This window comes from Suncus etruscus, chromosome 10 (genome assembly GCF_024139225.1).
Source record: "Suncus etruscus isolate mSunEtr1 chromosome 10, mSunEtr1.pri.cur, whole genome shotgun sequence".
NCBI classification, from domain to species: domain Eukaryota; kingdom Metazoa; phylum Chordata; class Mammalia; order Eulipotyphla; family Soricidae; genus Suncus; species Suncus etruscus.
Window position 1 is genome coordinate 16090294 of NC_064857.1, and position 144179 is coordinate 16234472.

General features: G+C 37.9%; 1 long non-coding RNA gene across 1 annotated transcript; it reads left to right on the top strand.

The window, feature by feature from the left end:
• The first annotated feature begins 9131 nt into the window (after nt 1-9131).
• LOC126020563 (uncharacterized) lies at nt 9132-107012 on the top strand. Its single transcript, XR_007499607.1, has 3 exons — nt 9132-9531; nt 65479-65546; nt 106913-107012. It is a non-coding gene; the product is annotated as an uncharacterized LOC126020563 (long non-coding RNA).
• The last annotated feature ends 37167 nt before the right edge of the window (nt 107013-144179 follow it).

Genomic DNA, 144179 nt, shown 5'->3' on the forward strand with positions numbered 1-144179 from the left:
ACCCAAAAAAAAAAAAATAGCAAGTAATTACATCAGAAGAATAACATTCAATCAGATGAAATAAAATGAGATTTTCCTTTCTGTTCTCCTGTCTAAAATAAATTGCTAGCTGGTAGCCTCTGTAGTCATTAAACAAGTCTCTGGTGGTAAAGTTACTGCTTCTGGTCTGATTTATGAAAAGAACTAAACTCAGAATGAACCCAGCTATAACTCAATAGGGCTAATTAAATTTTGACCAGCTAGATCAGCAATGCCATTATTTTTTTGTATACTGGAGATTTCTCATTTTAAAAGTCATACTTTTATTTTTGTCAATTCCTGATGTTTTATTTTCATTTTAAAAGCATATATCTTAAGTTAGAGTACACATCTTGCCTCTCTTTATAAATGACTTAATGATTTAATTGGGCAAAAGAACATTGGATTTAATTACTAACACCAACATAAGGCTCAAGGTGATTTCTATGTTACTGACAAGTGCACCGGGCATAGTAGAATATGATACTGAACTTCAATGACCTCATTGATGCTGAACTTTATGATAAGCTAAGTAATAGGCTTGAAAACCCCAGGGTGACAAAATTTTAATTTTAGGTCTAGTCTGACTTATTTTGAAGTTAGGTATGATACTTATTATGACCTACATTTTTCTACTTGTAAAAGAAGAGGGAAAATATATTACTGTTTAAAAAAACAAGGTTATTTCTTAGTCATGAAATGCAAGGTGTGTTACAACTAATAAGTAATTATTTCTACATCATCATCAAGACCATAGAAAATGACATTAGTATTTAGATGTTTAAAAAAATTCACTAGGCATAGAATGAAATAGAAGACAGAGGAAGTATAGACCACAGGACCAAAGAGATAGAATAAGGGTAGAAGAATTTGCCTTGCATCAGGCCAACCATGATTTGAATTCCCAGTACCACATAAGGTCCCATAAGCATCACCAGGGGTCACTTCTGAAGACAGAGGCATTAATCATCCCTGAACACTTCCATATCTGGAACCCAAACCATACATACATAATTCAATAAATAAAGAAGTAAGAAAATGGACTTAACTCCCAACTGGACAGATGAGCTTTCTAGACTAACATGCTTTAATTATGTCACTGACCATCAGTCCACGTAAGTAACCTGATGAGTACAGGCATAATCACCTTCTAGAACTGTTGTCCTCTTCATCTTAGTGATGTGCATATTAGCACTCCAAGACGATCAGAAGCATAGCATGTCTTTAAATGTCCTGATTCTCTGGCACTCCTTGCACAACAACTTTAAGTCACAGGAGTTCAATCCTATTCCACAAATCAAAGGATCACTTTACAGCCAGGTTACCTTTCCATAAGATGTCAGTACAAGTGAAATATGCTTGCTTCTTGGACTTTGTCTGAGTTAATTAGAACTTTTGAGATTTTCTTCAGATTCACTATCAATTATTCAGAATAAGTCACTGAATTTAGGAAAACACCACACAGAGATACCATAGTGCTATAAAGGATGAAGGTAACAGTCAGAGGAGGTGAATATAGGGCAATATCTGAGAGACTGCTATGTTCCCAGGCTCTATAACCTTGGAATCAGGGGGAAATTCCCTGACTTTTACATTTATATGTTTACCAGGTAGGATGCTCTCAAAGGCTTAGCTCCTTGATTTTTTTTTTTTTGACTCCATCTAAATAGCCATGACTGAGTAACTCATTTTTCATGTGGTTGAATTCATTTTCTGGCCACTCTCCTCCTCTGCTCCATCATAACCCCAAATGTCAGGGATAATGTTAGAAGTTTCAATATTCTAAGCACATGGTGGGTTTCCCTCCGCATTCTATGGGATAATTTCAGGTATGGTATAACAATGTTCACTACTCATATAATATAATAAGAGGTTCCAAGGGTAGTCAAAGGTCTAATCAAGGAAGTAGGGACACTCAGAGATGTTACATAGTCAAAAGGTAAGGTTGATTGAAGTTTCCAGCAAGAGGGACCCATTTAGCAGAAATTCTTGAAAGGGCAAGATAGGAATTAGCTATTAGAGAATGACTGATATTTGAAGAACACAGATGAGAAAGAACTTGAAGAAAAAACAATAGCAATACAGAAAAGCAAAAAGGCACAAAGGGAAATGGAGGACAAACCAGTTTGGCCAAAGCATAAGATTCAGGTGAGGTATAGTGAACTAGTGAAAGAAAAAATAGATTATAATTGCTCCTGTTTACCCAAAGCTTTTTTAGTTGGTTTAATCAGGAAGTCCAATCAGGTATTTACAGAAAAAAGATATGACTCTTAATATGGATAAAGCAAGCTGCTATCAAATTGCTTATAATTGGCTTTAAAATGCAAATGTTAAGTATTTTAGTGGGGGGCACAAACCCTTTAGAATAGTGCTGAAGATAACTGGATTGTGAACATTTCTGGAATAAATTATTTGGACAACGTTTGTCAAATAATTTAAATACTATTTTCAGATGCTCTTGCTGGCTCTACCAACTAAAATAATGTCTTTTTGAATTCAGCTGTCCTCTTGTACATATAAACAAAAGAGCCTGTACACTTTCTTTTCTAGCCAAGAGAAATTAGGCCCCCATGGCTTCAGACAGCTGTCATGCATGAGTGTGAGATCCTGCAGATCATTAGCAATACAAACATCTGGCTCTGCTTGCTTTCTTTTAAACAGAGCCCAATTTTCCTCTAAATTTCCAGAAACAGGAAATACCATGTGCATTTTAGTGGTATTTGGGATTAAATATTTCTGAAACCAACTGCTGTTTTTACAAGACTTCTCAGAGTGCTGGTTCGTTTTCTGGTGTTGGCCTCTGGGATTTTTTTTTTCCTCTTTCTAAATTGCTGTTGAAATCCTTAAAGTTCCTTACCTTTCCATCTTGCAATGCCAATGTACTTTTATTGATCTTCTTAAGATTACGTTTGAAATGCCACGAAGAATCTGACCACAAACAGCTATCTCAAATGACATACCAGGAGTTTTTGTTGCCTATTAGAATTGTAGGTTTGAGCATGGCCAAGTATGTGGAAACTTTGTGTAGCCTTTGCTGTCACTGGCTTTCATTAGAATGAAATACCAACTCTCTCTAGGCAGTGTTCTCTTCTTTACAAATAGGGAAGGGAACAAAAGAGTGTAGTGGAAACTTGATGCACCTCCTAAAAGAAGTAGGAATAAGTAAATAAATGTTAAGACTTTCAGAGAATAATAATAGCTTCTACTATTATCCTCGTTTTCCAGAAAAAGAAAGACTGAGAACTGAAGAACTCCATTAACAATGCATATCACTTCACGTCTAAATGAGTTTCTGGCCACATCCATGCTCTGAATTTTCTCTCTCATAAAAGACTGCTTTTATTCTAGTCTAGGTGCAAGACTGACAACAGCAAAGATGATCTTATGGGAAAAAATGTATTTAAAGAGTGAGAGTGGAGGACAAAAAAGAACACAAATGTTTTGACCACTAAAAGCCTTTCACATCTTTTGATTTTTGCAGCTGTTCAACTTTGACTTTTACAGCTTCTTTTCTCAGTCCTAAAGTTTGGTTTGTTAGCTGATTTATTATTTGATTTATTAAATAAAAAGCCTTCTCTGATACATACTTAAAATAAAAGTTGGTAAGATCTGAATTTGATGGAAGTAATAAGGGAAGGATATTATTTTTGGCCACACTTTGTAGTACTCAGATCAAACTCCTAGTTCTGCACTCAAGGGTCCCTCTTGGTGGGTTCAGCAGACAAAATGGGGTGCCAGAGATTGAACCCAAAGGCAAGGCAAATGCTCAACACACTTTCTTATCACTTTGACTTACAGACAGAAGGCTTTTAAAAGAAAAAATAAGAAAAATTTGAAAATATTGTAAATATCACATCAGTTTTATAATAATGTATTTTTGTTTAGTTTTTGTGCTAAACACAGTGGGGTTGAGGACTTATTTCTGGGGATACTAGTGGACTCTATGTGATGATGGGATAGAAGCCAAACCCGTGTTGGCTGCCTGCGAGACAAGTAAATGATTTATCTGCTATAACTATCTGTCTGGCCCAATAACCATTCTTTAATCTGTAACATAAATCAGACATTTCCATAAAGACAAGCTTTGTTGTAAGTATTGTCTCTCTTGCCAACATAATTTTTTTTCTCCCCATAGAAATATCTGGAAGCATCAAGCCCTTAAATCCTGCATTTTCCTCTATAGTACAATATGAGGCCACAGAGTAACATTAGTAGGGTTTGCTGTGATCTCTCCATAAGCCTCTTCTACATGATTTCTGGGTTCTCAGAGGAGCTGTAAAGTCACTCTTGAGTCTTCTTGTTAGAAAAAGATAGCTCTCCCCAAAACTCCAGCCCATCATGGCTTACAGTAAGATGACAAAATGTACTCAAGGAACCATTTAGCAACAGGTTGTACTTCTAAGAGATTGAGTGAGTGAAGCAAAACTGGCAGTTGCAAGGAACCTACTATGTGCCTAAACTATTGTCAGTGAAGTCATCAAAGGAAGCTTATGTTGGGAGCCTGAGTAGGATAATTAAGTGTGCTTTGCCCCTCATAACCATCTTCTACTATTTACTGGCAGGAAGCTGGATTGGGAGAAAAAGGTAGATAATTCCTTGAGACAAAAAGTGATAAATTCTTTAATCATTCTTTCATAACCTTTATCAACATTTAAAAAAAATTTACAATCTATTTACCTTGAACAATTATTTCCTGTAGATTACGTCAAACAGGAACCCTTAGTATTTAAAGGAAAGCAAGACTAAAATTGCAAGTACTTTGTCTTTTTATTTATTTTAATATTAATTTATTTCTCTTAGTCACAAATCCTTTCTTCTCTCAACTACATCTCTGAGGTTACCCGGTTTCTGAAGTCACTCCTCAGGCATCAAAGGTCACACCTAGTTTTTGTCGTTGTTCTCTAAATTCTATGCACTTTCACTTCTAGTCCTGCTCTTCCCATTCTGCTAGAATTCATTCTAGCATCTATTTCCTTTCAGGCCTGAACTTACAATGACACTATATTAATATATTTGTAGTTTTAAAAGCTATTTTTTAGAAATTACCTAAAAACGCAGGTTATTTATTGTACGGCTAGCTCTAAATTCTAAGCAAATTGTTAGGGGGAAATTATTTAAAAGTAAATATTGGAAACTCAAGTAGTTAGTACATTTCCTATAGTAGGGAGAGGTATTGTGTTTTTTGATAGTTCTGCCATTTTACCAGGGTGACAAAAAGTAGAGTATTCAGTTTCCCTAAGTTCAGGCTCCCAAACCACCACAGCCAGGAATTCAAATGTGATTTCTAACAGCTGCATATGTTCAAATAAGGCAAACTTAGTAATTAACCATGTCCTAAAGTTAAGCACAACTGCATTAATTTTTATGGCAACTTGATTTCTTTCATAATGAAATCTAACTCTGTGACACTCCTAACTCAGTTTCAAATCAGTCACTTTGGTCTCCCCACAGTTGTCTTATGTGGATGCTGATGATAAAATAGGCAAAGATTTAGAGATATTTGCTTAAAGAGAGTCTTTTGAATGAAATGAATGAAGGAATATATTTAACAGAAATGTAGAGAATTTATGGATCCAAACTTCACAGTTCAGTGATAAGCCTGTGATTCTAAGCATGAAGTGGTTCATAAATGTCTATTTAAGGAATAACTTAAGGAATAAATAGAGACAAGGTTCAGTGGAATCATGTGTATCTATATAATTAAATTTCTTACAATAGGGACATTTCGAAACATAAAATAAAGTTATTATTGACTAATCAGTAGACTATGCTGATCCTTAAGGAAGACAGACCTGCAAGAAGAGGGAATATGGTAGTTGCTTTTCCTGAAATAGCAACAGCAGCTAATAAAAAACAAAATTTTAGAAGCAGACACAATCAATATGGAGTCAATACCAATAATTGTGGCTTAAAATATAGTGGCAGTGTAACATACACATTAGTTTTAATATAACTAAATCCTGGATTTCTAAAAGTCAATATACAAACATGTACATACACTGTGCTATATATAACTTGATTTGAGTTTCCAATACCTCATAAAATAAGATGCCAAATGTGAATTCTTCTTAGAAGTTTAAATTAGTGTTTTTAAAATGTGTACTTAAAATATTTTCTTATAAATTAAATAAATAAATGTCCCACAACAAATGAAGTCACAGATGTTCTCTTTTAACTTGCTATTTTATTCTTTATTACTGATTTCAAAATCACATAGAAGTATAGACATTGGAAGTACAGGTAAAAGATATTTTACCCTTCAAATTTTCCAAAAAAAAAAAAAACCCTCTGGACTGAGAGATTGCCTATTATACATTTTTTTCCAAAAATTTTTTCATATTGGGTGTACAAATTTATAACATGTACTTGAAGCATAAGACTTGTTCCTAGAACTTGATGTACTGTGTCAAGAAGTGGTTTTGAGATACCTTTGTGTTATAATTTACTAATGGCAGTAGAAATACAATATAAATACTAATACAAATCCTGGAAAACTTTGGAAATGAAAAAAAAATCTTTAGAACATCATTCGGTGAGAGGACAGAGGATAAAATTGACAGAGGCTTAAGATGGATATTGTCTAAATCACTTCTTTGTTACTGGATAAAATGAGGGTGGTAATTGCTCTTGACATCCAAAAATAAGTGTTACTCTTTGAAAACCCTTCAGGGAAGCCTGTGTTATGAAACTTCAGTGCCTGTCCTAGAAAAGAATGCTCTCATAACATTTTGCAATACCAATTTGCAGAACTGAAAACTGGGGTGAAGACATAAAATTCATTTCCTCCCTAAATAAAAGTCATTCTAACTCAAAACTTGGTCACCCCATTAAGGGATGTAAATAAAATACAAAAACCTCTCTCCTTATAAGATCTAAATAATGCTTCCCTTAGCATTCTGGAAGCCGTACTCAACATTCAGACATATGCTCTTGTTCAAATCCCAATTTTGTGCAAGCCAATTAGCCTCCAGACTATCCTCTGGTAATTTATAAATGGAGAGCTTTTCCATTCTTTTAAGAGGTCATCCAGCTCTTTCAATAAGATTATGTGTCATACATTCATTCGATGCTGAGAACCAAAGTTTTACCATGTACCAATGAGCTAGGAGGCCATGGCTTTGAATTTTTCTTTACCAAGGTACCTTTGCAGAATCCAGATCGAATGCAATACTCTCTAAAATGAAAAGAATACCTATTTAAATGTAGTATAGAAACTAGAGAGTGCCCATATATGATGCACAGATTAGCAAACTGCAGGACGAAACATGCCTTTTTATCTCCCATGAGAAGCCGTACTGTTTCTCCTCCAGTGCGCATAGAACAAGAGCCTCCAGAGTTATAGGCCTGTTTCTTAGCCTTAGATTTGAAACTGAGATCATGCATGGTAAGTTCTGAGTCTCTTCCTGATTGAACTCTCCATTCTGTCCTTTTCTCTGTTCTTTTACTTATAAATAAACCTCATTTATATTATATTTATATTATAAATAAACCTCATTTAGGGGGATGGTGATCATTGAAATAACTGATTACTTCTGTTGAGGTGATCAGAAACAATCTGTTATTCTTTCCACATATCTTTCTCTGGGCAAAACACTAACATGGCTGACTTCTCTTACTCCCTTACTCTGTTGTCACCCTCTCCTCTAATACAAATTCTTTCACAGCTAATTTGAAAAGGGCATTATGGTGTTTGAACCGCCATTAGCTGTGCTCAGGGCTATGAGCTGAGCATAAAGCTTGACTTTATGGTCTAACATTGCTTTGTACAGTGCTGGGGGTCAGTAGCACCAGGCTAGCACTTTTATTGATACTTCTCTAGCACCCCAGTCAATTGTAAGTCCCCCCCCATTTAGTAATACTTGTAAAGATTAGTTAGTAGATATGGGTTGTGTGTGGATAAATCATTGTAGAACAATGTCTAGTACAACACACACTACTATTTGGACTGAGAATTCCAGAGATAATTCCCCTCTTCTCACTGCTCTTTGCTCCCATCTCCAGGCCGTTGATCTGATATGATCAAGTTGTACTTCCCCCAAACTCCTGCCTTTCAGGGTCCCCCAGTTTTTAGTGAAGAAAGGGGAGCATTCCAACTTTGCTGTGCAGGGAATCACAGCCAGTATTGTGTGCCTTGTACCATACTTGTCTCGACAGGTGCTCAGCACTGAATACAAAAATAAAGTTTCCCATGCAATTGACAAAAGTTCTGCTTCAGATGCTGATGGACTTTGAGGGGCAGGAATGGGGTGTTTTGGGGCTGCCCTGCTGGCTCTCAATTAAAAACATGATGGGGGCGAAAAAGCATTTTACCTTCCTGTCCAGAGGTGACAAATCTGATTCTGCATTGTTTCATACAATCCTCATGGGGGTGTGTCACACATTCATGGTGTGAGAGGCTCCCCACATGCATTTCTGGGTTGCTCAGAAAGCTTTATAACTGCTTGATCCCTGAGCCCACCCAGAAATTCTTAAGAAGTACTGATTTAGGCTTCAGGGTGCTACTTGGGCCCTAAAGGACTCCCAGGTTATCTTTAAACTACAGCTAAGACAGATAACATTGTCTCCTCAATCCCAGTTCTGGTGAGCTAGAACCTGGGTTCAATTGGGTTTTGTGGGTTTGCTCAGCCACCCTTTGGGGTATCTTAAAGGAGCATTTTGGAAGGAACAATACACAGGAGCCAAGTTCAATGAAGTGCTCCCAGGTTCTGTTTAACATCCAGCCAAGGAAGACCACCACAGTGCTCTCAATCTCAGTCTTTCTGGTGAGTTGGAACCTGGGTTCAATTTTTGTGGGTTTGCTCAGCCACCCCCTTGGGGTATCTTAGAGAAGCATTTTTTGGAAGGAAGGGACAATAAACAGGAGCCAAGTTCAATGACAGCACACTTGCCGTTAACCCTGGAGGCAGAAGACTTCCTTGGACCTCCCTCCTCTAGTGTCTAGTGCCCAGGGTGCCCTGGGGACCCCTCCCTGCCCAAGCCCCGCCCACTGGCACCTCTCCCCACCCAGTCCCGCCTCTCTCCGTGACGTGCCGCAGCCTGCCGCGATCATGCGCACTCGCCCCGCGCGCCTGCTCTGCGGGCGCTGCTGTTGCTGCGGCGCATCGGCCGCCACTTGTCATTCTCTGCCCGCTGCGCAGGGCGAGCGCTCGCTGCACGCGGGCGATGCCCAGGCCGCCTGGGTAGGCGATCGAGGGGCTCGGTGAGTCCCAGGGGGCTCGGCTGGAACTCCCTGCGTGTCCTGATTGAGTCCCGATTCCCCGGGAGCAGGAGCCACGCAGCCCCAGGAGCTCCCGGTTGCAGCTTCTTGTAACCGCCGCCGGGCGGTGCGCCTGGCAGGTTTGGTGGTGCCCAGCGCCGGGCACTTGGTTGGCAGAACCCAGGCAGTGGTGCAAAGCAGATTGTCCTCTTTGCACCGCCACCAGCTCAGTGCCAGACCAGAAAGGCCCTTGGCGAGCTGGCAAGCTGGCAAGCAAGCGCTGGATGCCTGCAAGACTCCCTGGCATTTGTGCCCGGGTAAGTTGATGGGAGTTTCTGAACTTGGTGGGTGGTTTATTTTCTTTCTTTCTTTCTTTCTTTCTTTCTTTCTTTCTTTCTTTCTTTCTTTCTTTCTTTCTTTCTTTCTTTCTTTCTTTCTTTCTTTCTTTCTTTCTTTCTTTCTTTCTTTCTTCTTTCTTTCTTCTTCTTTCTTTCTTTCTTTCTTTCTTTCTTTCTCTTTCTTTCTTTCTTTCTCTTCTCTTCTCTTTCTTTCTTCTTTTTCTATCTTTCTTCCTCTTTCTTTCTTTTTTCTTTTTTCTTTTTTCTTTCTTTCTTTCTTTCTTTCTTTCTTTCTTTCTTTCTTTCTTTCTTTCTTTCTTTCTTTCTTTCTTTCTTTCTTTTTCTTTTTTCCGTTTGCTTTTAGTAGCTTGATGTGGTTGCAAGCTAGGGTTGGCACCTCTCAGTCGCATTGCAATACTGTTGGGGGAGGTTTACTACCAGGAGAAGTGAGCACTGGGAGAAGAAGAAGAAGCTCTCTGCAGTCCTGAGCATGGCTGGGCTAGCTCCAGTCCCCTGGGAATCCAAGGGATGCAAAAAGGTCCAGGGTAGTTGGTCTTATCTAAGGGCATGCATTCATTTCTCTTGCATCTCTTCATGCATTCTCAATCTCTTAACTCCTTGGCAGTGAAAGGGGGCAGACTGGGTTTTCTCATCATTGCTCCCCAGCTGAATACCTCCGGCCACATCATTGGCATCCCTGGAGATGATGCCAGGAAAGGAAAGGTCTTTCCCTGGGCTCTGGGCTGACTGCACATCCCACTGTGACTTTGTCAGCCACAGAAGTAAGTTATCAGTGCTGCCTTTATGGAAGATCTTGAACGGGGAATGGTAGCTTAGATATCAATGTAGTGGTTTTTGCTATAAGGGAATACATGGGCAGCTGCGGTGAGTTCTTCTACTTTAAGGAATGTGGGTAGACGCTTTAGACGCTGCTGCCGTGGCTTCATCCTTGCCCATCCTGAACCTCTTATATAAAACCTCTGGAGGGCAACTCTGCAGCGGCTGCAGCTGTGCTTTTCCATTTGTTTAAGGTCTACCTCGTGAACAGTACTTAATGAAAGTGCTGACATGATATAGCAGCTTGTGGCCAGGGACTGAGTGTACGCTGCAAAGTATAGTGTCTTCTCCTAATAGGGAGCAGCAAGGAAAAAAAAAAAAACCCTAGTTGGGTTTTTTTTTTTCCTTCCAAGACTAGCTCCAGGAATTAGACACATAAATCATGTTTTAAAATAGCCTGCATTGTGCAGAGAGCTTGCAGAGGACCCCTTTCCGACACATCCCCTTTGTTTTAGGGAAAAAAAAAGTGGAAATTGTTCGTGCCAGACAATTGTTGAGTCTGAAAGTTAAGTGGACTGATGGGCTTAAAGATCTTAATCAACAAAAAACATGATCTGTAGATCGCTACTTTGCCTTCCTTTGATGGAGAGAATTTTTTAGCCTTTTCATCTATGCCCTAGAGATTTTTTTTTCAAGCTGAGCATAGATTATCAATGAGGTTTAATATCTGAGTTGGTTCTATTTGTGAAAGGCATGCTTTGAAATACAGGCTGGCGCTGCTTTACTGTTAACAATGGTGCATATTAAAAATAAAACTATTTAATTATTTAATATAAAATTGATCAATTCATACCTTTTATAAGATATTAAATTACCCATATATTTAATTTGACTGGATAATAATTGATCATTCTACCTGTCCTTTGATCTATCATTAATGTCTAAGACTTAGATTGTTATTCGAGAGAGATACATAGACTTATGATATTCCAGCGTATAGACCAAGTTGTACTAGATATTGGCACTTCATTAAAAAACATAGCTTTCTTTTATAAATGGTATTCTGAGGAAATGCACAATGTAACTTCAAAAGTCTAGAGTCAAGTCAATATTATTGAGATTGGTGAGCAGATTCATTGCTCAACTCTAGAAGAGGCTACATCCAAATATGGTTGCTCAGCTCGGTTTCTCCCCAATTACTTGGCTGCTTTGTGATTATGAGGACAGAGAAGGGAACCAGGCTGCCAATTCTGGTGCTGTCTGTTCGACTGTGTGTGGGCAAGTTACCTAAACTCTGTAAGTGATGGAAAGAACAATAGCTCCTCACTCTTTGGATTGGGGTCAGCAATCAAAGCTGTTTACCTGATATCTGGCAGATCGAAAAGTTCTCATTGTTACCCACAAATATCCCTGGATTTACTGAGTATTGAATGATTGCTGGCGCAGTGAGCAGAGAAGTCATAGGTACATCAGGCGTTGGATAGAAACTTGTGCTGTATACCAGCTCTGTATTCAGATTTCAGTTATTGTTTGACTTACTTCTCCCTCAGTTTTCACTGGGGAAGGTAGTAGCTTCCTCTCTACTTGGGAGATACGGATGCTGAAGCTCAAGGCATTCTAATGGTAAACATTGGAATTGAGAAACTAGAGTGATAATTCAGCTGGTACGCCACTTGCCTTGTATGCAGCCAACACAGGTTTCATCCTTGGCACCCATTTAGTTCCTGAGTCACACCAGGAATGCTCCCTGAGGGCAAAACTACTGTGAGGTGTGGCCCCAAAAAACAAACAAAAAAATTGAAGTTGAGATGATCTGTTTCAAACCCTCTTCATCTCCACTCTTGCTCAACTTATAATGTGTTTATTCTATCCTATCTAGTTTCCTTTAATTCTCATAATAACATTATTAAATAGGTGCATTATTATCTTCAATTTACAGATGAGGGTATTTAAGTTAATTACTCAAGTGTGCAAAGTTTTTTTTTAATAACACTATAGTCCTCCTTGACCTGGAGCTCTTCCTATATAATTGGCTTACCTGAGCCCACGAGCCCTAGCTTATGAAGTGAGTCTCTTCTTCCATTTGAGTGGATTCTGGTTGATGTTTATTTCCCCATCCACATAGTTAAGAAAGTTGGTGTGATGTTTACATTAAAGAATGGGGTGCTCCCTGGATTGTTTCCTACATGCAGACATAGCTGCAGCAAGCACATGCAGTCTGGTAACCCTTTCAAGCAGCACTAATAGGGACCTGGGAGACAGTATATTAGGTAAGGGACTTGCCTTGCACTCAGTCAACCCAATTTTGAGCTCTGGCACTGGATATGGTCCTAAGCATTGCCAGGAGTGATCCCTTAACACTAAGCAAGGACTAATCCCTGAGTACAACCATATGCAGGCCCCCAAAATCTAAACAGACAAAACAAACCACCACCACCATCACCACCACCACCACCACCACCACCACCACCACCACCACCACCACCACCAAAAACCCAAGCAGCAATAGTAGATTCAGAAACCACATTACCTGAATGTAAACTCCTTCCAGAGTGCGGGGAATAATAGAATAAAAGGCCTTGTATGTTTTTGCCTCATGTAATTTGGCTTATATATTTCGAACTAGAAATAAATTTGACTTAGCTTGAAATAAGTAGGAGTTAGTTTCGGTTGTCATGAGAAGTGGTTAGAGGTGCCCTATGTAAGCGTTGATTGATTTTTAGCATATTCATTACATTTCTCACTGGATGTTTGAAAGTTGGGAATTGTTGTGAAGTAGTTGTGGTTGTTGTGTGGCTTTCTTAGTGTATTTATCACCCAGGTGCTACAGAGTGTATAGATCTTCGGTAAATAATTCCTGGGTATTTTCTAGATACTAAAATCAGGTTGCTGTATTGGGTACTTACTCAGGCAATAGACTCTTGCCAACTGATTTAATTGTTTGGTTTTGTAGCTAATGTAAACTCTCACTGCTTAGCTAAAGTAGACTATCACTGAAATGCTCTTTCAGGCAGACGCACCAAATTGACTTACTTCTTTTCGAAATTGGAATTCTCAGGCTAAAGACAAGTACAGAGATTAGGATGCAGGCTTTTCATGCAGCCAACCCCAGCACCACGTGAATTACCTCCATGCTGTCCAACCTTGTTCACATAGGGCAATGCAGACTGTGGCCCTGGAGAATTCTGAGCACTGCCAAGGTGTCCAGGGTAATACGTGAGCTCTATATTCTTGGACCTTTGAATTTTAGGGAGTGGCCCCTGAGTCATTGAGCACATCTTGAGAGCCCTCCCCACAAATTAGAACTCTGTTCAGCTGAGTATACTAATGACAGTTATCTATACAGCATTGTATATTTGAAAGTTAAAAGAGAAGATTTTGGGGGGGTTAAGGGAGGGAGGGCCTCTGAAGCAGTGCTCAGGGAACCCAAGGATACTCCATAGAGTTCAGGCAAGGGCCCAATGGTACCAAACTGCTTGGCCACCGCATTTCTGGAAATTACCAAGACTTGAGAGAGCTCCAAGAACATACCTAGCAGTGTTGGGGTTCAGATGGGTTTCAGCTCATATAACGTGTGTAACCCTGACCACTAAGCATCTCCTTGGGCCCAAAAGAGAAGTCCTTAAATTTTTTTCATAGCACACAAAATACTTTGTGACTATGCATGGTGTGTGGCAATTCCTAGGTGTATTCTGACCAGCTTGCAATATATGCTTATAGCAATTTATTATGTCACATATCTGAAACAATATTGCTTCTATTTACCAAGAACCTTCCCCACTCCAGTTTCTCACAATACTGCAGGTCCAGCATGCCAATGAGTGTTTAGGCCATCCACCAAGCTTCTCTATCTCTCTCTAATTTAATTCCATTTTAATTCTTATTTTTTAAACAAGATTTTTCCTTTTATGGAAAGGCATCAGAAGATGCCTCAAAGGGCAGGAATCTGTGCCATGATGGTTCCCAACTCTGAAGGATATGATTATTAAGCAAGCTCACATCTCTGGACAGATTATTCAGTCCTCCTGCCTAGGTTGGCCAAGTATTGTTAGGCATGTCCCTGGGACTTTTGAACCCTCTTAAGTTTTCTACACCCTCAACACAGATATTCTCTTTTACTCAATCAAATTCTGCTTTGTTTTGGGTCAGTTTAAATTTCATGTTTATTTGAGCTTGGTCCATGTTAACCTTTGATCTGGGAGTTACATATATTGTTCCTTTTTTTTTTTTTAAGAAAGAAAACATAGATCACTATTACTGTTTGTTCAGTACCTGTAATATTTCACAGATGAGTTCACTACTTACTACCTTCTGCATCAAATGAATTCCATATTTATTATTCAGGCAAAAATATTAAGACCAAGCAGAAACAAAGGAAAAAGAACCAATTCTGTGTGTATGTTATGTATATATTTATATATATTTATTGATTGATTATGCTTAATTGATTGACTTCCCTGTGGTCACTTTTAAATTTCCAAGTAACTTTCTGCTAACCTTAGGCTTTTTCTTGCTGTTTACATAGACAAAACATGGCACCCTAATTTTCATTTGGTCATGAGTGAATGAAGATCATTTATTCTCTCATGTTATATCTGCTCTTTTGATCCTTTTTTGAAGCCACTCCCAGAGGTGCTCTCTGATTCTGCACTCAAAGGTCATTCCCAGTGGTGCTTGGGGGGACATATTGATGCTGGGGATTGAACCTAGGTTGTTTGCAAGCAAGGCAAATGCCCTACCTGCTGTGCTATTGCTCTGGCCTATATATCTGTTCTTTTGAATGATCTTCACTTTTGTCTAAAGAATTGGAGACTGTTTATATCTCTAGTGCTCTTGCCTTAGGCAAATGTGAGGCTGCACAGGTTTCTGATTATAAAAGCAAGCAACTCCTGCACAGTGCTAGAGTCACTCATGACTGCGTTTTAGAAGTCTGGGATGGGAATTTGGAGGAAGAGAATTCTGAATAGGAGTTAACCTGCCCTGTTTTTAGTCCTTCTTGATTATGCCCTCTGGAAAAGTCTTGGAATAAATATCTAACTTAGAGCATTGACCATATGTTATGTAGCATGCTCAAAACATAACACATGCTATCAACTTTCATTCTCACAATGAATTTATGTAGAAGTTACTTTGTCCTTTTGGACAGATGTAGAAACTGAGAACTAGAATGTGAGAATATGTCCAACATCACACTTATGACTGTGGGTTAAAGGGCTCAGGCCTATCCAGTGAGGTCTAACTCCTGACTGAGTTGCAGCCAGCTTTGACAGGTCAGCTGTATTGTGAATATGTTTTGAAATCTACTTTTCACATTTAACCTACTATATTTCTCTTGGTCCCTGAGACTATGAAGAACTGGTGGAGAGGCCAGAGAATGGCCATGCCTACACAGATAATATCTTCTCCCCTTCTTTGCGGGAGCTTCAACGAGAAAACCACATGTTGGCATTATGAAATAGGAAGCATCAAGTCACAACTTACTGTAGGCCACAGTATAGTGGCATGCTAACTTTATCTTGTTTGGGTTCATATGCTTGCATCATTCTCATTAAGGAAAGGAGAAGTGTAAAGACCAGAGACTTTTCATAGGTGATTGAAAAAAAAAAAAAAACATGAGTTAAATGAAACAAGTAGCAATAAAGCCGAGAGCCACAGCAATTTTATATCAACAAGTTTTATATCAATAATGCCATGGTTTGTAAATTTAGTGAGTGCTTATCTAGTTGTTTCAGCTGGAACATTGCATCACATCTTCTATATCTGATATATAGCCTCGCTAATTCCAGTCCAAATACAGAGAACAAAGACCAACATTGAATCCAATTTGTTATTTATTCAAAGCTTTTTGCTGACACCATTTCTTCTATGCCCCTTGATTTCACACCAGAACCATCATTTGTTTAAAAAAAATTTCATATCATTTGAGTTTTTGAGTTACTATTTTTTGATGTTATAATAGTTTGGCATCTATTATATTATATCTGAGCCATTTCTACGTCTTGTTGCCTAAATTGTATAATTTTACAAACTCTGGGGCATTATAGCATATGAAAAATCCATATGCTATAAAATATAAAATATAGAATATTGCTAGGAACTGGGAAATTGAACTATCTTGGGTCTTTGATTAAAATACAGAGCACTTGTACTGTGTAGATAATAGAATAAATAAGGTGCTTGCTTTCTACATAGTCAACTTGGGCTCTATCCTTGGCACCACATAAAGTTTCCTGACCCCCCACCACGAGTGATCTTTGAGCACAGAGCCAGGTGTAAGCCCTGTGCACAGCTTGGAGTGATGCAAAACCAAAAAACAAAACAAAACAAAACAAAGCCAGAACATTCGATAACTTATAAATCTTATGTAGTTGACAAATTTTAAAAAACTTCTTTTAAAGTTAGTCGTTTTGTTTATTTTTGGTGCTGGGGCTCCAGCTCGGAGGGGGGGAGTCTCTATGTAAGACATGCCTCCTATTACTGAAATATATTTTTTCAAATACATTTTTTTAACTGAGGAATCAAAAAAAAATTTTTTTTGTTTTGTTTTTTTTGGTCACACCTGGCGGCACTCAGGAGTTTCTCCTGGCTCTGCACTCAGAAGTCGTTCCTGTCAGGCACAGGGGACCATATGGGATGCTAGGATTCAAACCGGGGTCCGTCCTGTGTTGGCTATGTGCAAGGCAAACGCCTTACCGCTGTGCTATCACTCTGGCCCTTGGAAGCAAACTTTTTAAATTGAGAATCAGCAGTATTGTATTTTTCTCCCATTTCACCATTTCATGGGATCTAGTCCTGGTGGTCCATATTATAGATTTATTTGCAAGTAAGTATTTTCAGTTGGCTTTCTAAAAGTTGCAAAGGTGTGACTAAATCAGTGTTGCTTTTATCAATCATTTTAGTGTTTAGTGAGCCAAAGGATTGCACATGCAACTTTTCTGAGAATTTATAATCTAGGGAATGACAGATGATCAGGAACATGCTAGAACATCTGGTTTTTTGTGATTCACTCAGTCATCAGTGTTAATGTTTCCACTCACTTTGGCCCTTCTTCTCACATTGTTCTTATTTATCAATCATTCCTATCATAATTGAACATGTGAAAGTTATTAAATTGAAAAATTTTGCTGTTGAAATTAGACAGTTTATGTTGAAAATCAGAGGCAATATGGTGAGAGATAGTACAGCAGGTATGGTGTTTGCCTTTCTTGTTACTAAACTTGATTCCTGGCATCACATAAGGTCCTCTGAACACTGCTAGGAATTTTCCTAAGCACAGAACCAAGAATAAGCTATGTGCATAGTTGGATGTGGACCAAAAGCAGCAACAGCAAAAAATTATATGCCAAAAAATAATTATAAAGCATTGTAACACAATGACTTTGATAACTTTAGAAATATGCTAATCTGGGATTAGGGTTTAGTACAGTTGTTTGGTCCTGGTATCCCCAGCAACAAATGACTTCCTTAGTACGTTTAGATATAACTTAGAACCCCCAAAGTACTGGTGTCACCTTGAAGACCTCTGGTTATCAAAGATGGGATGGTCCTGGTGGTCCCGGGCACTGCATTTGAGCAACTCTATATCTTTGTGTTGCTTCAATTATTGAATATTGACATGAGTGGCTCCAAGCTCCCAAGCTACATTGAGCACTTAAGAATCACAACCAGAATCACTTTTTAAAAATTATTTTGTCTGACATCTTCTGAGGACTTTAGAGAACATCTTACACACATAATCAGTCACTAGCAGCTTGGCAGTGATGGATTGGGATTTAGTTGAAAGAATATACATTCATAGACATATATACATTAGATATATATTAGTGGAATACCAAGCATGCTAGACAATGTAATCTTTCATTGCTTTAGGATTCCTTTCATTGCTTCAAGAATCTCAGATTAAATTAAAACTCTGTAGTTAATACTAGTAAAAAAAAATAAAAGAAATCTCAGGCTTACATGGGACAGCAAACCGAGTAGTAGTTGTTATTAATGCTTTACAGGGGTTAGCAGCATTTTTTGTTTGTTTTAGTTTTTGGGCCACACCCAGTGATGCTCAGGGGTTGCTCCTGGCTATAGTTCAGAAATAGCCCCTGGCTTGGGGGACCATATGGGATGCTGGGGATTGAACCCAGGTTCATCCTGGGCCAGCATGTGCAAGGCAAATACCCTACTGCTGCGCTATCACTCCAGCCCCAGTTAGCAGCATTTGACTTTAAGGAACACCTGACTTCAAGTTCATCATCACTATTTAGAATTATGTCTGAGATGCCAGAGAGATAGTACAGAGATAATACAGGGGTTTTTTTTTTCCCCACATGCTTGACCTTTATTCCTCTGATGCCCAATAATGGTCCTCAAACATTGCCTGGTCAACCTTGGTGATCTCTGAGAGCTGCAGGGGTATCAGGGGTAATCTAAAGCACCTCAAGGCCAGATCAAAACCTCATTTTCAGGCCTCCTTATTAAACCACCAACCACTTAAGAAGCCTCTTTACCTGTCCAAAAAGTAGTCGGGCTGTATTTGAACTCAGAAGAGGGAGTTAGAGGGGACCATGTAGCCAAAGATGAGAATAACCTAGTAGAAAATATTCTGAACAGAGGGATCAAGTTATAAAATACAAGGGTTCCAAAGAGTGTAGTGTTGATGAGTTGCTCCATATGTGTAATTAGGGCCAATGGAGGATAAAGAATGAGATTGGAGCCTGGAGAGAAAACCAGAATAATTTAGAGTCATATTTGATTTATAAGAGAAGTCTTGTGAAGCTGTGGAATCTTAGTGTAGATTAAGAGTCTGGTCAGATGGAGGAGAGAAGAAAATCAGGGAGGAGTTGTATAACTTTAGACTGTGGTATGAAGAGTTGTTTGGACACAAGTGTCATTGGACATGATAGTGAATATAAAGGATCTTGTAAATTGGCAGAAACATTTGTGGGTTTATGTAACATGAAGTGTCAGACATCCAGAACCTAAAGTTCAATCGAGAGATCTAAAAGCTGTCATTCTTGGGTATAAGACAAGGCTAGACAGAAAGGTTTGTGAATGTTGAGTGCCTTTGAAATAATGGTTGTGATCTGCCTGAGAGAATGTGGAGAATTAAAAAAAAAAAGAAGAAGAAGAACGAAGGTGAAGGTAGCAGAGGAAAAGGAGATGGAACGGTTAGATTAAGGGAGGGAAGTTTTTGACAAGCGCTTAGTGGCAGAAGCCAGAGGCAAAGCAGAATGAGCTGTCTGATTGAATAGAAACCAGGCAAAATGAAGAATAAAAGAGAAGAACATCAGCAAGTAAAGGGACAGGCCTGATGTTAATCGGCTTGTCCTACCCAGATAGATGGTGACAATTTCTCATCTAGCTTCTAGTTCTTATCAACAAATTTTAAGATAAACTGAAAGAGGGTGGGTTGGTGTGGGTATAAGGGAAAGAAAGAAGAAAATCATGAATAAAGCATGATGCAGCATCTCAAATCAGACTGCTCATAGAATTGAACTGTCATTTCTTGTTTTTCTTTTCCATTCATTTTTCTTCATGGTTGACAGCAGGACATGACACTTGGGAGAGTGGAGAGAATGAAAGAATCATTTTCTCGACGAATTTCTCTGTAACAAGCCTGTCTCCCTTGTTACCATGGGCAAGTATACCAGAAAGTGATAAACGTGTCCGATGCAATAGTTTAAAAAGTTGCAGACCTTTTACTTTTATTATCTTAAAAGTCTAAAAAAATGTATCAAAATTATGAGAATTATAAATTGGATTCTAAAGGTTAGAAAATCTTCTCCTCTCCCCCAATTCACACTTTTTACTTTATCAAAAAATTAAAAATCACAATTATTTTAAAAACGTAATATTTTAAATTTTGTATTCAATAAACTAAAGTTGTCTATTGGTGATGAAATGGAAATGTCTTTTGTATTACTCTCAGTGTTTGTGTATGAGAAGCTTTCTGTGTGTATATGTAAATGTGAAAAAAATATATATTTGCATATGAAATACAATCAGCTAAATTAAGTTTAAAGTACAGACTTTCCTCGATAATCCTGAATTCTCCAAATACATTAAATGATGACTTGTTTTTATCTTATCAAAGCATCTATTTAATTATACATTCTACACTGAACTTTTAAGGTATCTGTCTTCTTCAAATAGTGCAAAATGATGCAGGATAAATCTAAAAGGTTTACTTTAGCAAAGCAACTTGTACTTCGGCTACTTTTATTCTAGAAGTACAATTTCCTAAATTTTCTTTCTTTTTTTTAATGTTACAAGACAACCAAATACTTTTTATTTTGCCTTTCTTTTTAGTGGAGTGTTTTAAAACATTAAATATTAGTTTGGTTATTTTTTATATAACTTTACATTATTTACTTTTTATCTAACATGGTTTTGTCAACCTAAATGTAATATGAAACTCACATAAAATTAAGTCTTTATTTAAAGAAATAACACCATTATTTATAAAATCAATATATCTTGAGTAAGTGCAAAGTTTTTAACCTCCAGATATTAGATGTTGGCATATTTGTATAAAAAATGCAAACACAAATGTGATTTAGACAGCAGATTCCCTGTGCTAAGGCTACAATAGCATTGATTTCAGAATAAATATTTGTTATTTTGTAATAAAAATAAAGATGATGAAATTAAGATTATGATTTCCTAAATTTTTTATTAAAACACAGCTATTAGTAAAATATAGAAATCTTACAATTAGGAACTTCACATGGAATTTTTTATAGTTGTTTGAGAACATTGTTTTCAAAGCAACACTGTTCAACATTCCTTTTTATAAAATTTCATATACACAAAAAATGTCTGTGAGCCTTGTTAAATGGGACTTTTAAGATGAGAGCAATTTCTACCAAGCAGCAAAACGCTGGTGCCAGTGCTTATCCTTAAATCTCAATTTCAAGCTTCATGGCGCCAATTTAACATTTTAATTTCACTAGGAGAAGATAAGTTTAGTGCTGGTGAATTTGTGACATATGGTGGGTAGTTATTTGGTTGTTGATTTAAAAAATAACAATACAGTTATAAATATTTTAAAGGTTTGTAAAAATGTTAAGCAGCTTAGTTATAGTAATTATTATTTCACATGACATATACCATAATATTCTTGTTTAGTGCAGGTAGGAAATTACAATATAAGCACATAAAAATAAAAAGAACAGCATAAAATAATATTGTATTGACATATGATTGTTACATATTCCAAATTTATAATAATATAGTGGAAAACTAAAACGAGGTAAACAAAAAGTAATTGAGTGATTGTATACCTCTTTTACACCAACTGTATCAAATTCAAAAGTTACAATACAAGATTTAATATTACGAAATGACCTGGCTCTACTATATTTTTACTCAGTACAAAGATGGATAGTTAATTCATTATCTATTTATTCATTTTATTAAACAATAATTATGAAAGTACCTCTCTGTCTCCGTTTAGTTTACCCAAACATTTTTATTTTAGTATATAAGCAACTTAGTTGAACATGTCTAAATTCGTGACCTCATTTGGATACCATAATTATTTGTACAGTGAGGGCTTGATTAGATAGAGAATTTTTGCTATTTTTTACATTCTACTTCTTAGTGGATTCATGAATTAAATACTTAATAGTTTAGTCCCCTAAACCTGCTTATATTTATCAAGAGACACAACAATACATATTTTACATATAAATTAAAAACTTTTCAAATGTAAGAACTGTCCCATAAGTAGCTACTGTAGCTTTTCTTATATGTAATAGATGTTTAAACATAGAAGTGGCTGAAAACTATAATGCTATCTTTGTTGTCATAGTCGGTATTGAGGCTAGATGCAAATTTCTTTGTTTTCCAAGTAAAAAAAATTGAGATGTACTGAAGTAAAAATAAATTTTAATCAGTAGTTAGGCAAATTAGGTAGACTTAGGGACACTTTGCTTTTAGTATTTAATCTGTACTTTGACCTCATTGTACATCTTAACAGTGTACGACTTTAACATTAGCTTGAAATGTTCCCTGTCTCCAAAGTAGAATTTAAACTAAATTTTTTATTAAAGACTAAATATTCCCATCTTGTGTATTCATTATAAAAATTCAGTATGGATAACAACTTTTCTGGCTTTTTGCTAAAACATATGGAAGAGGACAGCTAAATTGTATGGTTGTTGAAGAAAACAAAACATGACTTGTTCTTACACTTAATTTAATGGTTTCTGCCACCGTAATCCTTAACCTTTTTACCAGCTGAGTGATTTGCTAATAGCTACATGCCGGGGCCTGAATTATTATAGATTGTTCCCTTTAATAAATATTCAATAGCATTTTCAAAATTGTTCTCCTAGATACAATTCATAATAAACAGCCCAGTGCTGGCAGTGAACATGCTTCTTTCATACTGTTTAATAACCTCAAGGCATTTGGCATTTGGACCTTTCTCTTACATATTTTCACAGCTTCCCATATCCTGACAACTGTCTGCTTTAGATTAGAATAAGCTCTTTACATCTCTGCAGTTATGAAGAGAATAAAAAGAATTCACCCCTCTTCCTCTACCCAGAATATGGCATAACCTGTGGTCAGAGAATCATCACTCGCTAGTCATATGCTTGTCTTTCTTGATTTTTTTTTCTTACCCACTTCAGGAAGTGATAACAGGAAAGGCGTGGAAATGTGAATGCCACCAATTTGGCTTGATCTGTCTTAAGCTCTGTGGTTAGAGAGACGGTTCTTAAGCAGGAATGGCATTTTATTTTTCCACCCACTTCCCAATTCACATTTGATAAGTCTCAAGACAATTGTCTCAAAACAATTGAAACATTTGATGAGAGAGATACTGCTAGCCTGGATCAAAGCCTGTTATGCCACTGAGTTGAATGCTGGTTTTTTAGTCTCCAAAGCACAAAATTGCCCTCTGTAAGGAAGAATCTTTTGGCCCAAGATATCAATAAAATATATCATTATAAAAATGAAAATCCTAATCTAGAAGCATGTCTGCTTGATTTTATATAAGCAAAATAGATAAGGATGTGTTAGACCAGAGGCACTCCAACTTACTTGGCCTACTGGCCCCTTTTCAGAAAAAAATTTAAAAAATTTAATTTTCCCTGGGAACCTATTTTTTAAGTGAACAAAGGGAAGCACTCCCATTTGAACCTAAGACTACCACTGCCCCAGATCATTTCAGCTCTTTTCAAGAAAGAATGTAATATTGCCAGTTTTTTTGAAATATTCGATGATTATGGCAAAGAAATCATTGTAGTTGCTATAGTCATTTACTTTAATATAGTATAGTCTTCAATAAATCTTACCAGGTCCTGAAAATCCAACGAAGGATTTTGTTTATTTAATAACCTATTTCCAGTCATTAGGAGATGGGTAACAAACCCCTACTATTAGATACAATGAATGCTTCATTTAAGAAGCTTATATCTAAAATAGAAATGTTTTACATTTAATTAGATAAACATAGGTAAATCATATGGAAGGAATCATGTTTCCTATCTATATATATTCATGCATGGCTACATTTTCTTATTAATCAACATATCTCATATATTGCCTTTCTCTAATCCCATATCAACTACAATTAAGTTGAAGCATCACAAAAACAGGTGTTGACATACAAGTTGTTTAGAAATTTAGGCCAGCTGGAAAGATAATACAGTGAATAGGGCACTTGGCTTGCTCCTGGCTAACCTGGGTTTATCACCAGCACTGCCAGAGTAATTTCTTAGTGCTGAATCAAGAATAACCCTAAGTCTCATGGGTGTGCCCCTAACTCCAAGAAAAAAATATAAGGGTATATGTTTTAACAGTATTGGAGTAAGCATTTATATAATTCACTAACTTTTAGAATGATAAAATTATCTTCACAATCTGGTTTTAGAACTTTTCTGTTATCCCAAAAAAGATTCCTTGTGCTTGATAATGGCCATCTAGTTTTCCCATTATCAATCCAGGCAACGAGCTGCCTATTTGTCTCCTTCCCTTTCCCATCACATCATCTCTCTGCATTGATCTGCCTATTTACCAATATCTAGACACTTCATTAAAGATATTAATTTTACTGATAAAAAGTCAATTGATACCACTTTAGTGGGGAGGAGAATGGGAGGCACACTCCCCTCTGAGTTCAGGGCTTACTCTTAATTTTGTGCTCAGGAATCACTTCAGATGCTCTTGGTGTGCTGGGGATGATATAGGGTACTGGGTATCAAAATCTGGATTGTCTTCATGTAAAATAAATGCGCTATTCACTATACTTTTTGATATCTGCTTGATACTTTTTGAAGAACAGCATCCTCTGGTGTGTGTGCATGCTTTTTTTTTTCTTTTTTAGTATTATTTGTGCCACGTGCATACAGCTTAGTTATCAAGACTCACAAATTAAGAGCCAAAGCCAGACATAGTGCAGAGGATAGAGCTTTTTACTTAACCCTTGACTGACCTAATTTAATCCTGTTTTAATCCCTGGTACTTTATCTGTATCTTGAGGACCATCCGGGGTCATTCTTGAGCACAGAGCAAGAATAGCCCCTGAGCACCACAGAGTGGGATCCCAAAACAAAACAAGAGGTTCACAAATTAAATGAAATATGTGGAAAAGAGGTATTGCATAAGCACATGTGTTACATTAAAAAGTACATACATTTTTGTTATCTTAGATCTGTTTTCTTTCCCTGTGACTGACTCTATTTCTCAAAATAACAATAGTATTGAAAAGTGGAGGGCAATAAATAAATGCCTGAATGAATGGGAAGCTACAGAGGACAGAGGTCAGAAAATTCACAGCCTGGGAATTTGTGGTCAAAAGTCCCTGAGCTGGTCCCTTTGAAACCCAATTTTTTTCAGAATTTAGCTTTTAGAAAGGTAATACAGTTTGTGTACTGTGTGTTATGTGATACTCTTATGGGATTCAGGGAACAGTAATTTCTGTTGTAAAGCATTGATTATAGACATTGCATTGGGCAGTGAAAGATCAGGTAACTTTTTGTCAGTACAGGCCAATTTGGGGAGAAGATTCAGTTGCTAGCAAAGTTAGAAAGAAATTCTTCATAAGAGGCCAGAGTAATAGCATAGCAGTAAGGCATTTGCTTTGCATGTGGCCAACATAAGATGGACCCCTGTTCGAAACCTCAAATCCCATGTGGTCCCCCAAGACTGCCAGTACTAACTTCTGAGTGCAGAGCCGGGAGTAACTCCTGAGCACTGGTGGGTGTGACCAAAAAACAAAATAAACAAAAAAATTTAAAAGAAAGGAAGGAAGGAAGGAAGGAAGGAAGGAGGGAAGGAAGGAAGGAAGGAAGGGAGAAGGGAGGGAGAGAGGGAGGGAGGAAGAAGGGAGGGAGGGAGGGAGAACGGAAGGAAAGAAAGAAGGAAGGAAGGAAGAACAAAAGAAAGAAAGAAAGAAAGAAAGAAAGAAAGAAAGAAAGAAAGAAAGAAAGAAAGAAAGAAAGAAAGAAGAAAGAGAGAAAGAAAAAAAAAGAAAGAAAGAAAGAAGGAAAGAGAGAAGAGAAAGAAAGACAGCAAGAGAGAAAAAGAAAGAAACAAAGAAAGAAAGAAAGAAAGAAAGAAAGAAAGAAAGAAAGAAAGAAAGAAAGAAAGAAGAAAGAAAGAAAGAAAGAAAGAAGAAAGAAAGAAAGAAAGAAAGAAAGAAAGAAAGAAAGAGAGAGAGAAAGAAAAAAGAAAGAAAGAAAGAAAGAAAGAAAGAAGAAAGAAGAAAGAAAGAAAAAGAAAGAAAGAAAGAAAGAAAGAAGAAAGAAAGAAAGAAAGAAAGAAGAAAGAAAGAAAGAAAGAAAGAAAGAAAGAAAGAAAGAAAGAAAGAAAGAAAAAAGAAAGAAAGAAAGAAAGAAAGAAACTCTTCATAAAATTGTTTCAATTGTGTGGCCAAGATTTATGAATCTGTCCAACATTTCTATCCCAGGATATTACCTTGCAAGTATTTGTTCTATCCTCTTTCTATCTCCCATTATCCCATTCCCTGCGCCATATAAGGCTTCATGCAATTTAGCCATGGGTGTACTTGTCTTTCTTTCACATCATTAACTTCCCATCAGACTTGACTAAATGCCAAGTTAGCTGTGCAGTTTGGTGGATGAAGGCCAGGAATGGATGTAGAATGGCCAGCCAGAGCTACATTCTCTTGTGGTTTGTGGTTTTGCTTTCTTTTTTGGTCTGGATCATAGCCATGTTCATTTATTATTGCTCCTGAGACCCAAAAGATGAAGATAGTATTTTATAAGGTCAAAAAGATTTACTTGGAGAAAAATATGAAGATAATAAGAGCGATTGTTCCCAGACTCATGGTTGGTCATTTTTGTTCCCTTGCCAAATCTTGGCACTGGGCAGTTGTAGGAAGAGTTTAAAAACCAAGGAAGACAGTGTACTTGAGTAAATGATCTTGATATAAAGATAGAACTGGGCAGTTGTAGGAAGAGTTTAAAAACCAAGGAAGACAATGTACTTGAGTAAAAGATCTTGATATAAAGATAGAATTCAGGCGTCAGGACAATAATATAGTAGGTGGTCTATTTACCTTTCACAAAGCTGACCCAGATTTGATCCCCAGCACCTTTTATGGTTCCTTGAGCCCCACTAGGAGTGGTCTCTGAGCACAGAACCAGGAATAAGCTCTGAGCGCCACTGTGTACGCATATCCTCCTGCCAAAAAATAAAAAAGAATTATGTGGCCAGAACAATAGTACAGTGGATAGGGTGTTTGCCTTGCATGCAGCCGACCGGGTTCAACTACTGGCATCCACATGGTTCTACGAGTCTTCCAAGAGTAATTTCTGAGTACAGAGGTAGGAGTGACTCCTGAGCACTGCCAGGCATGACCCAAAAACAAAAACAAAAAAGAGAAAATTACAAATAAGTTATAGATTTAAATATCGAGTTTACAATTCAGAAATAGAATAGAGCAGATATTTCTGGATTAGTTAAAATTGTTAAAATTCCTGCATCATTATCTTTCATAATTTTTCTAATGTATCTAGCAAGCTTTATTTTTTAACCATCTTTTTCATGACTTAGTTCATGTCCAGATTTCACCTATAGTTCTAGGGAAATTATAATTGCAGCCCAATGAACTTTAATTGGTTTTCCATGGCACTTTGTTATAACCATTACCTATCAGGCATGTGGATGAACATTTTTGCTTATTTGGGGGTTTTCCGAATTCAACAGAGGACAGGGTTACTCCTGTCTCTGTGCTCAGTGATCATTCCTGGTGGTTCTTGAAAGACCATATGCAGAACTGGAGATAAAAATCTAAGGGGACCACATGGAAGGAAAGAACCTTATTTGCTATATCTCTCCCTAGCCCAGAATTAATATTTTACTCTATTTGTAAAAAAACCGCTTTTGTGCCATAGAATGTGTGCATTAAGATGACTTATTAGACAGATCACAATACAGATAGTGAGTCTCGATTTCTCTGAATTAGAGGAAAGATCAAAAAGTAGGGCTGTACAATCTTCAGCGAAGATCTCTATAAGGGTCTTCCAAGAGTTTTGCATTTGAAGAATCAAAAACATATGTAGGGAGTAATACATTCTTGAAGAGTAATGTGAATGTAATGTCAAGTGAGGTGATGATATGGATGTTTTGATGAGTACTCAGGAAAATGCTCTGGGTTTTGCTATTGTTACCTATTTTAAAAATTATTACATTTTTACTGTGATCCCAGATATCTGAAGGTGAACCATCAATAGGAAGAGATGTTGAATTCTTACCTTTATCATTCTCTGGACTGCATTCTTGGGTGTCTTACTTTACACCCACCTGTTAGTTTCTTTAGAAGTCTTATCATCTTGCACAAGTCTCGTTTTTCTCATTTACCCACTTTAATGTGCTAAACTGGTCCTGCCTTGGGTTTGCACCTGTTTCTCTTACCAAGCATCTTCCTGAGTTTGCAGACATTTCTGCTTGTTACCACATTTCCTGTTGTTAAAAAGCTGACAGCCCACATGGACGCCCTCCTTGTGTCTTTTTGCAGCCTTCCTCATTTTCTAGGTCACACACAGCCCTCAAGTGAGGTTGTCACTACTGGGCAGATTTTGCGATTCTACTCATGTTTGTATCTTTCCTTTTTTCCCCCTTAGTTCATGTAAAGGCTGTGATTTTTCCATGTTGGTGCCCATGAACATTACCTGGGAGTGTCAGATATTTGGTATTTTTTAAATATTTTTAAATGTGCATTTCTCCTAAGTAGAGCTCAGGAGGCCTGGGGCCCTTTCCAGAATTTCTTACCCAACTTTGCCAACAGTTCAATATGAGGGTCCAAAGATGCAGTGATTTGGGGGCCTTCCAGTACTGTGAGACCTGAGTCACCCCAGTTGTGCTTGGGGAACCTTCTACCCAGGAGATAAAACAGATCTAACAACCTTTTGGTTGTCTGGTGTTCATTTGGAGTGGGTACTCTACCCTTGTACTATCTCTCCAGCCTCCAGATGGGGAGTTTTAAAGCCTCTTGATGCCCAGGTTTTGTGTCTAGTAGTTCTAATTACTGTGTCCTGGAAACAGGGTTGGGGATTGTGACCCTGGTGTTCTGAAGAGTCCCCAGGTGATAGAGACAGCATGATAGCCACCAGTTTTAGTACTCCCTTGCCTCTTCTTTTTATTTATTTATTTTTTTTTGTTTTTGGGCCACACCCATTTGACACTCAGGGGTTACTTCTCGCTATGCGCTCAGAAATCGCCCCTGGCTTGGGGGGACCATATGGGACGCCGGAGGATCGAACCGCTGTCCGTCCTATGCTAGCGCTTGCAAGGCAGACACCTTACCTCTAGCGCCACCTTCCCGGCCCCTCCCTTGCCTCTTCTTAACAGGTTGTTAATAATGCCATATCAAGTGGGAGCCCCTGCTGGGAACCACCAGTGCCAGTCTGTGTAAATTTGAGGTTCCATTCAGGGCAATGGGTTTGGGTGAGTGGGACGTAGGCCTGTCCATTTGTTGTGGTTTTCACCACACAAGCACACTCCTCTTCTTATCAGTAACCTTTTGACAGCCATATGTCTGCGGCAGGCTGGAGACCATATGGACTGAAGTCTCTATTCATCTACTTCTGAGGCTGGTCGCTGGGGGCCTGGCTTTCCTTTCATAACTTGGGCCCCATGCCTTGCAGCCAACCATTTCCATGTTTCTGTTTTGTAACTCTGAAAACTCAAGCCAGCACTCTCTTTCCTTATCAGCTGCTCATTCACTTTCTGGAAAAATAGCCAAAGATGCATTTGAGGTGCCAAAGTAGAGATTTTTTTCCCTCACATGAGAAAGATGGGTGACTTGTGCATGCAACATGATTTTTTTGAACTTGGAGGAGAATAGGAGGCATTTCTAAAATCAAAACTGCCATCTAGTCAGTTTCCTTTGATTCCTCAGGGACCTGTGGGACTCTAATCTTTTCTGATCCAGGGAAGAATCTATATTCAGAAGGGGGTGCATTCGGCTTGTCTCCCTCATCTTTGCATTTTCTGTTCCCAAGATGGACTGCGTTGGTCCTGTTTCCAAAGTGGCTGAGCATAATCATACAGAGAGAAAGACTTCTAATCCCATCTACTCAACTGCTTTATGCTGAAGGAAATTTCATTTCCAAAACAAAATTTTAATCAGTAAGTGGGACATTTCTAAGTGAGGTGATTTGGATAGTCATAATACAACGCACAGCTATTTTTAATGACGTGACTTTTACGGAAAATCAAGAACCGTCATCTAATATGTCAGATGAAGAAGTGCTTCCTTTTGCAAACTACTCTGAAATTCTGGAAATGATCTAAGCATCAGCTTTCTTTAATGAGGGAGGGATCAGTTTATAGAAATTATACTTCTGTCACATTTTCTCATGAGCAGCAGAATATAAAAAAGGATGGGAGTCAAGAGCCCCTTGGGCCATGGTACATGCATGCAGAGACCCAGGATCATATCTGGTACTGCTAGGCTTCTCAAGTGACACTGGGAATGACCTCCGCGTACTTGTGAGAATAGCCTGTGAACATCAGCAGATGGATGTATCCCTCTTCCAAACAAACAAAGCAAGATGAACTCGGGCCAGAATCAAAGCCAGAGCCAAAAACAATGGGGCTCCTGCTAGAGCTCAAATACTGAAACCCTAGAGTACCTGCCTGGGGAGAGAGAGAGCATGCTGACTGCATGCAACTATGTTGGGCTCCATTTTCAGCCCTTCTCTCCTGGCCTCTGTCCAGATCCAACCTCTCAGTCTGGCAAGGAAAGTAGACTGAAATTATTTTTTAAAGTATTTGGGGTAAAAAAAAAGCATTGTTTTGTAGGGACAAAGAACGGGACATGATGCTTTCTTAGCACCCACGAAACTGATGTATGAAATCTCTAGACCAATCTTAGAGAGATGTTGCCTAGAACTGTGTTGTTGCCAAGATGTCCCACTGTGTCCTCATCTGGACATAGGGAGAGTAATGTTTTGGTTATAAATAAGGACAAAGGCATGAACATCTGGCCTAGGGTTACACTGCTGGAGCTCTTGATGGCTGGCAAAGCAATCTGTCCCTTTCGAAGATAGTCTTGCCTGCATGTAAAGGGAGAAAGCAAAAGAGGGAGGCGGTCCTCCATATTAGAAAAAGCCTTCAGGAACCGGATGTATCTTATCACTAAACAAGATCTGCCTCTCAGTTTAGGATGCAGTATATCCCCTCTGGCGATAAAAATCCAAAATGCTCATATTTTTATTGCTTTTCTTTTCTGCAAGGGGAAAGTTACATTGTGTACTTAAGAGGCCGATGGGGCAAATCTATATTGCAAAGAAGAGGTATTTTATCTAGCTGTGTTTTTCTGCCGTTTTTTTTTTCCATAAAAGAAGTTAAGAGGGCGAAGGGGGTTGTATATTTCTAAAACCACCCATAGTCCTAGAAACCCAACCATTAAGCTTCACAGAGAATCTTCCTGCTTTCAGTTGTCATGAATCATTTATTTCTTAAGTGGCTCTTGAAGTAAGAGTTGTGAAAATGATGTTGAAGAGGTGGAGGGGGGTTGCAGAGTGAAAAGCACGCTGATAATTAGAAATCTTGTTTAAAGGCTGCCTTGAAAATACATTTACTTAAATAAATTACCTCTTACCCCCACATGAAAGGAAGACGAAGAAGCTCTAGGCCAGTTTTCTTTGGTTGGTATAGGATCGAATGCATTTATCTGGAAGATTTAATTTCATAATGGAACTGGGATTGGCCTGAATTTCAGTAAGCCATGGCTATATTATGCTTGGGCTCCCACTGGATATATTTGCTAGGACTTCCATAATATAATAGCCCAAATTGGGTGAAGCAACAGAAATGAATGACTGACTTTTTGGTTTGGAGTCTGGCCACCACCTGTCAGTCAGGTTTCTGTGAGACTTCTCTCCTTGGATTGCTTGCTGCTTCTAGTTATCTCCACACTACCATCCTCTGTGCAAGCCAACCCCTGAATTCTCTCTTTGCGTCCCAGTCTTCATATAGTGACACTTCTCATGTTGGATTTCAACAACCCTAAATGACCTTTTTATTTTTTAATTTGGGATTATTGTCTCAGGGTTTACTCTTCATTCTGCTTGGGAGTCACTCCTTTCAGTATTGGAAACCATATGCTGTGTGGTGGAATTGAACCAAGAGCTGGCCCAGCACCAGGGAAATGCCTTTCCTCCTGTGCTATATCTGTCCCCCAAGGAACTTCATTTTAACTTAATATATCTTTAAAGGTCCTCTGTTTAAATAAAATCCTATTCTGAGATTCAAGGTTAGGGATTCAACAGGTGAGTTTTAGGGAAGCATGATTCTTTTTTAATTTCTTAAAAATTTTAGGCCACACCCAGATGATCTCTGCTTACTCTGGCTCTGTGCTCAGAGAGTATTTGGTATGCCAGTGATCAAACTAAACCAGGATTAGCCATGTGCCAGAAAAATGCCCTGCCTGCTGTACTGTTTCTCTAGCCCCAAAGGAAGCAGAATTTTGTCTAAATCTGCTCCTCAATTTTCAGGAAATACTTGGAGAGAAAGAGCACGTGACTTCTCACAGATCCCTTTCTCAGAGGTGCTGTGTCTGAGTATCCAGCCTTTTTTTCTTTATTTGTTTGTTTGTTTTGTTTTTGGGCCACATCCGGTGACACTCAGGGGTTACTCCTGGCTGTGTGCTCAGAAATCATTCCTGGCTTGAGGGACCATAAGGGATGTCGGGGATCGAATCTAGGCCCATCCTGAATAAGCCATATGCAAGGTAAATGTCCTACCTCTATGCTATCATTCCAGCCCCTCCCAGCCATTTTCTTTTTTTTTTTTTTTTTTTTTTTTCTTCTTCCTTCCTTCCTTCCTTCCTTCCTTCTTTCTTTCTTTCTCTCTCTTTCTTTCTTTCTTTCTTTCTTTCTTTCTCTTTCTTTCTTTCTTTCTTTTTTCTTTCTCTCTTTCTCTTTCTTTCTCTCTTTCTCTCTCTTTCTCTCTTTCTCTCTCTTTCTTTCTTTCTCTCTTTCTTTCTTTCTTTCTTTCTTTCTTTCTTTTTTTTTTTTTTTTAATTTTTTTTTTATTTAAACACCTTGATTACATACATGATTGTGTTTGGGTTTCAGTCATAAAAGGAACACCACCCATCACCAGTGCAACATTCCCATCACCCAAGTCCCAAATCACCCTCCTCCCCACCCAACCCCCGCCTGTACCCTAAACAGGCTCTACATTTCCCTCATACATTCTCAATATTAGGACAGTTCAAAATGTAGTTATTTCTCTAACTAAACTCATCACGCTTTGTGGTGAGCTTCCTGAGGTGAGCTGGAACTTCCAGCTCTTTTCTCTTTTGTGTCTGAAAATTATTATTACAAGGGTGTCTTTCATTTTTCTTAAAACCCATAGATGAGTGAGACCATTCTGCGTTTTTCTCTCTCTCTCTGACTTATTTCACTCAGCATAATAGATTCCATGTACATCCATGTATAGGAAAATTTCATGACTTCATCTCTCCTGACAGCTGCATAATATTCCATTGTGTATATGTACCAAAGTTTCTTTAGCCATTCATCTGTTGAAGGGCATCTTGGTTGTTTCCAGAGTCTTGCTATGGTAAATAGAGCTGCAATGAATATAGGTGTAAGGAAGGGGTTTTTGTATTGTATTTTTGTGTTCCTAGGGTATATTCCTAGGAGTGGTATAGCTGGATCGTATGGGAGCTCGATTTCCAGTTTTTGGAGGAATCTCCATATCGCTTTCCATAAAGGTTGAACTAGACAGCATTCCCACACCAGCAGTGGATAAGAGTTCCTTTCTCTCCACATCCCCGCCAACACTGTTTATTCTCATTCTTTGTGATGTGTGCCATTCTCTGGGGTGTGAGGTGGTATCTCATCGTTGTTTTGATTTGCATCTCCCTGATGATTAGTGATGTGGAACATTTTTTCATGTGTCTTTTGGCCATGCGTATTTCTTCTTTGTCAAAGTGTCTGTTCATTTCTTCTCCCCATTTTTTGATGGGGTTAGATGTTTTTTTCTTGTAAAGTTCTGTCAGTGCCTTGTATATTTTGGAGATTAGCCCCTTATCTGATGGGTATTGGGTGAATAGTTTCTCCCACTCAGTGGGGGGCTCTTGTATCCTGGGCACTATTTCCTTTGAGGTGCAGAAGCTTCTCAGCTTAATATATTCCCATCTGTTAATCTCTGCTTTCACTTGCTTGGAGAGTGCAGTTTCCTCCTTGAAGATGCCTGTAATGTCCTGGAGTGTTTTGCCTATGTGCTGTTCTATATATCTTATGGTTTTGGGGCTGATATCGAGGTCTTTAATCCATTTGGATTTTACCTTTGTACATGATGTTAGCTGGGGGTCTAAGTTTAATTTTTTGCAAGTGGCTATCCAATTGTGCCAACACCACTTGTTGAAGAGGCTTTCCCTGCTCCATTTAGGATTTCCTGCTCCTTTATCAAAAATTAGATGGTTGTATCTCTGGGGAACATTTTCTGAGTATTCAAGCCTATTCCACTGATCTGAGGACCTATCCTTATTCCAATACCATGCTGTTTTGATAACTGTTGCTTTGTAGTACAGTTTAAAGTTGGGAAAAGTAATTCCTCCCATATTCTTTTTTCCCAATGATTGCTTTAGCTATTCGAGGGTGTTTATTGTTCCAAATGAATTTCAAAAGTGTCTGATCCACTTCTTTGAAGAATGTCATGGGTATCTTTAGAGGGATGGCATTAAATCTGTATAATGCCTTGGGGAGTATTGACATTTTGATGATGTTAATCCTGCCAATCCATGAGCAGGGTATGTGTTTCCATTTCCGTGTGTCCTCTCTTATTTCTTGGAGCAGAGTTTTATAGTTTTCTTTGTATAGGTCCTTCACATTTTTAGTCAAGTTGATTCCAAGATATTTGAGTTTGTGTGGTACTATTGTGAATGGGGTTGTTTTCTTAATGTCCATTTCTTCTTTATTACTGTTGGTGTATAGAAAGGCCATTGATTTTTGTGTGTTAATTTTGTAGCCTGCCACCTTGCTATATGAGTCTATTGTTTCTAGAAGCTTTTTGATAGAGTCTTTAGGGTTTTCTAAGTAGAGTATCATGTCATCTGCAAACAGTGAGAGCTTGACTTCTTCCTTTCCTATCTGGATTCCCTTGATATCCTTTTCTTGCCTAATCGCTATAGCAAGTACTTCCAGTGCTATGTTGAATAGGAGTGGTGAGAGAGGACAGCCTTGTCTTGTGCCAGAATTTAGAGGGAAGGCTTTCAGTTTTTCTCCATTGAGGATAATATTTGCCACTGGCTTGTGGTAGATGGCCTTCACTATATTGAGAAAGGTTCCCTCCATTCCCATCTTGCTGAGAGTTTTGATCAAGAATGGGTGTTGGACCTTATCAAATGCTTTCTCTGCATCTATTGATATGATCATGTGGTTTTTATTTTTCTTGTTATTGATGTTGTGTATTATGTTGATAGATTTACGGATGTTAAACCAGCCTTGCATTCCTGGGATGAAACCTACTTGATCGTAGTGGATGATCTTCTTAATGAGGCATTGAATCCTATTTGCCAGGATTTTGTTGAGGATCTTTGCATCTGCATTCATCAGTGATATTGGTCTGTAATTTTCTTTTTTGGTAGCGTCTCTGTCTGGTTTAGGTATCAAGGTGATGTTGGCTTCATAAAAGCTATTTGGGAGTGTTTCTGTTTGTTCAATTTCATGAAAGAGTCTTGCCAAGATTGGCAGTAGTTCCTCTTGGAAAGTTTGATAGAATTCATTAGTGAATCCATCTGGACCTGGGCTTTTGTTTTTCGGCAGACATTTGATTACTGTTTTAATTTCATCAATGGTGATGGGGGTGTTTAGATATGCTACATCCTCTTCCTTCAACCGTGGAAGATTATAAGAGTCCAAGAATTTATCCATTTCTTCCAGGTTCTCATTTTTAGTGGCGTAGAGTTTTTCAAAGTAGTTTCTGATTACCCTTTGAATCTCTGTCATATCAGTAGTGATCTCTCCTTTTTCATTCCTGATACGAGTTATCAAGTTTCTCTCTCTCTCTTTCTTTGTTAGGTTTGCCAGTGGTCTATCAATCTTGTTTATTTTTTCAAAGAACCAACTTCTGCTTTCGTTGATCTTTCGGATTGTTTTTTGAGTTTCCACTTCGTTGATTTCTGCTCTCAGCTTTGTTATTTCCTTCTGTCTTCCTGTTCTTGGGTCCTTTTGTTGAGCATTTTCTAGTTCTATTAGCTGTGTCATTAAGCTACTCAGGTAAGCTCCTTCTTCCTTCCTGATGTGTGCTTGCAAAGCTATAAATTTTCCTCTCAGTACTGCTTTTGCTGTGTCCCATAAGTTCTGAGAGTTTGTGTCTTTATTGTCATTTGTTTCCAGGAACCTTTTTATTTCCTCCTTGATTTCATCTCGGACCCACTGGTTATTGAGCATGAGGCTGTTTAACTTCCAGGTGTTAAAGTGTTTCTTCTGAGTCCCTTTGGAGTTCACAAATAATTTCAGAGCCTTGTGGTCAGCGAAGGTAGTCTGCAAAATTTCTATCCTCTTGATCTTATGGAGGTATGTTTTATGTGCCAGCATGTAGTCTATCCTGGAGAATGTCCCATGTACATTGGAGAAGAATGTGTATCCAGGTTTCTGGGGATGGAGTGTCCTATATATATCCACTAGGCCTTTTTCTTCCATTTCTCTCCTCAGGTCTAGTATATTCTTGTTGGGTTTCAGTCTGGTTGACCTGTCCAGTGTTGACAAAGCCATGTTAAGGTCCCCCACAATTATTGTGTTGTTGTTGATATTATTTTTCAGATTTGTCAACAGTTGTATTAAATATTTTGCTGGCCCCTCATTCGGTGCATATATGTTTAGGAGAGTGAATTCTTCCTGCTCTACGTACCCCTTGATTAATATAAAATGTCCGTCTTTGTCCCTTACAACCTTCCTGAGTATAAAGTTTGCATTATCTGATATTAGTATGGCCACTCCAGCTTTTTTATGGGTGTTGTTTGCTTGGATAACTTTTCTCCAGCCTTTTATTTTGAGTCTATGTTTGTTCTGACTATTCAGGTGCGTTTCTTGTAGGCAGCAGAAGGTTGGATTGAGTTTTTTGATCCATTTAGCCACTCTGTGTCTCTTAACTGGTGCATTTAGTCCATTGACGTTGAGAGAAAGAATTGTCCTGGGATTTAACGCCATCTTTATTTCAAAATTTGGTGTGTCTTTTGGGTAGTCTTGTCTTAGATTAGGTCTTTCAGTTTTTCTCTTAAGACTGGTTTTGTGTCTATGAAGTTTCTGAGCTGTTTTTTGTCTGTGAAACCATGTATTCTTCCATCAAACCGGAAAGTGAGTTTTGCTGGGTATAGTATTCTGGGTGAAGCATTCATTTCATTCAGTCTTGTCACAATATCCCACCACTGCTTTCTGGCATTGAGCGTTTCTGGTGACAGGTCTGCTGTAAATCTCAGGGAAGCTTGCTTGAACATGATTTCCCCTTTTGATCTTGCTGTTTTCAGAATTCTGTCTCTATCTGTGGGATTTGTCATTGTGACTAGGATGTGTCTTGGGGTGGTTTTTCTGGGGTCTCTTTTGGTTGGTACTCTTCGGGCATGCAGGATTTGATCACATATATTCTTTAGCTCTGGAAGTTTCTCTTTAATGATGTTCTTGACCATTGATTCTTCCTGGAAATTTTCTTCCTGGGTCTCTGGGACTCCAATGATTCTTAAGTTGTTTCTGTTGATCTTATCATAAACTTCTATTTTCGTCTGTTCCCATTCTTTGACTAATTTTTCCATTGTCTGCTCATTTGCTTTAAGTTTTTTGTCCAATCTCTCCTGCTGTATGGAATTGTTATGTATCTCATCTTCCACAGCACCAAGTCTATTCTCAGCTTCTGATACCCTGTCCCAGAGCTTATCCATTTTGTCATTCACTTCGTTTACTGAGTTTTTCAGGCCTGTTAGTTGACATGTTATTTCAGTTTGGAGTTTTGTCATTTCTGCCTTCATATTTTCTTGGTTCTTATTAGTGTTCTGTTCAACTCGATCCATGGTTTCTTGGAGTCTGTTGAGCACCTTCCATATTGCTAGTCTAAAGTCCTTATCTGAGAGGTTGATTAGTTGTTCAGTCATTATCTGGTCCTCAGAATTGTCATCTTCATTCTCTATGTCTGATGCTGGCCTGCGCTGTTTCCCCATTGTCACATTTGTATTGTGGGTTTTTCTACGTGTTGTAGTGGTATTCATTGTCTATATGATGTAGGCAGCACACTCCTCTGGCTCCTCCCTTTCTGGATGGGCTGACTTGCCTCTAAGGGAGGGGAGTCCTCCGTGGATGAAGCCTCACACTGGGTCAAATCTTAGGCCCGAGCATGCAACAGAGAAGACAGTCCAGAGAGAAATGTTTGCTTCTGTGATATAGCGCCGTTCTTAGTGTGATTTTTCCTTCTTGTTGCAATGGAGTTCTTTCCTTAGAAAGAGTGCACGGCCGCGTAGCGAAGCGGAGCGGCCGTGCTCCTCTGAGCCTCTTTTTGCCCCACTCGCAAGAGTTTCACGCAAGAGGACAGTAGACAGACATAGACAGGTCACACTCACAGTCTTTCACAGCTGAGCCCCACTGGGCCGGTGTACTTTCGCGGATTTTCCCCGCCTGGTGTCCTCCCAGCCATTTTCATCTTAGCTGTTTTAATAGCCTTTGCTTGCAGTTCCACTGATGTTCATTTATAGACCTTTTAAGGGAATCTCATGCTCTGTTACTTGGTAGAGGTCTCACTTTTTCCAGATGGACTATAAATTAATTGAAGGCAGACAGCAATTCTTATTATTATTTTCATAGTGTGTCATGTGGAATTTAACATTTTTGCTGTATTAATCTGAAATGAGCTGAAGTTTAAAAAAATGAGATGGAGGGCTGAATAGGGCAGAGAAATAGTAGGGGAGTAAAGTGCTTTTCTTGCATGTGGCTAACCCTGGAATAATCTCTGGCACCTCATATCTAGTCCAAACATCATCAGAGATAATTCCTGAGCAAAGAGACAAGAGTAAGTTCTAAGTAATGTTGGATGTGTCTCATTGCCCCCTCCCAAGGAAAAATATGAGGATGAATGGAGATAGAGGCTGTGGTTCAGTAATAGAATATATGATTCACATATTTGAAACTCTGGTTTGATCCTAGTATTGGAAAAATAAAGCACAAAAACTATAAAAAAATAAAAAGTGAGGAATGAAGAATGGAGAGAATGATATATATATATATATATATATATACATATATATATGTACATATGTATTCAATGGACACTGGTTATACAGGAGAGCAAGGAAAAGTACCTACATTTTTTATAATACTTTACACCTAAATTGCCTATATTTTATGACATTTTGCACAATTTGTTATCATTTTCTAACTTGCTTCCCCTTCTTTTTTTTTTTTTTTTTTTTTTTGGTTTTTGGGCCACACCCTGTGACGCTCAGGGGTTACTCCTGGCTATGCGCTCAGAAGTTGCTCCTGGCTTCTTGGGGGACCATATGGGACGCCGGGGGATCGAACCGCGGTCCGTCCTAGACTAGCGCAGGCAGGCAAGGCAGGCACCTTACCTCCAGCGCCACCGCCCGGCCCCTTGCTTCCCCTTCTAAACCTGAAAAATTGATATAGTAAGCAGCATTTTTTTCATGGCAGAGAAAATGAAACTTACAGTGGGGGTGTGACATACCTACATACACCAGAAAAGCTAGATTTGTGGGAAGAACTCCAATTTATGCTTCTGAACTCAAAACCCACAATTCCATTTCCACAAATATCAGAAACACTCTACTGGGTAGGGAAGTCGGTATTAATCAAAATTTGATATTTTTACATTCATATGTTTACGAGGGCATTTTGCATCTTCTTGCACATCTTCAATGTGCAATCTTGGGTAAGCTACACATTCTACCTTTTTCATTGTCCTCCTCTAAATCACAGATCTGATCTTGTAGAGCTTTTGAGAAATAGAAGAGTTGCTACAGAAAAAACAATAGGACAGAGCCTGGCACCTAGAGCTCTATAAATGCTTAGCTGTTTTGATAGTTTACTCAAAGAACATAAGATAAGGTACTCACTGAATATTTATGGAATACTTGTGGGTTGCTATAGTATAAGGGGAATGCCAGAATTTATCTAACAGAGTCCAAGAGAATCTGGTATACATCATTATTGTGTTTTAATATGCAAGGGATTGTCTTAAATAATAGAAAAAGGCTATAGATCAGCATTAAAAACTATTAGGGACATAAGAATAGAACATACTGATGAGTTTATGTTTTTGATGAGATTACACTATATTACTGAGGCACATAAAAACATAAATGAAAAGCTATACAGTGTTCATGGGCTGAGAAACTCAACTTTGAAAGATGCTTTCCTTCCCCAGATTAATCTATAATTTCAGTCTTCTTCATGAGTTTTTTGTTGTTGCTGTTTGTTTTGGTTTGGAGGACATTTCTGTGCTCAAGGTTTACTCTGGCTTTGTGCTCAGGGATGATAGTGCTCAAGGGGCCATAAGTGGTGCCAGGGATGGAACTTGCAAAGCAAATGTGTTGCTCAGTACTAGCTCTCTGGTCCACAGGACTTATTTTTAAAATGAGAATACTAGGTAGGATACTTCACATTCCAGCATTTCTAGGAATAAAAGCCCTAACTGCAATTTGTCTTGACTGTCTTGTCAAAAAGACTTGTAAAATGTACAATTCTAGAAGATAGAGTATCTCCTTCCAAAGCAAAGCTTAGGTTTGCCCACTGTTCAGTATAATAAAGATGCCTTTTTCTAATACAGGGCTCTATTATGACTGACCCATGTTCTTCAGACTCAAGTGTTTTCTCTGTGCTATGCAAAGCCCCTGCTTACACAATGCCTACCTCACTCTCCACTGCAGAGACTTGGGAACCAAGCAGAAATGCTGGAACATGAACTTTAGCTGCTTACTCTGTGCCAGAGGTACAATTCCTTGCCCTGACCCAGGAATCTTGTGTCTTCATATAGCAGCTATAAAAATGTGTCAGACCGATTTGTAAGCTAACAATTTGGATACAAGCTCAGACTCTTTCAATTCTTTGACAGAGTTGTGATAAATCTTCACTTGCAAAATTAATTTAGCATATTGAATTTCAAGACAGAACAGTAAGAATTTGGAACAATGCCTTTTCAAGAAACTAAAAGCAAATAGACCAGCTACTAGTGCCAAGAAAGACAATTTTTTTTTGCTGATTTCTCTTTTTTCTTCAGAAGGGATGACCAATATGTCTTTTTAATTTGTATAGGACCTTGCATATTTTTACATTATTTTTTAACAATCACTTTTATGCTCATTTTATATTTTCTACTTTTCCATAAACCTGTTAAGACTAGCTTCCCCACCCTACAATCCCCCTACTTCCGGCTTCTTTCAGTGGTGGTGTTTTGGTTTGAGTTTCTTTTGTATTTTATCATGATTTTCACCTCATTTTGTTGTTGCCTGTGTTCTTATACTGACCAGAGTCACAAACTGATGGTGCTTTTCAGGGGTTGTACCCTTCATTACTGGTACTTGAAAACTCTCTCTTGCTCTCTTCTTCTTTCTCATTCTTGCTCTCTCTTGCTTTCTCTTTTTCTCTCTCATATACACACATGACTGTGATGTGCAGGAGATCACACACACTGTATTGTGATGTCAGGTATCATAAAAAACAAGCAATGCTGCCAGGGCAGCCCTCGGCATGCATGTCATTGCCAACAATATAGCTTATGACCTCATGCATGGAAGGCTATGTCTACCATGGAGCCAAGTTCCTGGACCATTGATTTCTTTTTAAAACTTAACACTTGGGCTCAGAACTATACAAAGATAAAGACACATGTCTTACATGCGGCTATCATCAGTTCAATACCCAGCATCACATATGTTTCCCCAAACTCTTCCAAAGCTAATTCTTAAGCACTGCCAGGTATGGCTCAAAACAAATAAAAAGTTAAATAAATAAATAAATAAATACATAAATAAATAAATGCTTAGCACTTTCTATTTCTACAACTCTTCTTACCCAGTTTTTTCCTTTGAATAGACCTAAAGAAATGATGGCCATTTTTCTATTTACTCCTAATGCCTGTAACTCTTGTAATAGGCATCGGAAGAAAATATAGGCGAAAGAGAATACTCAGGCAATGACTGAGCTAAGAACTACATTTTTTTAAAATAATAAATGGCTTCTATTCTATAAAAATAACATTGCTGTCTGGTGACAGTAAATTAATATAACCACATAGAGCTCTACTTTTGCCTGGTACTTTTCTCCATGAACTTACACACCACTCAGGCTATTTCAGGTTCTTTTAGGAGGAAAATGGTTTGTAAATTATAGATAATCAAAGAAGTGCAAATCCAAAATCCAAATCCAAAGCTCTCTTCTGATCATAGAACTATTTTTAATATAATGTGGGGTGATTAAGTGATTTGGGAGTAAGCTTTTGATCTTTTTTTTTTTTCCACTGTTCCTCAGTAGAACCAAAGAGCTTACAATACCTGTCCTTTCCTATAGCCATCTCATTCTTTAGGATTCTGGTGGGCAGCAGACAGCTGAACTGCCTTCATGTCTTTAGCAGCACTGGTTGTGTGCTCAAGTTCCAGTGACATTCATGTAGCTCTCCAAACCATTGGTTGCAGGGTTTGGTTCTCTGCAGTGATGCTCAGGAGTTACTCCTGGCGCTGCACTCAGAAATTGCTCCGGGTTTGGGGGACCATATGGGATGCCGGGGGATTGAACCATGGTCTGTCCTAGGTTAGCACATGCAAGGCAAATGCCCCACCACTTGCTCAACTGCTATGGCCTGGGGGAGTTTAAATTTTATGTAACTGAAATTTGATTTGTGAATCTTATAACTTACTTGCTTCCTTCACTCATTTGTTTTTGATCTGTGTGTGCATTGTATCTAGTTGTAGTCCATTCTCCTTTTGCGATAATATGTAAGTTCTGGGCTTCCAGTGTTAAGGCACCACCATCGTGCCAATCTCACCCTTGCCCCAGGTCCCTTCGTGACCCCCCAGCTGTCCTTTTGCTGAATAGAGTTCTTTTGTACAACTGTTGAACAGTGGATTCAAAGTCCTGTTGATGGACATTTGAATTTATTGGTCTATTCTCTTACAAACACAGTTTATGTTTTGATGTCGGTGCTATAACTTGTGTTGTTTAAGTGACATTGAAGTGTAAGCTCTTCACACATGTACTGGTAGTACATGCTGGTGGCAACATGTTAGGGAATGTGTCAGAGTGGCTTTGAAACAGGGTTGGCAAAGTGTTTCTGTAAATAGCCATATGAAATGTATTTTCAGTTTTGCAGAACTTTTATGGTTTCCATTGTGATTCCTTCTAATTTTTTATTTTTATAACTATTTAAAAATGTAAAAAGGAGAACCTGACTTGCTTCAAAACATCCAAAACTTGCTCATCAATTATAGACACATTCATTTTCATGGGCAATAAACACCTTTTTTTGAGCATGGTTCTTTCAATTGGTCCTTTGCTATGCAAATGAAAATTCAGAATTTTAGGGGGAGTGGATGGGCCATATCCAACAATGCTCAGGGATTACTCCTAACTCTGCAATCAGAAATTACTCGCAACATTGCTAGGGGAAACAAATGGGATGCCAGGGATCAAATTTTGGTGGGCCATATGCAAGGCGCACATCCTACACCCTGAAACTTTTATTGTTGATTTGGATAACATTGTTGTAATAGTTTTAGCTTTTATAGCTTTTATAGCTTCTATGTACAAGACTACTGCACCGTCACCCCCATCCAAAAGCCTAGGACTTCCAAAGTCACATCTGATTTGCCTCCAAATACGGATTTTTTGATATGTCTCATGTATACCACAGCATATTATCATTTCTGTTAATTTGTTTGTCTGTTTAATAAGAAATGATATCTAGTTAGGGATCTATTTGCATTTTCCTGATTATCAGTGAAGTGCAGCACTTTTTCCTATATTCCAGAAGCACTTTGTATTTCTGATCCTTGTGAAAGGCCTCTTTATATCTCTTGACTATTTCATGTTGGATTGTTTGTATATTTTTATCGAGGTATGAATATTATTCATTATAATAATTATTTTATTATTATGCTTCAAGTAGTTTCTCTTTTGTAACCTATTTTATATCCTCTTATGAAAAGCCTATTTATTTATTTATTTATTTATTTTTGCTTTTTGGGCCACACCCTGTGACACTCAGGGGATACTCCTGGCTATGTGCTCAAAAATCGCTTCCGGTTCGGGGGAACAAATGGCTGCTGGGGGATTGAATCGGGGTCAGTCCTAGATCTGCCATGTGCAAGGCAAATGCTCTACGGCTGCACTATTGCTCTGACCCCATCTTGTTATTTTTATTAAAATAATCACTTTACCAATATGACTTCGAAATACCAGTTCTAGGAATATAGCCTAGAAAAAATTCCAAGTGCCCTTGAACAAATGAGTGGATATAGAATCTGTGGTCCATCTACATCAGTGGAATACTACACAGCTAGTAGGAAAAATGTTAGGGGAAAATGTCATGAGATTTTCTTATATATGGATGGATATAGAGAGTGATATGCTGAGTAAAATGAGTCATAGAGAGAAGGATAGTTATAGATTGATCATACTCATTTAAAAAAATAAGTACGGTAATAATGTCCAAATGCACAGGGACAAAGCCCAAGAGGACCAATCCATGGTAGGAAGCTGGCCACAAATAGTGGTGGTTAAGTGCAGTTAGAACAGAGAAGGGAATACTGACAGTGATACTGACAGTGATGAGCAAATCTGGATAAGAAATGGGTGCTGCAGGGGCCGTAGCAATATTGCAGCGGTATGGCATTTGCCTTGCATGTGGCTGACCCAAGATGGACCTGGTATTGATCCCCGGTGTCCCATATGGTCCCCCAAGCCAGGAACAACTTCTGAGCACAAAGCCATGAGAAACCCCTGAGCATCACTGGGTGTGGCCCCAAAACAAAAGCAAACAAACAAAAAAAGAAATGGGTGCTGTAAAAGGGGACAAAGTGATATGCGTTTTACCCCTTCATTAAAATATAGCAAATCATAGTGTCTAAAGGGGGGGTTGTCAGTCACAGAGGTAGGCAGGAGGGAATGTAGAGAGGAGGACAGGAAGGAAACTGAGGATATTAGCGGGGGTAAATCTGCACTAGTGAAGGCACATGACTAGTATGTCTGTAACTGGATCATGAACAACTTTGCAGCTGTGTATCTCATGGTAATTCAATGGAAGAATGCATTTCATGGGTCCAGCGTGATGGTGTAGCAAAAGGGTGTTTGCCTTGCATGTGGCTGACTCAGGATGGACCTCGGTTAGATCCTCCTGGCAATTTCTGAGCACATAGCCAGAAGTAGCCTCTGAGCATCACCGGGTGTGGCCCAACTCCCCCCCCCAAATTACCCAATCTATTAAGGTGTAACTCATAAGATTCTACCCCTTCAAAATTGTACTAGTTCCAGTTCAAGGCTGGAGAGATAGTGCAGGTGCTTGCCTTGCATGAGGCTGACCACACAGTTCTCAGAACATTTTCTGGAGTTATTGAAAGCTTTTCTTGAGGTGACCCTGTCCCTCAGAAAATAATAAGATATGGAATTCAGGAGTTAGGATTGTGGTTCGGGAGGCAGTACATGCTTCCTGCACATATGAAGCCCTGGCTTTGTTCTTTCTTTGGTGTCACTTGCACCACCAGGTTTGATACTCTGAGCATCAGTTGGTTCAGGCCTCTGACACCAGCATGGCAAAATCAACAACAGCCAATAAAAAACGTGCAATTTGATGATTTTTATAAAGTCACAAAACATGTTGAATTTAGTTTTCTCTTTCTCTTTATTTTTTTTTAATTTTTATTTAAGGCACTGTGATTTTCAATGCTCCAATCAATGATTGGATTTCATGAATATCATGTTCCATCACTATACTGTGCACCATAGTAGCTGCTTTACTCCAATTCCCTTACAATCTCCCTGTGAGAGCTCAGTTTTGTAGACCAGATCTTATGTTCTATTACCCTTGGCCATTGTTATTTCCATACTGTGCTTCCTTCTACCCTCCATATTAAGGAGTTTATTCTGTATCTGTCTTCTCCTGACTAACTTCACAGGTTATTTAAAAGTTATTAAATGGAGCAAATTTCTTTGTTAAATAGCACATAGAAAGCAACCCAATTTAAAAATGGGGCTGCTTTCTATAAAGGATTAAAATATAAATGAAAAAATATTAAAAAAACATACGTGACATAAAAGCATGGTTTGGTTTTGAGCATCAAAGACTTCAGCTATTAACTGTGCACTTAAGCTAACCTGAAGGTATTAATAATACAGTTTTCTATATGAAATTTGGCCTAAGGAGATCCCACATTTATTCATTTGATTAGCTTTTAGGCAGCTGGAGCTAGTCTTTGCCATACCTGGATTTTTATAGGGATCTTTTGTGTCTTTTTCATACTGAGGGAAAATAAGTCTTTCTATCATCTTTTGTGATTCTTTCTGTTAATAAATCATGGAGCGTATTATAACTGCTAAGTTCCTTAGCAGATTTTTGTGGGCCAGTGAATTCCTTTGAACTTGTGTATTGAGTAGAAACTGGACTCCTATTATTCTGGTCATAAATTTGATCAATTATGGAACACCATGCACCTTTTCCTGACTTTAATGTTTCTGTGAGTTATTTAATTTTTGTGCTACTTTTCACATGAGTATTTTTTCTAGGTTGCTTTTTTGTTGAATTGGCTGTGCGTCAAGCTGGCTGATGAAGCCTAATTTTGCTAAGTCTCCAGAATAGCTTGTTAATCCTTATTTTACATTTTACTGAGTACTGTACCATGCAGTTTCCTTCTGTTCACCCAACAAGAGAAAATGGCTCTATGGAGTGGTAATGTATGAATATAGAGTCTTCTCTGAGGAATCACTACTTGCTCCTAATTGGCAAATGAAATACGAAACACAGGCCCTGATTTACCCGAACCAATTCCAAGTAAATTCATAGTCATCTTTGTTCAGAGTTAAACTTTAAGTACTTTCATCAGTTGGAATGTTGTCTTAATGTACACAACTTTGGCTGCTTACTGTACCTTATTTTTTTCTGACACTTCTTAAGACAAAATTTCTTAAGAATAAGTTCATGCTAAACTGTGAAAAATTATTTTTGCTGAGAACAGACTTCATCTCAATGTGTTTTAAGCAGAATTTACTGAACTTTTGCAATGCTTTTGCCTCTGGCTCTAAAACCTCAAAAGTAAAGGACAGATTTCAAAAATAGAGCAGTATTAGAACCCTATCTGCCCTTTAATAGTGAATGCCACCAGTTAATGTGGATGTCATTCCTTAAGAGATTTAGATAGTTCTTTAAAATTCTATAAAGACGACAGTTAGAAGAAAAGCTGTCAGAGAATATAATCACATAGAAGAAACCAGAGATATACACAGAAGTTAAGGTGGTTTGCCTTGCATATGAATCATCTCTGTTCAGTCGTTAGCACCACATATGGTCCCCTGAGCACTTCTAGAAGGGATTCCTGAGCATAGTCAGAAATAAGCCCTGATTTTAATCAGATGTAGTCCTCCCTCTTACTTTCCCCTAAAGTAAAAAATTGTACATAAGCCCTGTACAAATACTTCTTATAGAGACAGTTTGGGAGAGAGCATGTTCATGTAATTACACACATAGGAGAAAGAACCATATTTGAAAAAAGCTCAGTATTACGGATAAATGGTTAGCTAACATCTCCCACACAGAAAAGTCTTCTTTTCTTTCCATTGAAATATCTTGAAGTAGAAAGGTAACTAAAAGCCCTTGAGAATTTTTTGAGAACATTTAAAATGTAGTCTTTGTAAATTGGGGTATTAGGCATGGCATGTTTATTTCCAAAGGTAACTTGATATGTCTTTAGACTTGATTTCATTCAAATAACCTTTTTCTGTTCATTGATGAAGGTTTTGCTTAATGCATTTTTTTTCATTTTAATAGAAAAATCAAAGGAGATCTCAGTTCTAACTCTGAGTACATAATTTTTTTCTAATTTTCCACAAACGACACCTGAAACCTACAGAGGCTCTATAACAAAGCAAACATAAGTCTGAAAAGTGAAGAAAAGAGGCACTTGTCTTGCACATGGCCTACCTGAGTTCAATCCCTGACACAACTTACAGTTCCTTGAGCACTGTCAGATGTGATGCCTGAAAACAGGCAGAAGTAGTTGGTGTGATCCAAAAACTAAAAAGGGAAAATTATAGAAAGTAAAAGGGAAGGCAGATCATCTGAAGACCTCCAGACTATAGGAATGCATAAGAGCTGATTACCTGGGTGAATTGTGCCTCAGATATTCCAGTCTTGGAATAGGAGGAAGTGGAAACAGTCGCAACCATACCAACAACTAAAACTTGTCTTTTGTGCAAGGACCAGAAAAGAGACACCTCGAAGAAACAAGCTAGAAAATAAGCTAGACAACACCTTCTGCATTTTAGGTTAATGTCCCAGAAAAGCAGGGGCCCCCACTTCCTAGCACAGGCATTTGGGATCTTGGCCAACATCCTGCAAAGCAGTAAAGTGGCACTTCCTTTTCCATGCCCTTGTTCCCCCTCTTTACCAACCTGTTGCCAATGAAGGCTGAGGGATAGAGAGCCAACAAGATTTAAAAATTATAGTTAAATTTTTCTGGATAGGCCAAAACTGTGAGGAATGTGAATTCCATCCCCCACTCACCCCTGGGATAGTGTCAATGGAAACTGGAAGGGACATGGATTCATTAAGGAGGCACTGGTGGGATCTGCTGGAAAAGCAGTACCCCCTTCCTGCCCAGCCACCAGGGGCACTGGGCTCCCCTTCTCAGTGCCAGAGAAACTTGATTTTTCCTAACCTGAAGGTAATGGCCATCTTCCCCCTCTCTTGCCAAAGTGATCTCAGAGGAAGGCAGATTAAAAAAAAAAAGATTTAAATCCAACTTCCAGCATGTCCAGATCCACTGTCTAAATTTAAACTGTCCACATTTCAATGTCCAGATTTCAACCCCAAATCACTTGTCATACTCAGAACCAGAATGAGTTCTAAATACAAAATTTATAAAAATCATTCTGGCACCAAAATGACAGAGATGTGAGAATTATTTGACTGAAATTTTAAGCCACCATACTGGAAGTGCTTTACTGATCCACTTACAAATGCTTCATCCAAGTAAAAAAATAGGAAATCTTGCCAAACATATAGGAATTATATGGAAGAGACAGTGGGCATCTTAAACTGGAAAAAAATTAAACTGCAAAAATTACAGTGGAATGAAAAAATGCCTTTAAAGGTAGAATAGTAGAAGTGACCCAATCTATTCTAAACAACAGAGAAAATAGCCACAAGAAAAATGCAAAGCCAGAGCCACAGGGATTGTGTGACTATGAAAAAAAAAAAATCTAAGCTGTGCATATTGTCATCCCAGGAAAAGTAAAAGGACAGGGAGCTAAAAGTACTTGAAGAAACAATGGCTGTAAAATTTGCAAATTTGGGAAGATATCATGATGAATGCAAGTGCTGAGTGGGTTACTAAATAATGGGCCCCAATAATGCCACGTCAATCTAGAGTACCTATAAGTATATTTCTTTACTTAATAAATTAAGAATTTGAGGTGGAGGGCTGGAGACACAAGGTACTTCTCTTGGCATGCAATTGATCCTGGATCAAGGCCATCGCAGCACTTATAGTTCCCCAACCAAAAGTCATTCCTGAATACAAAACCAGGAATAAGCCCTAAGTACTGCTGGGTATGTTCAACACACACACACACACACACACACACACACACACACACACACACACACACACACACACACACAAGCTCAAATGATTTTGACATGGAGAGAATGTCCAAGAAGCATGGAAGGAAAAACAGTGGTATTAGAATGTTAGAAGTCTAGATGTTGGGGCTGTAGCATTGGCGCAAGCTGTAGGGCATTTGTCTTGCTCGCAACTGACCCAGAATGGACCTCGCCTCTATCCCATATGGTCCCCCCGAGCCAGGAGCAATTTCTGAGTGCATAGCCAGGAGTAATCACTGAGTGTCACTAGGTATGGCTCCAAAACAAACCAAACAAAAAAGAAGTCTATATGTTCAGGAAGTACATAGAAGTTGGAAAAATCCAGAAAAAATTATTTTCCCCTAGCACCTCTGCCTACACAGAAAGTTTCTGTCTTCCAGATATTTAAGATAATATAAGGAGATTTGTTGTTGTTTTGAGGCCAGACCTGGATATACTTACAGCTTACTCCTAAAGGCTCTATGCTTAATAATCTCTCCTGGGGAGGCTCCAGGGACCATACTTGGTGATCCATTCAATTCCAAACATCAGATTCTGGCCAGCCACATGCAAGATAAGTGCCTTACTTACTATACGAATATCTCCTTCTCAATAAATGGTGACCTCTTAAGCTTACTACATTTGATCTATAATAAAATGCTACCCCATGTGACTTCATTTAAACATAAAGACATTCCAAATTTTGATAAAGATGCAAAAGCCAGTGGCCAGAGTGATAATACAGTGAGTAGGGCTTTAGCCTTGCGTGCTGCCCACCTAGGTTCAATCCCTAGCATCCCATTTGGTTCCCAAGCCTGCCAAGAATAATTTCTGAATACAGAACCAGGAGAAACACATGAGTCCCACTGGGTATGGCCTCCAAGCCAAAATACATAAATAAGTAAATATATAAATAAAAGATGCAAAAACCATTCAGTGAAGAAAACTAAACCTGTTAGTAAATGGAATAAAAAAGAAAGCTATTAAGTCAGAAAAAATATTTGCAAGCCATATGTCAAACAAAGCACTGCTAAAACTTTACCATCTGTGCCAGGAATGGCCATTCAGTGAAAGAAAACTGAACTTTTCTGTCGATGGAGTTAAGGGGAAGTTAGTGTAGGAAAAAATATTTTCAAGTCATGTTTCTAACAAAACACTGGTAAAACTGTACCATCTGAGCCCAGGATGTATCTCAGTAAGAAATCACTTGTCTTACATATATGAGGAATTTTGGGTTAGATTCCCAGCACCCTTTGGGAATGATCCTCAAATCAGTAATGGTAAGAATAATTTCTCATGGGGTCAGAGCAGTGATGCAAGTGGTGGGGTCTGCCTTGCACACGCTAGCCTAGGTCTGATCACCCGGTGTCCCATATGGTCCCCCACGCTAGGAGAGATTTTTGAGCACATAGCCAAGAGTAACCCATGAGTGTCACTGGGTGTGGCCCAAAAATAAAAGAAATAGAAAATAATATAGACACTAAAGATAGCCTATAGTTGTCAAATAATACATGAAAATATATTCAATATCGTAGTCACTAAGAAGATGCAAATTATAATTATATTGAGATATCACTACACACTTAACAAAATAGCTAAAATAAAAAATAGCAACATACCTTATGCTGTCAAGGATGTGTAAGTTAGATTATTAGATATTGTTGGTATTTATAGAAAATATTATAGTCTGGAAAAATGTTTTCCAGGGTTGTTTCTGGTTTTTTTTTCCCTCAATATACATGTAACGACTATATGACCCAATAATTGATCTTCTGGGTATTTATCTCAGAGAAATTAAGGCATATATTAAAAACAAAAGTCACACATGAATATTTATAGTAGCCTTATTTTTATGTTTGTTTTGTTTGGGGGCCATACCCAGCTATTCTCAGGGTTTCCTCCTGACACTTCTCAAGGATCATTTCTGCCTAAGCTTAGGAGACTGCAATAATGTGAATCAAATCCTAGCTACGTGCAAGGCAAGTGCCTTAGTCCCCATCCCATCTCTCTGCTCCTACTGTAGTTCTGCTTTTGGTAGCCAGAAATGGAAACAGCACTGTGTCTTTCATTGGCTATGTGGTAGAATAAATTTTTATATAGCCATGTCCTTGAATAGTACTCAACAATTTAAAAGGAAATAGCCATTGATACAACAATTGGCATAAATCATGGGGGCAGTCTCCTGAGTGAATGAATGATGGCAGTCCTAAATGGTTAAATACTCTGTGATGCTATTTAGATGAATTTTTACAAAAGGGCAACTATGGAAAAAGGACCAGATTGGTGGTTGATAGGAGTTAAGGATGTGGTAGATGCAGGCAGGAAGTGGGTGTGACAGAGACAGGCAACATGAGTAATCCCTATGATAACAGCCATGTTTTGTATCTTTACTGTGTCGGTGCCAGTATCTTGGCTAAATATTCTACTATTTATAGAGTTTCAGTGAATTTCTACTAAACAGTAGAGATATGGGACCTTTCTGTTCTATAAGACAATGCAGACATAAGAATCTGCAATTACATGACTTCTTCAGGTGACTTATTTTTAAAATGAAGAATGCCTTTTATTTCTTTTGAATCATTTCATCTGAAACATATGATTCAGTGTCCAACTGCAAATTCAGAAAGATGTGAGCATGAATTAACTCATTCAAGTAAAACTATACTTTTTTGTTTCTGGTTAGAAAAGAAGGCAAGAGAGACCGTTACATTGGTATGTGGAGTCACAGCTCTCCATAATCACATGGAATATGTTAGTGAAGATTATTTATTAAATTCCCAGCACCCAGTGAAGCCAGTATCATTTTATTTTACTATGGTTTGAGGGAACTACACTTGATTTTGTTCAGGCATCACTCCTGGTGCTGCTCAGGTGATCATGTTTGGTGCCAGGGGTTGAATAGGGTTGGCCACATGCAAGGCAAGCTTTAACCTCTGTGCTATTTCTCCATCCCCAGTCAATGCCATTTTATTGAAGAGAAACTGAGACAAGGAAAGGTGAAATAATTTTCCCTAATGAACTGTGAGTTTCAGTTGAGCTATGCAGTCTGTTTCTGTAGTCTACACTTTTGTTTTTGTTTTTGGTTACAACCGATGGCGCTCAGGGGTTACTCCTGACTTTGTGCTCAGAAATTACCCCTGGCAGGCTCTGGGGATCATATAGGATGCCAGGATTTAAACCACCATTCGTCCTGGATTGAGTGCATACAAGGCAAACACCCTACCGCTGTGCTATCTCTCCGACCCCCTACACTCTTTATTAATCAGTTTCCTCTCATTGTATTGATTGCTATTAACTTAATGTCTGACTATTTTTTGGAACCAAGTGCTAATATCAGAAACTTTATGTAGGATTCCTTTCCAGGCCTCTGCTATTAAGGTCCTTTCCAAAACCCTTAACAGAAGTTATTGACTAAGTTGCCCTCAGTCCCAATTCTGAAGCATAATTTGTTTCTTCACCTACGTTGAGCAATAGAGTATTAATTAAATGTTTAAAATTAATTTCATATACTTAAATAGTATATTATGTCAAGTATAGGTTCCTAGCTTTTCAGGAAAAACAAAATAAAGCAAAATAGAAAATATGTTAACACCCAGTACACAATACCAAATGCCCTCACATGAAGTACACACATATGTTTGCCAACTCTCACTATATATGAGGCATTCTTGCCATACTATTCACCATTCCATATTGTCTCCCAGATATTGCTGCCTATCATTAGCTGTTCTTTTATCATGGTGTGACTTAGTTGTGTTTTCTAAAGTAGCATAGAAGGAAATAACATTTCTACCCACTTCTCTACCAAATCAGACTTTCCAAGAGTTCATAATTTGTACTTCATTGATATATTGTATCTGCTTGACTCCGGTCAGCACTTGAATTTGTGATTTTTCTACATATTAATACTAGCAGAATTATAACCTCTGCCAAGTCTGTTCTTTCTTTGCACACCATCCTCTCCAAACCCCCAAAGATGACTCTGGTGATTCAGACAGCCTTTCTGATCTCTTCACTAAGAATTTATACTTCAAATTCTACTAAATTTTTGTTTGGTTTTGTTTAGGGACCATGCCCATTGGTGTTAGGCCTTGCTCCTGATTCTGTGCTCAGGGATAACTCTAGGTGAGGCTTGGGGTACCAAATAGCATACTGGAAAAATCAAACCTGGATCGACAGTGTCTAGGGTAGGCACCCTACCTGCTGTACTCTTTTCAACTGCTACATTTACTATTTTTTTAACCCTCATATTCTGCCTTGTACTAGGACATTTTGAATAGCTGGATGTTCCCTAATTGTAAACTTCTTCAAGTTGTATTTCTGGGGCCGGAGCTGTGGTGGAAGCGGTAGGTCATTTGCCTTGCACACAGCTAACCTAGGATGGACCACGGTTTGATCCCCCAGCATCCCTTATGGTCCCCCAAGCCAGGAGTGATTTCTGAGTGCATAGCCAGGAGTAAACTCTGAGTGTCACTGGGTGTGCCCCCCCAAAAAAAATTTAAAGTTGTATTTCTGAAAACCTGAATTGTTAGAAAATTTGAAGATATGGAACTTAAGCCTTTTATAGAAATGAGGTGCTAGGGGCCAGAGCAGTGGCGCAAGTGGTAAGGCATCTGCCTTGCGTATGCTAGCCTAGGACGGACTGCGGTTCGATCCCCTGGCATCCCTTATGGTCCCCCAAGCCAGGAGCGATTTCTGAGTGCATAGCCAGGAGTAACCCCCGAGTGTCACTGGGTGTGGCCAAAAAACAAAAAAAAATGGAGGTGCTGAAATTATGAATCCACTTAATGAAATACAGTCACTGTATAAAATAAGCATGTATATAATGATATAGGTCTTCTCTGGGACTTTGGAAATGAGTGATAATGAACAGTTATTATCTCAATCATTATAGTTGCTTCATCATTTTTTGCTAGTGGTTTTCTGCTAGTTCTGTCTGGAGTTTTAATGATATGCTTATAAGCAGATCATTTCATGCTATCTTATGCACAAAGAGAATATTTCCCTGCATCGTGGTGTCTTACAAATATTCAAGGGCTACCATATTCAGAACTCCCCCTCTTTTTTTCTCAAGGCCTCACTTTAACTCTCTTGATTCGCAAATACTAAATCTGAAATAGTTTAGGAAGAAATGGAAATTAATCGTTTACAGAAGGGGAATTTTCCATAAGGGAAGGACAAAGATGTGACAAATTGATATACTCTGTAGTACTTAGCACATTTTCATGAGCGTGGACATTTGTTCACCAGTGGGCTGACTGGTTGCATTCACACTGAACTAACTACAAAGCGATTAGATACTGTGTGAAGATAATGATATCACTATCATGAAAAGTGGGTTTTAGTTTTTGAATCAAGCACTAGATAAGAGGTGGCAATGTTTGCAACAATTGAGTTAGGATTGAGGCATGATTGAAACGTTCTATGAAGATGATAACCTTCACTTTGGGCTGTGTGACTCACCAACTTCTGATAGAAAGTTGTGGGGGGGGGGCAATTCCAGGAAAAAAAAAGGCTGCTCAGAAGCTAATCTGTGGGTGTTCCAGCTCTGTGTGTCATCTTTGTTTAAAGAGAACATCCAGACCTGGAAAGGGCCTCACCAGACCAGAAGTGTCTAATTCTATTGTGGGCAAAACTCAAATCTTCGTAGGAGAAAAAGGACAATAAGAGAGCAAAAGATTATGAACAGCAAAAGTTAAGTGTAATAAGAGTTGAACCTGGCACAAGATGGTTGTGACATCTATGTCCCCAGTCATGCCTCTTCCACTAGTTTTTTTTATTATTTTGTGTGTGTGTGTGTGGTTTTTAGGTCACAACCGGCAGTGCTTAGGGGTTATTCCTGGCTCCAGGCTCAGAAATTGCTCCTGGCGGGCATACGGGGGACCTTATGGGACGCTGGGATTTAAACCGATGACCTCCTGCATGAAAGGCAAACACCTTACCTCCATGCTATCTCTCCGGCCCCCACTAGTTTTGTGACCTTGAGTTCACAATGGACCTCTATGAACTTGCCCTTCATTTGTAAAATGGGAATGATGATGGTCTTTTCCCCATGGGGTGTTTGCCTATGACAAGTATCTGGTCTGTTATCAGCTGCAAGGACAGAAAGACAGCTTTGCTTTCTCCACACAATGGTCAGTGTTTCCTTTCATAAATGGCAACGTCTCTGTGCTGTACTCTTTTTTTTCTTCTTGGAGAAGTGCTCCTTTACTCTGTACCTACAAGGGCATCTGAAGCAGTCTCTATTTTAAAATAATGAATCAACATCTTGGGAAGCCACTTAATCAAATAAGGAAGAATAAAGAATGGCAGTCACAATATGCTTTGGGGATGTTTATCAATATGAGTGGTTTTCCTGTGTGTGTGTGTGTATGTGTGTGTGTGTGTGTGTGTGTGTGTGTGTGTGTGTGTGTGAAAGAGAGAGAGTGAGAGAGAGAAGGGGAAGGAGGGAGGCAATCATCTTACCAAAACTGTAATAGATCTATAATAATTATAAAAGAACAGAAAAATAAATAAATGATATAGTGACAAACTACCTTTTTAACAGCAACCCCAATCAAGATTTTCATACATTTTCCAATGCATACTTCCCAGCACCACCCAGTGGAATAGTTTTTATTGAGTGTTGAATTTTATTCATTTATTTGATTGAACTGTAGAACTTCACAGCAGTTTTCTGTTAAGTCAAGACTCAGGAGTAAGAGGTAGAAGTTCAAGGTGGGGTTGCATCCTGAGCCACATCACTGGAGTTCATATGTGCCAAAATATAGCATCCAGATTTCCTCCCAGGTACCTTGGTGTCCAGTTCTCCACAATGTACTTTCTCACCTCTGGCCATGAACACCGAGTATGGCTGCTGCTATAAGATGCTTTCCACATTCTTTTTTTCTAGCAACTTGTAAATATTTCCAGCATCAAAACACAAAAGTTGTTTGGTGTTCCACAAAAACCACTGAGACTGCAGCAAACTAGAGATAATTATTTACTATGTAGCACCTATTAAAAATCTCAGAAGAGTAGTTTTAAGAGTGTGTGTGTGGGTGGGGGGGTGATTCCTAAAGGAGGAGGAAGTGGTATGTAGAATGTTAAGATTGGGAGCCATGAGGTCCAGTTCAGTTCTGGCTCTGTAACTGACTGCCCTGAGGCCTTCTCGTAACCCTGCCTTTGTCAAATAAAGTGACCAGAGGAGGTGCTTCCCAGCTTGTGCTTTTCAACCTTTCAGGTGCATCCTGTTTAAATGCAGATAGAGTGAAGGCCTGGGAGTAGGGGCAGGCTCAAGGGCTTCCAATGAATTTCTGGGTGATATTGCAGCTGCTGGGCCACAGACCACATGTGGTTGAGCTGGTTCTGCCTAGTTTTCAGCTTAGGCTTCCACTCATTTCGCAAGTCTCAGAGTGTGAGCCTCTGTCTTTTCAGAAAGGCAGGAAGGTTGCATGGACATGCATGGTATTCACCGTTCTCATTCTTCATAATCATCATCGCCAAAACCCCTGTAAGTGCCTAATTATGCGGAACACTTTGATGTGCTTTACAAAAAGGATAAAATTAATTTGGTCCTTGCCTTATCAGACCTGACAGCTTAGCAAAATAGGCAGTGAGACAGTACTCAATACAGGAATGAAAATTGAGTGAGACATATTTATCCAAACCAGGTTCAAAGGGTGAAGTTTTAGACTTTTTCTTATTTTTTTAAGTTGCTTTCTTCTTTATTCAGTGAAAACATTTTCTTAGTTTTTGAAATAAACTTTTATTTATTAAACAGTGCAGCCAGCATCCCTTGCTAAGCTCATTTTTAAGCATATTTTGAATTTATTATAGTATAGCAAGTTATAGTACTAGTAGAGTTTTGAGTATAGAAGTATTGATGCTCTTTTGTCCTCTGGAAGAACCCATGTTCTCTCTTGACTATCTCTCCTCTTTTTCTCCAATAAAAACTATAGTTTTCTTACAATTTAAACTAATTTCTTTCACTAAAATTCATAAAATTTATGATACTGATATACAGACTTACTACACTTCGGTACCAGAGTAATAAATAGTACAGTGGGCCGGGCCTTTGCCTTGAATGTTGCCCACCCAGATTTCATCCCAGTGCCCTATATGGTTTCCCAAACCCACCAAAAGTGATTCCTGAGCCAGAGCCAAGTGTATCCCCCTCAGCCCCACCAACTGTGGCCCATTCTCCACCCCCAAAACCCAACTCACTACATCCCACCACTACTAAATTGTTCCACCACTATCCCCACTGTCTCTTCTAGTCTTCATATTTCTCTTCTGCCTGCCCTTTGGTATTTGGTTCTGTACTCCAGTGCCAAGAGTTTGTCATTGTTCATGACTGCTGTGTTAATTGGAATCTCCATCAAGAATATTTATTTCTTCTTATCTTTTGTTCCTTTTAAAGCCTGGGAAACTATTTAATCTTGCCTTTTGATGTTTACTTAAAAACCAAAGTTTTGGGGTCAGGAGATGGGTCCTGAAGTTCATCTCTGGACCTCTCCCATATATGCACATATACTTAGCACCATTAGGCATGGTGTTGGTTGTCCCCCCTTGTACCAATGGGTGGCCTCTACAAAATAAGCAAGAGTCCAGAGACCAGAGGTGTGACTTAAGTAAGCAGAACAACTCATATGTGTGAAGCTCTGGCTTCAATTTTCAAATACTCTGTGTCCCCTGACTACAGCAACAACAGTAGCAGACAATGGCCAAGTTTTCTTTTTTAATTTAATTTCATTTTAGCTCACACCCAGCTGTGCTCAGGAATTATTTCTGACTCTGTGGTCAGGGATCACTACAAGAAGTGAAGGAACAAAATATGGTGAATTCACGTATCAAGCAATAATATGTGGTGGTGGTGGTGGTGATGGTAATGGAACCTAGGTTGGCTGTGTGTAAGGCAAAAGACTTACCTGCTGTACTATCTCTCTGATCTTTCAAAACTGTCTATTAGAAATTAAGCTTGTGGAATGGGAAGGTTAGTTCCATAGCCTTCTTTAATTTTCTTTCTCCTCCTCTTCCTCCTCCTCCACTTTATCTTCCTCTTCTTTCTCCTCCATCCTCGTGGTACTTAGGGGTTATTTCTGCTGTGACCTCAGAAGTGGCCTTTGGAAAAGCTTAGGGTACCAAATGCAGTGCCAGTGATAAATCTGGGTGTCAGTTACCTTAACCCCTGTACTGTTTTGTTTTTTTTCTGACTTGGTTCATACCTTCTCTTTAATAGCAGTATTCAGAGTGGCAATTGTGTATATGCTTCAGGATACAAAGAGGGCAAGAAAACCACATTGCCTTCCTCTAAGGCAATAGCTTTGTCTTCTTTGAAATGATTTGTGTGAGGCAGGTACATTTGGACTTGAAATTGGGCTCGCTCATTCACAGGTGCAATTACTGTCGGATATTTCCAAACCTCAGTTTTTCTATCTATAAGACTAGCCTCACAATAAATATGGATCTCGTGACTTTCTGATAAACATTACCTGAAATGAGAATGTATAGCATATGAAGCATCGTCTTCCAGGAGCCTGGTTCATAACTGGCAATTGCTAGAAATCCTCATAAAACTGTCGCTTGCTGATGCATCTGAAATCACTGGGGTTGTGAAAGGAAAGAGGAGGGAGATAATAAATTTGATATTTTTAGACTGATTTATGTGTGAGTCTTGGCATGGGGGTTAATGAAAATGTCACACCCTGTTTACTGGGAAAAAAGCTTTCATTGAAGCAAAGATGACATTAATTGGGATCAACCTCATCTTTTATCTTGTGAAGTTCTGCAGAGCTGCTGTTTCCCTTGTTTTATTTTTAAATGAGCTAGAAAAGAACCAAGGTGGGTTGTTTATATTAAAGAAGATAGAGAATGCCCAGTTATTATTTTGGGAAACCAAATTTTTAAGAAGATGCAAGTGTCAGCATTATGTACCTGACACCAGAGTCTTGTAATTTATCTGTGAAACCTCAGAGTTGTTCAGGTTAGACCAAGACTACTAAATATCTGACATATTAGAGCAGAGGGCTTCTTAGTAAGTGAAGGGGTGCTCTTTGCCTGTTTGCTACATTCCAGGATGCTGGGTAAGCATGGAGGGCAAGGTTCTTTGATGAATAGAGTCTAAAGCCTGCCATCTAGGGGTGGGGGCTGCCAGACTGGACAGGAGCAAGGGTGGGAGGCATTCTGGATAGAAATCCCAGAAGCCAGAATGAGGCATTTAAAGTAAAGAATGGTTAACAGAGCCCCAGTGAAGTTCTAAAGCCCAGAGCCCTATCCAACAGCATTATTTTATAGGTTACTGGTGGCTCCTAGTCAAGGGGAAGTTGCACTACCTTGAATTAGACAGAAGTCTGTTCTCCAAATGCAACATGCCTGTGAGTCACCTCTAACTTGTGGGTCAGTGCACTTAGGTCTGAGGGTAGGCCTGAGACTGACTCTGGGGTTCCAGCAAATCCCCAGCTATTGCTAGTACTGCTATTCCAGGAATATTCTTCAGACATATATAGGTTTTTTTACCCTGTGTGTTTTTTTTTTCAAAGATTCCATTCACATACCATCTTCTCTTACATCTGTCTTGGCTCCTAACCTGCTTCTTAATTCCAAGTCACCTCGAACTCTGCCATTAATCCTCCAGCTCTCTATAGATTAGATTCTGTCCTTTCTCTTTATAAGGCTCCTTTCCTGCACTCTCAGACTCTTTGCTTCCTTCTCAGTTATCTTTTATCACCTACATAACTCTTCCCTAAAATTTCACCTATGCTGGTGATTTGTGTTTACAAGAACACTGTGCCCCCATCTTATACCTCCCCGATGTCTCCCCACCCTTCTTTTATTGTATTTGGGGCTTTTATTGTTATAGTTGTTGTTTGCTCTATTTTTGCTTTGTTTTTCAAACCAGCTGTGTGTAGGGCTTATTCCTATCTCTGTGCTCAAGAATTATTCCTGGTGAGGCTCAGGGGATGATATTATGTACAGGCATTGAATCTGGATCAGCTGGGTGCAAGGTAGATGTCCTACCAGCTGTGTACTCTCTCCTGCGCACCATGTTTTTCCCCCTCAGGACTTCTTTTTTCTTCTTCATCTTTGTGTTCAGCTTACACTTACACTTCCCTTCTCCTTCTTGGTATTGTGACTTAGCAGTGAACTTTCTTCTTTCTATTCAACAAATATTCCTAAATTTCTGTGTATGTATTCAGGTTGGGTTCTTTCTGCAATGGGGTGGTAGGATTGGGCATGTGATGATTACCCAGAAGACACCAACTATTAAAACGTGTTATGCCTTGTACCCCACTTCCTGACTCAGCCCCTCCCCAACACCTTCTGGCTTCTGGCCCATTAGCATTTTTTCCTCTGAGGGTGTTTTATTAATTTCCCTTTCCAAGGTCAGTGCCCAGCTCTGTCTTCATTTGCTTTTTTCGGTGATGATTTAAAGTGTCTTGCCATATGAGCACTCATTTGTGGGGTATAAAAATGTTAATATGGTAATAATACCAAACAACAGACTTGAAGGCCAGGATGATCAATCCATGGTTGGAATCTTACTACAAAGAGCCAGAGCAGTACAGGTAGGGCAGCAAAGGGGCCTCTATGACAACAATAGTTGGAAATGATCACTCTGGACAAGAACTGGATGCTAATAGGAGGCAAATTGAAATGCACTGATATCCCTTCACTAACGTTATTGCATACCACATTGTCTAAAAGAAAAAAGGAAGAGAGAGAGAGATAAAAGAAGAAAAATGTCTGCCACAGAGGCAGGCCGGAGAAAGGGCAGTTGGGGAGAGCAGAAAGTAAATTGGGAATCTTGAAGAGAGAAATGTTGTACATTGTGTGACTGGAATTCTATCATAAACAACTTTGTAACTGTGTAGCTTACAGTGATTCAATTACATATAAAATAAAATAAGTTACAAAAACATTTCTGTATTGCCAAATTAGTTTGTCTCTCATCTTCACTAGAAGGGCCAAGAATTCTCTTCATCAATCTAGAATAGTCGCCAGCACTCAGACATTCTTCCTTAAAGAAAGTCTTTGCCTAGTTATTAAAAAATGGTGGTTGTATTACTACAGAATCAGAAAGGAAAAAATTAATCCAAGCAGGAAAATGGTTATTAACATAGGTATTTTTAAATGCTACTCTGAATATTTTGGATAGATTAGATTATAAAGGCTCCCAGATTTGGGGTATCCTTTGGAATAGTACATGCCTGAAATGTATAGAAAGCAATGAACCCAACAGATAATGGTGAGATGAGGAGTAATAACCCATATCTAATTTCTGTCCCTTATTCTTATATTAAATGCTTTCAGAGGAATTAGTAGTTTAATCCAGAATTTAACCTACCTACCTATTCTAGGCTGCTCTTTACTTGAGAATATTGGTGAAGTGTATAACCAATTAGCACCAAATAAAAATTCTGCAGTTATATATGCCTTCTTCCTTGTAGTCTTAGGAAAGATGTTTTAAAAAGGCATTTAGTGAATTTAATTAAAGCGTCCATGCTCATACAGAGAGAAAAATCCATTAGGTGATTCATACCTGTGCCTTCTCTCTCCTTCTGCATCTCTGATAGCTTCCATTCAGACTAATATGGAATTTTCATTTTTATTATTTTAATGTATCATTCATTTTAGACCAGTGATTCTCAACTGGTAGGAATTTTTCTATTAAAGGGCAAACTTCAAAGTCTGGAGATAGTTTTGGAGAGTAGGGAATGCTGACCCCCTTAAAAAATGATTATCTGTGGCAAAATGCCATTGTTTTGTCCTTTACAGTATTATTTAGTTTTTTTTATTTTAAAAATTATTTAGACATCATGAAATAAATTTATGACCAGTTTCAGTCGTACAATGTTCCAACATCAATCACTTCACCAGTGCCCACTTCCCTCCATCAGTGTCCCCAGTTTTTCTCCCACTCACTAGCCTGTCTCTATCACAGGCACATTTTAATACATTTTTTGGTGTTCTGGCTTACCATACTGCTGTTAACAGAGTTCAGGCATAAAATTTTATAACCTTTTAGCACTACTCCCCTCTTCCATTTGATCATTTCCTTCCACTATTGCTGTAGTGTTACCTTCCCTATCCTATTATCCCCTACATTCCCCCTGGCAAGCTCCCTAATAAAGATCAATTTTTAAGGTTTGTTTTCTTTGTCTTTGGGAATTTTTAATTACCCTGCTGTATTTCTTAATATCCCACAGATGAGAAAAATCATTTTAAGTCAATCTTTCTCCCCCTGACTAACTTCACTCAGCATGATACTTTCCAGATAAATCCATGTAGCAGCAAATTGCCTGAATTTTATCTTTTCTTCAAGCTGAGTAATAATGAACTGTGTATATGTACCATAGTTTCTTAATGGAGTCAACTTCTCTTGGGAACTTGGGCTGTTTCCAGATTTTGGCTATTGTGTATAATGCCACAATGAGCATAGGAGTGCAAATGTCTTCTCCATTGGTTTTGGTCTTTGAGATATATTCCAAGAAGTGGGTAGAAGAGGTTTGGCTATACCTGGCTGTACTCAAGACTATTTCTGTGCTCAGAGATTACTTGTAGCAGTGCATAGATGATTATATGGCAGTGCTGGGAATTGAACCAGGGTAGGTCATGTTAGAAGCAAGCATCATAACCCACTATACTATCTTTCCAGGCCCAGTTAGTTTCTATTCTTTTTTATTAGAAATTTTTTATTTAGGCATCATGGCTACAAGATTGCTTATGATTGAGGTTCAGTCATAGAATATACACTGCTCTTTACTAGTGTACTTTTCCTGCCACCAATATTCCCTATTCCCCTTCCATTCTGCCCGTCTCTGGGGCAGGCATTTTGCTTCTCTCTCTCATGCACACATTCTCTCTCTTCCTCTCTCTCTTTCTTTCCCTCTCTTACCTTTTTGACACAGTAGTTAGCACTATTGTTAATTAAGGGGTGCCATGCAAGTCACTTTATCTCAGCACCCAGTTTGGTTAGTTTTTTGAGTGAAGATTAAATGAAAGAAAAAAAGATTGAGAAGGATTGATGGCCTAGGATGAGAAATCAATCTGGGACAAACTGAAGTCCCACCTACTGGGTACTAGGAACCCGGACTCTTCATCATTATAATACATATGGGTCCTTTAGCTTAAATATCAGTACTTTATCAGAAACTCATTTCCATTAAAGTTATTTAACTTATCCAAAAATATTAAAAAATCAAGGCTAGAAACCTCATGGGCAAAGAGCTAGTGCTTTGGGAAGTAAAGATAGTTTGGGGAAACCTAAAACCAAACCTAAAGATAAGTTGGGAAGTAAAGATCATGAGATAGATGATGAAATAAATACAGTGCAAGCTGGCAGCACTGTGACAGGAAGCCTGTCAGACATGCCAAGAGAGTGGCTTGGATTTTCTCCCAAGAGCTGTGGAGTGCTGTCCATACGGGGCTCTCATGCTCTTTCCTGGGCTGATTCATAACCTGTGCATGCTTGCTGTTAGTTATGTCTCTCTCCATCGGATATGTTGCAACTTGGTCAGTTGAACAAGACCTTATTTGCTTGTGTGGAATACAGAAAGAGTGATCACTAAGTGTTTGACAGGTTAAGCAGCATCTCAAATAAATTTTTTTCACTTACACCACATGCTAGTCCTAAACACTTGTTTCTGATATAGTTATTGAGAGCTAGAAATGCAACTTCCTGACTTATAAAAGGCAGATTTTCAGGCTAGAATGGAAACCTTCCAGAAACCACAGTGTTGCTGAGCTGTACTGCTGAGGGGTTCATAGTGCCAGCAAAAAAGTGAAAAGGAGAGAATTCTTTGCTAACCCTGCACTCCAGGCCTGGAATGATAGCACAGCAAGTAGGGTGTTTGCCTTGCATGTGCTGACCTGGGTTTGATCCCCAGCATCCCATAAGGTTCCCCAAGCCTGCCAGGAGCGATTTCTGAGCACAGAGCTAGGAGTAACCCTTGAGCACCTCTGGGTGTGACTCCAAACCAAAAAACAAACAAATATGGACTCCAATAAATGTCATCTGGACCCTTTTCCTGTCTCTTTCTATGAGTAACTCTGCTCTATCTTTCTCTGCACTTTTTTCTTGGAGCTCACTTCAATGTGGCCCTTAAGCCCCTGTGAGGGCCCTTATGGGGCAGAAGAGAAGGTTGGGGAACTGCCAACCTGAGGGTCTCACATGAGGCTCATGGAAGGAAAACCTCTTGCATGCTATTGACTACTTTGCTTTTTCGAAGTTTTACTTTGCCATAAAATATTTCTATGAAATAGCTCTTTTTCTGTTTAAACTTTACCAAGAATGAAAAAAAATTCTATTGGTTTTCATCAGTTTGTGTTTTTTTTCCCCCCTGGGAATATTCAGTTGGGCCATTGGGTTTGTCTTTCATTTTTCAGGGCTCTTTACTCAGCATATTTTATGATGACTTCTTAGAACCAAGATTTACAAAAGCAGAACCTTAGATTTACAATGACATTTCTCCAACTTGCATCACATTTCCTCTTGAAGGAAGTGCTCTTTATAAGTGATCTACTTGTATTTTAACCCAGGGAAATGGTGAGAACAAAATAGAACATTTTTCAAGAGGAAAACCTAAAATACTATGACTTAATCTTCTACACCAATTTTAGTGAACTGCTGTGAAGTTTTATTTCAGTCTTCCTGGTTCTGACAAGGCTGTGGTCTTCATGAAGCACATCCCTATTCTGTGTTTTATCTAAACCGAAGATACTTGGAACACCTCAAAAATTCTTAGTGTCGATGCCTGTGAGTCAGAGGTGGAATCAGGTGTTTACTAATTCTAAACATAAGTAAGTAAAGAAAAGGGACTCAAATGAACGACCTTAGTCAATGCAGTTTTATGCTTCTTGAGAGGTTTGAAATAGTTTCCTGTTGTGTTTCCTCAACAGAATATCCACAGTTCTTCAGATTTCAGCAGTTCAGCATGCAAGTTTGTTGAGGATAACGTGATTATAAGGTATTCATTTCTTTTGTTTATTCTCCATTTTCTCTATTCACATTTGCTTTTGTCTTACCATTGTATAGTCATCATTACTTTACTGCGGGGCTGTGGTTGAAGTGTAAAAATGCAACGTTTAACTTTGAGATAGAACCATCTCCAGGACATGTGCTAGTCCAATTTTGCACTTGGCATCATGGGTCATTTTTTATGGAAACCAAGGCATCAACCCTCTGCTAATATATGCTTTCCTTTATTTCATTTGTGCCATTCCACTGATACTGCTTTGTCAGCCACTGTAAAATTGAGCAAACTGCCTACCCTCTCACAAACTCTTTCCTCACCCTGAGCATGGGAGTAATAAGTGAAGGACCTTAAGGGTGGATTGAAGACATTAGTGGAGATTTCCAAACAGTGTTGACCACCCTCACCAGAAACCCACAAAGCAACTTAAGTTGCAGTTATTAAGTACATTAATAATTTCATTGTTATTAATAATAGTATTAATAAGCAACTTATTAATAATAATAACAACCAAGTCCTCTAAAAACTACGTACACAATTTTTGATCAGAACAAAAATCAAAAGGAAAAAGCATCCAACCTAAAGGAACTAGGTAATGCAAAGACATTCTTTATTAACTTGCATGGTTGTTGTCAACTTTTATAATGAATTCTGGACTTTGGACTTTGAAGTGCTATGTCCACCCATTGAAAAGATTTACAGACCTCAGGCAGTGTGACCTGACTGACCCCTATTCATTATACATCATTACCCAATTCCTCCCTGGTTAGAGAAAAGAAGAAGCACATCTGGCATGAACAGTCTTCGTATTTTCAGAGAAGTAATTTTGTAAAATATGCCTCTGTCTTAAAGTTTTCTTCAACGTTTAAGGAATTCTTTCTCTGGACAGTATAATCCATTTTCTTCGGGAAAGGCCCAGGAGCTATTTCAAGGTCATTTGGTACCTCTGAGGTCTCTCAAAATATAACTGCAGATCCTGGCCAACAGCTTGCCTTTTGTTTGTTAACTTGAAGAATTGGTGCATTAAGAGTTTTGCTTATTTGCACACCAGAAAGACATTTTCCTCTGATCTAACATTGTACAGAAATCTCAATTCAGGAATTAAATATAATTTACATAAACACATTTTCAGTAGAGCTGCTCACCTCTATATATTTTATTTGAAGGCCTGAAATGTAGAGCATTTTCCAGTTGGGGGAAATTTAAAGCTTTATTCTAGAATCTGTATATTGTAGAATAGTGTCAGATATTTCTGTAGTAGAATTATAGTCCATTTAAGTTTCTGGAAAGCTTTGTATTTTTATAGAAGCTTTTGTACCTGATTAATTGCTTAAATTTAACTGAGATTTTTTTTTCTGTCTTAAAATATTCTGGGACCCAAAATTTCTAGTTTTTCTGGACCAAATTCCTTAAAGCCAATGTTTCTATTGACTTCATCCATATGTCAGAAACAACTCTCAAAATTAGTATCTATATAACTAAGACTGTCTTCCTACCTTGTTCACTCATCTTCTACCTACAACTGATTCCTTCTTCAGGAATCAATATTTCAATTCAAAGCATTACTGTCAAACCTATATGAGAGGATTCCAGTCTAAAGTGCCACAGAACATTCATTCCACAGAAGATTCTGCATTAAAAATACATTAGAACATTACAGAAATAGTGACCAGGGGTCACATCAATTGCTAGTTGTCATAAATATTCCCTGAAAAAAATCTTTCATTCAGCCTCCCCCATATTTCTTAAGAGCTAGTTCCCATCAAATCTTGTGCCAATTTGTTGCTTCAGCAGACTAATACAGCTCTCTTCCATTCAGACCTTCCTTCTAGTTACCTTGCTCCACATTTATAATATGATTTTCCACTCAACGACTGCTGTGGGAGCTGGTAGTAGACCCACAGTCTTGGCATGCCTGTCAGAATGGATGTAAACCTTTACATGTTTTACTCAATTTCCTGAAATACCCTTGTCCCCGTTTACCTTTGCAATTTTTCATTTTGTTGAGCCATACACAGTGGTGCTCAGGTTTTGCTCCTGGCAACAATCAGACCACATGGTGCCTGAGATCAGATCCAGGTCTCTTCTATATAAAGCAAGTCCTCAAAGCCTTAAGGTATTTTTCAGTGCCCCTGTCCCCTTTTCCTTAAGAAATGCCAATCTGTTCAGCCTCATCAGTTTCTCTCTGTTCTGGGCAGTCTTTTCCATTTTTAGCTAGGCTCCCGTAATTCCTCCGTTATTTCTCTATTTTACAGACTGATTGTAGTAAGCCACTTAAAAGTCTGATCCTCCTATAGACACTAAGCTTGGGGGCAGGATTCTCTCTTACTACTTTTTCTCCTATCACATTTAATATTTTGTCCAGTACATGCTTTTATTTCTTGACGCAACTGTATCTTTGGGACTTTAAGACTAAGGTAGTATTTTTTTTGTGAAAAGAAATCCTAAATTGTGCTTCTCTCAGACTCACTGTCAGCATTTTTTCTCAGCAACAATTTTTTTGCTTTCTGACTTTTTAAAATACTTTCAGTTAATGTATTAGAGCTATTAAAAGCAAATTATGGCCTCTCTTCCTCTTCTGCTACAATTAGTCCTTAAGCAACTCCTTACACGGTGACTACAGACTTTCAAAATATATCACTGTGAAGCTTCTCCCTTGTGGAAATGATTCTATCAAATCCTCCTTAATTTTGGTGATAATAGTAGTTACTTTTATAAGGATTAAATTTGGGATTAAAACTTTGCCTTGGGACCAGAGAGCTAGTCAGCAAGCAGGGCTCTCGCCTTGCCCTGAGCACCACCAGGAGTAATCCTGAACTTACAACCAGGAGGAAACCCCTTGGGCACTGCTGGTGTGTCTATGCCTCCAACCTCAGAAAAAATAGTATCTCAACCCATTTTCAGACTTTTTACTTGCCTACTTAAGACATCTTTTTTGTTTGTTTCTCTACAATTTATTTATTTTAATAATTTATATTGAGACCTATGTGAATTGCAAGTCTTTCAGAGTTATATTTAAGGTACATAGTGACAGTTGATTAGGGCAATTTTCCAACACCAGTGTTGCATCCCATCCTTCCTCCCTTGGCCCCCTGGACTGCCAGTGTAAGTGGTCCCCTTTGTATATAGCTTGTTGTAGATCTTGATTCTGTTGTCGTTGACTTTGGGTTTGGTAGTTTGAATGATGTTCCAGGTTTCCAGAGTTGTTTTTTCCTGCCTATCAAAAAGTCAACCCATGAGGACAGACAGCATCGGTGATAATCTAGTAAGACTGAACCCCTAATTCAAATCAGCAAACACATTATCTTTTCTGAAAGGTCACAGTCAACATGCTAGTGATGATGGGCATCTCTGAGGAGTTAAGGAAAAAGAAGTGTTTCATTTTGAATTCAAACAAATTCTAAGCAAGCTTTTCTGGTGTGGCTTTGTAATCAAAGGCTACCACAAGCCTGTCAGAACTTTTAACAACTGTCTCACTGTGAAAATAGATTTAGGTTAGAAGGTGATTATAAAGTTAAGGAAATGAGGAATTTAGCCAGCTTTTGTCTCTTGTTTGATCTGTGGCTCTCAGAGTTATAGTTAATTGTGGCTTAAGTTGCTAGTTCTATTTTTTTTAATCAGTGATTTTAATATTAACCTGTTTTTACCCTTCCACATATTCAAGTTTAGAATTAATTGTATATGTGAGTCATTATATAAATCTTGACTATCTCTAGGTCACTAATTAGTGAAATGCTTTGCAATTAGTATAATTTTTTTGCTACATTTATTGTATTTTTTTAATTTTAAAAGCAGTATGCCTGGGGGAGGCAAAAAGTATTCATATATACATATATACAGTATACATATTTATTACCAAAGTTAGAAAATGCAAAGTACCCATGTAATAAAAGTTTTTCTATTAAACCATTACTCAAAGTGAACTTCTGTCAACGTTTTGGGTTGATATTAGCCAAATAGAATTTTCTCCGAACAAAATATACTTTTCAAACTCATGAAATTTTTTAAATACACAACAGAATTCATTCTGCTGTGAATTTACCTTTGTTCACAATCTGTGTCACATTACACATGTTTAAGATTTTGTTATGCTTGTACATCCATTCTAGTTTCTCTTTTCCATCCATTCTCTTCCCTTGTTGGAACTATGTCCAGTGACATAGAATTACCTAGATAAAGAGAGAGGGGCCAGAGTGATAGCGCAGTGGTAGGGCATTTGCCTTGCATGCTGTTGAACCAGGACGGACCTCGGTTTGATCTCCCATTGTACCATATGGTCCCCCGAGCCAGGAACAATTTCTGAGCACATAGCCATGAGTAACCCCTGAGCATCACCAGGTGTGACCCAAAAGGCAAACAAACAAACAACAACAACAAAAAACAGGAGAGAGAACTTTGCTTTTGTGCAGATCGTAGAAGACAGAATTCTGCCTGCCAACATTAGTTTACCTTTTAGGAAACAAAAAGTCTAGATTTAGAACTCAGTATTGCATTGTGCTTTGGGGATAAGTAGCCTTAAAGCTCAAGTCTATCACAAGCTAGATGGGTATTGATTTTTCCTCTTAAATCAATGTTTCCCTTGAGCATAGGTTTATTTATTCATAAAGCAAAGATGATGTCTGACAGGAGTTACAGAAGTGTAAATCTGTGGGGCAGGCACAATAAAAAAAGCTTTTGTAAGACTCAAGAAATCAATGTGCTGATGCTAGAGAGAAACCTCATAAACCAGAAAAAAATATGCATTTGCTATGCTTCAGTGTGTAAAAGAAAAATTTCTACATATGGATAAGTTCCGTTCTTCTGTTTTCTTTGCCCCTTTTTCTTTATTTTTATTTTTTGGTTTTTGGACCATACCCGGTGATGCTCAGGGGTGACTCCTGGCTATGTGCTTAGAAATCACTCCTGGCTTGAGGGACCATATGGGATGCCAGGGGATCAAACCAAGGTCCATCCTAGGCTAGTGTGTGCAAAGCAAACACCCTACTGCTTGCACCACTGCTCCAGCCCCATATGCCCTTTCAAAATGGACCAAATGAATATATCCAAATTGAAACATTGGACTGGACAAACTCAAAGCTTCCCAGTGTGTCCTTGTTCATGCTTGTCTGTTATCCAGTTTTCAGAGATGTGCTCATCTTGTTGATCTAAGCCCCAGAATTTTACCTCAGATTTCAAGAAGCTCCAAGGGGCATGCAACCTGAGGATGTTCACTTTGGGATACCATTTATGTACTTGACATAATGATAAAAATACATAATAGCTCTCTGTATAACTCAGCTGTATAAGTAGTCTATAATTGTAAGACTACTCACATTGTATTGATTTATTTTATTAAATGTCTAAAAATCGTTAGGGTTTTTTTTTAACTTAAGATAATACAACTCATATTTTTTATTTTCATTCAATTGATTTTATGGTGTTTAAAAACCATGTCTCATGCCTGGTGTGTCACCTTCTGTAATTTTAGAATCTGTTTTCTGTGAGCCACCTGGTCTTAATTGGTTCAAGATTCAGATGACTCCCATGCTAGTTTTATTGTCTTTTCTTGGCTGTGTTCCTGAGCATCCTCTGAATGGTTTGGGGACTGCTTTTGACAAAGAACAGTTTCTGTCTAGTTCTCTGGCCATGCATGTTGCTTTCTTGAGATTTGAAAAGCCTCAGTTTGAGTTTTCTCTACCAGTAATAGCAGTTGGAAGCTCTAGAAGAAAGAGTCTAGGAACTTGGAGCAAAAGAACTTAAAATTATTTTCCATAGTCCCTGCTAGTCACAATTTTCTTTCTGTGCCTCACATTGTTTTCATTGAATCAACCCGATAGCATGTTGGTGTTTGAATTTTCCCCACTAATTTCCAAGAACCTAGATAGCACTTCTTTTCATGTAGTATGCCTTCCTTAGCAAAACGGATGTTTTGAAGAAAAGATTTGGGAAGTACCTAGCTGAGGTTTGGCTTCTGTGGATGACATACTCTGTGGCCTGCTTGAAAAGGTGCTGTGTGTGTGTGAATTGGAAACCAGCCACTAACTTATGGGTACTTTTTATGTTTCCTAAAAAGCTTTAGTTAAGTCTACCAAAGTATTTTTAACATCCCTTCATAAACTTGGCCTTATGTTATTTAATGTCACTCAGAATTTTAAAATTCATTTTAGAGGACTCATGGACCAGTTGAGATTTGATAATTTGGTACTTGAGCTTGACTTGGTATGTTGATTCTGAAGGCCATCAAGGCCATATGTGGCAGTACTGTAGGGGCCATTTTGTGCCAAGGATCCATCAAGGCCTTCTGCACACTAGATATACATTCTACCACATAAGCTATTGCCCCAGGACTTAAAGGTCACCATGTTACCTTGCCTTTAACATTGAATAGTTATGTACTTTGTCTATGAAGTTAAACAGAAAACTCATTCTCCTTGACCCTATGCTCTTTGCTTTCTTTCTTCCATATCAAGCTTGCTGAAAAGTAGAGTGTAGGTGTCAGAACCAGATGGGCTCTTTCCTAATCATCAGCTCTTCTTGATTTTGAAGGTTGGACTCCTGAATTTGCCATAAGGCTTTGCCCTTATTATTTGTCATATAGGTTTTTGGTTGTGCTAGGGCCCTTTGCTAATGTATAACATGAGTATATATGGCTAAAGCAATTATGAAGTTAAACAAGTTATGTATATGGAGGAAGGCAACATTTAGCTTCGAGTTTTTTCTCTGATGGTTTTCTCTGATGGTTTTTCTCTGATGGTCATGGGTTTTCTCATGAATTTGAGAGAGTATGCTTGCTATCAGCTGTAAGTTGCAACCTGTTTTGTAGGTAACTGAGGCATTATTAGTTGAATTGTCATGAGTGACAATATTGAATTATTGTTGACTGATTTCCAGTTGCTTGATCTTATAGTATTTTTACATAATCTGACACTTTCTAATATTTTAAATTAAGCCCAAATAGCCCCATAGGTTTTGCCTCCAAAATGTGAGACCAAATCACACTTAATTTTCTCTTATAGTTTTTATAGATTAAAAGAAACAGAGAGATGTTTCTTCTTTCATTCAGACATCAAAGAAAATGTTAATTCCTCAGAGGAAACTTCCCAATCAACTAGACTTAGCAAATTCTTTTGACCCTCTCTCCATATTTTTTTTTTTACTTTTTAAATATATTTTGCTAACAGATGAAGCTTCACTTACTGGGGAATGGGCTGAGGCCTCAGCTCATTTGCACCCTTCATATGTGTCTGACATGTAGTTAACATTCATGAAATGTTTCTTTTATTCATCTACTTTCTTCTGTGGACCTTCCCCTATTGAGATATTGTATTGCCATTACCCTGTACTGGATTTCCCTATCATCCTCCTTGTACTGTGACATTCATTGTAAATTGTGCTCCTTATTTCTGCCACTAAATGGTGGCTTCTTCCTAGTAGTAGCAACTGATTGGCACAATGCTAATATATTCATTGTGTGTTAATACCTATGAAGTCAAAATTAATAGGTATTTGAGGCATGTGATTATTTTTTTTCAACTTTATTGATCGATTGATTGGTTGTTGGGCCACACCCCACAGTGCTCAGGGGTTAATCCTGGCTCTGCATTCAGAAATCACCCCTGGCAGGCTGGGGGCCTACATGGGATGCCAGGAATCAAACCGTGCCCCTCCTGGGTCGGCTGCATGCAAGGCAAAAGCCCTACTGCTGTGCTATCACATGCCCTGGCATGTGATTCTTTTTTTTTTTTTTTTTTTTTTTTGTGGTTTTTGGGTCACTCCCGGCAGTGCTCAGGGGTTACTCCTGGCTCCATGCTCAGAAATTGCTCCTGGCAGGCACGGGGGACCATATGGGACGCTGGGATTCGAACCGATGACCTCTTGCATGAAAGGCAAACGCCTTACCTCCATGCTATCTCTCCAGCCCCATGTGATTCTTAATCAAGTTTTCTAACTATAAGATAGCTTACTAAAGGATTAGAGAAACGTGTGGATTTTTTAATAGTGTATTATAGCATAGAGTTAGAATTGTGCAGTATAGTACTTCATCACAACATTACAACATGATCACCTTCCAAAAATTTTTAACTTCTCTTGATCTACATGCAATAGACCTCCTTTACCACTGACTCCCTCAGCCCAATCTTTTTCCCAATTGGTGACTAGAAGTCTATTCTCTGTACCTAAGTGCATTGTTGCTTCGAAACACACACATACTTGAATATTATGCCAGTGTTATAGGTTCATTTGAGTAGTTTTCTTTTTTTTTAATTTTTGACTTAGACTCTATTTTTCCTTTTATTAACATCAATCATGATGAATTACAAAGTTACAAAGTTATTCTCCATTGAGTTTCAGAAGTAGAATGCTCCAACACCAATCTCTTCACCAGTGTCCTCTTCCCTTCACCAATGTTAATGTCTTCCCACAACTAAAGATACATGGAAAGAAAACAGCTATAAGTAAAATCCCATTGTAGCTAGGAATGGGTCTTAATAACATTGATGATCTAAATCTTTTTTATATAAGAATAGATAATAAAATAGGAGTAGAAAAACCATGCTCTATTCCTAGCATTGACACTTAGATTTTTTTTTTTAGGACTTGAATTTTATTTTTGAGGAAAAAACTTTTTTTTAATAATATCTTTATTTAAACACCATGATCACAAACATAATTGTAGTGAGGTTTCAGTCATAAAAAGAACACCCCCCCCTTCACCAGTGCAATGTTCCCTCATTGGTTGTGGGAACATAGAGTTTTTTTTCTTTTGGGGGGGGTCACACCTGGCAGTGCTCTGACTCTACACTCAGAAATCGCTCCTGGCAGGCTCTGGAGACCATATGGGATGCTAGGATTTGAATCATCGTTCTTCTGCATGCAAAGCAAATGCCTTACCTCCAAGCTATCTCTCTGGCCCCCAGAGTATTTTTCTTGATAGTAGTTAGGAATGGTCCACTGTAGTTTTACTTTTTGGCACTGTTTAACTTACCTGGTGATTATTTCTACCAGAGGGAAAGCTTTCTTCTTTTAGAAATATCACTCTTTTCAACTGCCAACTTCAGCCCAGACTCCTGAGTCTGATTTGTTATGTCTGGGAATATAGTTACTAGATTTTCTGCTAATGGCTGTATTTTACATGGTAATGAATCCAGTATTTTCTGCAAGTCAGCTTCATTTATGCAAAATAGATATAAATTGGAACATGTATGAATCACACTGTTCTTTCAGGGAGCAGAGAAGCTAGTATTCAGACTAAATACACTTTTAAGGTCATTTCTGTCAAAGTGAAATGAGGAAATGTTGGGTCTTTGAATGTCAAAGATAATGTTTATTGCGCAATTCTAGGCAAGCAGTTACTAACTTCTGATTTTCTGGGCTCTTCCTGCCTCCTGACTTAGGAAGGTTGACTTATTTTTAGCCATCTTTTAGTCTTTGAAGTGGTGACCTCTTTTACATTAGTAGCCTGAAAGTATTAATGACACTGAATTTCAATAATATGGAACAGATATTCTGAACTTATCCTTTCTATTAACAGAGAAAAGGCAGAAAATTCAATTAGTAAGGGGATATATTAAACATTTTCTGTAAATGCTACTATCTCTCAAAATCTAATCTTTGCAAGAAATTTAGTTTGTTCTACAAGAGTAGGTTTCTCTCCCAAAGGATGCTTTCATTTCTGGCATGGATTATAGTCTGTAAAGGGAATAGTTGGAGCTCTCAATTCTTTAATTTCTCTATCAAATTGTTATGATTTACATTGAAGATAATCAACCACTAAGGAAAACATTGTTCTCCTACTATGTTATTTGGCATTCTAGAGTGGAATTGAGGCATACTAGAGTAGAATCAAAAGATTAATTTAAAGGTACTACTTTTTTTTATTTCTTTTTAATAATTCTTATTGAGGCCCATGTGATTTACAAGTCTTCACATTTATATTTAAGGTACATAGTGATAGTGAATTAGGGCAATTCCCCCACACCCGAATGATGTTGACCTCCCTTCACCCCTGTTCCCTGCATGCATCCAATACTTCCCCTCTTTGCCTCCTGAGCTGCTAGTGTAACAAGTCTCCTTTGTATATAGCTTGTTGTAGATCTTGATTCTGTTGTTTTTGACTTTGGGTTTGGTATTTAGACCTGATCACTATTTATTGTCACTCAACGTTCAGATAACTGTACCACTTTCTCCCCCCCCCTTAATTTATGAGATAGAAAAAGATGATTCAAGTTCTATGGTTCTTTTTTTTTTTTTTTTTTTTTTTTTGGTTTTTGGGCCACACCCGTTTGACGCTCAGGGGTTACTCCTGGCTATGGGCTCAGAAATTGCCCCTGGCTTGGAGGGACCATAAGGGACACCGGGGGATTGAACCACAGTCCGGTCCATCCTACGCTAGCGCTTGCAAGGCAGACACCTTAACTCTAGCGCCACCTTCCCGGGCCTCTATGGTTCTTTTGAGGAAAAAAAGCTGAGAGGAATCTATCTAGGAGCTATCAATATCAGTTTAAAAGAAGAAAAGGGGAAAAAAAGAGAAAAATATGCAGAAGAAGCATTGGCAAAATACACAATAGAACACAATAAACAACTACTAAATAACAAAAAAGAAGAAAAAAGGAAGGAGGGCTGGTGTGACAAGGTTTTGTGCCTTTTTTTTTTTTTTTTTTTTTTTTTTTTGCATAGGCACAGTAAGTATTGGGGAAATTTGAAAGGGAATTCCCTTGGCCTAAGAGATACAGGGTTTCTCCACCCTTGAAGCATACTGTCATGAGACCAACTACAGGCTAACAACCATGCCCTTTATTGAACCTTAAGATCTTTTTATGATGCCAGGAAACGTTCTGCTCAGTTCTGGTTGACAAAATCAGTCCTCTATAATTAGAGATCTTGATATTTGCGCAGGTCATAAGATGAAGTCTAGGATAAAGTTAAAGGCATTACTCTATAATAGTAAAACATTTCAGAAGGCCTTAACTCTGTGGGCATTCAGTAACTTTTGGTTTTGAATTATAAAAAATATTTCACATACCTTAAAACACTGTGCTGTTTTGAAGACACTGCCACAGTACCCAAGGGATATTTTGGTTCTCTGCACAAGGGTCACTCCTGGAGGTTCTGAGTGGGCCCTATATCTACTTTTAAAAGAAGATAATAATACATTTATTCTAAGGATTGGTATAAATAGCAATATGTTCTTTACCCCATATTCAGTGCTAGCTGTCACAATTGTCCTCTTGTATAATCAAAGGAGCTGAGTTTTAGAGGTTAAATTTCAACCTGTTTCCATACACAGTCAACATAAACCAGAGTCATGCTTTGTATGTCTTGGTCTGACTGCAAAGCTTGTATTTATAATCTATACACTTACTAAAATTCAATTGATATTCAGAACTACTTATATTCAAATTTCATATCACACTAATTTGCTTCCATATGTTATTTCTTGGCAGTCTTTATCCCAAGAGTTCATTTGCCTTCAATTTCAGAATTTGGGAAATTATGCTAAGTGGGATGGATACATTCTGGCACCCATTTTTACAAATAAAGTTTTATTGGAACACAGAACACTTTTTTTGATTGCTTGTGACTGCTTCTGTGCTTCAATATTAGAGTTGAGTAAAAACAGTAAATAAAATAGCCTGCAAAGCCAAAAATATTTGCTTTCTAGCCCCTCATAGAAAATGTTTGCATACCCTTATCTTGCTCATGGTTTGAGCATTTTCCGTAGAGATCCTGATTTCTAACTAGAAACTCAATTTATTTATCTCCAGGTCCCATATACATGTCAAAATTACCATTTACCAATTTATGTTCTCTGGTCTTTTTGTTTTTCTTCTTTTTCTTCCTCACATTCAGTGGTGCTCAAAATCTCTCCTGGCTCTGCTTGTGATACTTTGAGGACCATGAAATATGGGGGATTTTCCTGCATGCAAACCATGTGCTCTGCCTGCAGTGCTATCTCCCCGGCCCAATTCATTATATGCTTAGTTTATATTTGAATCATTTCCCCTCCTCAGTTTTTCATCTTTGTTAATGATACCATAATATGTCTAAGATACCACCTTGGATATTATGCCCCAACTAGATCCATGTCCTGTCATTGATTATTCAATCAATTATCAATATACATTGATTATCCAATATCCAAGTAACTTTGTAGTATCTGGGCTTTTAAGTGACAGTTCTTAGTCCTATATTTTCAGTCTCCACTTGCTGTTAGACCAAAATGCTCTTAAGAGTCCCAAAATTTCCATAAGAAATACCTAGTTCAAAATAACTAGGTATTTTACCTTTCTCTCTCAAGCCTGGAGGGAGGATCTATTTTTCAAATCTTTAAGTTGCCCACAACCTAAGAATTTTAGAACACTAAGAAATTATAATATTGCAAAACTTTTTATTTTCTTCTGTATATTTCAATGTGTAGAAGAGAATAGGATAGTTTTATGAATTTAGTTGTCATTTGAAAACTATTCAACATCAATATTTTAAAATTAAATCTCTGCTCTTTACTCAGGACCTTGTTGATGGAGGTGAGGCATTATAACTCTTATATTAAATTATTATTTTTAATTTATCCCAAGATCATATTTTGAAGTACTTTCAACGTTAATGATATTAACTCTGCCTTCTCTTTTATGAATTTTAAAATTATGCTGTAATAACTAATGAAATCATAGGGGAATATAGAAAATAAACAAACTTTGAAATACAGGAGGATTAATGGAGATAATAAATATTCACTTCATGTCTTAGCTATTTTGATTTTGGTATTTGTTTAAGATCTAGCAAATATTTTCCTAGTACTTTAATTTCAGTTTTTCTCGTAGAAAAGCCATTCAGGAGGCTTTATTTTCAAGAACAATGGAGATGATTATGGTATTTAAGTCAAAGCAGAGGTCATAATTTAATTGTAATCCTCCAAAAAAAGAAATTTAGCTTTTGTGCAGCATAAGGATTTAAACTCATTCACACAAAATAATCCTAGAAATAATAATTCCCAGTGTTCAACTGTGATCTTAAGAAATAATGATTTTCATTGGCTAATGATTATGCAGTATGCTAATAAGCTTTTCTCAAGGCCTCCTAAAATGTTAATTACCTGAAGACTTTCAAAATTATATTTTGATCAGATATGAGAAGAAGGGAGGACGTTCAATAACACTCACATTAAGGGAGATTTTGCATTTTAATTTAGAGAAAAAAGCTACCTTCTCATAGACTGAATGTTGCTGACTTTATTAGTTGGGAAAATGCTCTAGAGATCAGGGTATTAAGATACTAAATTTTTGGTGCCTTTGGGATGGGTCAGGTATATTATAGATGAGGTTGCTGCTTCTGATACTATCATTACATCAGTTGGTGATAGCTATGCACCCAAAAACTTCTTAGATCTAAGTTGGAGCATGACACCAAAAAAAGTCTCTACTTGGTTGCAATAGAAACAGAAAAATCACTTTGAAGTCTCTTGTGAATAAACTCTAGTGAGTCAGTCAGTGGTCAGCCACTGGTCTTTCGCAAAGAACTTTTAAGCTATTTGAAGCAGAGCAGATAGAGACCTCAATTAGAACTGTGTTTATTTCCTTGTGTCTTCTTTTGTTTCTTTTAGTAAAGATTTATAGTTTTCTTTGTACGTATGTCTTTCACCTCTGTTCACTTCTTTCACCTCTGATAAACTAATTCTTCAGAATTTTATTTCATCTCTGTTTTGTTTTGTGTCCACAGCTTGTGGTGTTCAGAGCTAATTCCTGTCCTTGCACTCAAGGATCATTCTTAGTGGGACTCTGAGGACCATATGGAATGATGGGGGGGTGTATATGGCAGGTTGGCCTTAAACAAGGCAAGAGCCCTACCCACTGTAATACTTCTCTTTAGCTCCTTGGTCATTGACTTTTGGGCAATGTTTGCATCAATGGAATTAATTTTTTAAAGAGAAATGACTCTAATGGAAATTGTATAAATCCCTTAAGTCTGTGGTATGTTTAGTACATTTATAATAAAGTGTAAAAGATGGAGACAATGTTTGCAAAGCATTTGGGCAGTAGTAGATGCTTAGGAAATAGCATTGGTAGTGGTTGTTGATGTTGAAACTATCATCTTCTGCATCATCCTCACCACCACTACCATATTTCAGCAATGTTCTTATTATTGACACCTCTTTGTTTTTCTGTGATCATTCTTGCCACTCATAAATGGTCACATTACTGACTGAAGGAAGACTAACCTCAATTTTCATAAATAAAAAGTTACTTTCCACAATGCTATGTTTATAGCAGTTGAAAAAATGATACCATTAAGGGACCTAAGATCATTGAAAGATGCAAATATTTATAGTAGCACCCTTTCAAAAGATGAAAATTTGAAAAATAGACACCTCACTAGTGAGGAGGTGACAAAAAACATAAATTTATGTAAATTTTATAATTCTAAAAATTAACTATATAGACTATTTTAAACAAGACTCTAGTCAAATGGAGAGTTGAAGGAAAACAGTGCCTAACTATTTTTTGTGGGTCACAATGTTGTAAATATTTCTATTATATATAAGACCATAGGAAAATTTAGATTACAATGAAGTTTAATATATTTATTCCTAAGTTTTCACAAAATTCTTTTTTTATATATATATTTTATTTAAACACCTTTATTACATACATGATTGTGTTTGGGTTTCAGTCAGGTAAAGAACACCACCCATGACCAGGGCAACATTCCCATCACCAATGTCCCAAATCTCTTTCCTCCCCACCAAACCCCCGCCTGTACTCTAGACAGGTTTTCTATAACCCTCATACGTTCTCATTATTAGGATAGTTCAAAATGTAGTTATTTCTCTAATTAAACTCATCCCTGTTTGTGGTGAGCTTTATGAGGTGAGCTGTAACTTCCAGCCCTTCTCTCTTTTGTGTCTGAAAATTATTATTGCAAGAATGTCTTTCATTTTTCTTAAAACCCATAGATGAGTGAAACCATTCTGCATTGTTTTCTCTCTCTCTCTCTCTCTCTCTCTCTCTCTCTCTCTCTCTCTGACTTATTTCACTCAGCATAATAGATTCCATGTACATCCATGTATAGGAAAATTTCATGACTTCATCTCTCCTGACAGCTGCACAATATTCCATTGTGTATATGTACCACAGTTTCTTTAGCCATTCGTCTGTTGAAGGGCATCTTGGTTGTTTCCAGAGTCTTGCTATGGTAAATAGTGCTGCAATGAATATAGGTGTAAGGAAGGGGTTTTTGTATTGTATTTTTGTGTTCCTAGGGTATATTCCTAGGAGTGGTATAGCTGGATGGTATGGGAGCTCGATTTCCAGTTTTTGGAGGAATCTCCATATTGCTTTCCATACTAGATGGCATTCCCACCAGCAGTGGATAAGAGTTCCTTTCTCTCCACCACAAAATTCTTTTAACTTCTCAAAGAAAATGTTGGGACCTATTTGTCTTAACAATTTTTTTTTTTGTTTTTGGGCTACACCTGGAGACATTCAGAGTTTACTCCTAGCTAAGTGCTCAGAAATCGCTCCTGGCTCAGGGGATATACATACATACATATATACATACATACATTGCATTCAAATGTTTTCAAAATACAATGATTCATTTAAATAAAGATTTCTATATAAATAAAGATACACCAGAAGACAGTGTTTATAAGAAATCTAGTATGTGAATAATACTTATCTTGGACATGAAGTTGGCATCATTGTCATCTATGCTAGCATTCATGCAGTATCACAGACTTTAGTTATTGGCATACAAAGAAATACTACAAGAGAAGGAATGCTGCTTTTGGGGGGCCAGGGAGATAGTACAGTGAGTACACTGCCAATCCTGGCAAACTTGGGCACTCTAGCATCTAGCTAGAGATCTTAGCATCACATACAGTTATGAGCACAGAGACAAAAGCATAGAACACAGAAGTAAGCCCTGAGCACTGTCAGGTGTGATCCCCTCAAAAAACACAAACCAAATCAAACCCCCTAAAAAAACAAAAATCAAGGATAAAGCACCTTTAAAAAGGGGTTTAAAAGAACCATAGATACTTTATCTTACGTACAGTACTTTATTTATATAGACATATTTATACAAATCATTGTATTTTGAAAGCATTTACCTCAAATAGATACATATAGAATTATAAAATGATGTTGTTCCTCTATTTGTGCTGGATTAATGAAAAATCTAATTTTTCTGGTTACTTTTCCTTCCTTCTTTGTTTTGCTGTAAACATGCAAGATTCTACTCCCAAGCAGGAGTTCCCAAACGTATTTGCTTTCTGTCTATTCTCAGAAGAAAAGTCACTCAATGCCCTCCATAGAAATATATATTATTTAAAGTGCCCCCCCTTGTCACCCACCTACTATCATAATCCCTCTTTAGTACAGCAAGTGGGAAGAGGTACCTGGGTTACCTGCCCACTTTGGGAAACTTGCTTTAGAGAAAGAATGGAGGAAGAAAATTAACAGGAATTATTCATATGCACACTCTTTCATTTTTTGAAAGCAGATAACTTGCAGGCATAATGAGTGGGTTTGATTCCATTTTTTGACTTAAAATTTCAGAAAGAATCTTCTCTAGGATTGTGACGTCAAGTCACACTTCACTCAGATTACTTTTCTCTTTTGAGTTTCTTTTCTTTTTCTTTTCTTTTCTTTTTTTTTTGTGTGTGTGTGTGTTTTTTTGGGGGGGTCACACCCGGCAGTGCTCAGGGGTTACTCCTGGCTCCATGCTCAGAAATTGCTCCTGGCAAGCACGGGGGACCATATGGGATACCGGGATTTGAACCAATGACCTTCTGCATGAAAGGCAAATGCCTTACCTCCATGGGCTTACCTCTTGGGCTCCTTGAGTTGATTTGAACCAATGACCTTCTGCATGAAAGGCAAATGCCTTACCTCCATGGGCTTACCTCTCAGGCTCCTTGAGTTTCTTTTCATCATGCTTGCCTGTCTGTTTATTTTCCTGCCTAGAAGGAAATCTCCATTAAAGCCAGATATATTTACCTCTCATGAATTAATGTGTGGGTAAAGACAGAATGAAAACAATGTGAATGTTATTCCTTTCTTTATTTCAGGGTTGAGCCTGAGATAAATTGCTCACTCACCAGCTGCTCTAATGAAGGTGCCAATATTTTGTAAAATTTGTGGCTTGTTCTGGATGAATCTGGGTTTCATCTCTAGCACGGTATATGGTCCTGTGATCTCTAAGCACAGACTTAGGAATAAGATATGAGGCTAACAAAGTGCAGCCTAAAATCAAAACAATAAAATAAAAGAAGGAAGTGAAATTCTTACTTAGTATTACTGAATGGTTCTGGGACTGTGGATGATTATGATTTTTCATTCCTTTTTGGCTTTTGTACAACACCTGATGGTTCATGGGATCACTCCTGGTGGGCTCAAGGAATCATATGTAGGACCACCAGGGATCGAACCAGAGTCAGGCATGTACAAAGCAAGTTTCTAAAGGCAAGCTAATGGTATCTCTCCAGGCCCCTGTCAGTATAGGTGCATAAGTCTCAAGGCTAGGCTAATTTTCAGAAAGAATCTTCTCTAAGAAATATTTTCTCACTGATTCTGTGAATGTTTTTATTTAAATTTGTTTCACAAGAAATTTGTTAGTAAGTGAGGCAGGTAAATTAATTTATGTTATTAAACTTTGACTCAAACAAGTGGTGTTGAAAAAGCTTGTCAGATACATGCAAATAAAAAAATCACAAAAAGAAGTTAGAACTCTTTTTTAATGCCATGCACAGAAGTCAAATCAAATGGATTAAAAACCTTGATATCAGAACTGAAACCCTAAGGTACATGGAGGAAAATGTAGGCAGAATTCTCCATGACATTGAAGCTGAAGGCATCTTCAAGGCTGAAAAACCACTGGCAAAGTAAGCGTAAACAAAATAAACAAATGACTACATCAAACTGATATTCTTCTGCACCTCAAAGGAAATGGTAACCAGGATATAAAAATTGCCCACAGATTGGGAGAAAGTATTCACCCAATATCTTTCTGATAAGGGGTTAATATCCAAGATATACAAGGCACTGGTAGAACTTAACATGATAAAATATTTAACCCCATCTAAAAATGAGAAGAAGAGATGAACAGAGACTTACTCAAAGAAGAAATACACATGGCCAAAAGACACATGAAAAAAATGCTTCACATCATTAATCATCAGGGAGATGCAAATCAAAATCACAATGAGGGGGTAGAGTGAAAACACAGCAGTACATCATTTTCCTTGCATGCAACAGACCGAGAACAGACCCGAGTTCAATCCCTAGTATCCCATGTGGTTTCTGAGCCTGCCAGGAGTGATTTCTGAGTGCAGAGTCAGGAGTTACCCCTGAGTGCTGCTGGGTGTGGCCCCAAAACCAAACAACCAAAACCACAATGAAATATTAACTCACACCATAGAGACTGGCACACATCACAAAGAAAAAGAATAACAAGTGCTGGTGCAGATGTGGGGGTGCAGATGCTAGTGTGGATGTTCGCTGCTAGTGGGAATGTCAACTGGTCCAGCCATTTTGAAAATGATATGGACATTCCTCAAACATACCAGAAATTGAATTCCCATATGATCCAGCAATAGTGCTACTGGAAATATATCCTAGTGACTTAAAAACACAACTATAAAAATCTTTTGCTCTTTATGTTCCTTGCAGCACTCTTCACAGCAGTTAGAATCTGGAAACAGTGTAAAGTACCTGAGAACAGATGAGTGGCTAAAGAAACAGTGGTATATCTACACAGTAGAATACTGCTCACTGTTAGGAAAATTAAGACATGAAATGTGTTTGTATATGGATGGATCTAGAGTTATTATGCTGAATCAAATGTGTCAGAAGGAGAGGAGTAGACATAGAATGATTGTGCTCATTTGTGGGATATTAGAAAAAAAGATAGTATAGTAATAATATTCAAAGGCAATAAAAATGAGGGTCAGGAAGACTGATCCATGCATAAAGTCTCCAACAAATAGCAGCAGAATATTTTTATGCTTTTAGGGTAGATAAGGGACCATTGTGACAATGGTAGATTTTGGTGAGATGGGTGGATAGTTGGAAATGATAACTCTGGGCAAAAACTGGGTGTTGAATAAAGGTAAAAGGATATACATTGATATAACAATATTGCAACAATATTGTAACAATATTGCAAATCCCCATATCTAAAAGGAAAGCAAGAGATAAAAAGGAAGAGGAAAAATGTCTGCCACAGAGCAAGCAAATGGTGGGTGAGAGGGCAACTGGGACACTTGGCAGGAGTTATATATTGTCTGACTTGAAACTTAATCATGAACAACTTGTAACTGTATCTCATGGTGATTCAATTTAAAATGTATTTGTTAAAAATTAAAAAAATTAAATGATATGCAGGATACCTGTTCAAACACAATATTGCAAACCACAGTGTCTCAAAGGAAAAAATGGAAGAGTGACTAAAAGAGAAAGAGAAGGAAAATGTCTGCTATAGAGACAAGCAGAGGGCAGGGCAGGAGTGAAAAAGGGGGCACTGGTGGCAGAAAATGTGCACTGGTAAAGGGATGTACGTTAGATATTGCATGATTGACATTCAATCATGAAAACTTTGTGACTGTGTACCTCACGGTGATTCAATGAAAGATTTAATAAATATTTTATTCACTTGATAAAGGTATACATTATAAATGCTTCACTGAAAAAATGCCAAAGGATATTTTTAATTTGGAATGTCAATTTTAATGGAAACATTTGTGGAGAAACAATGAAACATGTATAAATTTAATGATTAAGCTGTGTTCATTTTAAGACAGGTATTACCTAGATTGCTTTCATTGGAAAAATCTTTTGAAAAGTTATTTTTGTTTCTGTTCACATGGAATGTAAGTCAATACACTGAACACACCATTTGTTAATGGCTGCCCTATATCAAGTAGTTTGGCCACCGGAAAAGCCAGGAGATAGAGAAAATGTCTCTATCGTCAACCCCATCTTGGTGTCTGTTATTTATTGAGTACTAATAGTGATTTATTAAATCTTGGAATTAGAGATTAAATGTCAGCATTTGATATAGGGGAACCAATTGTATACAAGACCACCAATCCTTAGGAACATTACTCCACCACCCTGACCATCTGTTTTCCTATTCATAATGGGAGATTGACAATGTTTACTATGTTAAAACAGAAGACTAAGTGTAAGAGAAAATATTTGGAACTTCTCTGACAACTATTTAAGCAATCATTACTGGCATTATTGTGGCACAATGAACTCTTGTTAGTATCATATGATAAACAAGCTATCAGGTTGCAATCAATAAATGCATATAAATTAAGTAAACATATAGTCTGCTGAGAATACAGCTGAAGAAAGTTCAATAGCTTTTTTATTAATCATTTAATTTAAACACTGTGGATACAGGTTGTTCATAATGCAGTTGTTTTTTTTCTCACAGAATCAGTTATTCATGATTGAGTTTCAGTCACACAATGTACAAGACCCTTCACCAGTGCACATTTTCCACCATCTTTGTCTCATTTCCCTCACGCATTCCCCACTGTCTGCCTGAGGGTCAGACATTTTTCTTCTTTCTCTCTTTCTCACTTCCTCCCCTTCCTCATTTAGACAATGTGGTTTGCAATATTGTTTGTGAGAGGTACCATGCCTCTCCTTTATCTCCTTTCAACACCAATTCTTGTCCAGAATGATCATTTCCAACTACCATGTTCGTAATGGTCCCTTCTTGCTCTAACTGCACTCTCCTGCTATTTGCCAGAAATTTCGTACCATAGATTGGTTCTTCTAGCCCTCATTTCTATTGTTTTTGATAGCATTACTATATTATCTTTTTTCTTATATCTCATAAATAAATACAATCACTCTATCATTCTATCCCTATCTTCTGACTCATTATACTCAGCATAAACTCTATAGTCATCCATGTATATGCAAAGTTCGTGATTTTATTTTTCCTAACAGATGTATGGTGTAGATTCCATTGTGCAGATAGATGTACCACTGTTTCTTTATCCACTCATTTGTTCTCAGGCACTTGCATCATTTTCAGATTCTGGCTATTGTGACTAGTATTGCGATGAGCATAGAGAGCAAAGGAGTTTTCTGCATTGTGTTTTTGTCACTTGAATATATTTCCAGTAGTTGTATTGCTGGGTCATATGGGAGCTCAATTTCCAGTTTTATGAGGAATTTCCATATCATTTTTTGGTGGGGGGCATACCCGGTGGCAGGGGTTACTCCTGGCTATGTACACAGAAATATGGGACACCTGGGGTCGAATCAGGCCCATCATGGATCTGTTTGTCCTGGATCTGCTGTGTGCAGGACAAATGCCCTACCACTGTGCTATCACTTTGGCCCCTCCATATCATTTTCTAAATGATTTTCACCTGGTGTGAATGAGAATTCCTTTCGATCTACATCTGCACCAGCATTTGTTATTCTTTTTCTTTGTGATGTGTGCCAATCTCTGTGGTGTAAGATGATATCTCATTGTGGTTTTGATTTGTATTCCTGATGATTATTTTTTTTCATTTGGCTTTTGGCCATCTGAACTTCTTTGAGAAAATGTCTGTGTTTCTTGCAGCCAGCAAAATGTTGGATTAATTTTCTGATCCATTTGCCACTCTGTGTCTCTTAACTGACACATTTAGTTCATTGATGTTGAGAGAGATAATTGTGATGAGGTTTTGTGCCATCTCTTTGTAGAAGTATGGTGTGTTTGTGGGATCCATCTTGCCTCAAGGTAGACCCTCCAGTTCCTCATTTAAGGTTGATTTTGAGTCTGTAAATTTTCTGGACTGTTGTTTATTCATGAAGCTCTGTGTCCTTTCAATCCTTAATGAAGTCTGGAAGGGTGAAATATTTTTGGTGAGACATTCATTTCATTTAGTTTTCTCACTATATTCCACCACTGCCTTGGGGCCAGGAGGGTTGCTTGTAATAAATTTACTTTAAATGTTAAGTTTGCTTCTTTGTATGTAGTTTTCCTTTTTAATCTTGCTGCTTTCAGTATTTTATATCTGTGGTTTTCATCATTACAATTATGATGTGCCTTATGATGCTCCTCTGGGATCTTGTGTTTTTTATTATTTTATTTTTAATAATAATTACTTTATTTAAGCACTGTGTTGACAAAATTTTTCATGATTGAGTTTCAATCATACAATGTATACCACACTTCACTAGTACATGTTTTCTGCCACCAATTTCCTGAGTTTCTGTCCCACTCTACCTGCCTCTTAGCAGACATTTTACTTCTCTCTTTTGCTTTCTCACTCTCTCCCTTTCTCCTTCTTCTTCTTCTTCTTCTCCTTCTTCTTCTTCTTCTTCTTCTTCTTCTTCTTCTTCTTCTTCTTCTTCTTCTTCTTCTTCTTCTTCTTCTTCTTCTTCTTCTTCTTCTTCTTCTTCTTCTTCTTCTTCTCTTCCTCCTCCTCCTCCTCTTCCTCCTACTCCTTCTTCTTCTTTTTTGAAGTCACACCTGGCAGCACTCAGGGGTTACTCCTGGCTATACACTCAGAAATAGCTCCTGGCAGACTCAGGGAACCATATGGAATGCTGGGATTCAAACCACCGTCCTTCTGCATGCAAGCAAACTCCCTACCTCCATGCTATCTCTCTGGCTCACTTACTCTGCTTTTTATTTCCTCCCCTTTGGCACTGTGGTTTTCACTATTGTTAATGAAAAGGTATTTATCATGCATATCACGTTATCCCCTTTTAGTGCCACATTATTTTGTCCACCTTTTACTCAGCTAGTGAGGCTTTCCAGTAAGTTTTTCATTTCACCCACCAAAATTTTCATTTCGGTCATTTCTGTTTGAAATTTGTTCATTTCTTTTGTTTTGTTTTGGGGTCACACCTGGTGATACTCAGGGGTTACTCCTGGCTAGGTACTCAGAAATTGCTCCTGGCTAGGGAGGACCAGATGGAATGCCCGGATCAAATCCAGGTTCATCCTTGGTTCAGCTGCATGCAAGGCAAACACCCTATAGCTGAGCTGTCACTCTGGCCCCTCATTTCTACTCTTTACTTTCTCATTTCTCCTCTAATAGCCTCTTGAGTATTATTGGCTGTTTTGCTCCATGATTTCTTTGAGTTTTTTGAATATCCTTAATCTATTATCTTGAAAGCCCTGATTAGAGAGGCTATCTATATAAGTGGCTGATGTTAGTTGATGTTAGTTGAGTCTTCAGAACTTCCATCTTCATTTAATAAGTGTGGTGGGGTTTTATGTTGTTTTCTCATTGTTATCTTTGTAGTATGGTGTTTTTTTTTAATGTATTGTGGTGGGGTTCCATGACTAGAAGAAATGTATGGCCAAAGAGCAATGCAGAGTGGCTGCATACTTATCTGGGTGCACTGACATCAGTTTACTTTAAAATGTTGCTTTATACTTCAAAACCATCCACAGCCAGCAACCACTCCCAGTGCTACCACTCACAAATCCTTTTCTTCTGGCCACATACTTGCCCTTGTGCACTCCTCAATAGCTTTTTCTATGATATACACTGAACTGTAATTTTTTCTAATTATGGTTTTATTTTGAAATAGTTTAATCATATATTACTTAATTTATTAAATTTTCACCTCCAGAGACCAGTGATTCATTATTTCTCAGCCACATTGGTTATTACTATCACTTTATGTATACATGGAGCTTTGTATCTGGGGGGAAAAGAGGATAATATATAAAAGATGAAGGTTTAAGATGTAAGTAAATTAAAACTTGATTTAAGATGGATGGCCAACACACTTTGCAAATTGAATCTGGATATCTATCACATAAAACTTGATCATAGCTATGCTATAAATTTAATGATAGAGTTTAATTGAAATGAGATCTTTGGATTTTGATGAAGAAAATCAATCAGTGTATGCCTATCTTTTATTCTCTCTTCTTGCTCAGTATGCAATTAAATTTACACTGCAGGGTCACGGTGGGGGTGTATATTAATTTTATACTCTCCCTGTCTGTATTAACTTTATTCCAATACTGCTGATAAGCAACATTAAAAACTATGTGAATGAAATCAAATCATTAACTGGAACCCTGTATATTGTAGGACCCAGTTTTGTTTCTAATCATCCTTTTGATATTTAATTAGATGATGTGGTTATGATTGATGCTGAGTTGTTGTTTTATTTTTTATTCCTCTTTGGAGCACTGTGGTAAAGTCCTGGTAGCAAAGATTTATGAGACATGTTTTTAAATTATGTCCACACAAGGAAATGGACCATTTATCACATGAATTTTGAAAGCTATGCAATCAATATATATATAATTATATTTAGGAATAATGCTGAAGTTTTTTCTGAAAACCATAATGACTTCCCCCCTTCTAACCACCAAAAGTTTGGGAAAATTTTTTGATAATATGATAAGCAGATTAGACTCAAATATGTTTTTTATTCCTACTAGTCAAGTACTCATTGGAAGACTGAGTTTATTAGTAATGTTACTATGGAACGCCAGAGTACAGAGCATGAATATAGAAGCAAGGACAGGCCTGTCTGTGGGAAGAAAAGATCAGTGTAAATTAAGGTGTGGCCGATCAGAGGAAAACTCACATTTCTAGAGGAGCTCCACCCCCCCTGTGGAAAAGAGAGGAGCAGAACCCAGGCTCTTTAGTCCATTCTTCCTCATTAGAAAAGTCACTCTACTTTCTTGAATAGAATAAATGAGAAAATAGAAAGAGCAAGAACTCCTATATACATGAAACAGAGTAGGGGTGATGGAAAGATTCACAAAGTTCCAATATAGGACAGGTAAGGCAAGAGTTGATGCTAACAGAACTAAGCAGAACCTGAGAAGAGGAGGAAGATCTTGATCAAGCCTTACTATGAAAGATGATCAGTACTGAAAGCTAAGTTATGGAACAGAAGTGGATCAAAAATTCTCACCATGAATGGTAGCAACAAAGACACAGTAGGAGTGGTGAGTTTGCATTGGAAGGAGCTCATTCTGGCTTGTCTGGTTATAGAGGGCGGGGAAGTCCCAACTACAGGAAATAGGAGATTCCTTTCTTACCTCAGAAGCTTTTAGGGCTGGCACTTTGGACTATTTATTTGTGAATGTTGGTAAGTTCTTTGGGTTTTGTGGGTGTTTTTTCCTTTACTTTATCTTAAATGTTTATCTGTGAATGTTTTTCCTTCATATGATTCTCTTCTCCTTCTAATTTATCTTGGCTAATTATATTTAACTCTAGGTTTTCCAAGTATATATTGAACTCAGTGACTAATGGTCAGATTTCAATAAGCAGAGTATAATTTTTGGAGTGTGTAACCTGTGTAAAGAAATGTGAAGAGAAGTGATGCCTTCCCTTTCTATGATAAAAAAAATCTTATTTGGGATTAAAGTAAAGGTTCCTTCTTAAAAACAAAAGTACTGGTGAAATTGTTTTCAAAATGTAAAGTTTGTCCTAAGTATCATTGAGACATGTTGGCATTTACAAGAACCAGAAACTTACTGATTTTGATGGTATTTTCTGTTGTTTGCAATTATACGTATATTTCTCCAAAATAAAATTCTTAGAAGTGGGGCCTTAAAGAATTGTGACAATTAGTAATGAGATGGTTTATTGCTTGGATTTTTTAAGTCCATGTATTAAATCATGCTTTTTTCCCAAACTAGTGTTATTAAAATACAAAGGTGGGAAAATTCCTTAAATATAGTGTTAATCTAAAATGTTGTGTGCCATATCCTCCAAAACAATTATATTTTATTGAGGATATTCTCTTGCTAGTTCTAAGCAATACACAATATATAAATAAGCCTTGGGATGTTAGTTTTCTAAGAAAAAAATAAGTTTTTTTGGTGTTTGAGTCATACCCAAAGGTGTTCAGGGCTTATTCTTGGCTCTTAGCTCAGGGATCATTCTTGGCAGCTCAGGGAACCATAAGCCTTGCCAGGACTGAACTCAGCTCATTCCTGTGCAAGGCAAATGCTCTGCCCATTATCTATCTGATCCCAAATTTCTGTTTTCCTCATTCATTTCAGACCTATTGTTCAGACCCATCCAACAGTTTGAAAAGTGTTGAATTTGTTTTGCTACTTTTATCAATATTTGAACAAATGCTGCTACCTTGACATAGCTAAAAGGGTGATTGATTCATATAACTGAAGAGAAAAACCATATAACTGATGTCTCCTTAACTATTTCAAACCTGTTAGATAATAAGACTATCTTATTTACTTTCTTTATCATTGTCTAGAATTCACTCCTAGTTCTCACATATATTAAATGATGTGTATCATTAGTGATATATTAGAAAGGAGAGAAAGAGCTTCTTTTAATGGGAAATTCTAAGGAAAATATGCCACTACAATTATCCAATATAATTGCCAAAGTAAATGGGCCTGATGTGAAATGTCTCAAATATCAGTCAAGTTTCCTTGATATGCTATAAATATTCAACAGTATTATTGAGTTATAATTCAACACCTTACTGTTAAAGTGTACAATTTGATGACTTTCAGCTTTGCAAACATCACCACAATCCAAGTTTTAGAAATTTTTATAATTTTAAAATGAAATCCCAGCTTTAATCACAGCTGTCATCCATCCCCTCCTCAGTTTCCCCAACTCCTAAGCTCTTCCCAGCCTTAGGAAACTACTGATTTATTTTGTGTTGCTAATAAAGGAAAAAGCAGTAATTGTCCACCAGGGTTCAAGAAGGCATTAGTACTTATCTTGGATGAATCTGGTGTAGTACCTCTGATGGAAAAACCTCAAGTTTCTAAGAGTGACTGATTGGCCTAAAGGGACACCATCAAAAGTAATAACAAACTAAAGCAAGTAACAAATATATCATATGAAAAAATACTACTTGGCCATTATTAAAATTGTAAGCATGAGCCATTTTATATCAGCACTGACAATCTCTACTTTATCTCTTTGAGATAGTTATGGTTCTGTGTGCTGTTCAGTCCCTTTTAGGGCATTCTGTAGGGAGAATTTTGCAAAGATATATTGAATGACTCTGTCCTCAGAGGAGTGCACACTTTAGAAGAGAAGCTGGATCTACAGAAACAAGAAGGTACAAAATAAAGTTAAAATATTTTGGATACAACAGAAGTGACTCGTGAGGCTTCTTGGCTTTGCCAGCAAAATGAGTAGGGTAGTGGAATGTTAGAAAGAAAGAACATCTGAGAGACTAGTGAAGACATGTTAGTCATGCTTGGAAAATTTACATAGAGGGATAGTTGTCTTCAAAGACAAAGAGGTAAGAGCATTTTGAATTGTTGAATATGAGCAGAAAAAGGCAACAGGTCTGTCAGAAAGGTCACGAGGAAGAGAAGAGGGCAGCAATCATGTATGAAAGGTGGACGGCCCTTGGATTTTACCTATTGTTTATTGGAGCTGTTACTACAATGAATTATAAGCCAAGATGCTCAAGACAACAGAAATGTATGGTCTTTCAGTTTTAGGCTAGAATCCAAATTATGGTTTTAAGCTTTGTCTTGTTCTTTCTGGATCCTGAAAAAGAATTATCCTTGCCTCTTTTGGTTGTTCATGCTGATGTTCTTTGTAGTTCCTTGACTTAGAACAGCTAAATTCGGGCCGGGCGGTGGCGCTGAAGGTAAGGTGCCTTGCCTGCGCTAGCCTTGGACGGACCGCAGTTCGATCCCCCGTGTCCCATATGGTCCCCCAAGCCAGGAGCAACTTCTGAGCACATAGCCAGGAGTAACCCCTGAGTGTTACCAGGTGTGGCCCAAAAACCAAAAAAAAAAAAAAAAAAAAAAGAACAGCTAAATTCCAAATTCCCCTCTTCTATTTTCTCACTGTATTTCTTCACATCATCTTCTCACTATACCTACCTATCCCCATGACCAAATTTCCTTTTTAATAAGGACAGCAGATCTATTGGATTAGGGCCCTTTTTCATGACCTCCTTTAAACTAAATTACTTCAGTAAAGACTTTATTTCCAACTGAAGTCACATTCTGAAATATTAAAGAGTAGAGCTTTAACATTCATATTTTAAGAAAGTAAAATTCAACACATCATCTACCATATACTAAAGTGCTATTGAAGAAATTTAAGTAGGAAAATCAATGATCATATATATTTTTCAGAAAATTTTACATGGTGAAGTTTGAAGACATATTTTAATGGTTAAAAAATGAAAAAAATATAGACAGTGATTTGTGATGAACACCCAAAACTAATATAATGCTATATACTAGTTTTGCCATTATCATTTTTTTAATTTGATAAAAAAGAGAAAGTTATTCAGATTATAAAGAAGGAATACAGAGGAATCAAAGGAGTAGTCAGAAAATTTTATAGATCTTCAATTAATGAACAGTACTTGGTGGATCCTTTAATCATCTATTTAAGGAGGAGAAATTTACAGAAGATTAATTCTTTTTATGTTTTATTTGTTTGTTTGTTCAAAGGTGCAATGTGTCCCCAAGAGCTAAAGGGTTGGGGTGGCAGGAGCAATACTTGGCCACTCTGTCTAGAAACTCAATGTTACAGCCCAGTGATGTGGTAGTCTGTGTGCGCCATGACACAATGGATTACCCAGTCCACCCAAAAGTACTGGGGTGCCATGAGGCCTACACTGCAGAAGCTTGGGAGAACATATGCTGCTGGGGATCAAATCAGACTCAGGCATATGCAAAGCATGCTCTTTGATGTTCTATCTCTCCGGCCTCTGGATGTATACTCAGCTCAAACAGAACTTAACGTTGTTGATAAAAAGTTCAATCTAATCTTTTACTGAGGGTACCATGCTAAGCCCACTTCTACATCTGAAGGTAGAGAGAAAAGGAGCAGTCACTGTCTTACTTATGAAATACAAATATAGTAAAGGAGTTTGTTAACTAGTATATGTTAATGTCCTAAAAGTTTCACTTTAATCCTTTCCCTATGTCACAAAGATGTGAAAATATGAACATCAAAGTCATAAGTTCATATCTAAGGTAAATTAAGGGCCAAAGAAGTCCCTTCTGAGTATCCTTGACTCCTTCAAGCACCACAGGACAAAACTAAGATCCTCTCTTCTCTGCAGCCTCCCATTCAAACCACATAAAGACCAAATGGGGAGGACAGGCAGGATGCTCAAACTATTAGGCCCACGGTTCATGTTCGTGCAACAGATATTTCTTCCTTTCCCCCCTTTCTGATGATTTTGTGTCGATTTTCTTATCTCTTCTGCTTCTTAACTAGAAGAGAGTTTCCATAGCAACACCTGTTGATGGCAGACTGGGGGGAACAAAAAAGAATTCCTCAGTGAGGAAACTGAATCTGTAATTTTTGCTCCTCACTCCTCAGCGAGATCCAAAGCATGTTTTTTTTGTTCCCTGTTTATGAGCTGATAGGTGACAGCATTTCTCTGTGGGAAAATTGAGAAGGAAACTGCTCTTAGTCTTTTCCATTTTATATGTTAAGTTGCAGCCAAGTTACTCCCTAGAGCAATTATATCTAGTGATTTTTTGCTAGCTGTAATTCTTTGTCCAAGATTTTTAATAATCTTCAAAGCTCATTTATTCATTCTTTCTGCATTTCTCTCTCTTTCCCTCCCTTTTTTCTTCCAGCCTTCCCCTATCAATTAGCTGAGCTCCTGTTTCACCAGACAAAAAGCCACTAACATCCTCCAGATTACTTATCAGGAACTCAAAATACTAAGAAAATAAATTGGCTCCATATTATGCCAGTTAGTTCTACAACCAAATTAAACTGAATATTTTAGTTATGAACTAAATTTAGGAGACTTAAAAAGATCTTTGATAGGGGCCGGAGAGATAGCATGGAGGTAAGGCATTAATCTTGCATGCAGAAGGTCAGTGGTTCGAATCCCGGCATTCCATATGGTGCCCCGAGCCTGCCAGGAGCAATTTCTGAGTTTAGAGCCAGAAGTAACCCTTGAGTGCTGCAGGGTGTGACCCAAAAATCAAAAAATAAATAAATAAAGATCTTTGATAGCAGGCATGATGTCCAAGAATGACTTTTGATTTGGTTAGGTTTTGGTTTTTGGTTTACACATGTCTGGGCTCAGGACTAATTTCTGGCTCTGCAGTCTTACTTCCAGAAGACTCAAGGGATCATATGAGATGCTGGGGATAGAATCTAGATGAGCCACACACAACAAGAAAAACATCCCACCCAGCGTACTATCACTCAACCCAAGAATGACAGTTTTATTTTTGTTTTCTGTTTGTTTGTTTGTTTGTTTGTGGGCCACACTGGTAACTCTCAGGGGTTACTCCTGGCTCTGCACTCAGAAATCACTCCTGGCTTGGGGAACAATCTGGAACGCCGGGGATCAAACCCAGGTCTGTCAGCCGTGTGCAAGGAAAATGCCCTACTGATGCACTATCACTCCGGCCCTTGATGGAATTTATTTTCAACTACATTATATTGACCTATTTCTGAACATGCATAGTACTAAACAATATAGAAATAAACATATACAACGATGGATAAAAAAAATATAGAAGGGAATCAGATTCCTTTTTAAAAATAGTTTTACTCTGGAGAAGCATATGCTTCAGTTGAGTGTCATGGTAAATTAGCCTGTATATACACTGCATGAAGCTTACCGGTGAAAATATGATTGTCTTTCTTGACCAAATGACCTTTTTTATACTAGGTTTCCTTTTTCCCTTTTCTGAAAATAATTAAGTTAGTCTTATAGTTTAAAATACTCGATTTATGCTCAGTTTTGGGGGGGAGGGTGGCTTCATATATATCATATGAGTGAAAGCATATAGTGTTAGTTTTTTTGATCTGACTTATTTCACCAACTAGAACACCCTCTGTGTCCTTTCATGTTGCTCCAAATATCAGGAATACATTATATCTATATATTTAGTATTTCACTCTATGTATACCACACATATATACCGATTATATGTAGATGGACAATGAAGTTGTTTCCAAGGTGACTATTTAAATACTGCTATACCGTTCAGGGGAGTGAATAGATTCTTTTGAACTATCATTTTTGTGCTTTGAGATAAATACCCCCAAATATATTATATTTGATTTTAATTTATTTATTAAGCCAGATTCAACAGTTCTCAGAGCTTGTTCCTGGTTCTGCACTCTGGGATCACTAATTTCAGGAGTTGAAGTATCATATGTTGTGCCAAAAACCAAACTGGGGCCAGCATTCAAGGCCTGATCTACTATCATCTTAGTCTCATAATTTAAATGAATTAACTTGTGATGCCAGTAATTGAACCCAGGCCTTACACACACATCAGAGTAAGTGATTTGTCAGTGAGTTACTTTCGGTAACTATTCGTGATAAAGTTTTAATTTTTCAGGATTCTCCTTTGCTTTCTGCATTGATTGCACCGGCTTATAATTCCACCAAATCTTTAGGGGTTCCCATCTGTCTTCATACTCTTCAATACTTGTTATTTCTTCTCATTTGGAGAATAGCTCTTCTCTCACTTATGAGATAATTATACATTATTGTTTTGGTTTGCATTTTTCTGATAATAAGAGAAGATGAATATTTTATGTGCTTATTTGGCATCCTTATGTCTTCTTTGGAGAAGTGTCTGTTCAGATTCTCCAGGGAAGAGGCATTACATGCGTATTTTTACAGACTTTTTTAAAAGTATAAATTACCTAAGGAGGCATCAGAGAAAACAAATGATCTGTCATATCAAATCAAATATAAGATATCTTAATAAAATAAACTGAAAAAATTTCTAATCATTTTGCTTATCTGCCTGGGCGATATCTTTTTGTTGTTGTTGTTTCTGGGTTATACCCTGTGGCACTCAGGGGCTAGTCCTGACTCTGCACACAGAAATTGCTTTTGGCCAACATGAGGGACTATATGGGATGCAGGGATTTGAACTACGGTTCATCCTGAATCTGCTGCATGCAAGGCAATCGCCCTACTACTATGCTATCTCTCCGACCCCAGATATCTTAAAAAGTATGTGGGAATATCAGTTTTGGTTTCCCAGCACTGAATGGTCCCCCAAGAACCACCAGGAGTGATCATCAATCATTGAGTCAGGAGTGGCCCCTGAGCACCTTGTTCTAGTAGGTTTTCACAGGCAGTTTTTGAAAGTTTAAGATTAAAATGGTCTAACGGGTGTGTACAGTCCCTCTAAATATCTATACCCATCTATGCCATAATACATGCATTATATGTATGTGCATACATGTATAATATATGAATATATGTCATAAAGATAACATATTTACAGAGAGATGGACATAGATATATATAATCCACAATATATGCATATATACTCATAAATGAATAGTAGGGTATTATAAGTGACTTTGCCTACTCCATCCAAAAATGCCAACTGATCCCACTCCACTCACAATCACAGACATCCTACAGACTTCTCTGAAACTCAAATACTTAATGGTTAATGGTTTTTCAATTATGTGGAAAGCTTTTAGGAAAACAATGAGAGCTTAAATCTATCTCTTTCTCTAATCCTACAAGTAGAGTCTTTGCCTCAGGTCAACGCAAGCAGCTCTACCAGTAGAACCATTAGCAGAGGTGAGGGCCTTTATCCTGAAGTTATTTATTACTGGAATTCCTCATAGATTTCTAAAAAAAATTTGGAATTTCAAAGACATACGTGAGCAAACTTCAAGTGAGTCATTAATGTCTGACTTTCTACTTTTTATCAGCTTCCTGGGAAAGTGGAAATCTTTTCAATTCTCCTTATCCCACACATACGTACTCACAACTTGTTTTTTTATCTTTATTGAGACCAATGAGAATTACAAGTCTTTCATAGTTATATTTAAGGTACATAGTGATTTGAATTAGGGCTATTTCCATCACCATTTTTGACCTCCCTCTGCCACTCTTCCCAGCATGCATCCCAAACCTCCACCCTTAGCCCCCTGGACTGCTAATGTAAAAGGTCCCTTTTGTTATAGCTTGTTGTGGCTTGGGCCTCTTGATTCTGTTGACATTAGCTTTGTCACTCACAACTTCTGCGAAAACTCTGAGATACACTTCTTCAACCCCAAAACCCGCGATGACCCCAGAACTATGTGAAATGGAAGTGATTGCTCATGAGGAAGTGTCATCAGAAAAGCTGAACTGAAGTTTTATGATGGGAAAGGCAATGTCCCATGGTTAGTTACCCTTAAGGAGACCAAAAGAATCTAGTTACAGGATATTTAAATAACAGTTTAAATCCCAGTCCAAAGACAGCTAGCTACCTTCATACAAATAGTGAATGGGACTGAGAAATATTTACTTTTTGTTTTTTTTTTATCAAGAAAATAACTTTGCAAGGTGAACAAGAAAATGAATGAATGAGTGAATGAGTAAGTGAATGACTCTTTGGTTTGCCCTGATGATTATTCCATGCTTCTTAACATTGCCCAAACAAGGCTGTATTTTTTGTTTTGCTTAGTTTTGTGTTTGGGTCACACCTGGTGGCGCTCAGAAGTCACTCCTGGCAGGTTCGGGGGACCATATAGGATGCCAGGATTCGAACCAGAGTCTGTCCTGTCTTGGCTGCGTGCATGGCAAATGCCTTATCGCTGCACTATAACTCCAGCCCCCAACAAGGCTGTTTTTAAAAGCTTCTTACTAATGGTTTATAACTTTGTAATTAGAAGGTTCAATTGATATTATATCTCTGTTCATGAAAACAACATTGACATTCTGAAGCTAATTTTTGTAAATGTTAATATTTATGCAAACAAGCTTTATGTTGTTAGGTATCTAAGAAGCATGTAATTTTCCTTCAATATGTTAAATTTGCATATTATAAACTATTCATTTCTACCAAGGAGGTTTTTTTATTCTTATTTGAACACTTTAATCATTTTAATTTTTTTCTCTGATAATACTAGAGCTCCTGAGTAAATTCATGCTTAGACCTGATTTAGATAAATGCTTCAAGATAAGGCTTAAAATAAATAGTATCATCTTAAACTCTCATACTACTTTATCTCATAATACATAGGAAGGATTTTGCTAATGGCATTTGTTAATAAGTCAGTATATGTATTTTTTACTGTATCTATTCTTGCCTAGGTCCTGTATAATATAGATAAATATATATGGTTTAGGATTTTTATCATCAGCTCTCCAGAACTGACAAAGAATATGGTCGTGGATAAAGGATTATGTTCATTTAATTTCACCATTGAAGAGGATTTTAAGAAGAAATTACTTTTCCATGTTATAATCTTTCTGATACTTAGAATGGTTTTTATTTGCCATCATCTTATCAACAGATTGGCCTCTCTTTGGCACTCCTGTGAATTTTTCTTGTAGCTATTCCATTTCACATTATTCTGCCCTCAGAAAGGAAAATAAAACACCAGAAAGCACTCCTTTATTAATGGGTTGTTATTTTTCCATGCATGCATAGATCTCAGCTTTTAAAATATGTGAAAAATGAGGCAAAAGACATCAGCTGGCATGAAGAATTGTTAACATAGTCAATATCAGGAAAGCTGGAAGTGAGAGCTAAAGCAGCTGGGAGATGGGGATGGGTAGAAAGCTGAGAGGCACAGCTGGAAATCCCAGCCAGAAAAAGCAGCCAAAAAGCACTTGGAAACTCAGCAAGGAAAAAGGTGCAGCCATAGAAAAGCAAGTTTTGGAAAGAGGGAGAAGGAGGTATAGAAAGGTTTTGTTTTTTTTTTCAGTAATACACAGTATATCACAGCCCTGTATGTTGTTTTTTTTTTTTATTATTTAAACTATCCTACTTAGCTTCTGTATATTAAGTATATTGAATCTCTTTTTTCTTGTGAGATTACTCTGGAAGACAATATTGAAATGTGAGTGGAAGGAAATGTCTGTGCTTGAGCAGTTTATTAAAGCAATCAGAGAATATAGGTGATAAATAAGTAGCATGCCTTTAGTTTATAGGCATGTCAGATTTTTTTAAAACCAAAAAGATATCGAATTCATTATTTAGACAGATAGGGAGTATGTATAATTAGCAAGACGAATAACTGGTTTGGTAAGTATATCCAGAGGGAACTTATTAATAAATTGCTTTCTTTTCGGAGAAAGGTTTTGGGTATTTAAAATTAATCCTTTCCTGCTTAACGTTAGGCCTCATTTAGGCAAAATTCCGTAATGCATAAATGAAGACTGGAAGAGATGGCTAATGCAATAATACATGGGAAAAGGCAATTCTAAATTATCTTTCCAATTAACTCAGTAACCCACAATTAGCCATAATCTAGGGATGATATAAGTATCTCACCATCACCACAGCCTCCAATTAAATTGTAGAAGGACAGTAAAGAGTGATGTAACATAGAAGCATTATATAAGAAAGAAATTAGTCTTTGAGATAGTCAAGGACAAGATTTATATTTGCCCACAGTACAGTGTAGCTGTTCAAAAAGATGTGTGACCTTCTAAATAAAAAAAGTAGAATCTGGACTAACATAAGTAAAATTTCTCTTCTCTTCTTCACTAGTGAACTGCTACTGCATTTAGAAATATGCCTTTGAACTTGGTCCTTTAGAAGACCTTAACCAGAAATTTAAATGCTAGCCAGATTCTAATCCCCTGTGTCTCTTTGCTTCTCTTCTCTTCTGCTTCCTCTTACATGCACCATCTTGCCCTTCCCAAACATGAAATTTGTTCTCATTAACACAAGATACTTAACATGTTTAAACCTACCTTTCCTTAACCCCAACACCCAGTACAGTGTAGTAAATCTCTAATCATATTATTTATATGCCGTACTATCACTCAGACAGGAAGAACTTGTTTGGTGACTTGTAATCTTTAATACTGAAACTGTTCAAATAGTATTGCCTCACTGTTGACCATTGGGATGGTCACTATTGCATTATAAATCATCTGGATTGCTATTTAGGTGCAAGATCCAGTATCCTGTACCAGAAAGATTATATAAGAAGTAAGTAAAATGCTTGCCTTTACAGATAGCCCACCCCAAATTGATACCCAGCACCATTTATAGTCTCTGAGCATTGCTAATGGTCACTCCTGAGCATAGAGATGGTATTAGCCTTGAGAATCATTGGTTATTATTTAAAAAGCACTAAGAGGTAAACAAAGCAAAAATTAGATGTGAAAAAAACAAGCAAACATAATCTAGTATCCCAGGAATGACTTATAAAATTTCATTATATCTCTTCCAAGTTTCTCCCTAGTCCTTTCAGAGTTTGTTTTGTTGTTGTTGTTGTTGTTGTTGTTGTTGTTGTTGTTCCTTCGTGTTTAAGTGATTGGAGCTAGGTATCTTCTTGGTGGACCATAGTTATATATTTTTTAATTTTGGCTTAGTCTAAGTTATAACCAGTGACCATATTCTCTTGTTATATATAACTTGACTCCTGAATGGTCAGGGATACCATTCTATTTCACTATTATTCCTTCTGGTAGTTTTGTCTCCTTAGGATAACTGGTCTCTAGAATTCATGGGGATAAGAACAAATAGTACATGATCTCACTCATCTGTTGATTAATGAGAGATAAAACATGGGAATAGACTATATTAAACAATGACAAACCCTTGTCAAACTTATAATAAACAGTGTAGGGAGAATTGTGGAAGGAAGAAAATCACACTGGATGTAACATAGGAGCAATGGTGGAGGTTGATGGGCCCATTGGTGGGGATGCAGTAATACTGTAGTTTGCTACCATAAATGTTAAAAAATTGTAACCACCTGAAATATAATTATGAAAATTTAATTTAAAACAATAATTCTCTCAGTACTATCATTCCACTCAGCCAGATAAATATTCCTAAATCAGATCTTTACTTTGTACACTGGACATTTTGTCTGGTTATTTATTAGCCATTTGTCCTAAATAAAGTATTTGGGTTAAACAAGACCTAGATCTCATCTTCTTACAGTCTTTGTGCTATTTTGAATTATGAGAGGTGATATTCTAAACTGCATTCTTTAAAATGAAAAAGGGAAGGCTTGGATGTAGGGGAAAGGGACTTCTTCAAATTGGTGTTTTTAAGTATTTGAAAGATCTGTTAATATAGGGCTTGTGATGTATGGTCCTAGAAGAAGCAACCAGAAATAAAATTAAAGTTAATTGAAGTCGAAGTTGGGGCCGGGCGGTGGCACTGGAGGTAAGGTGCCTGCCTTGCCTGCGCTAGCCTAGGACGGACCGTGGTTCGATCCCCCGGCGCCCCATATGGTCCCCCAAGAAGCCAGGAGCAACTTCTGAGCGCATAGCCAGGAGTAACCCCTGAGCGTCACAGGGTGTGGCCCAAAAACCAAAAAAAAAAAAAAAAAGAAGAAGTCGAAGTTAATTAAAATTAAAGTTGATTAAAATTAAGTTGATGCCACTAAGCCACTGGGATTCAGAAGAAATGTCCCCACCTCTAACTCAAACCTAAATATAGGGTAGGAAGGTATTTACTTGGAAGGTACTGGCAATGTGATATATTTTTATGGTGTAATATGATATCATGAGAAATAGTTTCTTGATCTTCAGAAACTACAATGATTTAAACAGTAACCTTGAGTTTACTCTATTAAAAATTAATTTACTCAGTCTATTTACTTCAATTTACTCAGTGTATTTATTTCAATATTTACTTAGGTAAATATTGAATAATTATTAGTTGTTAAGCACCATGATTCATTCAGTGATTCATATATTTAACTGATATTTTTAATCAAGTCCTTTTGACTTTATTCTTATAAAATGGATGCTGCAGATATATAGAATGAGTTCAAGTATTGAATAAGTCTCCTTTCAATTTCTTTATTTTTTTTTTTTTAGGTTTCATATGTCTATGCTCAGGGTTTATATCTAACTTTGTGCTCAGGGATTACTCCCTAGTGGGGTTCAAAGAACCTTAGAGGATGCCAAGCACACAACCTAGGTCAGCTGCATGCAAGGCTAGTGCCCTAACCTCTTGTACTGTCACTCTGCCCCCATTCCAATTTGTTTTAAGTTTGACCATTAGCTTAAAATGTTTCTAAGTAAACATAAAGTGGAAGGAGCCAGAAAGATACTACAGAGGGTAAGGCTCTTGAATTGTACATGGCTAACCTGGGTTTGATTCCTTATATCCAATATGGTTTCTAAGCACTGCCAGAAGCGAGCCCTTAGTGTATAAATGGATGTGTGTTACACTCACACAAACACACAATAAATAGAAATTTGGTGTAAGTTGACCCAAGTCTGTGTTATCAAATTTCTGTTTCACCCAGATAACAAAAAGGTATGTTACTGATGTCATCAATAATCCACAGAAGGGATTGAATGGCATAGTTTTGAGAAAACATTTTTCTCTCTAGATGTCTGCTCTCTGCCATGCCAGGTTAGGCTTGGATCTGCCATCTGTCAAAGGCATATCTCAGCCCAGGGTTCCGGTGACCCAGAAATTGAACTTTATTTTATTTCCTCTGAGTGACTTTAGTCAGAGCAAAGCAAGTCTTCAGGTTAATTAGCAAAATGCATCACAGATTATCAGAATTCATCTGTTTGAACCTACTGATGAATGTTATTGTGGTGTTATCACTAATGTAAGGCAGGAAGAAGCAATGCTGGCTGAACTTGCCATTTCATTTGCAGTATAGGATGGTCTGATTTAAGTAGATACCTGTTTTTGAAGTCCAAAAATTTTGTTCTGCAGAACAGAGTATCTCCACTGACAGCATAGACTTTCTAATTGGAGCTGTAATTATTTTCGGTCATTAACTGCTGTCCATACTAAGCTTAGTCAAGAAATATGAAATGGAATCTGAAAGAGCAGCAGGCCTTTTCAGAATTTTACACAGGCTGATAGTCTGACTATGAACATTTTCAATGAGTCAGTTGATCATGCTTGAGTGCAATGAGCATAGAGATTTTGGTGACAATTGCTCTTGGGTTTACCGTAGTCTTTAAGATTGGTATGAGAAAGTACACATTATGTAAAATCCTTTCAATAATAGTCTTATTTAACTGTAATTCATGTTGCCTACAGTTTACCATAAAGTACAGTGTATTCATTGTTTTGTGTGTCACCTAATGACTTTCAGAATTTTCATTACGTAAAAATATACCTCAAATGACTTAACTACCCTTATCAACCACAATCACAAGGAAATATTCCTATGTACTTGCCACTTTGGAACTTTCATGTAAAAGGAAGTATTGTGGGGTTTGTGTGTATATGTGTGGTGACATAGTTTTTAGGTTCAGGCAGGTTCTATCATATGTCATTTCTTCCATTTGTGGCCAAATAGTATTCTTTGATATTGACGTACCATATTTTGTTAATCTGCCAGTTGATAGGCATCTGTAATGTTTCCACTTTGAGGCTGTTATGAACATCCATATATAAGTTTTTATATGGAAATATATTTTCATTTTCTTGGTGCATATATAGGAGTGAAGTTACTGTGTCAAATGATAACTCCTATATTTAACATTTTGATGACCAACTAGATTGTTTTCAAAGTAACCATAGTATTTTGCATTCTGACCAGCAAAGTATGGAAATTTTTTCACTTGCTCAATTTTCAAATCAGTTTTTGTTCACATCTAGTAATAGGTAAACTACATACACACATTTTGATATATAATAATAATAATAATATTTGGTGATATAAGAAAGGTTACTCTTTTATTTTATTTTATTCTGCCAAAGTTGACTTAGATCATCAAATATTACTCATGTTATAATGAATTCAAGAAAATTCTCTGGGTCTGAGAAGGAGAGATGTTTACAGAAGAAATCCATGTTTTTCATGTATATGTATGGCCAATGTTCAGAGAAGTTTGACTTGAAATCTGATAAAAAGGATAAAAAATAATATTCAGGAAGCCTAGTCTGTTTTTATTTTTTCTCCCAGTGAAGGCTCTGACCTTACTGTTTACTAAGTGAGAGTGCAGGGACCTGTAGTCAGCTTGTAGGAAGGCAGCCTATGATTGTGTATCTTATTCTTTTCTTGATAGACTTGTTTTTAAAATGAAAATAATAATGTAGCAGAATACATTGGTAAGCAAAGACAGCCATTTCTCACTTGGAAGCTGTCAGCGAAATACTATCTATATCTATATCTACATATATATGTCAAGATAACCCACATAGTCTGATGACTTGGAAAAGAGTATTGCTAATCAAGAAGCATCATCTGTGGCCTTAAGAAGAGCACAATGCTAGGACCACAGAGATAGAAGGGGTTAAGGCGAACATCTTGAATGCTGCTGAGCCCAATTCAGTCCCCCAACCCCATATGGTTCTCCAAAGCATCACAGTGTATGTGACCTTGGAGGCACAGAACACCTCCTGGTATGGCCAAGGTATAATATGTATAATATGTAGTCACATTGAAACTCTGGTCTTAATGGCCTAGAATTACTGTGGGAGGGCTTCAGAGTTCTTTTTTCTTAAACTTTATTTATTGATTAATTGGTTGTTGGGCCACACCCAGCGATGCTCTGTGGTCATTCCTGGCTTTCTACTCAGCAATTGCCCCTGGCAGGCTGCGGGACCCTATGAGTGCTGGGAATTGAACCGGGTCGGCTACATGCAAGGCAAATGCCCTATTGCTGTGCTATCTCTTTGGCCCTTCACCTCTTAAGTTCTGACTAGGAGTGCCATCTCATCTCCAAAGAAAAAACACATTGCTATGTGAAAAATTGTACCCTACTGTTGTTGTCATTTTTTAAATTGAAAATTAAGAATCATAGCTGAATCTGTTAAAATTATGAAATGAGAACTTTGGGACTTCTTCATCAGTAGGATATTCTCTTTAGGTCATCATTTATTCTATTCTTCCCCTCTCTTTCCTCACATACCTGTCCTGTTAGGATGCATAAGGCAGATGTTGAGACTAGGAGATATTTATTAGAGAATGGCGAGGAAAGAGGGATGGAGGAAGGGCTGATTACCCAAAATAGAGCAGAGCCACAGATGGAATGGGACTGAGGAACGCTGACAGACCAGGAGAGAGATCAAGGGAAGTCAACCCTGAAATCTCCATTTCTGCACATCTTTCACTTCCACCAAAGCCAGGAATGAAGAAACGAGTGTCACGCTGTTCATGCTGCTCACAGGATTTTCCTTCCAAGAAAGCATTTTCACAATTAAGTCACAGCTTCCCTCACCGAAAGGCACAAATACTTTTGAAAATCGCTGCTTTATCTCAAATGCAGCTTAATGCCACTACAATAGTATATAGATTATTTTGTCATCAGTCTAGGAAAAAAAAAACCCAGAAGGAGCGTATCACTTGATTTTGTACTCGATTAGACATTGACTTGGTTCTTCTTTGAGAGAAATGTTTTATTTACCCACCACTACCTGTACTTTTCTCCACTACTTTGCAGTCTTCTTTGTTCTGGAAATAGAAACGGAAAGCTCCTCCGTGTTTAGTATAAATTTGCTAGCATTTTTACAGTGAATTGGACACAGTCTATAGCCATCTGTCTTCTTATTTTCCCCCTAACTTTCTTTCTCTTTGGTTATAGGCCAAGTAAGAAGAAAACACTCTCACCAAGACTGTTCAAAGGGAATACATTCTGAACACTTACTTGGACAAACATTTCTCAAAGGTAAATATTATCATTGTACCAAGAGCGGGGCTGGCTCTTCATTAGGATTCGCAAATTGCAGTGGTCTAATGCAATAGTTCAATTGTTTTTTCTACTAAAAGCCAGGAATGATAGGAGAGGAAGGAGGGGTCGGGGGAGCAGAGCTGTGAGTGGATCCTGCAGCCTGTCTTGAGAAAGCCGTCAGCTTTTGGGAGCTCAGTGCGCTGGATTACAAATGTGTGGGAGAAGGGGAAGAGTGGGGAAGCTCTACTTAGTGTGTGTTTCAATCTCTCAGATATCATAGAACCAAAAGCCTATGTGATCTGATTATAAACAAAGCACTTTTTCTTTAAGAGGGAAGAGTTGGGTGATTTTCTCTAGAGATTAAAATAAAATACCTGTTTTTATCACTGGGGTGGGGAAAGACTTGAATCATTATTGCCCCCCCAATGAAGACTACATGTGCATACTTTTTTTTTATTTTGATCACTTTATTTGGGTTGGCAGGAGCATATATAATTACTTTCATCGTAGGCGAGTCATAGTAGACTAGAATGAATGATGAGTTTGGGGTTCTGTCATATTAACAAATGTGACAATACCCTTCAGTAAGCTTTGACAGTTTGCTTAATACAGACATTTTTTTAATCAACAACTCTTTTTGTTTAATTTATATATATATTTAAGCACCATGACTACAAACTTGTCTGTAGTTGGGTTTCAATCATATAAAGTGTACACCCCCTTCACCAGTGTAACCTTCCCGATACCACTGCCCCCATTTCCCTCCTCTCCCACTCCCTGCTTATCTTCAAGATAGGCGTTTTCTTTCTCTGGCTCACTACCATTGTCATGATAGTTGTCATTGTAGTTATTTCTCTAACTGATTTCACTAATCTTTGTGGTAAGCTTCATGTCATGGCTTGATCCTTTCAAACCTTATCTCTATTGTCTCTGGGTATTATAACCATATTATCTTTTATTTTTCTTAAATCCCACAGCTGAGTTAGACTATTCTGTGTCTATCTCTCTCCCTCAGCATAATAGTTTCCAGGTCCATCCATATATAGGCATATTTCATGACTTCATCTCCCCTGATGGTTGCACAATATTCCATTTGTATATGTACCACTGTTTCTTTAGCCACCCATCTATTGTCAGGCATCCTGGTTGTTTATAGATTCTGGCTATTATAAATAAATCTGCAATGAACATAGGCATGCAAAGGGCATTTTTGTATTGTGTTTTTGTGTTTCTAGGGTATATCCCTAGGAGTGATATTGCTGGATCATATGGGAGCTCAGTTTCACTTTTTTTGAGGAATCTTCATATTGTTTTCCATAAAGGCTGGACTAGATGTCATTCCCATGAGCAGTGAATGAGAGTTCCTTTCTTCCCACATCCTCGCCAGCATTGATTGTTCTTGTTCTTGTGATGTGACACATACATTCTCTTTTTTTATAATATCTTTATTTAAACACCTTGATTACAAACATGATTGTACTTGGGTTTCATTCATGTAAAGTACACCCCTCTTCATCAGTGCAACATTCCCATCACCAATATCCCAAGTCTTCCTCCTCCCCACCACACCCCCGCCTGTACTCTAGACAGGCTTTCTATTTCCCTCATTCATTCACATTTTTATAATAGTTCTCAATGTAGTCTAATTGCACTCATCACTCTTTTTGGTGAGCATTATATGGTGTGCTGGTCCTCCCATATTATCTCTGGGCATTATTACAATTATGTCTTTTCTTTTTCTTTTTTTTAATATAATTTTTATTTTGATCATAGTGGCTTACATATTGTTGACAATATTATTTTAGGTACATATTTACATAAAATCAGGAGGTATTCCCATCACCAAATTGTCCTCCCTACACCTCCATTTTTGTTCTACCTCCCATTTCCTCTTCCCTCACCCCCAGGGCGGCTAGAATATGTGTTCCCCTCTGTATCTGACCTACTACTTAGTAGTCTTGCACCTGTTTGGTCTTGATGTCTCCCTTATTTCCCCCTCTAACTGAAGGCCGGACTAGCTAGTTCAAGATGTGTGGTTTTGTTTGAAAAAGAGAAAAGTAATAAACTGGGGTAAGAGTCTAATACGCCGAAAATGGGCGGAATCCTTCTAGAGGCTCTCATCAACGATTTGAGAGATGAAGGAGAAAAAGAAGGTGAAACACTCCACCAGTACCAAAAGAAGTGTCAAATATCCAGTGAGGACTCCAGCTTTATCGATAAGCACCACAAAAACAAAACAAAACAAAACAAAGAAAAACAAACAAAAATAAAACAAAACAAAAAACACGCCATGGTCTTGAAATAAGAAACATGGCATAGCACATAAAGAAAGAAAAGAAAGGAAGAGAAAAAAAATAAGTATAACTGGGGACAACAATTTTAATAATCACACCCAAACAGAGAAATCGACCAAAAATAGTTAGGTAAATACAAATAATAATAATAATAATAATAATAATAATAATAATAATAATAATAAATGAAGATAAAAAAATAATATATAAAAATAACCAAGGTTTTGTGCTTTTTGTATTTTTGTTTTTTCCCTCCTGCCCTGGCACAGTAAATATTGGGGTCATTCGAAAAGGAATTCACTTGGCCTAAGAAATATGGGGCTTCTCCATCCTTGGAGTATATTGTCATGGGATCAACTATAGACTCTGTTCAGGATCATTTACTCTCCCGGTGGTGCTTTAGTGGTTTGTGGAAGACATCTGCTCTGTCCTGGGTGATACAATCTGATCTCTGTGTCTAGAGGTCTCAGTATCTGCACAGATCCTGAGGTGGGACTTATGATGAAGTCAGTCTTTGTGGTTCTAGAGGTTCTGTTCCCTCAGTGTCATTTTAATCCATCTTCTGTGGTTGGTGATCTTGGTCTTTGCACTGAACCTAGGATGGCACCTAGGATAGCATCTTTCTTTGTGCTTCCAGAAGCCCCATTCCGTAACAATTGTCTCTGCCAGACCTTTGGAACTGGGGATCATGTTTATTGTGCAGGTCATAGTTCAAACCCTAAATTAGGGCTTTTTTATTGGATCCAAGATGTATACAGTCTGGTCATGGTTCTAGCAGCCAGTCATCTGTAAATCGCGATCTTGGCTTTTGGACCTACCAAAGGGTGACAAGTCTTGTCTTTAGTTTTGTCTTGTCTTTAGTTGGTAAGGTAGGCTAATCTGCTCTAAGGTCAAGTTGTTCACATTTTCCTCGTTGTCAGGATATCATGTTAGAGCTGGCCCATGTTGGTGACCCCGCAGTATTAAGGCTGTCCCGGATGGGATTTGTTTCCTGCAGCTGTTGTGAAGAACTGTGCCGTTTCTATGTCTGGGATCCAGGGTTCAAGGCTGGATGAATGGTATCTAATCACCTGAGGTCTAAGTTGATTTCACATGACATATTTTCAAGGTAGGAGATATCCCTGTATTGTAAACAACTATGAGTTCCTATCTCTAGTAGATAAGAGCTCTTTTTTATATGTAAGATTTCCCCTTTTTTTAGTGTGCCTTTGCAGGGAGAAATGGCGCTACATTATATTGTCGGTGCATTTGGGGGTGGACAGAGGGGATAACAGAAACAGGTCACATACCCAAAAACGATAAAAAGAAAAAAAAAGAAAGAAAGAAACCTAAAAAAAGGGGGGGGGAATAAAAATGTATGTGCTCACATATGTATATGTAGGACAGACATTTAAATAAATAAATAAATAAATAAATAAATAAATAAATAAATAAATAAATAAAATGAGTTAGTGAAGTTTTTAAAGGACCAAAGTGATGCAAAAGACTACCTTACATTTGGGGGAAAGCAGGTAAAGAGGTGGTGTATTACAGGTCTTATGCTTATGTTGGAAGTACAGGTTTTCCCATTGTTTTTTGGGTTTTTCTTGTGGTGTGTGGGTTCCCAGGCATCTTTCTATCACACCCCCTGACCTTCTTCAGATTGGTAAAAATTTGCGGCAGGGAGGTCTTGGAAGAGTTTTTGCATTGGGAATACTTTTGGACCTAGGTCCGGTTTCAAGAAACAGTCCACGTTAGGGGGAGTTGGTAGGGAGGGCCTCGCAGCATGAGTCCGCAGGGGAGTTGGCTGTCTTTTCTTGCAGGAGACAAGGTGTGGGTTTGACTGGGTGTCCCCACACCTGGGTGCTGGGTACTGGTTCATTGGGTAGGAGGTCGATCTTGATGCCTAATAGATTAAGGACTGAGGGTGAAGAGTTTTAATATGGTGGGAGATCTGGATGGGATTGAGGGGTGAAGGGATAGTTGAATTTCCAGAGGGGAGAAAGGGGAAGGTATATGGAAGGGGTATGTAGGGAGAAAAGAGAAAATACATTAGAAAGACATGGAGAAGAGAAAAGGAAAAAAGTAAAGAGAAGAATAGAAAAGAAAAAAAAAAGAAAAAAGAAACTAGTGAGAAGAGAGGAGAGAATAGCAAGGTAATGCTAGTTTGGTTGAATGTGTTCGATGAATAGAGCCTGTAGTTTAAGTCTGTACGTCGCAGTTACTGCTTCGGTGGTCTGACTGGTCACGTACTTCAATTCCTAAAAGAAGATATATAACCTAGAGATAAAGTGTATGTTAAAGAGTTTTCTCGGGGCCATCTCGTAGTGCAAGCAAGCTAGGTATGGTATCCCGTGTGGTATCCCGAGCTGCCATCTTAGCTTGTCTGCCCTTTGTATCCAAGAACACCTGTGGACAGAAAAGCTGAGAGGTTATTTAACATATAGTAAGGTAAAGGCATTAAAACATAGTGTTATGGTATGTTTCCATTGCAGTCAGTGATTTCCGGTGGTGTTCTATACCTGTGTTCCTGTATACGATCTCTAAGGGATTATTGTGGGCCTTTGTTGTAGAAGGCTGATTACATACCTGTTCTCTCTATGCTGCTGTTTCTGGTGTTGCTGTTTTCTTTGTGGTATAATGTGTAGTCAAGAGTTTGCGTTGTTCCTTTTTCATGTATTTTGGACACTGCTCCCAAGTATATATTGACTATTACAGTGTTTGGAGTTTCTACCCTGTTAAACCCTGTTATTTGATTGTTAGGTATTAGTTGTGTATAAGATATATGTTCTAGGTGCTTCAGAATAGTGCTACCATTCTGTGTTTATCTTTTGTCTTCTGACTTACTTCTTAAAACCCATAGATGAGTTAGGCTATTCTATGTCTATCTCTCTCCCTCTGACTTATTTTGCTCAGCATAATAGATTCCATGTACATCCATGTATAGGAAAATTTCATGACTTCACTCTCTTAATCTATGCACTTTTGTTGAAAGTTTTTCTAAGTAATTCATTGGTATGTTGATGAGCAGTGTTTTGAGAAATTGTTTTGGGAGGATGATATTTCTTAATAAGTCTCTTTTGGAAAGTAAGGTGTGTGAGAGAATGAATGAATGAATGAGAGGAAACACAGGCCAAAGTGAAGTCTATTCAGCATCATCCTGTATGTTTTTGTAGGAGTTTCTTTACTTGATTTGCATATCATGACTTTAATGGGAATAATGGCCTTAATAGAAGCAGCCAAATTCATAGAATTTATGAATTTGCAGCCGGTATTTTTGCACAAATTGTTGTGTCATTGCTATGAAGTTACTTATTGCTGCTCAGTCTGTAGCCCAAAGCTGTTTATGCTAAATTCTGAAGTTATATCTGATGAAATATCCTCTTCTTTCCTGATAAAGATATTCATATGCACATACACACAGGAATGGAAAATATACAATCCAATTTAAAAGAAAATAAACTTGTCAACTTTCTCTGTTTAGCAACTAATATATGGTTGTCATTACTTAGTCCTTAACTTACTAGAATATGATTTTAGATTGCCTAGCAGAGAGGAATGTTTCCTTCGCCAGAGTCTAGCCTAGCCTCTTCTGGGTGCGGGAAATGGAAGCTGTACATTAGAGAAGAATTTTGTGTTACTATTCATTCTCTGTTCTGACAGAGAAGACATTGTTTGTTCACTGTAATAGGCTTGGCAGGAATCTGTGCTGTGCATACAGAATGACAAAATAGCGGAGCAGTGGGGAATCTTGAAATCTTAATAGGTTGGCTTAGATATTTTTAATGTATTTTCATAGTTTTTCATGACTATAAATGCAAATCACAATGTAAGGGCAATTATTCCGTTTTTATATGAGTTTTCTACATCTGGTATTGCATGTTTTACATGAAAAGAAAATAAGTCTTTTTTTATGGTAACAATCTCTAAATACTTGAGAAACAAGTAACAAGAATGAATTGATAAACAATTTAGATTGAACCATCAGCTTGCTGTAAGATCATTTCCATTATAGGAATATGAATGAATGCATGTTTCTTGGTGATTCCCTGAAACTGTATGATTGCTTCACAAGGAAAAAAGACTTGAATAAAGGAGCCTTGAGGAGGATGGAGTGATAGAACAGAGGATAAGTGACTTGCCTTGCATGCAACTGGCCCAGATTTGCTCCCTTACTTCCCATGATTCAAATACCATTAGGAGTAATTTCTGAGTGCAGAGCCAATAGTAACCCCTGAGCATCACAGGGTGTAGCCTAAAAACAACAGTAAAGGAGACCCTAGCTGGAGTAGGAGAAGAATTCCGACTTATCTGGTGCTTGCTTCATACACAACTGACCCAGGCTCTGTCCCCAGCACCACATATGTCCCTTGAGTGATCCCTGAGTGCAGAGCCAGGAATAATTCCTAAGCACTGCCAGGAAGGAACTATACCCTCTGCTCAAAACTTTGATGGCAGCCATTGTAAAAGCAGACATTCCAAGCAAAATTTAAAGCTGGCTCTGGAAACTGAACTCAAGAAGAAATGAAAACTAGAACTAAGGTCTGGTGTTTCTACTTTATACAGACATAAAGTTCTGCATTGACCTCAGTTTCTTCCCAGGCCCTGAGTTGAGTGACTGCACTATGTTGTGGGTCCTGATAAGCTTAGGAGTCTGAGAGCTTCACATGTGTGCCTGTGTGCTGCTTATGCATATGATCCGGTTCCAGACTATCTCTCATTGCAAGCTTCTGTGTTCATCTTTGCATATGAGCTGGACACCAGGAAAGCTCCCAAGAGCAGGTGGACTGAACCATTCTCAACCAAGTTTGGGATAAGCATAAATCATCCTTATGCTTGAAAAGGGTCTCCCATATCCCACAGCCATGTCTTGAATTTATCAGAAGCATTTTCCACATATCTTCATAATAACGATGGTATATAAAAGCTGAGATTTCTAAAATTACATTTATGATGGTGTCAGTATGCCGAATAATACAATTACAAACTATCTTGTCTTTTTATATTTATTAATGAGTATATATATCACTGTGACTCTTTTCCTATGAATTTTCCACTTTGTTTTCACATTTACACATCTTTTAAAATATATTCCTTATTGAGAGTAATAAGAAAAAGGCATATGGTCACACAGGTGAACAAAATGTATTTCTCTTCTATTTGAACTTCACTTATAGTTTCTGGTACTCAGCTACCTAGAGCCTTGGAAAGTTCTAGGCCTTGAGATTAAAGAGTCTTTTGTTGTGCTAATAAGGTTGCTTTGGGCCCCACCTAATGTTAGGGCTGGTTGCCAGGAGAATTTGATTAGAGGTTTGGAGCATCCAGTCCCATCTCCAAACCTTCCAGGAGTCTGTCTTTCATCTCTTAGGCCAATGGTATAATTTGTCATGAATGAAACCTCAATATACATGAAAAAAAAAGGTGAGATTCAGAGAGACTTTCCTCCACTGGTGAACACCAAAGATTTGGGGAGAGTGGCACCTCTGAAAAGGACATGGAAATTCTAAGCCTTTTGCCCAGGCATCTCTTCTATCTGCTATTCCTGAGTTACATCCTTTTTTTTTTTTTTGGTTTTGGGGCCACACCCTGTGATGCTAAGGGGTTACTCCTGGCTATGCGCTCAGAAATTGCTCCTGGTTTGGGGATATGGGACTCTGGGGATTGAACCAGGCCCATTCTGGATCAGTGTGTGCAACGCAAATGCCCTTCTGCTGCACCGTCACTCGACCCCAGTGAGTTACATCATTTTGTAATGCCCCAGTAATCTAATGAGTAAATGGGTTTTCTGAGTTTTGTGAAACAGTCAGGCAGATTGATTATACTTGAAGAGGAGGGTATTCAAGAATTTTTGATCTCTAGTCAGTTGATTAGAAGCACAATAACATCCTGGGCTAGAATGGGCTTTGGAAACTGAGGAGAAGAGGCAGGACCAAACTCCAGTAAAGAGTTGTTGGGTTTTTGTTTTTCCTTTTGTTTATTTATTTGTTTTTGGTGTTTGGGCCACCAGTGACACTCAGGAGTTATTTCTGGTTCTGCACTCAGAAATTACCCTTAGCAGGCTCAGGAAATCATATGATATGCTGGGGATCAAAACCAAGTTGGCTGCATGCAAGGCAAATGCACTGCCCACTGGGCTATCTCCCACCACATAGTCTGGATTTGCTACCAGTATTTGAGAGGAAGGCAGTATGTGAAGTTTGACACTCCTTATAGAGTGTCAGTACTGAGCAGAATTCAGTTGAAATCCTAGACACCCAACTTATGTCTGAGATTTTCCCATTGGCATGGAGAAGCCCACATACCCTTATTGCAGCAGGGTGTAGGAATAAATTTTAAGTGTATTTGACAATCTTTCTGAAAATGTATCTGAGGATACATTTTGTGACTTTAAAAAAATAAATATAAAATGTGTGTATATAATGATACTTTCAAGTCTTTATAAAAAATCCATAAAATGAATCAAAGTATTAGTCAGCTACTGACCTTTAATACTTCCATTTATTTGTCTAATTTTCCTTTGGAAAGTGGAGGTGGCCATGTGTGATGGTGTTCAGTGGCTATTCAGTGGAGTATGAAGTCTTGGGTTCCAATTCAGACCATCTGCATGCAAAGTGTGTATATCCAACTTAAAGTGTGTTTATTGTTTTCGTTTGTTTATTTGGGGCCACACATGGTAGTAAGCAGGTTTTCTCCTGGCTCGTTGCTTAAGGGTCACTCCTAGCAGTGTTCAGAGAATCACATGTTGTGTAAGACAATCAATCTATCCACTGTACTATCATTTTTGGCTCCCTAAAGTGATTTTTTTAAAAATTATATTTACTAACTTCAAGTCTGTTAAAGGAGTTAAACAGAGGCCTGGCCAAGCCTTTGTGCTCCTGCCAGTGCCTCATGGAGCAGCTGTCTGTGAAGACCAGGCTGGCAGGCTTGGCAAATTCCAGTTTGCAAGGGTGATCACAGGCCCATCTGTGACTCTGCAGTCGCAGTCTCCTGTTCTGCCTCCTCATTTCTATTCCAAAAGAATCCTGGAGAGCGCTCACAGTGGCCTGGACACTGGCTTGTGCCAGTGATGCCATGTACCACAGCCCTTCAGAAAGCAGCGTGAGCTTGCAGACAAGGCTCTGTGCTTCACAAGGCTGTGTGGGATTTCTTGGTCATGTGTAACCTTGTTAACTGGACATCTAGTCCAGGCCTTCTTAAAAGTTTCCATTTGTGACCCTTTTTTTCCTAAATATATCTATATATTTAGGAATATATATTTATATATATTTATTTATATATATTTATAATATATTATATTTATTTATATATAAATGTACTTATATTTATAATTATATATAAATATATTATATGTTATAATATATAATATAATCAATATGTGTATATATAAATATATATTTAGGAATATATATTTTATATATATATATTTTTTTTTTTTGGTTTTTGGGTCACACCCGGCAGCGCATAGGGATTACTCCTGGTTCTATGCTCAGAAATCGCTCCTGGCAGGCTCAGGGGACCATATGGGATGATGGGATTCCAACCACTGACCTACTGCATGCAAGGCAAATGTCTTACCTCCATGCTATCTCTCCTGCCACTATTATATATATATATATAAATTTTATATATATATTAAAGTTTAGAGTTTATTTAGGGTCTAGAGTGATAGCACATAGGTAGCTAGCTTGCCTCGCATGTAGCCAACCCAGATTCAATCCCAGCACCCCATATAGTCCCTCTGAGCCCACCAGAAGTGAGCCCTGAGTGCAAAGCCAGGAATAAGCCCTAAGTATATGCAGGGTGTATCCCCCCAATTTTTTTCATTGTTTTTTTGTTTGTTTATTGAGAAGGAAGAGGTAGATACCATCTGGCTGTGCTCAGGGGTTGTTTCTGGCTCTGTGCTCAGGAGTGACCCCTGATGGTATTATGGGGATCTACGGGATACCAAGGGATCAAACAGGGATCAACTGCGTTCAAGGTCTTCTGTGCTCTATATCTGAGTTTTCTCACCTGAAAAATGAGGACACCACAGGAAGCACTGCTACAAACATGGCAGATTTATTATGTATCTGATATTGAAATAATCTGTTGCTTATTCAAAAACGCTATACTGTTGCCCCTCCTATTTTCAGTCATGTGACAAGTTTAGAAAGATTTGCGCTCTTGAAAACGAGGCCTGAGAGGTGGTTGTTTTCAGCAGTGTTAATATTTGGCTGTGTCTATTATAACTTTACCAAGAGAGAACAATTGGAATAAAAACTTCAAAAACAATTTAAATTCTTTTTCTGGTTCAGTCATCTCAAGCCTAAGAATTTTCTAAACAAAATGCATTTAATTTGCCTGACTGCCCTTCTCCTTTTATTTTATCTCCATCTGATTGAGGCTCAAAGAGAGTGTGTTCATGCTATTCCATCATGGGCAAGAGCATCATTGCCATCAGGGCCATGAGCAGAAATTTGATGTAAGGCCATGTCCCTTGGTGGTTTAGAAATGAGCAGGCTAGGGGCTGGAGCAGTGGCGCAAGCAGTAGGGTGTTTGCCTTGCACGCGGCTGACCTAGGGCGGACCTCTGTTCGATCCCCGGCGCCCCATATGGTCCCCCAAGCCAGGAGCGATTTCTGAGCGCATAGCCAGTAGTAATCCACGAGCGTCACCTGGTGTGCCCCCCTCCAAAAAAAAAGAAAAGAAAAGAAAAGAAGGAAGGAAGGAAGGAAGGAAGGAAGGAAGGAAGGAAGGAAGGAAGGAAGGAAGGAAGGAAGGAAGGAAGGAAGGAAGGAAGGAAGGAAGGAAGGAAGGAAGGAAGGAAGGAAGGAAGGAAATACCAGCTGTAGCCCCAAAACAAAAACAATAAAGAAAAGAAAAGAAATATGCAGGCTATCCTAACAAAGGTCCAGGCACAGGGTTAAGTTTTTCATTTTGGAACTGTCACATGGTTTGTCTCATGGTGTTTTTTATAGTGTCTCATAGTATCTCATAGTCTAATTTCTGTCCCAGAATTTCAAAATGATCTTCAATCATGCCACTTGGCGAATATAGGCGCCCATTGACAGCCACCCTGAGCAGCCCTAGGGGAAGGACCAGCACTTTGTCACCAAGTGGACCCGCACATCTTTTGACAGACAATAGCCCTGAAGTCAGTGATGGTGCATAACTTGCCAGCCTAGCCAGAATCTGCTTTAGGCTGTTGTATTAGTGAGATGTACATTGGACTATTTCTCCTTCTAATCCCTGTGTGTCTTTTTTATTTGTTTTTGTTTTTCCTGTGTGTCTTTTAGAGAATTTGTATCAGCCACTGTTCCTAGAGTGTGCTTTGGACTTATTCTTAGGTGCAGTTCCTATCCATGCAGAGAAAAATTTTGTTGATAAACATGTATATTTGAGAGACCTAGGCAAAACAAAATTAAATTGATTGATTGATTGTATGTTTCTAGGAGTTTTCCTGTGACTTTCTAAAGCAAGATGCAGGATTTCCTAAAAGTTTTATCTGTCAAGTGGGGAGAAATAGCGAGCAACATCACTCGGCTAGTATTATCTTTTTGCTCTTTTCCTCTAATTTTTATTGCTATACCCTAATTTACAGTACTGTTAATGATAATTTTATGCATATATCATTCAAACACCCCCATTGCTCAAGTACCCACTTTTCTTCACCCAACTACATCCACCCTCTTTCTTTGCAAGCACAGTTCTGTCTGTTTGATTTTTGCTTTTTGGGGCCACACCCAGTGACACTCAGGGGTTACTCCTGGTTATGTGCTCAGAAATAGTCCTGGCTTGGGGGACCATATGGGATGCCTGGGGATTGAACCGAGGTCCATCCTGGGTTAGCTTCGTGCAAAGCAAATGCCCTACCACTTACACCATAGCTCCAGCCCCTGTAAGCACAGTTCTGTCTTGTATTACACTGTCTTAAGAAGAGACAGGAGAACCTAAGATTCTAAAAGGCATTTGGGTAGCAAGGAAGGATCAGTAAACTCACTTGGGAACCCTAAATTCTAGCCCACCATTAAACCATAGTCATTGGGATCTTGGGACTTAGATTTCTCATCTGTAAAATATGAAGGATAGAACCAGATTATCTCTAAGCTTTTTTCATTTTTATAAAATGACTGCTAGTTTAAACCCAAGCTGCTATAAAGGAGCTTTCAAGAATAAGACAAAGGGTGCAACACACCATGACAGAGTAAGTTATAAAGAAGTGAGGCTACAATGAGGCACAGAAAATGTAAGGTAGTAAAGAAGGGATGATGGGTGGAGATTTGTATTGCACAATGAAATTCATTATAAATAGGATAATAACTTCTTCAGTAGTTTCTAATGAATGATTAGAACAGAAATTATAAATGTGGCTTTTTTTTATTAATAAGGCCTTAAAGCTAAAAACCAGGTTTTCTTTCTAGGAGAAACTAATAGGAGTTTTGAGACCAAAAAAATTTTTTTAATTATATTAGAAGTGCTCAGAACTTACTCCTGGCTCTGTGCGCATGGATCACTTCTATTAGTGCTTGGGGAAACTCCTGGGGTTTTGGAAATTAAACATATATTATCCCCCCCCCAAAAAAAGGCAAGTGCTGGGGCTGAAGCAATGGTGCAGCAGTAAGGCAGTTGCCTTGCATGTGGCTGACCTAGGACAGACTATGATTTTATCCTCCTGTATCCCATATGGTTCCCCAAGTCAGGAGTGATTTCTTAGCGCAGTGCCAGGAGTAACCCCTGAGCATCACCAGGAGTAGCCCAAAAATACAAAAAATAAAATAAAACAAAAGGCAAGTGCCTTATCAACTGCTCTTCAAATCTTGAGACCAAATTTCATCTGTTTGTTTTTTTTTTAACAATTCTTTGGCCTTTAGGTAGAAATTTTGGCTCTATTGCATACTCTCTAGGTACCTGGAACCTCGACAGATGCACTTTATAGGTAGCTGCACTGTGTTTTCCTCATGTAGAGAATAAACCCAATACACTTTGTAGACCAGCACTTCTTGATGGAGGACTCTGGAAACTTCTTTAGAGAATTGTAGGGAAGCCAGAGGTCTGAGTGGTGACCATGTCTACAACAGTGTTCATTTGTGTGGACTCCACTGTCCATGATGACATCATTCTGTGTTTACAGGATTCTATATCCCTGCCCATTTCTCTTTTTGTTTTGTTTTTGGTTTGGGGCCACACCCAGTGGCGCTCAAGGGTTACTCCTGGTTCTGCACTCAGAAATTGCTCCTGGCAGGCTCAGGGGGACCATATGGGATGCCAGGGATTGAACCCAGGTCCATCCAGTATCAGCCATGTCCAAGGCAAACACTCTACCACTGTACTATCTCTCAAGCCTTCCTGCTCATTTCTAACGTCCTACCATTTGTCATCTCCTGATTAACTGGAGCTTACACCAATCACTTCATAAAATCAGTGGGGATTCAGTGTAATTCCAGTTTTATTTAGTTTATATGATGAGTGATTATACATATAATGGAAGCATGATTAAAGATATTGAAATGCTAGGTATATAAAGGTCCTGATAAAACTCAGTCATCTGGTCAAAATTTATATATATATATATATATATATATATATATAATTCATATATATATACATTTATATAAAATTCTGCTGTTCTTGGTGTTTCATTTTCTAAATAATTTGTTGGTTATCTGACTTCTTGCACTATATATTTTTAAATACTTTATTTAAACACCGTGGTTACAAGGTTAGGTTGTTCATAATACAGTTAGGTTTTTTTTTTTTTCCAGTTACAAAGTTGTTCTGATGGAGTTTGTCATACTAAGTACAATGCCTTTCAACAGTGCACATTTCTGAGGAGTCAACAATGTGCCCAGTTTCCCTCGAATTCTCCCTACTCAACCCCCTCTCTCCTCCTCTTTTTCTTTTCCTCCCCTCTCTCCCTCCCTCCCTCCCTCTCTCTCTTTTTTTTTTTTTTTACAGTGCGACTTGCAATAATGCTAGTGAAGGGGTATCATGCATAGCACTTTATCTCCTTTCAGCACCCAATTCTTGTCCAGAGTGATCATTTCCAACTCTCACTGTGGACTGTTCTCTGCCCGAACTTCACTCTTCTGCTCCTTGTGGCAAGCTTTCTACTATGGACTGATCCTCTTGGCCCTTGTCTCTATTGTCTCTGGATATTATTACCATACTCTACCGTTTTTTTTATTATATTCCACAAATGAATGAGATTACTCTATATCTATTCCTTTCCCTCTGACTCATTTCACTCAGTATAATACTTCCCATAACCATCCATGTATAAGCAACTTTATTTCCCCTAACAACTGCTTATGTGTAGAATGCATTGTGTAGATGTACCACAAAATTTTTTTTTAATTCCACTAACCTATTCTCAGGGACTTGGGTTGTTTCAAGATTCTGGCTTTGGGACTCCTATGGTATATTCTTAGGAGGGTTTTTGCTGGATCATATGGATGATCAATTTCTAGTATTTTGAGAAACTTTCCACATTTTCCCAAAAGGTTAGACCAGTCAACATTTTCACCTGCAGTAAAGGAGAGTCTTTTCTCCCCGCATCTACTTCAGCACTGGTTGTTCTTGTTTTTGTGATGTGTGCCAGTCTCTGTGGTGTGAGATGGTACCTCATTGTTGTTTTGATTTGCATCTCCCTGATGATTAGTGATGTGGAACATTTCTTCATGAGTGTTTGGCCATTTGTCTTTCTTCTTTAAGGAAGTATCTGTTCATTTCTTCTCCCTATTTTTTGATGGGGTTAGATATGTTTTTCTTTTTAAGCTCTGTCAGTACCTATATATCTTAGATATTAGCCCCTTATCTGATGAGTATTGGGTGAAAAGTTTCTCCCATTCTGTGGGTAGTCTTTGTATCCTAGTCACCATTTCCTTTGAGGTGCAGAAGCTTCTCAGTATAATATAGTCCCATTTGTTTATCTTTGCTTCCACTTGCTTGGCCACTGGTGTTTTATCTTTGAAGGTACTTTTAGCTTCAATGTCATGGAACATTAGGCCTATGTTTTCCTCTGTTTGCCTTGTGGTTTCGGCCTGATATCATGGTCTTTGATCCATTTTGATTTGACTTTAGTTTACGGTATTAAAGTGATGTCTCAGTACACTTTTTTTGTATGTTTTATCAGCACCATTTGTTGAAGATACTTACTATGCTCCACTTCATATTCTGGCCCCTTTATCAAAAATGAATTGTTACATTTCATTTTTGTAAGTCTGAAATAACTTAACACATTTTATGTGTTTTATGTTAGCCTGTTAGGATATCTGTATGGTATAAAATGCAATTACAGAAAGAAAATGTAGTGGTCATCTTCTGAACTTTGACTTTTTATTTGTTAAAATTAAGCATCATCCAAACCTTTATATACATTTCCTCATAGTCCTGCAGACAAGTTGACAGTCTTCATTGGAAAGCAGTCTAAACTTTCTTGTCTTGTCTCATTGTTTTATATAGAAATTTAAAAATTATCACTGCAAATTCCTCTCCAAACACAGAAATACACACACACACACACACACACACACACACACACACTAACTAATAGGCCTCCTAAATACTGCCTTGGAATCCCCCTATAAATATGTATATGGTTTTCAAATACCACAGTGCCATTTCCCTACTTATTATTCTTTTATTCAACAAATGATATTTTTTTCTAATTTAACATAAACTTATTTAATATAAATTTAACATGTTACATAACAAATTATTAACATGCATTGAATTTAACATAAATTTTATATTATGAATTTTTGAGTAATTTTATTTTATTCCTATAAACAAATTTTACATCTACTATATCCAAATGCAGCTAAAGAATTTCTAACTGATTGAAATCAGCATTGGTATTTGCCAACATTATTGATATCTAGCTATTTTAATTGTTAATTTTGATATTCAGATGGCCTCATTGATAATAACTCCTCTTTAATAGGGCTTTAGTAAAATTCCAAAGAATTGTTTCAGTAGATTTGATCTAAGGGAAAAGAATCTGCATGAATGAAATATCTTTTGCATATATATGATGTACAAGAGATCTCTAAAAAACTAACTAGCTTTTATTTCAAACTTGGGAAAAACAAGTGATTTGTACTAGGAAATAGATGCTAGAAAGCCATGTTTGGCAATTTGGAGAACATTTTTAGCATTTGAATTTCCTTATTTATGCTACAGCATCAGGCAGAGTAAAATGTTTGGCATTTCTATAAGGGATGAAAACTCTTTAACATTCTCTGTTGTGATCTAACAATTCATTTCAGAGTACTATGAATCAGTCTTGTTTAGAAAATATTTTCTACAAATATTGGCAAGGAAACTAATTGCATTTTTATGAATTTAAAAAACAAAAACACTCCCAAAGTAAATGATGATAATTTGCAATCTAGCATTTTTTTCTGCATTAATCTAATATTACAGGAACTGCCTTTGGCTACTTTAGATTCTTATTCCTTCCCTATTGTTTTTTTTTTTTTTCAGATTGACTTAATACTTGTTGACATCAAAGATCATGTTTCAAGGTCTCTCCAAATGTCAAATTCTTTTTAGTCTGACCTTCATCCTATCTACAGTGGTTTTTTTCATAATTAAAACTGTAGATTGCTTCATTAACATATGCCCTTTTCTTTTACATTGGAGAATAAGGGAATAGTAATTTGTAGGATTTTGCCCTTCATTGGCTTAGTAGAAGAGTCATATCTCTCTATACAATAGAGGTATCTCTCAGTCTCTCCTATCTCTTCTCTCTCACACATTCACACTACAGTTGAAAATAATGAAAAATAAAGCAGATTAATAATTCAACAGTGTTGCTAGTGGGATCCTGAAACAAAAAGAAAGGATATTAAGTAAAATTTAAAAACATTTTAATAAAGATGTTTCAGTTTTGCCTCAATTGTAATAAGTATGCACTGTTAATATAAAAAGTGAATTGTGATGAAATTGTTATTAGTCTTGATCAGACATTTTTCATACCAACATTTTTGGGTTAATGTACTTTTAATTGTACATTTAAATGCAATATAGCTAAGATATTATTTAATATAACTTATAGTATGATGTGATATTTTAACGTAGGACAATAAATTTGGAAGACACTCTTATTTTTAAAGCCTTAAAGACATTTAAGACCTGTCCAAGTGTTTGTAGTATACTTATGGAGTTAATTATCAAGAAATTATTCATCTCATAATAATTTCTTAATTTCTTTTGTTCCAGCCATTGCCCATTATAAGAAATTGTTTTCTAGCTATTGTATTTTATATCTGGCATTTGAATATGGGCATATAAAAGATTTAGCTAGGTCTGCTTTTTAAGTTAAACCTAATGTAACTATTTGACTGGTGAAAGCACTCTGGGAAAAGACTATAGAGAGGGTCTCAGCTTCGACTAGTGAATAAAAATCACTTCAAAGGCTTCTAAAAGAGGCCAAGCAGTGGCGCAAGCCATAAGGCATCGCCTTGCACATGCTAGTCTAGGAAGGACCTTGGTTTGATCCCCAGTGTCCCATATGGCCCCAATCCAGGAGTGATTTCTGAGCATGTAGCCAGGAGTAACCCCTGAGCATCACCGGTGTGGCCCAAAAACAAAACAAAACAAAACAACAACAACAACAACAACAACAAAATAGAGGCTTCTAAAAGACCCACTGTGAAGGTTGTACCGCAAACTAATTAAACGAGTCACCAGAGGTGCTTCCAATATTCAACTTCCAAAATTGAATCTATTTATTTGAGAGAAGAAATATGTCATTTACAGTTGTCTTTTTTTTTAACTTTATATATTGATTGATTGGTTTGGGGGCCACACCAAGCAGTGCTCAAGGGTCACTCCTGGCTCTCTGCACTCAGAAATAGCCCCCAGCAGGCTTGTGAACCATATGGGATGCCGGGAATAGAACCGGTCCTTCCCAGGTTGGCTGTATGCAAGGCAAATGTCCTTTTGCTGTGCTCTCTCCAGCCCCTGAAATGGTCTTTCTATAGCTGTTCTCTCCTGCTCTTTGGCAGTGGGGTTCTTTAGGAGCTGTGGATCTTTTAAAGCAGAATTTCTCAACCAGGGGTTAGGTGACCACAACTTGAGTCTAGGGACAAGAGCAACTGAAAGAAAAAAGGGTCACAAGGTTACAGTTATTGGGGAAAAAAACAATATGAGAAACACTGATCTAAAGAAGGCATTGTTTCAAAAAAAATTAAATAGACAAAGGTGTACATGCTATTTGCCCTAAATCTTCAAATCACAAATACCAGGAAAGTTTGTCCTGATTTTTAAAGGATTTAGGAAAAACCTCCTGCATCCTTCACTGCTACAGTGTTTGCCTTGGTGTTGGTTTTGTGGGGGATTTTAGTTCACTACAGGATCAATGAAAGCTAACATTTATTGAGCACATCTGCTCAGAATTAAATCCTATGCTCCACACTGCTGTGTTGCTAAGTGAGGAAAGATCAAAGTTTGATACTTCAAAATAAAAATAGGAAGTCAGCGTTGTGTTTTGTTAGAGAAATAGTACCACGGTGTAACTCTTTATCAATTTTCTCCTTCACTCAATGAATATCTATTGGATATTTTATACTATTCCAAGACCAAATTTCAAAATATTAAAGGCACACAAAGAGCTTCTCTATCCATTGTGTATTTCTCCATAACACACTTAATGGTATAGTATGACCATTTATTTAGCTCTTAATTCTGTAATACCCCATTAGGCTGAACTCACCTTAATCCAGTGTTTCTCAAATGTATCTCCTTGTATGAATCATTTGAAGAATGTTTATATTCATAATATCTTCCATTAGTCCTAACAGTGAGGTGGAGGCCCAGAACAAAACCCTGACAATTAAATCAGAAAAATCTCCCAAGATGGGATCCAGGCTTTGGTAGTTGTTCAAGCTGTTTGTGTGATTCCAGTGTATAGTCATCTTTGGTTTTGGTTTTGGTTTTGGTTTGTTTGTTTTTGTTTTGTTTTGGGGTCACACCCTGTGAAGCTCAGGGGTTACTCCTGGTTATGTGCTCAGAAATCGCTCCAGGATCAGGGGGTCATATGGAATACCGGTAATTGAACTGCAGTCTGTCCTGGCTCAGCCGCATGCAAGGCAAATGCCCTACCACTGCATTATCCCTCCGACCCCTGTATAGTCATTCTTTGAGTGATGCTAAACTACACAGTTACTGTAATGTCAGCAAGGTCACACACAACAGTAGTAGCTGTGACTTAGCTTTGCTGATCTTGAGTGAACTCAGACTTTTATAGGATCTTCAGTTGACCCAATGGGGCTATGGGAGTTTTCTCTGGTCTCTGCCCTCAGTCCACCTTCATCAGGGCTGCCCACGTCTTTACATGGTAGAATTAACATCCTTAAAGAATAAAAGCTTGCAAAGCACTTTGAGCATAGTTTTAGAACTGCCTCTTAATCTGTACTTTCACCTTTCATTGCCAAAGCAGCAAAAAGTTGAGTCTAGCTTTAAGGGGTAAAGAAATGGATTTCTTTTCTTGATAGGTGGCAAAACTGTCACATTACAAAGACTAATGCTTAAAGAGGGAGTGAGAGAGTGGGGCTTATTTTCGCAATCAAAGACATGTGTGAAAATTTAATTCCATCTTGAGACAGTACATGTGATTTCTGAGACATGCTAATATTTGAGCAAGTGGCATGTGGAAAAGAAGTAGAAAATGTATTTTAGGTGAAAGCAGTAGTATGAACGGCACATTTATCAAATGGCAATTTTGTGAGAAACAAAATGGATATTTTTAAGTTCCCTGAATGTAGGCATTATAACTGACCCAATACAGAGGTCACTTAGCATGGACTTCTCTGTTTAAATTAAAGTCCCTGTACAATGGACTTAAGAAAAGTGTGAGCCCTAAGGCAGAGATAATAACCTGAGTCCAAAACCACTTAGCAAATAAGGGGCTTTGGGCAAGTTACTAACCTTTGTGAAACTCTCTTTAATATGAAGAGAATAATACATTTCAGATCTGCTTTTGCTGCCTAATAAACCATTCCATAACAGCCTAACAGATTATTGCCAGTGTGTACTCCCAGTGGCTTGTACTTAATAGTAGTTGAAGTAGCACAATTTGTAGCTTCTGTGCCAATGTATTCCATCAAGGAGGAAGGCATCAAAGCCCAATGATTGAAAATAAAAATATAACCGATCATCTCTTGAAATCTGAGTTCCACATCAAGGAATTCAGCCAATCAATAGCCATGATAGATTGATTCTGAACCTGTAGTACTTGCAGATTGGAAAAAATAAATCAACTCGGAACGGAAGTTCATAGTTCACATATGAGTTCTTTAAGTATCTGTGTGTTTACAGTCCAAGCTGACTCAACTTGGTGTCTCTGGTTTCTCTGGGGCTCATTTATGTAATCTGGATTCAGCTTGTGGTCAATGGCTGCTAGGGCCCTTCAGGACCTCAGACCTACACATTGAACCACTTACTCAAGTAGCAGAGCATCTTGGAGGGTGCCGTTTGGGACTCTGAGCAGCGCTTGGGATTCCCACCTCCTCCAAAGTACTTTTTCTTATTTATTTTAGAAATCAGGTTTTCAGCTGCATCCTTTAATTACTTACTTGGTTCATTTATTACTTGTCTCTTTATATTTCAACAGCATAGTGTTAGTTGCACCTCTGAATTGAATTCACAGATTCTAATCTGTACACGTTCTTTTCTCTGATGGAGAAAGCCAAGCAGAGAGAAGCTCATTGCATCTAAGTGTCTGTGTGTCTTGACACAGAATTCAGATGTTGTCACCTGATGTGACTGACAGCCTGGAAGTCAACTCTAGGGAAATCAGACATTTTCATAGCCTTCCAGGAGAAAGAAATATTTAATCTATTTGATGGGCCAAGTTCAGAAAATAAATAACAATCAAGTACAAGATTTCAATACCAAAGATGTTAAGAGTTTTTTTAATGGGTCAGAACCATTGTTTAAACCTATGCAAAGGATTAAGACTTGAATAAATCTTTTATTTATCTCCTCTATTGTCATTTTACATTTGTGTGCAAATGCACACATGTTTGTGTATTTACACTAGCTATGCACTGTGGAGATTGCTCAGAGTGGAGTATATGTATACACACACATATATACCGCCAGATATGTCCCTGGTAGTCCCAGCACAACTAGGCAAGCTCTGGAACTATCAGAACAATTGCATCCACCATGGGGAGTGGTCTACAGACATCCCCCAAACACCACTTGTGAAGCCTCTATAAAACAAACAATGAAAGATCAGAGCTTCACCACCTCGTTCCAAACTGGTCCCCAAATAACTCATGGAAAGGTATTTATTTGGTCTCTAGAATATCTCTAATCAGCTATTAGCTGGATATAAAAAAAGAAACTTGAATTTCCTGGCTAGAAATGTCAACTATCAGAGGTCATCCAAGAGTGAGCAGGAGTTCTTGATGCTGGCATGAGTGTTTCACAACTGGGCAAGTGTTTACCTCTGACAAAGGGAGATGTCCTGACCCCTGGACACCAATGCTGAGTCTCACTTGGCAGCCTAGTCCTCTTTCTGCAAATACCTCAGACCTTCCAAGGGCCTGATGCACCTCCTCATTTATACCAGGTTGCAGATGCCATTTCCTCTATCCTGAAATTCCTTACTCATTTTAGAAAGTTCTATGGTACAGTGATTCAGACCTGTGACTTTATCTCATTCCTCACTTTTTTCCTCTTTAACTGAGGGACTGCACAGTTACTAATACAACAAGGATAGAATCCTAGAAACTTAAATTAGCAGTAAGTAGAGGAACATATCAACTAAATGTAGAAGACAATCCAACACAGATAGAATTGCTGACAGCCTTGCCTTCTGCTTTTATTTTAAAGTTGTTGTTTTTTTTCATGGGGAAATTAAAAATGATAGGTAGATCATTTTTTCTATGAAAATGTGACACTGTTGGTGCATGGATTTAGCAGGGGCGGTAAGTTGAACCTAGGACTTCATACATGGAATTCATGTGTTCTACCACTTAAGGCTCTAGTCTAGAGTTTGCTTATTAAATAATGTTTCACAAACCATATAATAATAAGTACCAAACTTGGTCCCAAACCTATTAGGATTGGTATATCTGTCTCCAACTGCCTGAGAATGATTTCTGCTTTAGGAAATTCATGTTGGCTATGAAAGTGTTTTTTGTTGATACTGATCGACCATCTGGGGCTGCTGTTCTAAATTTGATCACTCTATTTATACATAATATCTTTAAAGGGAATTCCATATTTTTTGTCATTTGCCAAAGTAGAAATTGCACACAGGTTTCTGAACCCAAAATAAGATAATCTTGCCCTTTCAAACCTGAGAACATTTTAAATTGCTGAAATAATGTTTATTATTTATTTATTTTTATAGAATTACAGTGAAATACAGAGTGAAAAAGTTAATGTTGGTTGAGTTTCAGTGATACAATGTTCCAACACTCATCCTTTCACTGGTGTTCATTTACCAATGTTTTTTATAAAGAAAAAATTAAATGTAAAGTATGTGGGTTAGACCTTAAAGATTCCTGACCAAAGGGGTTGGAGTGGTGGTGCAAGTGGTAAGGCATCTGCCTTGCTCATGCTAGCCTAGGATGGACCATGATTCAATCCCCTGGCATTCCATGTGATCCCCCAAACCAGGAGCGATTTCTGAATGCATAGCCAGGAGTAACCCCTGAGTTTCACCGGATATGGCTGAAAAACAAAACAAAACAAAACAAAAAACAAAAAGATTCCTGAACAAAGGTTTTAAATATTGCCACTGTAAATAACATTCAGTATATTAAAGATGTTATATTATGTATCTTGAAAACTGCTAAACATCATATTCAAAGGAAAGTCATCCACAGATAGAGTTAGTATCATCATTCAACATTTCATATGATTGATAAAATGTAAGTGACTAGTTTTGTGTCATCCTGTATATTCACACAGTTCTCCCAGGTTGACATTGAATAATGGAACTGTACTCTTCCATTTTTAATGACTATATATAGAGTGCTGTCCCTTTCAGAGGATGCCATATCTTGTAAAAGAACTGCCACCAACACCCAACTTGGAGTAATTATAATAATAATAATAATAATAATAATAATAATAATAATAATAATGACAACAACAGCAACAACAATAACAAATAGAGCCCCAGTCAATACCCTGGCTTATGGTTTACCCACCAACAATTTAGTGTTGACCACAATCTCATATTTTTGAGCTGTGATTTTCTTAAAGTTAAGAAGAAAGCAAAATGGTTTAAAAAATGATGAATGAGTCTTATTTAAATTAATTTTCCAAAGTATGCTATACTCTCTGGGTGGGGGCAGGAGGGGTGCTGGAATGTTGGGGATAGGGCTAGAGACAAGTAATATGTTACAATGGAAGTTGCTTTCTATTTCTCCTTATAAAGATGAAATATTTCTAGAGAGTGGAGGAAGAGGGCAATGGATCTTTTTTTTTCCCTGGAAATGAATCAGTAAGTCAAGTAATTCTAAGAACTTCTGCTTTAAAGAAAAAATGAAAAACACACACCATGATTGGTATTTATTTGGAAGATAGGATTTTTTTCTCATAATTTCCCCCTGGCCTGCCTTGATTTGCATTACCTGTCTGTCAGGCCTACAAGGTGTTGGTTTGTGACTGGTGCTTCATAGTCTGGCTTCTTCATATATTGACAAGAACCGAATGTTGTATCACTTTTTTTTCTAATGTGATTTATAAAGAAAGAATATTTTCTAGAGAGTAGAGAGACAGCTGGATGTGCTCTTACATTCTCACAATATTGATGAAACCTTCAAAAATGAAATTTATGAAAAGGCTTTATATACTAACAAATGGAACAAAAATAATGTAGTATCTGCTATGAGTCTTTGGCAGACTTAGGTCTTTATAGTTTAATAAAAGAGTGAAATTATGAAATTCAGCCTGAATCAAAGGTGACTTCCCACAAAGCCAGTTTTCACCTATATCTGTCAAAAGCATAAAGCATGCTCTTTTCTGTATTATGTGTAAAGTTCTTTCTCTGAATTATTAATAATATTGTCTTTTACTTATAGTCTTCTATAAGAACATGCTAAATTAGATTGATAATATTTATTCATGAAGCAAATTAGTTTTTATTTAAATATATTAGGGAAGAGAAAGAGAGACGTTTGCATTCAAGAGAGAACACAGTAATAGATAAGCAGAGTGAAAATAGTAATCAAAGAAACATGGAGACCAGCAAGTGAGATGCATATTCAAAAGAGAATATGGGCTTGAAGAACAAACCTAAACTGAAAAGGTTTTTCTAAAGCCATATTAATCACAAGAACCACTAATTCTGTAAAACTCTGAAATTGAAAGTCCCCAGCATAATTAAATGGCATATTGCAAAGCATTTGAAAAAATGAGCAGTGATTTATAGTTGTGGGTTGTTTGAGAAACGAAGCATACAAATGGGGATCCTATTTCAGTCTGACCTCATGCTTTAAAACTTCTCACTGTGGAAACAGAAGCAAACCAAACCTACCCAAACCCTCCTCTAGAGCCAGCAGGATTACTCAGCTGTGACAAGAGCAGAAGAGACTGCTGTGTCCCAGCAGATGACAGATGACAGTGCCCATTGAGTGCTCTCTCGGGTGTGATTTCATGGCAGGGTTTCCTCAGAGAATGGCAAACTCTAGTCAAATCTGACTTTCCTGTAAGTGAACATAAGAAAATGAGGGCTGAATATTAGAAAAGCAACAGCGATGGCCTCACATCTGCCTGAAAGATGAAGGGCAGCTACAAGGTGAAAAAGGTTTCAAGTTTGAGGGAAGTGAGTAGAATGGAGGAAGCCCTTGAGTAGAATGAGATGAGGTAGGATGTAGGCAAAAGTTAGACTTCATAAAGAGGAGCAGTCTACTCTTTCTGTCTTGCTCCTTTTGCTAATGGGAAGATTATTCAGAAAAGGGTTTAGTGGGATCTGATTCTCCTTTATAAAAGATCTCTGTAACTGGGGCTTAAAAGAAGGGATGAAAGGTAGCAATTGGAATGCACTAGCTAACATAAGAGAGGTTGGCCCTTAGGACCTAGTGAGTTGGGCCTGAAAGTGTGAAGACAAGGACTGGTAGAAAAAAATGGATTTGAAAGTCATGTAAAAGATAAATTTGTTAAGCTGGGTTATGTGTGTGGAGAAATTCAGACATTGGGGGACATTGAATTAGACTGTATGCAAATCACTGGAGGTAGTAGCCTCCTTCCCAGATGAAGGGAGCCCTGGTGGAAGGATCTGGTGCAGAAGGAGAATTTAGCATGGTGCACACTAAGACTGAAAGTATGGAGACATCTAGATTTGGGTAGCTGCTAAGTATGGTATCTTCAGCTGAGAATAGAGGCTATATGTATATAAATTAGAGCCATTTATAAATTATTGATATATAAATTGGAACCATGGATAAGACATAGGAAGAAACTAGGGTCAAAACTTGGAAAGGTCCTAAGACTGTATCTCAAGACAACAACAACAAAAAACCCACATAATATTTCACTATCAGGATGAAGAATCAAATTCTGTGGGTATCTTCTCAAATATGCATTTAATCACCATAGTTTTCTTCTTCTTCTTCTCTTTATGTAAACTATGGTGGTATATTGCCAGACACATTGGAGCATTACAGAGTGTAGTTATAAATTGCACTTATAAAATTTATTCTTATCTTTCACAGACAACAAGAAATAACACTAGGTTCACAAATATATGAATATGAGTTGTTATGGGTAGACTTTGTTGTTTGTTTGAATCTTTAAGTAATGCAGGTAAAGGATACATAAACCTGGTTGTTCAAGGTTACCATTCATAAGAACATCATCGTTTGTACTTCTTAAATCACACCACCCGTTGTTTGGCTGTGCCTCCTTTCAGGACTTTGGGAATCACTAGTGGATTCATGTGAATTCATTCACCCCAAATTTTCCATTCAAATCTACTCCTATGTTTTCAACAGCTTATGGATGATCACTTAGGAGAAAGAATTCCTTGTTGTAAGTTTTCATAGTGACAGTTTTTATGGCTTCCTATATGCACGACCTAGGTTTATAGAACTTTAGAAAAAATTCTGTTTGAAATTGAATTGCATTCAATCATCATTAAAATAGTATTTTTTGCAAGGTACAGCTTTTATTTTGTAATACTACTCTGATAAATACAACTCTGTGTATGTCTGTATGAGAGAGAGAGAGAGAAAGAAAGACTTGACTAAAGATAGACCCAGTAGCTCACAACTCAGTGCTGTCAGTGAATCTCAAATATCCTTCATTTGAAGCTACTGATTCTTATATTGATACCAATTACTTTATAATTTAACTTTAGTAGAGATCTGACTAACCAGAACAGAGAAACTACTAGCTGTGCATATTATGAATACTTTATATATACTGAATTTTACAAAATACAGGTTTTTTAAGTAAGGTTTTGAGTAAATTTTTGTAGAATAGTAGGGAGAGTAGGCAAGGGAAAAAAAAATACTTATTGAGACATATGGGCAAGGGGACTGAACTATGCATATTTCCACAAGACACAAATGGAACCGCTCTTGATAGTAATATCAAATATACTTTCCTATACTGAATGGAAAATTGAATCTGAAGTTACTGGAAGGAGCTGCCATGCAAACACAAGAACGTGTTTGGAAAGCTGGCAGAATGTGCTGTCAATATGGCTTAAATAAAGTGTGAGTCTAGACCAAACAGAAGAGCCTCAAAATAGAGGTAGAGTCCAACTGTCACGTCCATATGTCAACAGGAGTGAGCCGAAGATATTGCAGCTGACTTCCAGGGCAGTACTATTAGTATAATGTCGTAATAATGAAAGGGTTAGATTACTGACAGAAAATTCCAGACTGTAATAAATCCACCATTAGTGGCTGCTTTTTTGTAGTTGAAGGCATTATGTATGAAAATGAATAGCTATATATACACCAAAACTATTCCATGTTGGCTCGAGACCAAATAAACTTAATGGCATGGTATCTCCAAGGAAGCAGGAAAGAAAGATCAACAAGATATTTAAAATGCAACTTCAACATTCATGTCTAGTTGCTTTCTGCTAGGAACTGAAAGGAGCAGACAAGATTGCAAGGTGGGCAAATGTAGCAGCTCGCTCTGGCAGAAGTTTCAAGCCAACCAGAGGTCAGCCAAGGAGGGGGTACATACCACCTTCTCTGCAAAAATGACTGTCTCTGCGGGTCTTATTAAAATCCCAGCATGTACATGTGATGCAAGGAACTGTAGGTTAAAAATTGCAACTGTATACATTTATTGTCTATTAATATCATTAATTTCAACCCTAAAAATATACAGGACCATAATGACAGTTATTCTTGGTAAGACTGTAAAGATAGACATTCATTTGTTTTTTTAATAATATCTTTATTTAAGCACCTTGATTACAAACATGATTATAGTTGGGTTTCAGTCATAAAAAGAACACCCCACCCTTCACCAGTGCAACATTCCTATCACCAATACCCCCAATTTCCCTCCTATCTGCCACCTATATTGGAGACAGGCATTCTAGTTCTCTCACTCATTGACATTGTTACCATAGTTGTCAGTGTAGTTATTTCTCTCACTGCACTCACCACTCTTTTTGGTGAGTTTCATATCCTAAGCAGTAGACATTCATTCTAAGTCTCCAATACCATCATAGGTGTTAAAGTTATAAGATCAGGTCAAATAAAGGGTGTCAGTACCCCTGAAACTTGTATTATAGAAGTTGTGCATGAAATAGTAAGTACAAGAAGCAGTGAACAGCTGTTTTCAGATGAAGATAATAGGAGAAAGAAACAGGATAATAAAATAAAGGCTTACAGGGATAGGCAGTAGGGCTTTAGAATGTTTTATTAGAGACTTCTGGGACAACAAAATATAAGAACAGGGGCCAGAGCAGTGGTGCAGTGGTAGGGAATTTGCCTTGCACACGGCTGACCCAGCACAGACCACAGTTTGATTCCCCCAGCGTGCCATATGGTCCCCTGAGCAAGGAGCAATTTCTGAGCGCATAGTCAGAAGTAACCCTTGAGTGTCACCAGGTGTGCCTACCTCCCCAAATATAAGAACAGCATGAAAAAAATATAGTACAGTCACAGTTATGCATGCATATGAAGGAAGATTACTATTATAGTTAATTAGCTTGTATAAAGATGTGATGTAAGGATAAGCTAAGTATGTTGAAGAACTGGAAAGAAAAAGGTCATCTTTGACCTTGGTTTGGAAGGTCATGGCTAGTGAAACTAAGGAATCAGCTGAGGTTGGAGAGATTGAGCCTATCTGGGCTAAGGGAGTTCTGCAATAAGTGTTGGTCATACTGTGCTAAATGAAGTGTATTATGCCGGCATAAATAATATATATCAGAGAAAATCTTAAGTTGCTTAATGCATAAATAGTATTATCAGATAGCATACTGATTTCTTGTACACACCTCACCTTTACTAATTATGGGTTATTTTTCAAGTGAGGAGATAATAAATATGTTTTAGATCACCTTTGATGCAAAACATTAAAAATAGTGACATTCATTTTATTTGTGAGAATAGTACAACCAGTTTTACCGAAACCCTAAAATAATAATCTACAGGAAACTGTGTTTCTTGTTGACATTTTTATAATTTAAAATACTTGTAATGTGCTTTCTAAATTTATCTAATAAATTATGTTTAATCATATATGCTTTAGGCAAGTATTTTGAGGAATGTAGAGAATATTAGGTAGAAATAATGCAACAAAGCTCTTTGTTCTTTATAATACAGGCCCACTGTCTGGATAGCCTCTATTTTAACCTAGATTCTAAATATATACATACACATAAAATTGATTCATGTGACTCCTAGTATAGAATTCCATTGCAACAATATTAAACTGTATGACATTTATATTATCACAGCAGTACTGCCATATTCTTAAGTAAATAAAGAATCTCTTTTTAGTTAAGAGTTCAGAAAAAAAATAGGCCGAGTAATCCTCAGCATTAATCATATTCAAATTTCTTAGATGCATTTACAGTATCAGTGTTCAGAAGTAATCCCAGATCAATTTAGCCCAATTCTGGGGTTAGGCTTGGACCATTGTATATTATAAATCATTTCCCAAGTGATTCCAATAGATAATCAGGAAACTGGAAGCACAAGCTTTACTCAGAGGAACTTAATTCTCTGTAGCCTTAGGATAGAGTGGGTTTGGTTTTAATCATTTTTGTCTTTACGTCTCCTCTCATATCATTTGAATACCTTATTTTTTCCTCCTAAGGTAAAAAAGGAGAATACATGATTCCAAATATTAATTTTTAATGGTTTTTTATTCTTTCCCATTTTTTAACCTTAAAAAAATAAGAAGTCTTCCTTCTAGAATCTAATCTGGACATTGAGAACTTTAAAAATCTATAAAGAACTTATTTTTGATTGATTAAATTTAAAGCACCACATAGATGACACTCAGAAATTGAGAACATCTTCTGTAAAAAAAAAAAAAAAAAAAAAAACATTGATGTTTCTATAATAAAGATCCTTATAAAAGGTTTTTCAAAATGTCTGGAATCAACAACTTGTAATTGGGCTTGGTGTAGACAGAAAAGAAAGAGCTAGACTAAGGTAATTGCAGTAATTGAAATATAATTACAGCTTTGAGCTTCCAGCCAGAGGGGAGAAAAGAAATGGAAATATGATTTTGTGTGTATATATATATATATATTATCAAAGGAGGCAAACTAATTCATCAGGATTAAAAAAATTATCCTTCCAAGCATTAAAATATTTGGAGCATTTTTCACAATGTCATGCAAGGCATTACAACTACCAAAATCAACCAATGCTCTTAATTTTTACCAAGAAATACAGATAAATCAAGGGTTTTTAATATTAGTATTTTATTAAAGACCACCTTTTAAAGAGATTAGTCACTGGGCTCTGCTACTCAGGACAGAACTCCTTACTCTTGCCAGTAGGAGATTGTCGATTGCAATAGGGAAGATAGTGATATTTCAGCTGGGTATGGAAAGGTTGGCATCCTTCACTTTCTCTGGAAACTGCATGCAATAATGAAGTCATGGGAAAGAGGCCAGTTACAACTCAAATAGGAAATGTAAAAATCACTTTGATATCAATATCCCCCTGCTTTTTATATTTATAATGTAGTCCCATTCTGGTACTGTATAGACTTTGAGTGTTCACAGTTTGTGGACTCTACTGGACTCATCATTCTTATCTTAAATGAACCCTCACAGTAGAGTCAAGGACTTAGGCTAGATGAATGAAGTTCTCAGGATGTCCTTTTAAAATATTTTTTTTAAATTTATTTAAGGAGCCTTTGTTTACTAAGGCATTGATAGTTGAGATTTAGGCATCACCAGTACTCCCACATTCCACCAACCTACCTACCATCCACCTACCCCCTCCCTACCTTGACAGGTACATGATAAATTTTGCAGCAAGATCTCATGTTTTCAGTGTAGTTGACTCTGTGCTTTGGATTTTTTAATCTGATTTTTTAACAATTTTTATTGTGACGTGCGCTTTGGATTTTTAACTGTACACATCACCAATAGAATTGAATATAACTGAAGCCCCGACCCATATTTCCCCCATTACTTCCCTTTTTTATAATTCTTCTTCCCCACTTTGATTTCTTTCCTTCTCCATTTTTCTCCTCCCTAAGCACTAAAGTCAAAAGTAATCTAATATCAGCCCTTTACTGTCTAACATTTACTCATCCAGTAATTCTATATACCACAGATAAGTGTGATGTGATCATCCTGTGTTTGTCTTTCTTCACCCAGGCCACTCCCCTGCCTTTAGATGTGACCATTTAAAAATATTCTTCTTGGACCGGAGAGATAGCATGGAGGTAGGGCATTTGCCTTGCATGCGAAGGGCAATGGTTCGAATCCCGGCATCCCATATAGTCCCCTGAGCCTGCCAGGAGTTATTTCTCAACTTAGAGCCAGGAGTAACCCCTGAGTGCTGCCGGGTGTGACACCCCCCCAAAATTTTTTTTCTTCTCATACAAGCTGAGATGCGACAAGGACTAAACAATTGATCAATGAAATGTGTTAGGCCTTGGATTTGATTCCTGGCACTGCTAGAAAAAAAAATGAAAAAAGTATGCTCAGTGTATAACTTAACCACAAAAATATGCCTCCCTATGCCAGAGAGTAAGTGGGTACATGGGGTGAGGCACTTATCTTGCACTTTGCCAATCTGTGTTTGCTCCCTAGTGACATGTAGGTTCCTAAGCTTTTCCCAAAGTGATTTCTAGGCACAGAGCCAGGGATAAGCCCTGAGAATAGCCTAGTATGACCTCAAATCCCCTCCCCCATTTTTCCCTAACTGGAGAGAAAATCTAAGCAAGTGGCACAGCATTAAAGTCTTATCCTTATATTAATTCTCATTGTGTAATCTGAAGGTTTCTTTTCCTTGCTCTCTACTTGCCCACAAAAATGAAAATTAAAACAGAGTAATTGCCTGGTATACAAAGTGCTTTGAACTCATTCAGCTGAGAGAAAAGAGTCATTCTTTAAAAAGTCAGTGTTATGAAGAGCTGGAGTGATAGCATAGTGCAGAGGGCATTTGTCTTGCACATGGTCAACCTGGATTCAATCCCTGGTGCCCCAGATGGTTCCTTGATCTAGCCAGGAGTGATTCCTTGAGCACTTCCAGGTGTGATCCCAACCCCCCCCCCAAAAAATCAGTTTTAATGCACCATGTTCTAAGTATCTCCAAAAAAATTCTTGACTGTGGCACATAAGGTCCCAGTCTGATCCTTCCATAAGGAAATGACTGTGACATTCAGGAGAGCAACTCTCTAAATGACACTCAGACTTGCCATACTTACAACCTTCATGACCACCTCATTTTGTTTATGAATTACAAACAAAGAAAGTGGAGAATCCTAAAGGAAAATGTGTGATTTTTATTATCTATGAAGATTTTGAGCATCCTATTAGTTTTGCTTCATTAAATCTTAGAATCCCATTATCTCTGTGTCATTGCCAGGAGACACATGTCCTATGGAATTCTCCCCAGGAATTTCTCCAGTTTCACTCCCTTTGCCCATAAAAATTCAACATGGAAAACTGGTTTCCACCCACCAGGTCAACTATTGAAAGCAAAACAGCTTGAAGAATCCATGTTTACATATATAGTTTCTCCTTCTATTTTCCCCAACCAAACTCAATTAGCTGTAAGTGTAAAGCCTTAAGATGATGAGTGAATTCCACACGGTTGGGATCCCTGTGGATTTGTAAAGAGAGTCTGAGCAAAGTCACCAACTACTTGATTATTTCATATACAGGTTAAAAATTCAGGTTCTGGGGCTAGAGCAAGAAGTAGGTAAGGCACTTTTCTTCCACAGGGCTGACAAGGGGTTTAATCCTCACCATATGGTGCCCCCAAGTCCACCAGGAGAGATTCTTGTAAACAGAGCAAGGAACAACCCCTGAGTTCAGCCAGATGTGGCCCAAAAACCAATGTAAAAAATGAGGATTCTGGGTCGGAGAGATAGCATAGAGGTAGGGTATTTGCCTTGCATGCACAAAGACAGTGGTTCAAACCCTGGCATCCCACATGGTCCCCCAAGCCTGCCAAGAGTGATTTCTGAGCTTAGAGCCAGGAGGAACCCCTAAGCACTGCCGGGTGTGACCCTCCCCAAATGAGGATTCTTATTTCCACCCAAGCTCTTGAGTGTCAGACCTGATAATGCTATCATATGGGCTGTGAAAAAAAGAAATGGGTAACTCATGACAATAGCTGGTGGCTCAAGTGGCCACTTGCTTTGACATAAATTGAAGTTGGTTTTATGTAGGACCACAGACAAAATACTCATCACTGAGGCTGCGACAATATTTTCTCACACAGAAAGGAGATACTATGTCTTTCCTGTTGATGTGTTTCTACTCAAGACTCTGTAGTTGCTTCATATTGCCCTTGATCTCTTTTTGACTTTCTAAAAAAAATAACAGATTGACCTTTTCTAAAGGACGTGACTGGTTCTGATTGAAGAGTTCCATATTGAGTCTTGTCAAATCTTGTAAAGACAATGGGATCTCCACAGGCGCTGCTATTCTGCTACTGTCTCTTACTCCTAACTTCAGCTACAAATTTTTTCATAAAGTGGGCAAAGTCAAGAAAGGAAAAGAATTTCTATGAAGTATGTAGACTTCACTACACACGCAAAAAATTTTAATTCCCCCTGGATTAAGCCCTCTATTGACAAGGTTATGAACAGAGAAACATTGGCCAGAGAATTCACCCCATCATTACCTCAGACAGGTAACCCTGCACATTCTGGCCTCCATATTCTTAGGCTTCTCTTTCTCTGCCTTCACCAGGGAACTTGATCTGTTCTAGTCATTTATGCATTAGAAGGATTTAAGGGGTGTGGGCCACTTCTATGAATGTTTGTTCAATGAAGCTTTGCTTTAATAGGAAAGTGAATGCAGATTTCTCGCTTTTGCTGGGCTGGAGCTGAACTCCCAGCTGCTTTTCCTGGGCCTGGCAATCCAGCCCTCCTAGGGGACTGACTGGCTGGCCATCAAGATCATGAGCCTGTGCACAAGAGGTGGTCCTTTCCACCCCGTGAGCATGCAACCCTGTCATTGGAATTTACCAGACACATTGAGGACAGTTCTCAGCTTGAAACAACAGCCATCCAAGGGCACCACAGCTGTGCCAATGCCACAGGGCCTCTGCTATGAAGCAAAACAGAGTTCCAGGACAGCTCCTGTGAATAAATGTTGTTTCTCATGCAACATGGTCATAATGGAAGGACTTGTAGCCTCAGGGTTTTGTTGCTTTTGTTGTGTTACTGCTTTTACATGCATGGAGTAACATTGGTTTTCTTTTTTGATCAAAAAAAATAATCTTGTATTAGGAGCTTTTAAGTATGTTCACCTCGTGTATATTGAGTTAAAGTGCAGGAGAGCTGGGCAGTCTGCTATTCAAGGAGTGATGAAAAAATGAAATAGCTCGTGGCATGTACTAAGTAATTGGCAATTATTTGTCTAATGATTTACTGAATGTCAAAGAAAAATATACTTTGTGCCTGTATTTAAAAAGGTCAAGAAATGACTAGAACCAATCCTCGAACCTCACCATCTAGTAGAAACAGAAAACGCCTCCAGAATATTCATTTGAAATCTCCTCAGACTTCTGAATGAGATTAATCAGATTCCTTGCAGGCTTCTCTTCATTATATTTTCCTGAGCTGGAATGTCTGACCCAAGAAACCTCCAAAGCTTGCTGCGTCACCCATGGTGCCCATCTGCAGATTTGGGTTTGGTTCTTGCATTTCATGGAAAGGTGGGCACCCGTATAGACTTAAATGTGTGACTATAGCAACTAAGATAATCATTTAAAAAAAATTAATCTCATCCACCAGACCTGCACAGTATGCAGTGGTGACTTTGCCAGAAGTTTATTTGGGGGAGAGGGAGAGCCTGTCAGCATTGATCCCTGGCACCAGGCAACGCCAAAAAGGCTCCCCCTGACATCTGTGTAACTGGGGAGGCCTCCTCGGATTTTCCAGGAAATGACTGAGATTGTTTTTTGGCAACTGGGTGTCATTGGTCACACTGAAATTCAGCTTTTCTGGGTCAACATGGCCCTTTGTGTAGAAGTCTTCTGTTGGTTTCTGTTTCAGCACTAAGAATTATGGGTACTTTTATAGAATGATGGAGTCTAAGAGCTCAGCATAACCTCACAAGAGAACTCATTTTTCTGAGGAAGAAACAGAGGTAACTTGAATTATTTCAGGCTTCAGAACAGAGTAGAGCCTCGCTCTGTGCCACCATAGATCAGTCCCACAGTCCTGTCCATTCACTGCTGTTTCATGCTTTTGGGCTAGTTAAGAAAGCCTTTAATTTGAATACTTCTGTGAGATACCAGAGGGCCAATAGGACACTGGAACTTATGTTTCATGTCACTCATGTACCTCAAGGGCAGGATGAAGATCACATCTCAATAGCAGGGATCTGCCTGGATGACCCTCCCACCCGAGATGACAGGAAGATGAACAGCTCAGCTCTTTGGCTCCTCTGAGGGTCTCAGACTGTTGGCCTTAACCTCCCCTGGGACCCATTAGCAAAGCAGAGTTCAGAATCTGCCCTTCCACAAGATCCCCAGGTGGTCATAGACACTCAGAAGTGTGAAGCTTGATGTTAATTTTAGAACAGTTCTGTTAAACTTGTCTGTAGAACCAACAGGCTCAGAGAACAATCACCTAAAGGAGTTGTTCAAACAGAAATTACCCAGCCCTACCTCCAAACTTTCGGTTTCATAAACCCAGTGGAGGGCAGAGAGTTCTGCTTCTGATCAAGTTTTCAGATGATGCTGATGCATCAATTCTACAGAATCAGGGCCAAGTCATTCCCAAAGAGACTATTGGAGGATGGGTGATTATCAACTTTCCCTCAACCTTTAGTATGATTCCTGAGTACCTACATTTCCCAATATAAATTCAAACTCACCCTAATCTGGCACATTACTCTTGGGTACAGTTTTCCTGCTGGCTCTCAGGAGTTACCATAATACCAGCATGTGACTACAGAGGTTGTTTTTCCTTTTTTTTTTTTCTTTTATCTTTTGTTTGTTTGATTTTTTTTGTACCACACCCATTTATGTTCAAGGCTTTCTCTTGGCTTTGCACTCAGAGATCATTCCCGGCAGGTTCTGAAAATTATACGAAGTGCCAAGGATTGAACCTGAGTAGGCTGCAAGCAAGGTAAGCTCCTGCTTGCTTTTCAGTCTCTTCAGTCCTAGGATAATTTTTTTCCAAGTCTTTGTTTTTCAGGAGTCAATGAAAATATGCGACTTTTACAATATATAGAATTCTATGTTTTCAAACTATGGTGACCTTGAAAGGCAATCATCATGTTTGCAGCACTGGGTATTAGATTGGATGTATACTTGCCAGTGCCTATGTATAGTAGAATATATAATCAGATAATAATTCTAAAGTCAGCAGCTCTTGTATTTGGATGTAAAAGTACATGAAGGGTCTAGTTGGGGCTGAAAACTTCTTTATCCATCTGTGTTTCTGAACCTTTTTTTCTGGCTCCTTTCTGCAACACAGTTTCTCTTCCCTACCTCCCACCCTATTAGGGGGCCCCTAGTCTCAGACCTTGTGCAGTGGACCATTGAAGCCATTTTCATCTGTAGCTCTACTGAAGTATTCTGGGGCCCAAAAAGGGGCCATATAGCTCCTGGATAAAAACAACAACATGCAGATCTGGCTTGGGCTACAAATTGGACGTACTCTAGTATTTGTCTTTAATTACCAATATAACTCTTAATTTTTATTTCTTTCCTTAAGAATTGACCCACCCCAGAATAAGTCTCCTTTTAATGTGTGCTCTTTCTCCATGGGCAGCATTGAGGGGTCAGGGAAGGAGACTTAGTGAAAGTTCATTGACACTTGACATATTGGATTAGGATTAGGGTTAGGATCCATCTGTTTTGTTTTGTTTTTAAATATTATGGGCCATATGTGTGTGGGGAGTAGAAATAGTATATTTCTGTACCTCCCAGTAAAGAAACTCAAGTTAGTTTTTGGTTAAACCTTTTACTTTTATAAGGGAAGTGGGGGTAAAGGGCTAAATCACCACGAGTCAGCAGTCACATGAAACCAGGACTAAGTTGTGTTTAATAAACCAGGACCAGGAAAGATATGAGCTCTGTCAGTAGACCAGGCTGGACACCAAGGTAGGGGTGGGAATTATGACCATTGATCACTTATGTTGAGCTGGGAACCAGCCAAAAAGAAGACACTGTTCATTTTTATTGCAAGAATGGAGATTGCTAGGAGAGGGTGAAGGTACATTGCCCTCACCTCTTTGCTATTGTATCAGACATTTTGATGAGCACAGTGGATGAGGGCATATGCCCACCCCAGCACCAACCCTAAAAACACTCTCTAGCACTGTGCCAC